A 126,730-nucleotide genomic window follows, 5' to 3' on the forward strand; every position below is an offset into this window, starting at 1 on the left:
ACGGAGCAACAATTCAAACTCATCAGCCACACTACAGATTATCTGTTCCTGCAGAGTCATAGCCTCTGAAAGCCTACACAGGGTCTGTATGAGATGGAATAGACTCAATAGCTGTAGGTCTTAGAATTAGGAGACAATGTTTTCCTTGCAATTGCTTTCCCAATCAGGAAACTTTAGCCAAGCATCTAATGCTAGTTTGGGATTTGAGAGACCTCGGAGCATGGGTGCAATCATGAAAGACAGTGCACGAGCAAAAAAAGGAATAGGAGCCTTTACTAGAGGAGAAAGTCACTTCTTCTTGAATTGATGTAAAGAAGAAAACTTCATAAAATGACAAGACAAAAAGCCACTATACAATGTATGCCACCAGAATAACCTCGCTTTAAAAATCAGGTTAGCCTAAAAACATTGAAGGCTCTCGGTCAGCCAGTAGTGATTACAAAGAAAGTAACTTAACTGCCATCAAAACCATTTCAATTCAGAGAAACCCTATAGGACATGGTGGAAGTGCCCCCCACCACAGCCCCCATGTGTTGCTGAGACAGGAGCACTTGATAGGACCATTACATCTTTCTCTTGTGGAGCAGCTAGTAGCCAGTCCACCACCGACTACACCCCCAAGGCTCCTAGTGTGACCACAACATATCTGAAATGAACTTAAAAACTCATGCCCTTCATGGAGGTCTAGACAAAGACATGTACATGCAAATATATATAGGAGGATGGGGAAATAGATCTATGTGTCTATATTTATAGGTCAAGTATTAAGGTGGCGGAAGGACCTTGGGCCTCTACTCAAACACTCCCTCAATGCATGAATACCTTCTTTTATTAAATTGGAACTCTATGATACTCACTCTCCCGACACAACGGCTGGAGCCAAAGTGGGTGAACAAGTAAATGTGGTGAAGAAAGCTGATGGTGCCCGGCTATCAAAAGAGATAGTGACTGGGGTCTTAAAGGCTTGAAGATAAACAAGCGGCCATCTAGCTCAGAAGCAACGAAGTCCACATGGAAGAACACACCAGCCTGTGTGATAGAGTGGTCCCGAAGGGATCAGTTACCAGGCATCAAAGAACAAAAAATCATATCATTGACTGCACACCTCCATGATAGGATCGCTGAAGACAAATGGGTGCATAAGCAAATGTGGTGAAGAAAGCTGATGGTGCCCGGCTATCAAAAGAGATAGTGTCTGGGGTCTTAAAGGCTTGAAGGTGAACAAGCGGCCATCTAGCTCAGAAGCAAAAAAACCCACATGGAAGAAGCACACCGGCAAGTGCGATCACGAGGTGCCAAGGGACCAGGTATAAGGCATCATGCAAAAATATATATATATATGTGTGTGTGTGTATGTATGTGTATATGTGTGTATATGTATATATGTATATGTATATATATACCATATTAAATGAAGGAGGAAGTGCAGAGTGGAGACCCAAGGCCCAAGTGTCGACCAATGGAGATCCCCTCATAGGGGGGTTTAGGAGAGGAGATGGGTTAATTAGGGTGCGAGGTAGTACCGATGAAGAACACAGCTTTCCCCCAGATCCTGGATGCTTCCTCCCCCCAACTACCATGATCCGAATTCTACCTTGCAGGGCTGGATAGGACAGAGGCTGTACACTGGTACATATGAGGGCTGGAGGTACAGGGAATCCAGGGTGGATACCTTCAGGACCAAGGGTGTGAGGGACGATGCTGGGAGAGTGGAGGGTGAGTGGGTTGGAAAGGGGGAACTGATTACAAGGATCCACATGTGACCTCTTCCCTGGGAGAGGGACAGCAGAGAAGGGGGGAAGGGAGACTCCGGATAGGGCAAGATATGACAAAATAACGATGTATAAATTACCAAGGGCACATGAGGGAGGGGGGAAAGGGGAGGGAGGGGAAAAAAAAAGAGGACCTGATGCAAGGGACTTAAGTGGAGAGCAAATGCCTTGAGAATAATTGGGGCAGGGAATGTATGGATGTGCTTTATACAATTGATGTATGTATATGTATGGATTGTGATAAGAGTTGTATGAGTCCCTAATAAAATGTAAAAAAAGAAAAGAGGAGAAAAAAATGATTAGGGCAAAGACTGTACAGATGTGCTTTATACAATTGATGTATGTATATGTATGAACTGTGATAAGAATTGTATGAGCCCCAATAAATTGTTATTAAAAAAAAGAAAAGAAAAAAAAACTCATGCCCAGGAGATAGTTGCAGTGTGATTTGAAATGATGGGGAGCAAACTAGGAGAGAATTCTAAAATGAAGGAAAGGAAGCTTGGGGTCTTCAAAACCAACAAACAATGAGTGAAGAGCAAAGAAAGTCATACCTACAAAAATATGGCCAATCCAGAACCTAATTGCAATCAGCGCTCCTACACCCACTGGGAAATAGCAGACTGGCTACCACAGCAATCTCAGGAGAACGGGAAACCTAACGCCTTTCTGCAATCTCCAATGCTATGATGTGGCCAGAATGAAAACCATATGCCTTTTCCGAATTTAGGTTGATTCTTGAGAGGCAGCGGCTATGTTAGTTTTCAATTCCAATTACAAAGGCAGCCACATCTTAGCACATAGGACTTTCTGCAAAGATCCTTTGTGCCTTGTTGTGAAGTGCCATTCAGTTGGTTCCTTCTCATAGCAACCCTGTGTGATCACAAGGTGTTGACGGGATCAGGCATCAGGCATCAAAGAACAAAAAAAATCAAATCATTGTAATTGAGGGGGGAGTTCAGAGTGGGGACCCAAAGCCCATCTGTATGCTATTGGACACCCCAATTCAGAAGGGTCGTGGGGAGGAGACAACCAGTCAGGGTGCAGGGTAGCAACAATGAAACATACAACTTTCCTCTAATTCTTAAATACCTCCTCCGTCTCCCCCACTATCATGATCCCAATTCTACCTTACAAATCCAGCTGGACCGGAGGATGTACACTGGTACAGATAGCAACTGGAAACACAGGGAATCCAGGACAGATGAACCCCTCAGGACCAGTGGTGAGAGTCGCGATACTGAAAGGGTGGAGGGAAGGTGAGGAAGAAAGGGGGAACCGATTACAAGGATCTACATATAACCTTCTCCCTGGGAGATGGACAACAGAAAAGTGGATGAAGGGAGATGTCAGACAGTGTAAGATATGACAAAATAATAATTTGTAAGTTAGCAAGGGTTCATGAGGGAAGGGGGTGGGGAGGGAGGGGAAAATGAGGAGCTGATACCAAGGGCTCAAGCAGAAAGCAAATGTTTTGAGAATGATGGCAACAAATGTACATATGTGCTTGACACAATGTATGTATGGATGGATGGATTGTGATAAGAGTTGTATGAGCCTCCACCCAATAAAATGATTTTTTTTAAAAAAAGAACACAACTTTATCCTGCGCCATTCTCACTGTTACTTTCAACTGGATCCTTTCTATTGCTGAGGGTCTTCCTTTTAATAAAATGTATAGGCATTGTCTCTATCCCTGAAGGAGATATGTTAGGCCAACATTGTATTTAGGAATGGAAGGTAGAGAGCTGAACATGAACAGTACTCACCGTCCATCTTCAATAGATATATGGAGATCTTCAAATAGAGACCACATAAGACAGCACTCTACCGTGAAATAAATGTTAGTGCTTTATTGGAGGAAGGACACAAAGCACTCAAACATGTCTTAGATGTGAGGAAGCTAGGGCTTGAAGGCATTGGAAACATATTGGTCGGATATGACTGGCCTTGATAAAGTTTCTCCAGCAGAAAATGGATCGGGAAAGGACAAATAAATGATCAAATAACTACATGAAAACCATCTGGTATCCTCAAGTTTCAGTAATGGTCATGTGCCACCATATCGTGAGAAAGACCAACACTTGGCCCAGTTACCTCAAAAGCACTTGTACAAGGCAACGGGCCCCAACTCACATGGAGTATATATTGAGAGGCAATAGTCTGAGTACAAGTTTTAGCCCTACCAATCACTTGAGAAAACTGTAACATCTAGGAAGTTGGGACCTACCCATAGGCACTTTGGAAGATAGGCTTGGCAGTCTGCTTCAAAGAGGTCCCAGCCTTTAAACTCCCACAAAACTGTACTGCTCTGAGAGAACTGTCATGAATCTGAATCTGAATCAATTTGTCAACTAACACCAGTATAATTTCCAAATACCATAGTATTCAGAGATAAGAGAGTATCTCATTTGTTAATTGGGAGACATCAAAACCTAGTGTGTTGCACCAGTGCAGAATATTACAAGTCATACCAGCAACTCTTCAGAGCAAGAGAGCTCTCATAAGATCAATTATTTACTGTGCAGTTATGATTCTCCTTAAATACCCCACATCTAAGAAGAGCCATACATACAAGTATGTTCATCTGGGTTCCCTCAAAAGTGAACACCGAGACAAAAATTCAAATGCAGGTAGTTTATTTAGGAATTCACCCCAGGAAACATCTAGCACCGGAGCTGAATCTTGCACGTAAAATCTGGGAAATCAAACGCATAAATTAGCTTAGCGTTATCTTGCTCAAGGAGAGAACTTGGGTATTTATATGAGGAGGGCTTCAAAAGTTCGTGGAAAGGTGAGTTGAAAGCATAGAAATGTTCCAGAAACTTTTAGAAGCTCCTTGGTACATTAACCCCTATATGTTTTCGGTTGAGAGTTGCCCCAAGCTCTTCTACTCTCTCATGGAGAGTAGAGAATCCTTCCACATGCTCTGAAAAGCCAGAGTTGCTGGCGGGTGTAGATTGATCAGTCCTTAATGGCTAGTCTATTTCAACACTAGTAAAATCCTACCCCAAGTCTATTTGGGAGCATAGTTTGGGCAGAGCAAATAAAGGAGACACAGGATGGAGTAATGGCAGGAGTTTGGAGTTTAATAACAACTTGAAGATTTCAGAAGTTGGTAAGGTCAGCATACCTAGAAAGAAAACAATGTGAACCTGAGCTTTATCGTTGGCCTTCGAACCGGACCAGGAATATGAGCTTCTTGTCTTGGCTCTGGTACCAGAGAGGAAATAACAGACCATACTGGGGACCTCTGTCAATGATTGAAAAAGAACAAGCCTTTTAGGTGACACTGGAGCATTTCATCAGTCAGGTGGAGCATTTTCCAACCTAACACCCAGAAGCTAAGACAACTGCAAAGATTACAATTCAATAACTTCTCTAACTGGAAGCTCTCAGTCAATGGACCAAATTTGGAACATGTTTGTAACCTGACACCTATTCCAATTTTCCAGTGTCACCCTTGTAGTCCAAAGAGCCATATAAAAAGAAGGAATTGTGCAATAAAGACTATGATGAAAATGAGATTATTACTGAATTCAGCACCTTTTAATTCTAAGAAAATAAAAATATTTTGGTTTCCATGGGTAAGAGCCAATCAACATCAACTAACATGGATATCTAAATATTCCATAACTCAAGATGCATGCTTTATGTATGTGTGGAGACCTCTACAGCATTAGAAAATCAATTGACTCCTTGTCTTCTATAGTTTACTTAGAGACCTTGAGGGGAAGGAAACTCAAGGTCCCTATTCTTCCACTCATTTCACTCCCTGCACATTTTCCAAGCAAAGGATCAGGTTGGTCGGATTACAATATGTTGACTGACTCAAAACTCACTGCCATCGAGGCAACTCTGACTCATAGTGACCCTACAAGAAAAGGTAGAGCTGCCTCTGTAGACTTTTGAGATTCTGTTTACATAAGTAGAAAGCCTTTTCTTTCTCCTCTGGAACAGCTGGTAGTTTTGAACTGCTGACCTTGCAGTTAGCCCGATAAGTAACCACAACCACCAGGGCTTGTCATATATTATACAGGCCAATTATTCCTGCCGGGGAGCATCACGACGGCCTTATAAATTTGTACCCATGGATGCAGCACTGCCTGCTATCTCTAAGCAGCTGATATGGTAAGCTACCCTAGGCCTACTACCTCATCACAGTCTAGCTCTTGTGTAACAAGGGACATCTCTGTGACGATCGTTCAAGTCTACGCAACTTTAATTCCCGTGTCACTTTGATACTATTATGAGTTCCACATTCACACTTGCAGCATTTTGTATCCACAGCATGCTTTATCTTTGTAGTGACGTATCATCTGCTATTCATGATATGGGTCTCCTTGGTAGACTGGGTTCATTAATGTGGAATACAAAATTTAAGATAAGACAATAGGCGATGCAATTTTCACTAAATGCTAGTGCTCTTCAAGCTAATGTTCTGAACAAAACCGTCCCACAAGTTCTGGAGATGTTGGCAGAGGCATTCAGTCAAGGTCTTCAGCAATTGAATTTCACATTTCTTTTGCTCAAGAAAGAGTTCTAACATGGATCAAAGAAATGGCCCCATTCATGTATCTGGAAGTACTTACCTGCAGAATTTCTCCCCCAAAATATCAACGATCAGCGTGCATACTGCTCAGCTATTAACCCTTTGTGGTTAACAGAGAACGAACAAGTAGACTGTTATACTTCTACAAAAGGGTTTGTGGCAGCTATACAACCTGTAAACTTGAGGAAAGGGGTGTAGTCTAGCCTGTTAATCGGGCCTCAGTGTGAGCTTAGCCTTCTTCTGATGATTCTGGGAACTCCTGTCTTCCTCCCTGGAGGCTGGACACACACTCTGCTTAGATTTCCTGCTGACAAGCCACATGGAGCTATGCTGGTTGCAGCCAGAGCCCTGGAGCTGGTGGAACCACGTAGAGACCCATGCCAGCGTGGAGATGCTTCCACCACCACAAGATCCTCAAGACTTTCCACCCACTGGCCTGTGATCTTCCTGCATTTGGCATCATTGCATATGCTGTGTAGGTCTATAGAATTTATGGATTAGTATTGGACATCTGGGCTAATATTGGATTTACGGACTTGATCTGGAATAGGCTGTGATGTTTTCTTAATGAACATTTACTCTTTGATATAAAACTCTCTCTTATACACGAGTGTTTCCGGATTTGTTTCTCTTGTCAACCCAGACTAACACAGGGTTCAAAGACCCTAAGCCTATCTGCTCCCTCTTTGTGTATCCCGAAGCCAGGATGAACTAAACGATCACAATCCAGAAGCAGCATCTATTTTCTGACTGTGTGGGATGCTTGCTGTGTATCATCGGTCTGCCCTGTTGGACAGAGGAGAACTGTCCACTAGGGTTTCCTAATCTTTCCAGGCACAGACTGCCACATCTTTCTGCAAAGGAGCAGCTAGTGGTAGGATCACTGACCATTCAGTTATCGGCAGATCACTTAACTACTCTACTCCCGGGGCTCCTGTGCATGGATCAAGAGGTATCAAACAAGACTCAGTATTTTGTTTTCTTGGTTCAGGTAACTGTGACTTTTCATCTCAATGAAACGCAACTTTCCACGATTTGACTGTGCTTTGTAGTGGGGTTTGAAGTACCATCTAGTGAAGTATACTTTGCTTACCTTGTGAAAACTACAGGAAGAACAGCTAAACCAAAGGTGGATTGTGCTACCTCTGAGTACTTGGTTCTATTTATCAACCCAACCCCATCTCTTAAAAGCATCTGAATTTCACCCCACCCCTCACGAAGATACAAGAGTTTAAGTCCTCCTCTCTTGGTAACAGAGCAGGGAATCAGTATGGAGCACAGGAGTAAGCAAGATAAAATCTGGACAAAAAAGACTTGAAATAGGCCAGGCAGATGGCTGGTTATCAATCAAGATCGAGTCATCTGAGACAGAACTTCTATCGACTGTCTAAAAATGTGAAGCATGGGTCCTTATCTTGGAAAAGGTGATGACCCAGATTTGTCATTAATAGACTGGAGTTTGATATGAAATGCCAAATACCTTGGGAGGGGAAGAGGTAACGCTTTAGTGTCTTAAACCTTGTTTGAATCATGTTTCGACACCACTACCCTGAATTCCTAGTTTTGAGTATATTTGCTGTGTGCTTTACCCTAGAGTCGGACCCATTTTCCTGCCAACCTGAACTTCCCTCTGATCAGTGCCACACGAACTGTTTTATGTAACAGATCCAGGTTCTTTCTTCTGACAGCCCCTGAGGCATGTACATTTAAACGATTTCCTCTCTTACATTTGCCAGCCCTCTTGCAGGTACACAGGACCACGTGACTGACTAGCTGTAGACAATGAAATTCAAGTGGATGTGACATGTGTCACTTCTGAGCTAATGTCATAAAAAGCCTCCAAAAGAGGCCCCCGCCTGTCCATTTTTCCCTCGAGTGGCAACTGAAAAGGCTACACATTCCAGATGGTACAGTCAGTCTGGAGCCTTGAGTGACTGTGCGGAGTGCATCCCCGCCCCTCTTCCCCATGTCCTGCTGACCTGCAGGGATAGCTAGTAGGAGCAAGAAGGAAAAGGTTTAGTAGGTAGAAAGTCTGACACATCGAGACGGTCTGTTGCCTGAACATAAATTTAAGTGTATTCCTAATGAATACACGTCTCTTCAGCACACCCAGAATTATTTTTGTACACTCTTAAATTAGCTGCTAATTGAAAGCACCCATTGCTCCCTGACATCTCTGAACTGGTGCAACGGGAGAGAAGAGCAGACGCAAATCAGCAAGCAGGGCTTGAACCTTCTACCAAATACAGAATGGTGAGTAGTACATTTCAGCAAGCACTTTCTACTGCACAAAAAACAGGAAATAATTAAATTTCTTATAGACATTTCTTTATTATATTTTCCCACTTGAATATTTATAGAATAATTTAAATGTAATGCATACTGACAGCAAGCACAGTATCAAATATTAGAGGTTTTTAATTTTGTTTCCTTTTCTTACCCTTTATTCCTTTAGGAAAAAAATATTTCGATGACCTCAAAGAAACAATTATTATGCTAATCACAGTATGCAGTAACACAGACAAGCCCGCACTCAATAGAAAAGAAAGCAACAAAGCAGTGAAAAAGTCTTTGTCCTCAAAGCATTTTAATTCAGTTTTTCCACAGCCATATAAATGTAAAAGTATGAAACAACAATAATACAGCTATAGAATCTAGGTTCTCTTTCAAAGCAGCGGCGTATAAAACATAGAAAAGCTCAAACCTCAGCACAAGCTTCAACAGAACACGGACTGAGAGGATGTGGATGGAGACATGAAATGCACAAAATACAGTACACAAAAGTACTAGAATGCTTGAAATATAAAGCTACACATTTCAGGTAGAAAGCACTGTAAAATATATAAAATATGCAAGAAATCAAAACCAAGAAGTTTTGTTGTTGCTGTTTTTATCATATAGTACCATGAACAAACGGGAACTGGCAATTAGCATTTGAAGATGGGAACAAGAAAATAGCAGGTTCCCATTTTAAACTTTATTTCTAGGCTTTAGGATTTCACCTTCTTGACATCCTTCTTTCCAGAGCTCTCAGTAGCTGACTCTGCTTTTCCTTTCTGTGACTAAAATGGAAACAGATTTAATGTTCTGCTCCAATATGCACATTTTAAAATGGCCCAACAATGTTAAATCTAGGATGTAAATGTATTTTAAAAGTTTTTAACATAAATATTCACAAAAATGTTATACTCACAGTTAACGTTCTATATAGCCCAACAAACTATATAACCCAGTGTAAAATAACCTTCAAAGATGCTTCTCTTAAAAAAGACACAAAATACCCATCAAAAAATAGTCATCAAGTGTCTTATACACGTCTTATACACAGCACTCTAAATGCACTCTGATCTCAAAGAACTGCTTCATACTTAAAAGTTTTCTGGGCAAAGCTTTATTTAGCAGTGAAATTCTTCTTTCAAAACTCGTGATAGACATTAACACCAGAGAGTATATCGCATATACTCTGTGCTGCACATTTCTTTCATTTTCACATCTTGGAAATCAAGATGCATCTTATAATGGATGGCAGTAGTTTGTCTTAGAGGTACATAAAATAATGTTGTTTCTTACAATAGAAGGCATCTCCAATTTGATGACATCGGGTGGTTTCTTTAACCACGCTCAAGTAACATCATCTTTAAAAGAGTATTAGGAAATTGTACAAGGCAACCAGACTGGATTACAATCCAGGTATTGTTAAACAGTTCACTTATTACTAAATAGCTCTTCGTTGTCTATTCAAAGCACGTATTTGCACTCATGGTTCCACAAAAACATCAGAAAACTTGCAGGATCCAATCAGATATCCCAGTTTCAACTTCAGCCCCATCCCACCCACCCCCACATTTCTCCTGCCCCACGATATCGCCATGTTTCCTTTTGAAAGATTTTGCTTGCATGACACTTCTGTTTCAATTCAGAAGGAATTTTTTTTTTTTTTGTAAAACTGAGTCCTGCTGCTCAGAAGTCCCTAACCTTATGTTTTACGTACAAACAAGAAATGTCTGGTTGTGTTCTTATTCTTTGTCTGTCAGAAACAAATGAGCACTTCATCAGACCAGTTTTAATCATATAAATCAGTCAGCATGGCCTTAAATATAAGATAGGCATTTTAATGAAGTAGAAAAAATGGGATCTACCGAAAAGTTAGGAAAATCCTGAAAATTTTACCATTGGAGTTTTAGTTGCCCGTTTCTTCTTTTCTGCTCTCTCTCTTTCCTCTATTTCCATGTTTTCTTTCTCAATCAATGAAATCAGAGTATTACAGCGTCTCTGGAATTCCTAAACCAAAGAGTGGAAAGGCTTTTAGATTCCGTGGCCCAGTTATAATTATTTTTAAAATGGCCAGCACTTAATTGTATAATTTCTGTGGTACAGAATTGCCTCAAACACATATGGCTCAAAACAGTATTCATACAGAGTATTAATAGATCCCATGAAAATAAGGGGAAGTAATAAATGTCCTCCCATATGTGAATAGTTCAATTGTGGTACATGCAAATCCTAGAATACTGCTCGACAACTAAAATGAGTTATCTAGAGATAAAACCACCTAGAGGAACCTCAAGGCAATGATGCCAAGTAGGAAAAAAATGCAGTATAATTACACAACACCGTTGAAATGATACTATCATGTAAGTGGAGGGAAAGCGATGGCTGTCCGCGCTAAGGGAAATGGGGAAGGGGGGAGAACTATTGAAGGGATAGTACAAGGGGGTTTTGTGCTAATGATGATGCCAATCTTGTCGTCGTGAGGTGCTGTTGAATCAGTTCTCATAGCAACAGAACCACACACGATTCAGCACCATGCTCGTAATCATTACTTTGTTCGATCCATTGTTGCAGCCACTACGTCAACTCATCTTGTCCAAAGTCCTCTTTTTTCGTAAACCCTCTACACAGCTTGATGTTCTTCTTCAGGGAATGATCCCTTCCAATAACATGCCGAGCGTACCCAAGAAGAAATCTTATCACCATCCTTTTTAGGAGCATTCTGGCTGCATTTCTTCCAAGACAGAACTATTCAAGCCCTGGGGTTGCTATCAGCTAAGCGCTGGGTTGTTAAAGGCAATGTTAGTGGTTCGAAACCACCAGCAACTACTATAGAGAAAAATTAGGTTATCAGTTTCCATAAAGATTCACTCTCAAAAACCCAGGTCACAGGAAGTAGGTTTTGGAGTTCTTTCTGATTCATTGTCCACCTCTTACATGTGTATCTTAGAACAAACCATTGATTTTTAATACTTTAACCCTAGATTTATAGACTTTCCTATCTACCCATCTCTACAGACATTCATAAAAATGAAATGTGAACAAAACCACACATTGAAAACTTATGTAAAATCAACATAATTCTATGCTAATAATTTACAAATGAAACTGTGATATTATATATTTATCTAAAATGTACATTTAACATTACACATTTGAAATATTGAGTTTGAAGTATCCTGAGTCCCTTAGGTCGGTCCATGACAATCTCTACTGCACCATCGTTACATTGATGTTGACTTTCTAAGAACATTTTGACTACACTTTTACTTATTAGTAAAGTCATGTTTTCATTAGTGAAACTGACTTACTGGGACTAAATACTCAATTTACATTTGTGTCAAATTAACATATCCATAGATAGGAAAACCACACAATTTCAAGATTAAAAGGCTCAGAAGAAAAAAAATTTGGATACATATTTCTCATTAAATAGATAAAAATCAGCATAAATGGTAGGAGGTTTCTGTCATAATCATTGAGGAAATTGAAATGCGTCAAAATGACACATCCCATAGATTGAGTGTGAACGTTTTGTTTTGTTTTTGCAGATCTGACCAATGCAATTCCTCCACTGGTTTATTGACTGCTGCTTCAATGAACAATGATAGTGAATGCAAGTAAATTTAATCCCTTGAAAACGTGAATCATGATGTTGCTTATGAATCCAATTGTCAGGATTTTTCTTCTCTTTAAGTTGCAATCCATATTGAAGCTGCAATCCTTGATCTTCAGCAGCAAGTGCCAGAAGTCCTTTCAGCAAGTAGGGTTCTGTCATCTACATATTACAGATTAAGCTCTAATCCAATCCCGATTCCTCATTCTTCTTCATATAGTCTAGCTTTTCGGATTATGAGGGGTACCCCACTAAAATGGAATTTTTCTCAACGCTATGTATTAAAACTTCTTTTTTTACAAAAAAAAATTATCACCTTCAAAGTACTCTCCATTAAACTTAATACATTTGTGAAATCTGCGCTTCCATTCTTAGAAACATTTTCCGAACTCATCTGTTTGGATGGCTGACAGCACCTCCCTCATTTTTTTCTTCATGTCTTCTACTTCATCAAATCGCTGTCCTTTCATGTCCCTCTTCATTCACGGAAACAAAAAGAAGTTGCACAGAGCGCGGTCAGGTGAGTCAGGTGTGCGGGGGAAGAGAGGCTTTTTATCAAAAACTGACACACTGAGATGGTGCATGAGTAGGTGCATGGTCGTGGTAGCGAAACCAGTCCCCATCTGCCACAAAGTAGGCCTTTTTTTGTCACGCACTGTTAGGCAATCTTTTCAGAACCTCTAAATCACTGGTTCTCAACCTTCCTCATGCCACAACCCTTTAATACAGTTCCTTATGTTGTGGTGACCCAACCATTAATTTTTTTTCGTTGCTACTTCATAACTGTAATGTTGCCACTGTTATGAATTGGCTGATCCCTGCTGTGAAAGGGTCATTTGACCCCCAAAGGGATCACAACTCACAGGTTGAGAATCGTTGCTCTAAATAGAAAACATGATTAACAGTCTGACCTGGTGGAATGAACTTCAAATGCACTATCCCCCTCACATCAGAAACACAAATAAGCATTGTCTTAAGTGTTCTGGAATTCTCATTCTTCAAAATGTTATACATAATTTGCTGTGGTCCAGAGTCGATAAAACACAAGCAAACATCTTTCCAGTATTCTCTCCTGTCAGCCAGGACCCATCTAACATCAGCAATGTTCCCACATTTCCTTCTGAATCCAGCTTGAATTTCTGGCAGCTGCCTGTTAATGCCCTACTATCTTCAGCATTTATCTTCAGCATTTTATTTGTACACAGTTTCCTCATTCTATTAGGTCATCTTTGGAAAAGGAGTAACTATGGATCTCTTCCACTCAGTTGGCCAGGTAGGTGTGTTATGAATTTACTGACATGAAGGAGTGCTTCCAGCATTGCATCCCTTTAGTAAAACACCTCACTTGGTATTCCATCAGTATCTGAAGCCCTGTTTTTCAGTAATGCTTTGAGGGCAGTTTGGACTTCTTCAGTTCTTGATCACATGCTATGTCTGAAATGGTTGCATGTTGGCCAATTCATTTTGGAACCATAATTGTGTTGTCCTTCCATCTTCTTGTGATGCTTCCTCTATTATTCTATTTTTTGCCCAAAGAATCTGTCAATATATCAACTCCAAATTTGCCTTCAGTTCTTTCGGCTAAAGAAATGCCAAGTATGTTCTTCCATTTGGGTTTTCGAATGCCAGGCCTTTACACATTTCATCAGAACACTTTTTCTTGAGCTGCCCTTTGAGACTTAAAGTCGAACTCTTTTTTCGCATCATTTCCTTCTTTTTCATAAGCTCCTCTACATTCAAGTTTTAGTCTCTTCTGACACCCATTAGGGTCTTCTCTTTCCTGTCTTTTAAATGTTCTTTCCTATCTCTGTGTATGATATCCTTATGTCCTTGATGTCACCCCACGTCAGCTGATCTCTAATAATCAATTTTGAATATGTCAAATCTAGTCTTGTATCTTGAGATGGTTTCTCAATTCAGGTAGAATAGGCTCAAGGTCATATTTTGGCTCTCATGGACTCAATTTAATTTTTTCAGCTTCAACATGAACATGCATATGAACAATTCATGGGTGTTCTACAGCTGCCCCTGATTTTTTCATCATCTCTTCCCCCAAATGTAGTTTGAGTCTAGTGTATAGTCGCCATTTATATTGAGAAAGAAAGAACTGCCAATGATTCAGTTTGGCCAATCCTAGTACATTTCAGCTCACAAATGCTGAGGGCACTGATCTTTATTCAGATCATTTTTTATATCTTTCACTTTCGTAGATTTGTGTATCATACATTCCATGCTTTGATTATTGTTTGCAGCTGTTTCACCTCAATTGGATTCCTACGCCACACCATTAAATGAAGGATCTAAAATGGCTTACTTCTTTGAGGTAACAATTCCCCAGTTGGATTCTGAGTGTCTTCCACCTTGAGGGGCTCATCTTCCAGGACTGTATACGAAAATGTTGTACCGTTAAGCATGAGATGTCCACTAGCCCATTTTTTTCCGAAGTAAATCACCAGGTCCTCCTTCCTAGTCTGTTTTAGTCTGAAAACTCTGCTAAAACCTGTCCACCATGACTGACTCTCCTAATATCCAGGAATACTGAAGGTATAGCTCCAGCATCACGGCAACATGCAAACCCTTCACTGTATACCAAAGTGACAGAGAAATGGTGAGTATGAATGTTCATGGGATAATGGGATAAAACTGTATTGAACTATGTTCAAACACACACACACAAAGAATTTCCTACACCATTGATAAAATCTGAATAAAGCTGATGGACTGTCCCAATGCCAGTTTCCTGGTACCAATGCTATAGCACTAGAGTTATGCAAGATGCTACCTTAGGTCAAACTGGGTGATGGGTGCCTGGGACCCCTCTGGACAGTTCTTTGCAATGCCATATGAATCTATAGTTATTTCAAATGAAAATGTTATGAAACTCACATAAACTAAGAAATTACTAAAGAGGGTGTGCTATGATCAATATATATTTTGGAGGACACGCATCATGATGGATTGACATAGTGGCTACAGCAATGGGTTCAAACATAACAACAATTGTAAGAATAGCACACGAGTGGGCAGTATTTTGTTCTATTGTACACAGGGTCACTATGGGTCAGAACGAATTCAGGGGCATCTAAATGCAACAACAGGTTGACAAAGGTAAACAGATTTCTTTACTGCAGGGTTTCTTGGGGCTTCTAAATTCCCAACTGTGAACCCAACTGTTCAATGTTATTTTCACAAAACACATTGTGGGACCAATGTTCTGAAGAGCAATTTCAGAAAGCACTGTCATTCTGTTAATTCAGACCAAACAATACCTGAAAAGATTTTTGTATTAACCTTGACACTACCTTTATTTCACCACAACAAATCAATATTTCTAAGCCATAAACAGTTTTTATGAATGTATGGTAAGCATTAAATATAACTCGTTAAGATGGAAATACATATATTAACTCTGCACTTTGTTGTGGTTTTTAAAGGTAAACAATACTTTAACATTAACAGCTAATTTTAATAAGCAAAAGAAGTCTGAAAAATAAAAAAGAGCAAAATACTCAAATGAAAACACTGGTTTGTTGGCAAGAACTGCCTGCCCCACCAAAGGGTCAAAGTACAGAAATGGAAACATTACCAAAAAAACATAAAATATCTAAAGCGTTTTTAAGCTCTACTCAAACTAATGTGGTTACAGATAAACTACAAAGTTAAACAATGGCATCTTAATGAAGTGACAATTTATATATCTGAGTAGCTATGAAGAGCCCTCGTGGTGTAGTGGCTACACATTGGGCTGCTATCCTCAAGTTCAGCAGTTTGAAACCACCAGCCATTCCAAGGAAACACACAGGGCAGTTCTACTCTGTCCTATAAGGGCCACTATGAGTCGCCATCAATTTAATGGCAGTGAATGAGTAGATGTGTGTGCGTCTAGAGTTGGTAAATAAGATAGTGAAATGGGAATTTTCATCCACTGATGATGAAAAGTCAATTTCAATACATTTCTAGAAACAATGTCAGAATATTAATGAAGCTCCTTAAAAATGCTCGTACCCTTTGACCTACCAATTCCACTCTTAGAAAGTTATAGTATGGAAATAAGAGATGTTATCTAAAATTTTGCAAAAGAATATTGAATTATTCTTAACAAGGAAATACTGGGAGTGAATTTGTTTAGCAATGCAAGTAAGACAAGATATCTAGGTGCACATAACTATGTGTGTGTATGTGTGTGTGTGTGTGTGTGTGTGCACAGCAATAGCTGAAAGACCACTAACTGTAATGTTACTGCTGGCTCCAAAACCAAAGTCAACTCCAAGTCTGTGGCTACTGAGTCAGTCCTGACTCAGAGCAACCCTATGGGAGAGAGAGGATCTGCCCCACAGGGCAGTGGCTCTCAACCTTGCAAATGCCGTGACCCTGTAATACAGTTCCTCATGCTGTGGTGACCCCCAAGCATAAAATGATTTTTGTTGCTACTGCATAACTGTCATTTTGCTACTGGTATGAATCAGATGACCCCCGAGAAAGGGTCATCTGACCCCAAAGGGGGTCTCGATGCACAGGTTGAGAACCGCTGCCATAGGATTTCCAAAGCTGTTATCTTAAGAGACGCCAACTGCCACATCTGTCTCCCAGGAGAGGCCAGTAGGTTCAAACTGCCAACCTTCCAGTTAGTTGTCAAGCACTTAACCAGTGTGCCACCAGAACTCTGCTACTAAGGGGTTAGCCGTTCTTTCTCAGAAGACGACCAATTATTTTCCTCTTTATTCTAGTCTGTAATTCTCAAAACTTCCTTAAAGGTGCAGAGTAATCAAAGACAGTCTGACTAGGAAAATATTTTATATTTATATATATGTTACACATAAAACATGTATTAATATAAGTATATTCTATATGTACAAGAGAGATGTGTTCTCGTTAACAAATCTCAATTTGAAATATTCCAGAAACACTGGCATATTCATGTGCTTTATGCATGCTCCGATACCTATGGTTAAATAACTTAGGAAAAGAAGACTAGAATTTTCCTTACCTCAACAATGGCAATATCTTTAATATGCAAACTAAATATTCCTCATAGTCAATAACACACAGACAAATTAAACAGCATGTTATTCAATTTATCTATTACAGAAAGGGCCAAGTTGACCCTGATGAGATTTGATTGTTGTTTTCTAGGGAGACTAGATAGGCTCTTCATGTGAAGCTGATTCTTGAATCATTAAGCTATCCCCTCTGGCTATGATTATTCGCAGTAAGTAATAGTTGCCTGTGACTGCAGATATCTTTCGATATATATCCATGGTTCTTATGGGTGACTTAGGGAAAGAAGTTGAATGCTTTTTAGAAACCCCTATATGCAGGGAAGTAGCATATTTCAAAAAAGATTATAAGTAGATTGGTAGGCCAAATAAGTTTGGGAACCTATACTGTAGATAGTAAGTGGCTGGAATCTTTAATAGAGTGTGCTTCAGAATTTGGCTGCCAGCTACCTTTCCCATGCCACCTTCCAGATCTCTCCTTACACCCTGCCATACCAACCGCCTTGCAGCTTCTGAATAAACTGTGCTGTGTCTGTTATTGTATTTGCTTTTTCAACAACCTAGACTGCAGTCCCATGGCCAACTCCTTCTAGGCTTTGGGGACTCGGGTTCCAAGCTGAGCTTTTTCTGTAAAGCCATTCCTTTGACCTGACCCTCAAGGCAAAGTATTGCTTCCTCCGTACAAAACTCTAGCATTGGAAAATTTCAAAAGTGAGGCTTAAAATAGACACTAAATCTTTTAGACGGCAGGAATACATCATATAACCCTGTGAAAAATAGAAGCGGATGTGACTTAATATGTTGATTCCATACCCAAGAAAGACCCACCAATACATTTTATAGTATCAATTTAACCAAAACAGTATGAATTCTTAGGGTTCCCATTTCAATATGAATGTTATGCACTAAAATATCTATGCTGGCGGTTACTGAACCATTAAATACTAGCAGATACAAAAATCAAAAACCCTGAGTCACTATCTTTCTTTATTAAGTTTCCAAGTTGTGCTTTATAAGCAACAAGCAGAAATGTTAGTGGGACAATGAAACAAGCTGTAAATTTTGAATCAGGCTTTCATTTTTATAAAGTATCTTTAAAGAAATTTGTCTTTGACTGGGCATCTGATTTATTGTCCCACGCTCAACTAATAACTTAGTTTACTAGACATTGATTGCAGCCCTGGAGGTGTACTTGGTTACATGCTGGGCTAAGAACTCCAAGGTCAGTGGTTCAAACCCATCAGCCACTCCTCAGAAGAAAGTTGTCTGCTCCGATAAAATTGTAGTCTCTGAAACCCTCTGAAACAGTTCTACCCTGTCCTACAGCAGCCCTCTGCCTTGGAATCCACTTGGTAGCTGTGGGTTTTAGACACTGGTAAATCTATAAAACAAAAGGCAAGCTATTAAAAAGTGACGGCAATATCTTCTTTTAAAATAACCTACAAATTCTAATGGGGAATGTCTTTTTCTTGATTTTAAAAAAAGGAACATTTTCATTAACAGAATTGTGACCTGAAAACTGTCGTGCTATGAAAGATGCATGACATTGTATACAATAGTGTGTTACTCTCCCTTGGACATTCAATCAGAAAACTCGTTTAAAGGCCTACAAAAGTGAGGGTAATTGTCATGCCTCATTATTACTTTTGATTCAAGTCTAATGCACATGACCACAGGCAGTGCACACACAGCTTCTCGAGCTGCTGAGAAGAGAAAGGGGGGGGGGGAAGTTCCCCAGAGGTGAAGAGGTAAGAATATTTTAATTAAAATTGAGAGTCAAAGCAATACTGAGTAGAGATAACAGCAACAGCTATGCAGGAAATGGTCCTATCAAGGAATGTTCTTAAGCACTGGAATGTTCAAAGTCTCCCACCAGACTTTGCTCTGCCTGGTGTGCATGCCCTCCTGTCCTTGGCCGGTAGACAGGAAAGGCTCTGATACAAACATGAAGGAACTAGGAGTGGGCATGACTCTCTGAAAAATGGGTGCAATGGCCAAGCCTGGCAAAACCCTCACTGTTAAAACCGAGAGCACTTTACAAACGACACCGTTTTCGTGTCACCTGGGAGAGAAGGTGGCAGAAACTAGCTGACAGCAGAAAAACTCACACTGTCTACAACTTGACAGAAGGTCTTTTGGTCCAACACCAGGAGCGGGACGGGAAGGAAAGCACAATTCACAAGAAAACTGGAAGATGGAAAATTAGCAGTGGAATGTGTTATGGACAATGAAAAAGTAGAAGAAAAATTCTTCTGTGAGAATGAACAAGCTCATTTCAATGGGCACACATCCATACTGTTGGGGTTTCGGGTTTTTTAGTAATTATGTTTTTATTAGTTGGGCTTTAGCACATATAACATATCAGCCCATATTCCAATCACATCAAGTAAAATTGGACAATTGTTACCACAACCCATTTCCAACCATTCTCTTTCTACATGATATATTCCATTACTTGCATCACACATTTTACATGCAACTATTTCAAAGTGTTGACTTGATTAGGATCATCCGTTTGATTAATAAATGAATGCAGTTGTGCAAAAAATGTTCTTAGTTTCAGAAGCGTTCAATTCTACTTTTTCTCCTTTGGCTCCTTAAGCAATGCCAAAGAAGGTAACTGTGGGGCGGTTCCACATGTCCTTCCAGTAAACTAATGTGCTCCATCTTTTGGATCTCGCAGTTTCCTCTCAAACTTCCTGTCACGTTATTCTATCACTAAATAAGCAGAATATATAACCCTGACATTCACTCCGCAAAAGGAGTGGCATGAAAATTAATGAGCTAATATTGGTAACGGGATTGACAAGTTTTGTATCGAAGGTACTCTATATATATATACATACATACATATATACATACATACATACAGAGAGATAGAGAGATAACGATCCTTTTAATTCTAAGAATATTTCTTGAATATCCTAAGACTAAGACCCCATTAGAAGCTATTTTTTCTGAGAAAGGAACTGGTAAGGACATTCCTATGCTCTTAGTTTAAATATCTTACTAGTTAATCGTATCCTTCCTGCTTGTTTATGTAGCTCAATGGAGACTGATTACTTTCTTGAAGACCACACAAGTCCTGGGGAAAAGAAACCACAATCTTTTTAATACAGACATGGAAAAGAAACCCATTTTCTCTTTTGTAGAGCCAGCATTTTTCATGGAAATGAACTTCAAGGAAATATCCCACCTTTAGGTGAAAGCTTTCAACGTGAAGCAGTCCGGTTTAGACATGGAGGTTAAGGTCTTTAAAGATTTTATGACTGTTAGTTAAGGCAGCAGCCAGGAATTCAGTATTTTGAGATATTTGATGAGGAAAGGTTTCCTGTTTTCTTCCTGCCCCCCTCCCCAAGAAGGTTTTCACATTATGTATTGGTGACTCCAAGAAAGAAAATAAAGTCATCTTTGAGCAAGTTTATGTTTTTTATAGAATAGCTTTGTTTGTACGCACTCAGTTGAAAGTACATCCTTAGCAAGATTTACATTTGAACACAGTGATACATTCAAATTGTGAATTAAATTACATCCACTGTATTACTGAGATGGAGGATGAGGTACTTTCAATGAAACAAATTATTGTTTATTTCAGATATTGCATCTGCCTCTTTCAATGGGATATCTTCTCCTCTAGATTGTAAAGGGGTTATCTCAACGGGAACAAATGATTATCTTGTTCTAGACCGTTATCTAAGAATATTAACAATCCATTCCTTTAGTTCCCTAATGATTGATAATGATCATGAAATTCTAATATTCCAATAAGATGGTCCAAGTGGATTCATATGGTAAAACATACTGCCTACACTCTTAATCAGAAGGCGCCCTGGTAACATAGTGGGTAAGCTTTGGGCTACAAACTGCAAGGTCAGCAGTTCGAACCACAAGCTGCTCTGCAGGGGGAAAAAGGAGGCTTTCTACCCCTCCCACAGTTACACTCTCAGAAACCCACAGGGGCAGTTCTACCCTGTCCTATAGTTGGAATCAAATAAATGCTAGGGAGTTATTTTGAGCTTGGATAATCTAAATCCAAAAATATAAGCTAGTATTATCCATTAACCAAGAGGGAGGGAAAGGAGGGGGAAGAAATGGGGAGCTGATATCAGGGGCTCAAGTGGAAAGAGAATGCTTTGAAGTGATGATGGCAGCATACGTGTAAACGTGCTTGACACACTGGATGAATGTTTGGATTGTGATAAAGAGATGTAAGAGCCCCCAATAAAAGTACCTTAAAAACTAAGAGGCAAATAAAACCTGATTATGATAAAATGAACAAACAAAAGACTATCCATTAAATAATACTGAAATTTGAAATAAACTATTATAGGGATTTAAAGATGTTTCCAAGGATCATAAATTTTACCTTGCTGAAGGTATAATTAGGACAAAAGCATCTTTGTTTCTAATAGACAAAATAAAGGTTTTTACACAGTTTATATCTGCTCTTTATATAATGCACATTAGAAATTTAAATTATATCTCTTGGTAAAGGAAGAGTGCAGTGTGGGAAAGAATGGAGGGAAAAAAATCTTACAAGGGTATTCAGTGACATCTAGTGGCCGTTAATGATATACACCAGATTCACATTACAAACTGCTGAAGATTTTCCTTGCTGTTTGCTTTGTTTCATCCTATAGCTTTACTTATGATTGCAGAAGCAGAAAACTATAAATGATATCATTACATGCATAAAATCCCAAATGACTAAAAATCCTCAATGCACGGCTTTTGAGAAGCATTCTCTGCTGCACATGGTCACCAAGGCAGTAAGCTAGCAGCCATCTTAAGCGGCCAAGTAAGTCAAAGCCAGGGCTTTGTTCAAAGAGACTCTCATTTTTAAACGCCAAGAACCAAACTAGTCTACATTCCTCTCCAATACAAAATTTCAGTGTTACAAAAAACCCTGTCCACCTGTTCATCCAACCTCAGGCCTTATGCTACAGATCAGCTTTCTGTGGTTCACGCTTTTCTTAATTCTTGCCAGTTTGCGCCTTAATTTTTTACAATGCTTAATGTTAGATTCATACTAGATTCATTCCAATTGCTCTGGTTCCTTTTGGATTCCGGCTCATGCCACACTATTTTGTTGGCTCCATCAACATTATGTCATCTATCAACTTAACCGACACATTCTAATAATAGAAATGTGTGCATGCTCTAAATCGGTGTTTAAACTTGAACAGACAGTCGAGTAACTCAGATTTTATCTTTGATTCAACTGGAACTGAATGTACAAAATCAGTCAAAATATTCAGCATTGTTTCACACCCCTGTGGCCATTTGGCCAAGATGACATTTATGACAGATACCAACTACTATCAAAGAAAAATGCATGCTGTCAGAAGACTAGCCACCAAATCATTATTTAGATCATTAGCTTTTGATTACTTTGAAATTTGAAGCTGCATGGGTCTAATTTTGTCCTTAATTGCGTTGGCTGACAAAAGACTGACCGTGCCAAATTGGGAAATGGGTTGCACTTAGTTCAATGGCAAGAAAAGCGCTGCAGCGCAGTACCAGAATTTAACAGGAACCCAGTTTGTATTAGAAAGTAATGGAAGAAATTGTACAAAGCTAAAACAAAATCCCTCTTCTGCTTCATCATTCAGCTTCACCATAGACTCATAAAAATGCAACATAGGCAACCATTTCCTTCTCAGTAAAAAGAAATACCATATATATTCGTATATAAGCCAACTTCTTCAGCATATTTTAATGCCTTTTTGTGGTAAAATTACCGTATATACTCATGTATAAGCCAAGTTTTTCAGCAAAAAAAATGTGCTGAAAAACTGGGGTTCGGCTTTTACACAGGTCAGTGGTACCCCAGCGAGGTATAACATCTGCCGGGTGACTGCAGTTCCTCCTCATTTCATTCAAAGCCCCGCTGACACTGCAGGCCTTTGAATATTTGTTTACTCACATCTAACCAATCAGAGCCATCCTGTGACGTGGGCGGCTCCCATTCGCAGAAGCACCCGTAGTGATTCACTTATGCTGGCAGCTGAACTGGTAAGGATGTGTCTGTGGCTGCGCTCCGTCTCTCCCCTCTGGTCTCTGTGTTAATTCACATCCTGCAATTCCCACCATATGCTTATACTTGAGTCAATCAGTTTTTCTGGTTTCCCAGGTGATAATTAGGTACCTCGGCTTATACTCGGGTCGGCTCATATTCGAGTATATACGGTAGGTGCCACAGCTGATATTTGGGTTGGCTTATAATCGAGTATATACGGTACTTCAGTAATTCACACACATCCCATGTATTTATTCTCTGTCTAATGACATCAGGGAAAATGAACCTTTACAGTAGTGGACTCCCTATTTATGCAACCATCAAATAGTGTCCCTGACAAGTTTCACAACCTGGCATCATGGGCCTGCTGTGCAGCAATGAGGGGTACACAAGATCGCTTATGCAGCTCAAAACAACACTCACTGCCACCGAGTCGACACCGACTCACAGTGATCCTGTAGAACAGGGTAAAGCTGTCCCTGTGGGGTTTGGAGACTGTCACTCCTTACAAGAGTAGAAACCTTTGTCTTGCTCCCGGTCATGTGGCAGTGATGCCAAAAAGGTTGACCCTGAATTGGAAAACCAATCAACAATGATGTAAGCCCATCAAGGAAGTTGGTGTATAAGACAGCTAACCTGAACATGTCCAAAAAAGTAAACTGTCAGAAAGAACACAATGTAGTGGGGGAGTGATTCCAGACTAGAGAGATATAAGCACCAAAGTCACTGTGTTTACCTTCACTGGGTCCTCAATTAAAAACAACCGCTATAAAAGACACACATTTTGGATAATTAAACAGTTCCAGACTACCTCCATAAGGCCAAAAAATGTCCAGAAAGCAAGTCACGTGACTCCTGGTTTTCCAATGCGTATCAAAGTTAGGTTCACACTCCACTGCAGAGTTATTAAGTATGTAATAGCATCAGTAAAAAAAAAAGGAAACTTGAAATGTGTGACACTGATTAAAATGTGCCCCAGAGACACAAAGCGAGCATACTTCGAGACATGGTGCCATGAAGCACAATATAAAGTATAATACAATGGGAGTTTCATTAAGTTTGTGGGAAAATGGAATGAAAAGACAATGGAATTCTTCCGTGAGAATTTTGCAGCCCCCTCATATACGGACTGTATGCGACATGACATTAGTGACTAACTGATACCATTTTTAGGTGGGCAGGGATATTATGATTATAGAGATGAGCATTCTCTTTCTTAGATGTATGCTAAAGTAGTACAGATAAATTCTCATGATCACCTGGAATTGGTTTCTAAATATATAAAATTTAAAATTTCATAACAGCTAACAGCCCTAGTGGTGTACGAGTTACATGTTGGGCTGCTAGCCTTAAGGTCAGTAGTAGTTTGAAACTCACCAGCCATGCTGCCGAAGAAAGAGAAACCTTTCTGCTCCCTTAAAGAATTACGGCATTGCTCACAGCATTAAGTAACGGTATGCGGCCCAAGACTTCTTTGAAGAGTTGAAAAGGAAGTCACTTTGAGGACTAAGGTGTACCTGACCCAAACCATGGCATCTTCAATTGCCTCAATATGCATGTGAAAATTGGACACTGAACAAGTAAGACCTAAGAAAATTTGAGGGATTTTAATTACGATGCTGATGAAGAATATTGAGAGTACCATAGGTGTCCAGGGAAAAAAAATCAGTCTTGGAAGAAGTACAGCCAGAATGCTACTTAGAAGAAAGGACGGCATGACTTTGTTTCAAAAATTTTGGACATATTGTCAAGAGAGACCGATAACTAAGTAAGGTCAACATGCTTGATATAGAGAGGCAGCAAAAAAAGAGGAAGACCCTGAACAAGCTGGATTGACACAGCGGCTGCGACAATGGCCTCAAACACAAGAACAACTCTGAGGATGGCCCAGGACCAGGCAGTGTTGTGTTCCTTGTAGATAGGGTTGCTATGAGTTGCAACTGACTCGACATCATCTAACAACAACAACAAAGAGTTTCAGTCTTAGAAATCCACAGGGGCCAGTCCACCCGGTTCTAACAAGTCGCTAGGAGGAGGAATCAGCTCCGAGAGAGGAACTACAGATATGCATTTCTCCAGATGGACTATAGATATATGAATACATATCGGATGAGTACAGACTCTATGGACAGGTACAGTACAGATACAAGGGGCTCCAAAAAGCTGGTGAAAAATGGAATGAAGAGATAAAGAATGTTCCCAAGAGCTTTTGAAGTCCCTATCCCATGCTATTTTGTTCCATCCCGTCAAGTCCCACCTATATGGTAGATAACTGCCCCATAGGATTTCAAGGCTGCAATCTTTACAGGAAGTCTCCTTGTCTTTTCTCCTGCACACACACATGTGCAGCCATGCACGCATACGTGCACTCACACACACACACACGTGGGGCACAGAATAAAAGAAAATGTGTCCAAAATGTTAACAATTGGAGAATCAAAGTGAAAATTATATGACATAACATCCTTTCAACTTTTGAGATTGACAATTTTTCAACCTTAAAATAGAGAGGAAATAAATCTTTAGGAAACAAATACATACCATGGCAGTTCTAGACTTGATAAACCAGTCAAATCTAAATTGAGGCGCATTCCGCACACATTGCCTTAGTTCTTCATACACGTTTTCTCTATCGAAGCCCATTTTGTGTAACATGCAAATCAAGAATCTGTCTTCTTCCTCAGTATAGTTTTTCCCTTTGCTGGTTCCATACTGAATACGTAACTGATGAAAGGGTGCCTTGTATCTTGCAATCTGTGTATTTAAACCAAATATCGCTTGTAATTGATTGTGCGATGACAGTCACTCAAAGCTAATCACCCTCCCAATTAACGTTTTTTTTTCTTTTTGTCCCCAAGTTTTATTGGCACATAATTTACATGTAATATGATTGAATATTCAATTGTTCAATCATATCAAGGGTCATGTGCAATCACCACATTTACCTTAGAGCATTCCCTACCCCCATGGTTAAATCGCCTTGAAATGAATTGTGCAATCTCAATCAGTTCCAGTGCTCCCTCCCCCCTCCTGCCTTATTTACGCCCGAAAAAAATAGCTTTTTAATACTAAGGTGAAAATTATGGAAGATAGTACTTTGGCATCCAGAGCTTTCTTGATACTGATCCTTCGTTGAATTCTTGCTTCTCCACGTTCAATTTGAGCCATGATTTTCTCAATATCCTGAAGTTCATTGCAGCGTTCCCAAAACACAGCTAAAAAAAAGAGGTATTTTACATTATCATCACCTTAGTGACAATGAATCCAAGAAATATGAGAATACAGATATAACAGGCACCTTTTTAAATTAAGATTCAGATTCATTTGTATATGAGGGAGCTTCAAAAAGTTCATAGATAAATGGACTTATAAGATAATAGAATTCTTCCATGAATTTTTTGAAGCTGCCTTGTATAAACTATGTTCAGTTATTAAATTATCCCTAAATTTTCACTTAAAAATAAAACTTTAACAAGTTTTTTTTGAAATACCAGATCTTTAATCACTCATTCCAAATGAACAGAATTTCAGACCAGACACATAAAGGGAAATGGGATTCTTTTTTTAAATCATTTTATCTGGGGCTCTTACAGCTCATCACAATCCAGACATCCATACATTGTGTCAAGCACATTTCTACATACGTTGCCATCATCATTTTCAAAATCTTTCCTTTCTACTTGAGCCCTTGATAGCAGCTCATTTCCTCTTCCCCCACCCTCCCTCTCATATATATATATTACATCTTACACTGACCGCTAACTCCCTTCACCCACTTTTCTGTTGTTGGTCCCCCAGGGAAGGGGCTATATGTAGATCATTGTGATTTGTTCCCTCTTTCTCCCCTCACCTTCCCCTTAGCCTCCTGGTATCACTACTCTCATCGTTGGTCCCAAGGGGTGTAATCTGTCCTGAATACCCTGTGTTGCGAGCTGTGATCTATACCAGTGTACATGCTCTGGTCTAGCCGGATTTGTAAGGTAGAATTGAAGTCATGATAGCAGTGGGGGAGGCAGGACCAGAGAAAGCATTAAAGAAGTAGAAGAAAGTTGTATGTTTCATTGATGCTATACTGCACCCTGACTGGCTCATCTCTCTCCTTGCGACCCTAATGTAAGGGAATGTCCAATTGTCTACAAATGGGCTTTGGGTCTCCACTCTTGTCTTTCCCCTCATTAACATTGATAAGATTTTTTGTTCTGGGTCTTTGATGCCTGATACCTCATCCCATTAACACCTCATGATCACACAGGCAGGTGTGCTTCTTCCATGTGGGCTTTGTTGCTTCTAAGCTAGATGGCCACTTGTTTATTTTCAAGCCTTTACGACTGATAGCCAGGCACCAACAGTTTTCTTCGCCACATTTGTTTATGCACCCATTTTGTCTTCAGCAATTGTGTCAGGAAGGTGAGCATCACAGAATACTGGCTTATTGGAACAAAGTGTTCTTACGTTGGGGGAGTACTTGAGTAGAGGCCCAATGTCCATCCGCTACCTTAATACTTAACATATACATATATGTAACTAGATCTATTTCCCTATCGTTTTATATATATATACATTTCCATATGTATATGCCTGTATTTAGACCTCTATAGATGTCCTTTGAGTCCTAGTTCTTTATTCTATTTCCTTTTACTTTCCTCTTGTTCCACTATCATGTTCAGCCTTCATTCAGGTTTCAATAATTCTTCTTGGCTACAGTGCCTTTAATTAAGCCCCACCAGGCATCCTATACCCTCCTTGCCTTTGATTTTAGATCACTTGTTGCTCCCTTGTCCCTGGATTTGAAAACAGGATTCGTATAAGAACCTGTGCTATTTATTATTCACTCAATTATCCATTCAACACATGCTGTAATGCCTGCTATGTATCAAGTCATATATACTTAGGAATAGTCAACTGTGCATGTTTCTTCTCTATTGCTACCGATTACATCAACCTTTATTCCAACCTGGTGGACAGCAATGAAGCTGCCCTGAGTTAGCAATGAAAGCTGGCCTGGTGTCCACTTTGAAGGAACATCTGGCGAAGATGCCCTTTGAAGTCACTGGTTTTCTGGCAACTTCAGGCACATTCATCCTATCCTTCCTACCTTTTAAAGAAAGTTCCACTTCAAAATTTATTTCCACCCATCCTGGTACCCTCTTTATATTAATCTCCTGGCTGCTGACATGTCTCTTCCACTTATTCAGTCTCCCTTTAAGTCCCCAAATACCCTCAACTTAAATTATTAACCTTAAGAGTAACAGTAGCAGGAGCACTATTGAGGGAAAGAAGATTCACACAGTTGATGCAATATTACTTGAAACAAACAATATAAGCAACCTCTAAAGTCATTCATTATCAACAGAAATCCTTTCAAGCTTTCAAAAAAAAGTCTCCATCTCTAATTAAACCTGGATTTCTTCAGGCACTAGCAGGTGAAATAAATTAAAGGTTACTCCTAATCAGCATTAAACTTTGGTTTAGTAGGATTGTAGTATCTCTTTCCTGCTCTTTTTTCATTATGAAAACATGGAATTTCACTTGTTAAGATAAAAGAACACAGGAGCAGGTAGCAGGGGATGAGAGAAGGTAGCCTATTTTATAGTATATGGGTTTCTATGCTCTAAATTCCCAACAGCTGATATTCAAACACATACATATATGTTTGTTATACACATAGAAAACTCGCTACACTTACTTCTCTATTTCTGTTGAGCATGCTTTTCAGAAGTCTGATATTACATATAAGGGGACTTCAAAAAGTTTGTGGGAAAATCCCATCATCTTTTCAGTCCATTTTCCATGAGGTTTTTGAAGCACCCTGGTATATGGGGATCTAAATGAGTCTGGAAGAAAACTCTCTACCTTGTGGGCAACCTCGAATAGCATTAATTCAATCCTCTGAACCTGAGTGTAGTCTGAGAGCTGGACTAGAAAAGAGCCCACTTCCCAATGAATTACTTGATATGGCTCTTCTAGCCATCATAGTCTCTATCTCTCACTAAATAATTTTCCGGGTGGATTTGGGTAAGAGTAGGTAATGGAAAGTGCTGATAGGAGGATTATGAGTCCATCATGAATAATAAGGCCAATTGTGATTGTGAAAATTTGGAATTGGGCAATTTTGCTGTTGTGCTGGGTATAAAATGCATCTCAGAAGCAGGAAAGGGAAATCAGGACTATAAAGAAAGAAATGGCAGTATTAGAACACATCCTTTAGATGCCAAGAGCCCTGCACTGAACCTCTTTGATCCAAGAGACAGGGCTGTGGTCCTGTGGAAATAACAGTGAAGTGGTAGAGAAGCAGTAGTAGCAGAGGCTGCAGAACCAAAAGCACGAGACAGCAGATTAGCAGGCTTCCTGACCCACAAGCAAAATAAGCTGTGTGCCTTCCAGGAAGAAGAGTGCCTGCAGGCATTTCAACAAAGAACTATGTTTGCTGCAGAATGGAGCTACAGCCTAAGGCTATGCCAGAGTGAAGACTCCTTTGAACTGGAAATGAATTTGTAGAGAGTACTAAAACAGCTTTGTAATACCTGTCCAAACAGTGGAAGCCAAGGGTCCATGTGACCACGGGGTTGAGGCATGGAGAAGATGTGTCTGCCAGCCAAGCGGAGAAAAGCAACTATCTAGGAGAACTATGTCTTGATCATGTGTGATCCTGATTCGGGACCTGTTAACTTCCCAATAAACCTCATGCTTGAGAGTAGTATCCATGAGGGCAGTGGATAAATGGCTGGCGTCCTTGAGAATGATTGGGGCAGGGAATGTATGGATGTGCTTATACAATTGATGTATGTATATGTATGGATTGTGGTAAGAGTTGTATGAGTCCCTAATAAAAAGCAAAAGAAGAAAAGAGAAAAAAATGATTAGGGCAAAGACTGTACAGATGTGCTTTATACAATTGATGTATGTATATGTATGAACTGTGAAAAGAATTGTATGAGCCCCAATAAATTGTTAAAAAAAATGGCTGGCGTCAGAACTGGTAAAGAAGAGTGGAAGGTGGAAGCATGGCTGACCCCCACCTCATAGGAATCGGCCTTGGGCTGAGGAGTTTGATTTGCTTTCTCCCCTCTTAGAGGAGGTCACATGCTGCCCCAACATCATAATTACAGGTAGGAAAATTAAAAAATTAATTTTTTCAGTGCTCTTCCATCCAAAAGGCACCCTTCTTATTTCAGGTAATACCACTGTACTCAGCTAACTACTAGAGACAGGAAGTCTGTGTCTACGATACCCTTATAATTTCTTTATAGAAATGAGTACACATTTATACTTGCATCTAAATTCTATTCATAGAAGTTTAAAAGATTGTTGAGCAATGGTACAATAGGCACCAAATAAATGAATATGGTTGAAAAATACGGTGTTTCACAGTATCAACATACCTGAATATTCCATCACCTCCTCGGGAGACTTGCCCTCCACTTCTTGAGCTATACTATCAATGTCATCTCTTCCATACTTCTCATTTGCTTTAATAAACTGGTTAAAATCTCGCTTTGTCCAGTTTGCGAATCCCTGTTAACAAAATTAAGCACCAACTGATGTTAAATGAATAAATTCAATATTTGTTCCGTTTGCTCCTACACAATTGTACATTGAAATCTGTTTAAAAGATTGGAAATGTTTGTTAAATTCCAGATTTTTTATGTCAGAATCAAAAGTCAATTAAGAGTTGTTTCTAGAAATAATGGTGTTTCTACCCTGTGGAAAATGTATTTCTTGCCAAGTACTCAACAGTGATTTATAGTTTGAAGATATTGTGAGTTTGCATTCCATATTTTACAGAGGGCCACTATCCCAGTACAAGATGCACGAAGCCTTCCTTCAAATTCTGATGCTGAATTCTTGATATAATCCAGCTCCTCCAATTATTTGCGCAGCATACACATTGAGTAAGTATGGTGCGATGATACAACCTTGCTGCATACCTTTCTTGATTTTAAACCATGCAACAGTCTCTTGTTCTGTTTGCACAAATGCCTCTTGATCCACATACAATCTCCAAATGAGCATATAAATCATAAATCCTGATAGCAAGGTCAAATAAAAAATGGCTTGTGAGGGGATCTACTAGACCAGTTAAGTTCAAGGTGGATTGGTAAGCTAAGATGCTTATAACCACTGTTTGATGGGTTGTTTTTTTTTGGGGGGGGGGGGAAATTCCATGGGAGTAATCTTGATAGATTATCTCAGAGGACACACAGAAGGATCATCACAAGGAATTACAAGAAAGAAGTTTTAAGAAAACTGAAAAGTGCATTGATGAGGAAAAAACCAAGAAAGTTATTTGAGGAATTTTATTCCCTTCATGACTGCATTTGCTCATTCTTTGAAGAGCTGTGTGTTTAAGGATGATGCTGGGAAGCCTTATTCCATCCACCTTATAGCCCTGATCTTGTCCTTCTGGCTTTTTTGTTGTTGTTGTTCTCTAAACTCGAAAGGCATTATTAGAATTCATAGAAGATACCAAAACTACCATTTGGACACAGTGTAAATCAAAGAGCAGAATTCTTTAGGGTTAAGGGTTAGCAAGATGGAAACACTGACTTCAGAAGTATTTAGACCTAAATGAAAGAGATGTCAAGAAGCACTTTGCATTTTTGTTTAATAAAGGTTTGTATGAATCAGGAAAAATGTGTGTTGAGGCTGTATCCGTTTACCATACTTATTCAATCTGTATACTGAGTAAATAATCCAAGAAGCTGAACTATAAGAACTCGAACTTGGCATCAGGTTGGAGGAAGGCTCATTCACAACCTTCAATATGCAGAGGGCACAGCCTTGCTTGCTGTAAAGTGAGGAAGACCTGAAGCACTTGCAGATCAAAGACCGCAGGCTTACAGTATGGATTACAGCTCAATGTGAAGAAAACAAAAAACCTGTACAACTGGACCAATATACAACATCGGGATAAACCGAGATGAGATTGAAGTTGTCAAGGATTTCATTGGATCCACAATCCATGCTCAGGGAAGCAGCAAGCAAGAAAGGACAGCGTGATTTAGCACAGCTGCTGCAAAACACCTCTTTGAAAGCGATAAGCATCAAGGATGTCTGTCTGAGGACTAAGGTGCACCTCCCTCAAGCCATGGTACTTTCAATGGCACGTGAAAGCTGGGCAATGGATGGTGCCAGAAGAATGAACAAGTCTGTCGTGGAGGAAGGGAGGATGGTGGGACTTCTTGTCAGGAAAGGCCAGTTCCTGGAAAAGCGCATGCTGCTCGGTGAAGGTAGAGAGAGGGTTGGGGAAAAAGAGGAAGCCCATCGAGGAGAGGGATTGACTCAGGCTGCAACAATATGCCCAAAAAGGGCAACAATCGTGACAGTAGCACCGCACCAGGCAGTGTTTTGTTCTGTTGTACATTACGTAAGGTTACTGAGTTGGAACCAACTCAACGATACCTAACGATGATTCCATAGCAGGGCATTGTGACGTACCCTCCTCTATTCACAATATACTGTACCTGCACAATACGCTGCCAGCTCAGTAGCACTCGAAGACCGTCACATTTTGTGTTCGGGAAATACATTGTTAAAATCAAACATGAATATTTCAAAGTTTTTCTTTTATTTTGTGGTTAGTCATAATATTCAGCCAACTGTAATTATATTACAAATTAAATTTTATGACTCCCAGGCATTTGGCTCAAGATATTGGGAAGGTAATTTTTAAAAATTCATTCAACAAAATTACACATAACAAAGAAAAGCCCAATATAATAAATAACATATTAATACCAAAGACTGTATCTAAATAATTAATGTGGAATAGTCCTAGTGCTACCATAAAAAAAATGTTGAATGAGTAAATCTTGCGAGCAGTTCGTGTCCTGCAGTAAACATTTTCTACTATTGTGTGAGGGTATTTTACGCTAAAATTTTTATTTTTTACTGTTCATTTTGGAAGTATGACACTCAAATCTCAATGCAACAATGACATGAAGACATCAATAGCTTGTTCAAATTGAAACACTCTCGACCTAATAACTATCAGTTTTTAATTATTGGCCCCTCAGTAGCACAAGAGGGCTTACTACTAGCCTGCTCACTTCAAAATTGGCCACTGGAAACCAACTACTAGCACCACACAAGACAGGCCTAGAGCTCTGCTTCCATAAAGATGAAACTCGCGCATTGCCATCGAGTTGATGCTGACTCATATCTCTCCTCCACGGCAGGGTAGAATGACCCTGTGGGTTTCTGAATCTGTCATTCTTTACGGGAGTCGAAAACCGTGTCTTTCTCCCTCGGCGTGACTGGTAGTTTTGAACTGCTGACCTGGTGGTTAGCAGCCCAATGCATGGCTTCAGCCATGAAAACTCCATGGCGTGTTCAACTCTGTAGCACAAGGGGTGGTCATGAGTCTGAATTGACTCAATAACAGCAACAACAGTTCTTCCTATACAAAATCACAGGGAAAAGCTTCAGACATCTCTCTTAGCCATATTAAAGTTCTTACCATAAAAAGGTCCAAAGACGTTTGGAGAAATTTCTAAATGAGTCACCATGTAAAAGATCTAACTCAAAACCCAACCTCACTGCTGTAGAGTTAACTCTGACTCCTGGCGACCCTATCGGACAGAGTAAAACGGCTGCTGTGGGTCTCAGATTTCTTCTGCAGAGTGACAAGTGGCTTTGAACTACAGACTTGGTGCTTAGAAGCCGACCATGAAACTCACTATTTACGCTACCAGGGCTCCCTAGTAAAAAATCAGTAAACGATAATTTCAGAAGACAATTTAAGCTAACAAAGTAATAAAATGTTAAATGTCCAAAACTATGTTAGTAACCAGGAGTCCTAGTGGTGCTGAGAGTTCATTGTTGAGTTGCTAACCACAAGGATGGCAAGTCAAGCTCACAAGCTGCTCCACAGGTGAAAGATGAGGCTGTTCAGTCCTTGTCCATCAAGGTGTACAGTCCCAGAAACCCACAGGAACAGTTCTACTCGGTCCTACAGTCCACATGGTTAATCCGAGGCAGAAAATCTACTCAATGACAGTATGACAATGAGTTTTTCGTTTTAAAAGTGAATGACTATTGTTGGTTTGTAACATTTAAAAAGGAAAAAGAAACGCATCTCTGTGCTGAACACGAAGGTGGACTCTATGAAGACTGTGGCCTCAGGACTGGAGGAAGGCTTATGAACAACCTTTAGTATACGGATGACACAGCCTTACTTAATGAAAAAAAGAGGGTTTCAAAGCCCTTGCTTTGGAAGATCAAATATTCCAGACTTTGGTACAGATTACAATGCAATGTAAAGAAAACAAAAAATCTTCACAACTGGACCAATAGGTGATAAAAGGAGAAAAGACTGAAGTTGTCAAAGATTTCATCTTGCTTGAATCCACAGTCAATGCTCATGGAAGCAAAAGTCTAGCAATCAAATGACACATTACATTGGGTAAATCTGCTCCACAAGACCTCTTTAGTGTTGAAAAACGATGTTGAATGGTACTTGAAGGACCAAGGTGTGTGTGGCCCAAGACAATGGCCTCATTTGCATATGAAAATTGGACATTGAAAAAGGAAGAACAAAGAAGAATCTATGCATTTTCATTGTGGTGTTGGCAAAGAATATTGAAAGTACCACAAACTTCCACAAGCACATTCAAGTCTGCCTTGGAAGAGACAAAGCCAGAGGTCAAACTCATTGCCATCGAATGGGACTGCCTCTGTGAGTTTCCAAGACTGCAAATCTTTAGGGGAGCGGAAAACTGCACCTTTCTCCTGCGGAGCAGCTGGTGGTTTAGAACTGCTGAATTTGTGGTGATCAGCCCAATGAGCAACTTTCCTACCGAATCACAGAAACCTTTACTAAGTAAACATGTAAAAATGAGAAGCTAGATCTACACACTTCTGAGGACAGGGCTCTCATTTTGCTAACACTTCTTCGAAGAATTTATTTGGAACCCTTTGGTTTGTACGTCAAAACAGCAGTCTGAGCATCCTAGGGAGACTCAAATTATGTTCCTTTTACATTTTTTCTTTTAGTTTCGGGGAACAAAACCATCTGAAGGAGCAAACTCAGGGCTGCAGAGTGAATGAAACAAGGCTTTCAAATAACATTCTCGTTAGACAGTACCTTGCACACCTCCAAAAGTAACACCCCCACCAGAACAAAAACAAACAAACAAAACCCATGCCATTCAATCAATTCCAGCTCATAGTGATCCTACAGGACAAGGTAGAACTGCCCCTCTTTGGGCTTCCAAGGATGAAAATCTGTACGGGGCAGACAGCCTGTGTTAGGTTGTGTTCTCCAGAGAAACAAACCAGGGTTACTCATCTATGTACAAGAAAACCTTATATTAAGAAGCGAGTTTCCAACGAGAAAGTACCCCAGCCCAGTTTCATTCAAGTCCACAGGTCTGCCACTATCCATGGACCCTCTTCAGACTCACATAGCTGCAGGATTATACTGCTGAAATTGAGGCGGGAAGTAAGGAGATCACAGGTCAGTGGGTACAAAGACATGCAGATCCAAGATCTGTGGAACCATAGAAGGGTACTGACAGCCCTAGGCTAAGGTGATTCAAATGGGGTCACCCCTGGAGGCAGGCACAGAGTCCCTGGTGGCAAAGGGCAGAAAGAAAGCCATTCCCAGTGTCTCTCACTCATGTACAGAAGGCTACATCCTCTAGGTGCTATCATCAGGCTAGCTACCATGTGAGTAACAGGTTTGCCTCCTGTGGAAACCAGGCATCATTGTCCCCCAGCCTCTCTTGCCTTGCCCGATGGGCACAGAAACAAAGGGTCGTAGTGCCAGGGATGGAGGTTTTGCGTGGGCTCAGCAACATGGACTTTCACTCACCAAGATCGCTACTGCAACTGCCTATTGCCCAATCTGCCAGCAGCAGAGACCAACACTGAGTCCAAAATATGGGACCATTCCTCGACCGGGGGTGGAAGGAATTAGCCAGAAACCTGGTGGCAGGTTGATTACAAAGGACCACTTCCTTCAGGGAAAGGGCAGCATTTTGTTTGTAATGGAATAGGAACTTACGCTAGGTAGGAATTTGCTTTCCTGGCATACAGTGCTTCTGCCAAACTATCATTCATGGATTTACAGAATGTCTTACCCACTGACATGGTATCCCGCACAGCCTAACCTCAGATCAAGGGACTCGCAGCAAATGTAGTATGGCGGTGGGCCTATGGTCATGGAATCCCCTGATCTTACCATGTTCCCAATCATCCAGAGATAGCTGGCTTGATAGAATGATCTCTAAAGACACAATTATGGTGGCAGCTACGTGTCAACACCTTGCAAGGTTGGCACAACAATTTCCAGGAGACTGTATGTGCTCTAAACCAGTGGCCAGTATCTGGTGGTGTTTCTCCAATAGCCAGGATACATGGGTCCAGGAACCAATGGGTGGGAGGCGGAGTGGCACCGCTCAGTATCACCCCTAGTGACCCACTCACATTTTTGCTTCCCATCTCTAAAACCCTCTGCTCTGTGGGTTTAGAAGGCTTAGTTCCAAAGGGGGAATATCACTCCCAGCTGGAGACACAGAATAGACAGCACTGAATTTGAAGTTACGAATGGCTCCTGGCCATTTTGAACTTCTCCTCCTGCCTCTGGATCAACAGCAAAGAAGGGTACTGAGTGGTATGATTGATCCTGGTTACTAAGTGGGAATTAGATTCGTATTGCACAATGATGGTAAACAAGAGTATGTCTGGAATCCAGGCTATTCCTCAGGCCATCTCGTAGTACTTCCATGTCCTGTGATTGAAGTCAATGGTGAAGTACAGTACTCAAATTTTGGCACGACTTCTTATAGCCCAGACGTGTTAGCAATGAAGGCTTAGGTTACCCCACCAAGCAAAGAACCACAACCAGCTGAGGTACTCTCTACGGGTAAAGAAAATGTAGAAGAGGAAGTAGAAGAAGGTAGTTCTAAACAGCTGTGGCCATGTGACCAGCTGGAGAAAAGAGGGCTGTAATTGTTATGCACAATTCCTATTTGTATGTTTGCACCAAATATTTTTATTTTGTTCACTTATGAAATATAAGATGAAAATGGGGTGTGCTTTTGATTGCACGCATGTCAGTTGTACCATGTTAGGTGCAAGTTTGATGTAATTACTGCCTTTGGCGATAATGTATGAGTAAAGAGTTCTGGACAGGCACCAAGTTGACAAGGGGCTCTCTGTGATTGTTAGGGATTACGCCAACTAGACACTCCTGGGGCAGGGTAGAAGCAGAGTTCATCCTATCATAATTGGGGCATAAGATTTTTAGCATGAGAGCAAGACGAAGCAGAATCAAATCCTCTTGGTCCCTTCTTCTTTTGTCGAAACTGGATCTTGTTCCGGGTTATTTGATCTCCTGTTGAATCACCTGCTGATCCCTGAAGCGGTCAGTGGCGGACTTCAAACTTCTGCAACCTCCCATCTCTGCCCCCTGCTGTCACTGCTTCCTCATCCTGCTTCCTGCTTATCAGCTTCCATGCGTGCCGAGAAGCCTAACTTGAAGTGGACTGGACTTACCTAGTTCTACAATGTTGTGAGCCATTTCTTGATATAAATGTCTTTCTGAACACAACGCACATGCGCATCAGATTTTGCTTCTATAGCAAACCCAACTGAACACACAGCCTAACCTTTCTCCCATGGAACAGCTGGTAGTTTTGAACTGCTTACCCTGACGGTAGCAACCCCACACGTCACCCATTACAATACTGGCCTCCTGCGTAAGCAGGTCCATTTTCATGATGGGAAACAAAAAAATCCTCCACACAACTCTCCTGGCCTTCTCCTCACCAATGTAGTTTCTTTAACATTTTTCATAGTAAGCACTCACCATAGCCCTGTGTCCTGAAAAAACTCTATCAAGGTGACCCCTTTGGGTAACAAACCAACCAACAAAACCTGCCAAAGCCTCCAGAGCTGACCTCTCTGTCTTCAATTTCACTAGCCCAGCAGATCGCCTTAGACGCCACTGTTCTGATTGGGCCCCTTGGGGAGGGGGAGGGCGGCACTCTAAGGCATCTAAGACAAGTATATTCCTGAGAGAATGTGCCTGCGGCCATCCATGCTTTGTTTGGACATATATGAACCAGAATCTTAGTAGCAACACCTTTTTCACTTAGTTGCCTATATTTTTACCAGAATTTTTAAAATGTTAAGGAAAAGTGTAATCTATATTTTCTGTTTTCCTAATGGTTAACCAGACTACTTTAGCCAGTAAAAATACATTACTTGTGTGAGAAGTTTTTCCTTTTCGTCAGTTTCTTCTGCTGTAAGCGGGTCAGCGCCATCAATCATTTTTTGTTCCTCTCTCTGAGTCAGAGTTGAACTGGAGGTATCAGGATTCTTTGGGACCTATAAATCAATAGAGAAACTATGACTATATTGTTGAGAACATTCCATTACTCAGGGTGTATATACACATAGCAATCTTCAATCCTTTCAACTGCAAACGCCAAGAACGACACATGGTTCTCTCCACATTTCTGCTAGCATGACATCGCCATAATAAAAGGCTAATTTTAATTGTGCAGTATAATATTATAGGATTAACCCTCATTAATAAATACTCCATTGTGTTTGAGATTTGATCATACTGTGGAACAAATTACACCCCTGTAACATTGTAATACATAGTGATAACTGAACAAAATCTCCTTATCCCCTGACATCAACATTATACAATAAAATGTAAAGATTAGCAGAAAGCAGAAAATGGCAGTAAAAAGAAATAAAGACCTGTAGCCACCCAGAAATATACACAAGAGAAGTGGTACTGCACCTCAAGATTACATCCAAGTCTCCAACCTATGCTACGTGCAGAAAGAAAGGTTTTTACTGCCTGCTGAGACATAGAGATATCAACTTTATATGGAAACGGAAAGTGACAGGATCATGAAGAAGCCAAATCATAACAATATTACTAAGGAAGGAGACTAGAACAAGAGAATGCAAGGAGCAAGGGCGTGGCCAAGTATGCAAACAGCTGGAACAGGAGCAGCCATCAGACAAAAAGCTGGCGGCAGCAGTGGCCCTGTGGAGTGAGTGCCAAGCTTCAGCTGCACTGACAACTGAAAAATAACAGATTTCTTCATTAAAAACAGAGAATAGAAACTCGACTCTCCAGGTAAGCAGTTTGCTTGGATCTTAAAATTGTAACCCCTAAGGGTCTCTGTGTGTCACAAACACAAGTTCACTGCCTTTGCGTCAGTTCCAACTCCTACTGACTCTAGAGGAGAGTCTAATTGCCCAGGTGGATTTCCGAGGCTATCACGCTTTCTGGGAACAGAAAGCTTCGTCTTTATCCTGTGGTTTTGAATAGCTGACCTTGTGGTTAGTGGCACAACATTTAACTCACTCTTACCACCAGAGCTCACAACTAACCTATCTAACCAAGAAGGCCCAGCAGTATTGTATAGCATTCCTCGTATGGAGGGGAAAACGAATTCTTCCCACCCAACACCTGTTGTCATCTCTAGATGCACTTATAACTACAGCGCACCCTATGCATTTAAGAGGGTATGTACATTGCAGTACATTTTTGCACTTTCTGATTGAGAATTGGGTGAAAGCTTATAGGACAGATGAGTTTTACATTCAACTACTATATGCACTTTGTTTCCTATCATTGAGTACAATTCCCACCACTCATCCCATTTCCTCTCAGGATTTCCCATTTCTGTTATTTTTTTTATCTGAATATTTTCCTTGGGTGAATGCTCCCCCTTTTGATCTCAGATGTGTATACCTAGTGCTATTATTTGATTGAAAACTGAGCCACAGAAGTGAACTTAGTTCTGGGCCTAAAAGGTGACAAAGGGCCCTTCAGTGTATCAATATCAGACAATCCATCATCAATACCAGACAACTTAAAAAGTAGTGGCTGAAGGGCCCATATAGTCTTAAAGGTTCTTCCAGTAACCTTGGTCTCTTTTATGATTTTGACCTTTGCTCCACATATTTTTCCCATTCTCTCCAGGACCTACTAATGTGATCCCTTTCAGAACAGTTGGCAGTGGTAGCTGGGCACCATCTAGTTCTTCTGATCTCAGGGTTGTGGACACTGGTGCTAGAGAAGGTCCATTAGTCCAGTGGACTAATTGTTTCCATGTATCTTCAACTTAACATCACTCCTCTTTAGAATATTCTACCAAAGCATGAAAATAAAAGTGTTGGCAGTCAACCTTCCATCATTTGAAATTCACACCTGTCATAAATGACTGCATGTAGGGAGTTGGAAAGTCATGATTTTACTACAATTATCATAACATATTTTTTCTAATTGTAATATATATCATAGAATTGGAAACTATATCATTGTAACTTAAAATAAATATTACAAGCAACTATTATATCTAATAGTTTTCCCAGTACAAAACTTACCATCTGAGCAATAAAAAGATATAAAGAAAAAAGATAGATTCATTTGTCATCATCACTATCAGCTTACAAAGTAGTGGCAGAAGATCTAGTATGGTTTTAGTGCTATTGTAAGTACTGATAAGTATATAAAAGTAGTATATAGGTCCTTCATGTGGAGTTTTGAGCTGTATCCTACAAACACTCCTACACATGCTAGGATTTGGCAAGATGGAGAAAACTGGAATGGAATGCTCAGCTGGAGCAAAAATTTAAGAAGGCAGGTGTGTCAAAGAAGGAGCATATAGAGTTTAAATTGAGAAGGGATAAGAAGTATGGACAGGTGGAGACAGATTTAAAAGGCCTTAATTCTGCAGAGTAAGCAGCAACAAGTTAGCACAGATTTCTGAATGAGAGCAAGGTGTCAAAGGTGTATTTTCACCGGCCAAGTCTTGCACAGAATGTATCGAAGCAGGGAAGCAACTGAAAGCAAGAGAACCAGCTAAGTTTTCATAATCTAGAAATGTAGTATCATCACCTGGCCTACGATGGTGGTAAATAAAAATGGAAAAGAAGGCATGGACGAAAAACCAAAGTGTAGAGCATGAGCATGACTAATAATATTTGTAATAGATAAATTCACTTTATAAATGGCAAGCAGACCAGCAATTCTACTACTATTTACCCAAAGAGATGAAAATGTATCTGTGAAAACAGTCTTCCAAGAATTTTCATTTGCTTTACCATCATAGCACCCCATTGGAAACAAAGCCAGGAGATGGTATCAAACCATTAGGTTTACGGATTCACTGCAAATGATCGTCCACAGCCACTGGCCATATTTCTAACAGAGTAAAGCTTCACAATGGCTTCAGCAATCTTACATGCATAATTTTATCCTAGACTTTATGCAAGCTCATAGCTGCTCAAATTTTGGAAACAGATTAAAAATCCCATGTCTCCTCCTATCAAAGATATTTTTTAAATCTCAATATTTATCATTCTAAAAAAGTAACCATCCACTTTTTTATTTTCTGAGGTTCTCATGAACGTTCAACAGTGTGGAATGAGTTTAAAGTACTTTCCAAGAATCAAGTGAAAAAATTATAGACTAATAATACTCAACAGGTATCTAAGAGTTAGCTCAGGTATTCCTACTTTATGTCTTGATGTGGTTCCCCTAAATGTGTAATAAAATCACAATATATAAAACAGTCAGCTTTCAAAAGGAGCATTTGAAATTATTACGTTGGATCTCTACTCAGACCCTAAACAATCCGTGATTACGAGCTATATTCCACAGAGAAGTAGTAAACTCTTTTGGTCAATTTTTTGAGATGGTATTTTAGGGAGCATTTCAGAGAAATATAGATTGCTGAATTAAATGTGACAGCACACAAAATGAAAACACTAGCCTAAAATCGGCTCACCTCATTTTCCTGAGACCATTTTACACTAGGTAGCCTACAATAATACACTCCTCACAAAGATCATGGAAAGATTTCTGCTTGTCAAACATTTGATTTAGCTATAAAAAAATTTTAGTGGACAAAACTGCCAGAATGTTCTATTGCTTCTGTTCTGAATATGGCAAAGCTCTCGTTTCGTGTCTTAGAGTCAACTGAACTGTTAGATATTGGGGGGGAGTTGATTTTTTAGTTTTTTTGTCTTCATTCTACAACTGAAACGTCAACTAAGACATCCTTTTCTAGTGTAAATATTTCAGGGAAGCACTCATTGAATGCATTAAACAACAGCTCATAGCTCATTTAAGTCACAAAAGCAAGGAAGCTCCTGGATATGACTAAATCCCATCAAGGTCAAAGCTTAGCTGGTGGGAAGAATTGGTACAGAAAGTACTGCTATCCACCAAGTGGTTAGGGCAAAACAAAGTGTCCCCCTATGGGACAATAAAACAAAACCCTCTAACACCAGATCTCCTATCAGTAATAATGCTGTCCTTGTGCTGAATTCTGAGGGTATGGGCGTGGTTTGTCACAAAATAGAAAACCCAAAGGCAAAATATGCAGGTCCTCAAAAAATACTGTAACAAAATATGATGTGCTATAGTGTTCCCAATGATAGACAAGACCTCTTCCCTGGGCTAAGAATAATGGAGCCAGAAGGGGAACACTGAAAACTTGGCCACATGTATAAAGTATAAAAGTCTAGCAAGAGGCTTCTAAAAGTTTGTGCAAAAAAATCCAGCTTAGTGGTTGGATAGAGACTAGTGGAGTCCTTAAAACTAGGGCCCTTAAAAAAAAAAAACTAGGGCCCTTAAATAAACTGAACTCTTATCACTCCTATGGCTCAATTTTCAGTCTAACAATTGACAACGCTATATGGGAAGCAATGACATCAGTGAGGTAGGAACACCTTACAATTGCCCAACCATTTTCTATCAAAAGGGCAGCATTTACCCAAGGACAACGTTTGGAGGGGTTAGGAAAGAAAATGATGAATGGCCACAGAAAACAGGGAAGGGGGTGGGATAAAGGATGTGGTAACTGCCATTCGATGACATGAAACAAATGTGTGTACACTGTTGAATGGAAAACTGAGGATCTACTCTAGTAACCAACCAATTCACAAGAAACAAAACGTGTTTTCAAACATCTGTTCTCCACAAACATTTTGAAGGCCCCTTGTATTACAACAGCTTTGTTGATCTTAGAATAAGTACCGCTCTATTCACTTAGGGGCCTAGGTTTTCAAAAGATATAAAAAGTTTAAAAAATGCTGGATATCCTTTGAAAAGATCCATTTAAAGCAAGGGTGGGGATCATCCAGCTCTTGAGCCATATACGGCCTATGAAATTATCAATACCAGCTAACATCCCATGCCTCACCAAAGAGAAGCAGTTCCAGTCATGAGGTTATGAGTGAACTACTTAAATGTTTGACCAGTATGGCCCACAATTGATCTTTTAAGTATCCAAATGGCCCTTGGCAGGAAAAAAATGTTCACCACCTGTGACCTAATGGATCTGTATCACATCATCATTAAAAGCAAGTTCTGCAGATGATTAACATTCTCTGTGAATCTGTCTACTCTGGACTCCAAAAAACTACTCAATCGACGAACCCAGGTTCACAGCTCCTGATAAAGAATAAAAGAGGCAAGTTAATAGCAAGAGCCAAGAAGGAGAATGTATGATTTGGCTTGCACAGGAAAGATCAAGACATGTCTTAAGATAATTCAGAAGCAATTCAGATGGAACTGAGAAGCAGTCAAGGCTAGAAGGTGTAGGAAATGAATTCTCCTTCCACAGCCATCAACACCCTAGGATTAGCCCTCAACATCTCTTGAGCTGGTATTTCAAGAGCTGCATGATTAATTTCTCTGGCTAGCCACTTTCCATTCCCTGCACAGTAGCTAGAGTGAATGTAAATCTGATCACACTCTACTAAGTTATGTCTGTGAGCAAATCACTCAACTTCAGTGGCTTAGCATTCTCATGTGGAGAGCAGGATGTCTCTCACTCCAGGACTATTCAGAAGGATAATGAGTTACTATTCAGAAAGAACATAACAAGGATGGGCCAGAGAAGTAACTGCTTGTATTATCATTTCACCACTCACACCTCTCTGCCTCAGAAAGCATGCCAATGCGCTTCCTTGGCCCTAAAGTTATCAACCTCATTACTATGACCTAGCAGGGCTCTAAGGTTTGTGGCATCAAGGAAGAATGACCTGCTGACCTATTCCCATAAAGATTTAAAACCAAACCAAACTGTCCGTGAGTTGATTCTGACTCCTAGTGATGTTATAGGGCAGAGTAGAACTGCCCCCAAAGGACATCCAATACTGGACATATTTACAGGAGTGGAAAACCTCCCTAGCAATAGCTAACGCAAAACAACCAAATCCTTCCTGCCAGTGAAGTTAATTCTAACTGACAACACCCATACCAGACAAAGTACAACTGTCCAGAAACGTTTCTGAGACTTTAAATCTTTCCAGAAATAAGACAGCTTCACCTCCCTCCCACAAACTCACAGGTGGGTTCAAACTGCTGACCTTGGGACTAACAGTGCAGTATGCAACCCACTGTACCACCAGTACTAATGGTTTCAAACTGCTGACCTTGCAGTTAGCAGCCCAACATGTAACTAACTCACTACTGAACTCCTCCATAAAGATTACAGGCCCCAAAAGTTCTACACTCACACCTGGAAGTTGCCATGAGTTAAAATACACTCCATGGGTTTGTTTTCGTCATAAAGACTATGATCTGACTCAACAGTGGCTCAAGAGAAGAATGCCTTATGATGTTGCAAAGCCAAGGCCAGGAGAAGGTATAGGGAACAACCATCGAGACCCTCGTCCAAGGTGTGAACCCACTCTTCTCCTGCTCCGCTGGCCTTTTCATTCCCTTCTCCTAACTCAAGGCCCTCTGCACATAAGGTGCCTTCTGTCCAGGCTTTTCTCTCCTACACTTTATTTGGCTGATTGCTACTTATCTCTGTGACATCAGCTTAAACGACTGTGAACTAAGGCCCTTTCTCTGATCTTCCAGTCCATTGTAGAAAACTTTTTAAGCACTTAACCTCACAAATAATGCCATCCTACACTGGGATCTGTTGAATGTCTGCCTCTACATTAAAATGTAAATTCTAGGGGGGGGGGGGGGGAGCTGACCCAGGTCTGTCTTATTCACCCTGCATCTCTAGTACTTAGCTCAGGACAAGGCACAGATGGTGTGCTCTATAAATAAATACTGAACAGAATAAAAAGTCCTCCTTTGTCTTAGTCTCCCTCTTCTGTCCTTCCTGAGAAAGGAGGAAGACAGCAAAATGCACAAACAAGGCTCCCCTGCCAGTTTTCCTCTCCTGCTCAGCTTTTTGCGTTCTTCTTCATTTCATGCTCCCTCTTCCTTCACAGCTGCCTGTCATTCCCGCCTCCTCAGGTTTCCTCCCTCGTCACCTCCCTCCAGTTGGCCACCATCCAACCAGTCATCGTAGATCTCCCCCCCCTTACCACAAACTGCCTGTCATGAAAGCCACTATGTACATGAAAACCAGAGCTGCGGCCAGGATGTGGTGGGCACTGTACTTCTCACAGGGACACAATCTCAGTCTCTCCAGTCAGGAAATAAAAACAGTTATGTCATCAGAGGTGATTTTTTTTCTGGTCCATCTCCCAAACAAGACCCCACCCCACTGCTACCAGAGTCCTTACTGAAGAACTTCAGAATCAGGCACGCTGACACCACATGCAGAAATTGCCCTGAAGAAAAAAGAAGAAATTGCCCAGATGATGTGAGTGGAGAACGAGCACAGCATTTGAATACTGACCATCTAAGTTCAAGGCCAGCACCCACAACAACTCAGCTGGCTGTGTAACCTTGAATGAGTGATGGAATCGTTCTGACTTTGTGTTTCCACTGCCAGCAAGGTTATTCCAATTCTTCGTGAACGTACACACGGTTCCCGAGATTTTCATCTTTCTCCCTCGGAGCAGCTGGTGGATTTGAATCGCTGACCTTTGTGGTTAGCAGCGGTGGTAAGGCCTATCCTCAACAAGTTGTTACGAATCCAACAGAGTACATATGGCAGCATTTTGCAAATGATAAAATGCTCGACACGTGTATTTGGTTTGCTAGTCCCTGAGGCCTGACATTCCAACGAATTCTCCTCTAAACAAATTCTACACTAAATAAAGGAACGGAAAAATGCACTAGGCCTAAAATTATCATGTACCTTACTGAGATATAGCTATTTGTTTAACTCATGTGATCTCATTAACTACTTTATTAATAATTTTACTACTTTTATTTTACAGTTTGAGCCTGTAACTTGCCTGCTTCTTCTGGTATATTGCTGCTTTGACCACCTTTGAAACTGGCTTTATGCCTGGTCTGAATGTTCAACCAGGATTACATGACTCTTGCACAATTTCCTAAGAAGGAATTTTTATCCAGATTTGTTGGTGTACCTACAGTCCAATTTAATCACAGTTCCCTAACTAGATTATAATTAACCACTTATAGCCACCCTATGTATATTGTTACTCTTAAGTTTGTTAAGTTATGAGACATAAACGTAAAGCAAGGCTTGGTGCTCTGTTTCAAAGAGCAATGTAGTAGAGACACGGGAGAGAATCTCGCTAGTCTGAAATAAACACGACGACTTCCACATGAGTACACATCTTCATCCAGGGAGCCTTTCTAGGCACAGTGCAGCTACTAAAGAAAATGGCAACTGGTCATATATGGTTCCAACAGTAATAAAATGTTCACAAAACCAATTTTGCAAACACAGCTTCCAATTCATGAAACAGAGAACTGCATAACAGCCTACATGTGAATTTGCTTACAGTTTGCACATAATGCAGATTATGTTATCATTGGTCATTTCTTGCCATCCATTAAGAAGACCATGTTTCAACCCATGGAATAGTTCGGCATGCTTAATATCTCCATGTGATAGACTGTGTGTAGTAAATATTAAATTGTGCTCATGAAAAAATAAAATCTTGGCTACTTTATATAAACAAGAGTTTTGAATTCCAAACAATCATTTTTAAAAGTACAGAATCCATTACTATATTTACCAGTATCTTTAACACCTAGGATGTATCCACAAACCCTTATTAACCAACAAGGCTTTCCTCGATTGGTCAGCAATACAGTTAGAAATACTATTTGGGGATCAGATTAAATAGTCAAACTTTTCCCTTATTATGTCACATGTTCACTTCTACTTATGCACAAATCATTTTTCTTCCCACATACACTTTAATCATCCAAGCACTATTACTGATAGAATATACTCTATTATTATTGTTGTTATTATTGTTTTGAAATACTTGGTAATTCTACATTAATCTCATTTAGTGATATACCATTGGTGACTCAGTAAGCTAATGATTTACTTCTAGTTAAATCTCTTTGGTTTTAAAAGCATCACTATGTTGATTTATTCTTACATTGAAATGGAAGACCTTCCTGTCTATCTTAATAGATTACATTAGTTTACGGTCACATTATACTAATCTAAATTTTTTTAACTTACCTTGTAACCTATTGTCTTCCGATAATACAGAATTTCCTTCTCCAGGAGCTCAAATAAACGTGGTGGGAAAAACTGAAATTCCTGAATATTTGGTTGTTTTGGCGGTCGTGGGGCCTGTGAGAACAAAATGAATTATATATATATGTATCTGTATTTGCTTTTAGTGCATGAAGCGAACATATTCATGTGCTGTTATTGTTTTTATATATGGAAAAAGCAACATAATGAAATCCATTATATATGACTGTGGCATATCAAGTACTTTTCTATATTGTTATATTTTAGAGGACTATGATTTGTCAGTGTTCGACGTTTATCTCCCCCACCGCAGTTTGTCGTATATGGCTGTGATTCTGGACGCTATGCCACCTGTATTTCAGATAGCAGCAGGGTCACCCATGGTGGACAGATTTCAGCAGAGCTTTCAGGCTAAGACCAGATTAGGAAAAAGAATGGGGAACCCACTTCTGAGGGATTCGCCACTGAAAACCTTAGGGAGAGCAGAAACATGATCAGAGTGCGAGAACACGAGCCCTTCAGAATGGACGGTGCGCAAAATAGGACTCGGGAAAAGCCGCCTCCTCCACGCAGAGTCAACCCTCACGACTTCCATGGAGGAAAACTTCATAGGATGATGGGGCGCGACTCAAAATGAAACCAAACAGCATCATCAGAGCAGGGGAGCCTTGGCAATATCTGAGGTCAGCAAAGAGGAAGACCCTCAAGGAGGAAGGACCAACAGTGGGCTCACACCAAACAATTGTGAGGATGGTGAGGGACTGGGTGGGGTTTGGTTCTGTTGCACACAGGGTCACTGTGAGTCAGAACCCACTCGACACAACCTAACAACAACAACATGACGTACATCGAAATCGCCAATCACGTTACAAGAGAATCCCATTATAGGACGTAACAACGGGCCTCAGACCATTTTACCTTTGGGGCCTTTGGCTCACTGACACGTAAAGCCTCTCTAAAGTAGGCATCCACCGCATAATTCGCTTTGCGCTCTCGTTTAGGAGGTTCGATCCATTCCACCATACCAGGCTACACACAGCAAACAAGAACAAAGGGTTTCATTATTCCACACTGTTCTCGAAAAACAAAGCACATCCGGGTTTCAGCACAGCATGAGGACCAAAGGCACAAGAAATAACCACAAGTTGTGTTATAAGCTCATATTGAAACCTCTAATGTTCCAAAATGTTCTACTGTACACTCAAGTGCAGCTCCAAAGTCAGTTTTCGTTCTTAGGGCTTTTTTTTTTAATAGGCCTAAATTTGAGTTCATCCTTAGTCATTGCAAAGGATGTGCACCAATCGGTGAGTATTTTACATCAAAGAAGGAAAGCTTAGTGACTACAGCAAGAAGGACCACACTGCGAATGAGAAAACAGGTGAGAGAGGTAAAGGAGGACTGTCATTGTGACGGAAGTATGACCTAGCCCTCTGACTCAAGAGAAATGGTCAAATGCAAGCTTTGGCTAAGGTAGCTGCAGTGTAACGGACAAGTCAGTGGAATCAGAGAGATCAGGCTTTGAATCCCGGTTCTTTCTGCCACCTGACCGGTTGAATAACTATGTGGGACGTATTTTCTCCATCTTTAAAATGGGAATAATATTATATGTAATGGAATAAATGTGGCCATATGTGTCAGCAGTCACAAGTCAATTTTCAGGTATTCTTAAACACCCTAAGTTGTCTTAACAGAGATTTGATAGTAACACCATTCCTTACCCCAGTATCAGCTAAAAAAGACAATTTAAGAGGGAGCAAGGCAAACTAGTAATACCAAGTTCAGCTGAGTTTCTTGATTTCACAGTGCCTCACCTCTTGTGCCTTTACATAAACTAGGATCAGAACAGAACTCTTGTAGGATAAATGAACAAACTGGAGGAGTAGAGGGGGTAAGGTAGGGGCTGAGTAACAACTATGGTATGAATTAGAAAATAACCTAATCTCTTACATTTAAGCCACGTAACTGTCGATATAACAGAATCCCTGGAGCATTTTGAGCACCAAGTTCCAACTTGGTATGGTCTTCTCTAAGAGTTGGTAAAATCAACCCTGGCATAACTTATGATAAATTAATGTGATCAAGATGCTTAGAGATCTACAAACTCTTCCATTCCCTGGAGAAGTAAAGACTGAAGAGAACTATGCTGGTGACATTCTCAAAGTAAATCATATAGAAAATGAAGTACTGGTGGTGCAAAGGTTAGGCACCGGTTGTGAACCAACATGTCTGTGGTTTGGCCCCACCGGCCACTCTGATGGAAAAAGACATGGAAGCGGTCTTAAAGATTCATGACCTGGGAAACCCTATGGGGGCAAGTTCTGCTCTGTCCTACAGGGCTGCTCAACATTACGTAACTACTTCTTACAGAAAAGAACAGCGTTCTTTGTTGGTTCCTAAGATTAAAACAAATGTGACGAATTACAGGAAAGTCGACTGCTCCTCAATATAACTTAACAAATGATGTGCCAAGTCAGCATCAGGGATACACTCCATAGAATACTCCCTCCCTTCCAGGAACTCAAAATCCAAGAAGTTTTCTGAGAGAATATACACTAGGGAGCTACCTTCTCCTAAAAGGACTAACAGGCCCCAAATGACAGCATTCACCCAGGGTTACTGTCCTAGATGCTACTGATAGAATTTTTGAGTTATAAGCAAGGTCAAAGTCAATAACCTTTCAATTATCTTCGAAGAGTCTATGATATAGAAATATTATAATATGATGTTTAAAAAGAATGAGATACACCCAGAGCATCAAAACAATATTTGCTTCTTTTGTTTTTTAGATGAATTAATATGAAGTGACCGTAATGGGAAACTGTACAATAAATAACCAATGTTGTACCTTTCCTCAAATTGATAAAGGCAAAGTAATTTAACTTTCTAAAAGTAATGTATTTAGCAAATCTACATCTGGTTGTCTGAAGGCCTAGGTATTTAGATTGGAAATAAAATTTAAAAGCCAATTCCTGAACTTTCAAAAGCAGAGTAAGTCATACTGACTTAGTTTGTTTTAGACAAGATCATAGTAATACAAACTTAATTAAGTTAATTTACTCAAGGATCAGCATCAGCCATGATGATTTAATTACCCAGGTATGGTTATCTAATAATGAAAGTGGTGTAGCAAATCTGATATGAAACTCTATCTCATTGTATTCATGACTTACATGTAAACAATACTCTCCCAGGTTTTCAAAATTTGAAACTATTTTGAAAACCTATCTAATTAAGATGAAGAGACAATAAAATCAGATCTCAGGTTACAGTATTCGGGGGAGGGGGGCACAGATAAAATTTTGGATTGGAAAATTACTGACAAGCATTCAACTGTACAAATGCAAGTCAGAATCATCATTTTTATTAAAGTTTCTCTACATCTGTACATCAGGAGCTCTGGTACCATTTATGAGTTGAGCTGCTAAAGGCAAGGGCAGCAGTTTGAAACCACCAGACATTCATTAGAAAGAAGCCAAGATTTATTTTCTCAGAAACCCACAGGGTTCTACTCTGTCCTACATGGTCACCATAATTTGGAATCAACTTGATGGTAGTGAGGGGTTTTTTTCTCAGTTCTACAGCTATACAGTATGAGAAATGTGGGGCTTTATACTCCCATAACGAGTTACAGTCTTAGAAACCCATAGGGGCATTTCTACCCTGTCCTATAGGGTCAGTATGAGAAGACATCTTATTCAGTGGCAGTGAGTTTGGTTTTTGATATCTCTATATAGCATTATTTTGGTAGAATTAGAAGCACTTTGCCTAAGAAAACCTGTTATATTAGGAAAAAAACAGGTATTTACTAAGTTGCATTTTCTTCTAAGAATGTAGAGTAGCTCCACTGATATTTAGACTCTTTATTTGCTTAATTTTTTCCACTTTACAAGACTCTTAGTACCAATAAGCTGCAGGAATCACTGCAAAATTAATAAAATTCTTATCACATAATGAGATCTAAAAAGCATATTAGGAAGCTAACTTCCGCCTTCTGCCGATATGCCACCAACTCCATCTCATCGCGGTAAAATGTAAGCAGTCTGGGTCAAGGTTCCAGATAGAGCCACCAGATATGAGCCAAGAAACAAAAAAATCACCAGAAGCAATCACAGCAACAACCAAGCATCCTCTGCATAATAACTGCAAATGCTCCCCAACCCACCCACCTCTACTTTTCGGTCAAATCAATACCTAAGAATTCTTTTTATTTTAAAAATATTCATTAGGCCAGCTAAAAAAATAAATAAAGAGCCACTTTATGGAACCACAGGAGCAACAAAGTTAATGATGACAGAGTAGATGATAGCGCAAAAGTAAAATAATGATCTAGACGTCCATTTTGATACAAATAAGTAACTGAAATTAATAAATGGGGGAGAAGAGACAGCTGTCAGGTAACTTCCCGTTTTAATCGGGCGAGGGAAAGCAACTTGGCACCAGGTAAAGATTATCCTACATATGGCAGGCAAGCTCCTCCAACAGGGGCCAAATTAATGGGTAAATGTTTGTGGAGTAGCTCCTTCACAATATACACCAATTACAATGGGGAACACAGGACCTTCACAATGGACAGTCAGCAAGACCACTTCAATCAAGGCTAGCATCCCCAGGAATAAACCACATTGCTATCATAGATACCCTGAGTATAATACACTCTAAGAAGGATCCAACATTCTAGGGAAAACCAAGTGTAATTCTCAAATTGTGCAAAAAGATCAGACAGCCCAATGAGAGAGACACTCTACAACACAATTGACCAGCACACCACCTTAGAGGCGTCAAGATCATTAAAGACAATTAAAGACCAAGGTACTGTCACAGACTGGAAGAGACTAAAGAGATACAAGAGCAATATTGCCATCTGCGATCCTACGTGCAACAGGGGGATAAATAGGGAACGAAAGGGAATACTGTCATGACTTCTCAGGTGATCGTGACACTATGATTCGGGAGGTTAATGATAAAGTAGAGAGGGTAGAGAATTCTCTAGTGTTTCTGCACATTTTCTGAAAATCTGAAGTGATTTCACAGGTAAGTTTTTTTACTATGATAGCCTTAATTTCCATTTACCTTTAAAAAATGGGAGAAACAGAGAATGAATGAAATCTCCCTTTTCATTAATACACCCTTGTGGTGCAGGCATGAACATATTAAAATATACACATGGGATAGAATCAGCAAAACCCTTCTTTCCATGTCCAAGGGTGTATATGTAACTAAGTCCTTCTGGTATTTAAGTGTCTCTGTGTTAACATTAATATTGTTATATTAAGCATTACCTGATAAGAAGTGCCAAGATTCATTGTAATGACACTCTGAGTATTAAAACACGTTTAATCCTAAGAATAACACTGTGATCCCCAACTACCAGATCTTCCATTGGGTAGGTCAGAAGACTGAGCTCCCAGTCATATAATTAGTGCCGGAGTTTGGGATTTCAGCTCGAGTTCAGGTATGCCACCACAATCTGACAGTGCTCCTCAAGAGCAAGATTAGCAAGAATGATGATGGGAGTAGTAATTCCCACAATAAACCAGAAAATACGTTCAAGATAGCAGATCTGTAGCAGAGGTGTTGCAACAGGTACCAGTGTGACTCTATAGCTGCAATGGGGAGAAAATGCTAATATACTGCTAATGGTTGAGGGTGATGAGTTACCTTCTGTTTTTCTCTATAATCTTCTCCTTCAAATTTGTACAAACTTTGTTCCATGTCCATTCTGAAAGTTCTTAGAGACGACTCTCCCATTTTCTGTAAGCGTTCATTCATCTCTGCGGTCTAAAGTTGAATGCACTGACATTAGAAACTACCATTGACTAGCTTATCAAAGAAAATCTCTGCATTCTCTACCTTTTTTAAGAGGCAGGTTTTGACCTGAAACAGTCTGTGAAGTCACAAGGTAAGGAAGCAATGCCACAAACTTGAATAGGAACATCACTTGAGCCAAGTATTTTACTTTCTTAAATTGTTCTGAGGCTCTCTTTCAAATTTTTCCAGCATGGACGATGTACTCATGTTATAATTTCTACTGCATACTTCGAGTGAGGTCAAGTCCTAATATGAAGAGAAATGCAAGCACATTTCGCTTGTGGTTCGGAGCCATCCTCACAGTGCTCGCAATCCGGGGTGTGAGCACGAAAACAAAGGCCTTCCGAAAAGGAAAACAATCGGTGACTGAATTGTTGAATTGTATGACGTATGGATGAGGTGCTAATAAAACTGTTCAAGAAAAAGTCAACCAATCTATGAGAAATGTCATTCATGAATAAACGTGTCAAACTGCACCATGGGGATGGAAGCAGCGAAATCCAGACCGTGGGCAACTCCAAAGACAGCCCAGGATCTTCATCAAAGCAAAGACTCCGTAACGGGAGAGGGAAGCAACAGGTGAAGAGGCAGGTGTAGATGACCTAGCAACCAATTGCAACAAAGGGACTTTATTTTATTCTGGGTTTTTAAAAAAGGGTTTTCCAGGTATGATTTTTAGAAGGGTCCATATATTTCAAAGACACACAGTGGAATACCTAGAGTTGTAATATTACATATGATATTTGCTTCAAAATAATCCAGGAAGGTGAGAACTTAAGGGATGTAGCTGGAGACAAAGTTGACGGTTCTTGGAACTGGGTGATGTCTGCATGGGGGCACATCACACTATACCTGTTTTACACAGGTTTGACATTACCCTTAATCATTTTTCAAAGTAAATTCAACACAAAATCCCTTGTATTCTGAGACAGCTAATGATACTTTGATACAGAATGCTTTGGCAGTATTCATAAACAATTTTTCATTAATACCACACATCAGTAGAAAGTTCTAATCCACGCAAAAAAAATAGCTCCCAAACTCCAAACTCACTGACAGGAGGTCAATGCTGACTCATATCAATCCTTCAGGACAGGGGAGAACTGCCCCTATGGGTTTGTGAGACTTTATGGGAGTAGAAAGCCCTGTCTTTCTCCCTCAAAGTGGCTGGTGGTTATGAACTGCAGTCCGTCCAGGCTCAAAGTCCAACTCATAATCACTATGCCACCAGGGCTCCTTAATCTGTAAATCATATATTATATATATGTTATATCTTATATAAAATATACTAATAAAACTGCAGTCTTTAAATACAAGTCTTTAAACAGAAAGATTATTTGACTTTTAAGCAATGTTTTCAATAAGCATGAGGTGTAAGATTGCTATTGTTAAAGGCTGATTCTTAATCTTTCTCACTAAAATTCAAACCCAACCCCACACCTAAATCTATGAATTCTGAGAGAGTACTTAAGTCCTGGGAAACATGTAGTTCAGCCCAATGGCAGAATCATGAGTATGCAGAATATCTTCATCTTACAGAAATTCATCATGGAAATGAAATGTCATGCTAACCAACCTTCCTTTCCCCTCGCTCCAGAATAGTTGTGATGTTTTCTTCTGTCAGCTCACTTTCTTTAGAGGCAAAAACATGGGAGGCACCGTGACGTATCATTTGTAACATTTCCTCTTTGGCCAGTTTGTTAGACTGCTGATCAGTGAGTCTTCCTAATTAAAAAAAAATTGAAACCACATATTTAATTAGATTCAAAAGATACCATAGCTGGGGAACGGACAACAGAAAAGTGGGCAAAGGGAGACATCGGACAGTGCAAGATATGATAAAATAATAATTTTAAATTATCAAGGGTTCATGAGGGAGTGGGGAGCAGGGAGGGAGGGGAAAAATGAGAAGCTGATACCAGGGGCTTACATGGAGAGCAAATGTTTTGAGAATGATGAGGGTAACAAATGTACAAATGTGCTTTACACAATTGATGTATGGATTATGATAAGACTTGTTTGAGCCCCTAATAAAGTGATTTTTTAAAAAAAGAATCCATAGCATGAAAGCTCTTATCAAAGACTACACCACGTAACCCGTAAGTAAAGCTTTATAGAAACAGAACACTGAAACACAACTCACTGCCATCGAGTCAGTGCTGACTGAGAGTGACCCCCCGGGGGGTTTCCAAGACTGTCACTGTTTATGGGAATAGAAAACCCAGCCGTTTTCCCTTGGAGCTGCTGTTGGTTTCAAACTGCTGACCATCAGATCACAGCCCAATGCGGAACCACCACACCACAAGGGCTCCAGGTTAACAGAACACCAGTCATCTTTAAAGTTTCTTTCTTAATGAGCAATGGCACAGATTTCTACCATACTTTCTATTTTTGAATATTCATTTCTTCCTATAAAATTCAGTTAAAAGGCAAAAGGACCGGAACATTTTTCAGATCAAATTTCTCAACATGAAAAGACATTCCTTGAAAAAAAATCATAGAAGCCTTTATCAAATTGTACAAACTATTATTTCTTGACATAACCTCACGTAGGCCTCACCAGATGAAGGGACAGAGGCACAAGCATGCAAACAACTGTTAAGGATGGAGAGTCTAAGTGTTCTGCTCGGCTGTACGTAAGGGACCTCTAAGTTGGAACCAATGGGGCAGCACCTAACACGAGGTTGATCTCTTTTTAAGTCAGCATTTCCATCTCTCTAACCTTTCTCTGAAAAACTCTGCTCTTAGATGGACACCAGAGCAATTCGGCAGTTCTGGCATCCTCTAGGGACTTGAATGGTGTTGATTTTCAGTGTTCTTAAGTTTGAGGAACAACTTGAAGGATATGATCAGGGCTGTAGGCTGGTTGGATGAAGGTTTCCTGAGGGAAGTCTCATAAGACAGTGCTTACTACCCTCAAAGAATGAACAATGTTATGATGGGGGCGGGGGGGCAGTCCTCATCACAACTTCCATGGCCTTTTTCTCACTAAGGCAGTTTTCTTAATACTTTTTACTAATAAGGTCCTATGGTCATCATTGTATTCTTTGAGAAAAACCATCAAGATTACCCATTTGAAGTCCCCACAATTGCCTTGGTCTTCTGACCTCACTGCTTTGAACACAATGGCCTAGCAGATCCCCTAAATAGCCACTGTTTGGGGGTTTTTGTTGTTGTTGTTGTTGCTGTTAAATGAAGCCATATGATGACTTGTCCATTTTTATCTTTTTTTTAATCATTTTATTGGGGGCTCTTACAACTCTTAGCACTATCCATACAACCATCCATTGTGTCAAGCACATTTGTACATTTGTTTCCCTCATCATTCTCAAAACATTTGCTTTCTACCTGAGCCCTTGGTATCAGCTCATTTTTTCCCTCCCCTCCCTCCCGAACCCTTGATAATTTATAAATTATTATTTTTCCATGTCTTGCGCTGTCCAATGTCTCCCTTTACCCTTTTATCTGTTGTCCATTCCCCTGGGAGGGTGTTATATTTTTATTCTTGTGATCGATTCCCCTTTTCTCCCCCCACCCTCCCCTAATCCTCCTGGTAACTCTATTCTCATTGTTGGCCCTGAGGGGCTTATCTGTCCTGGATTACCTGGGTTGCGGGCTCTTATCTGTAGCAGTGCACATGCTCTGGTCTAATACGATTTGTAAGGCAGAATTGAGGTCATGATGGGGGGGGTGGGGGCGGAAGCATTAAAGAACTAGAGGAAAATTGTGTTTCGTCATTTTCTTTTTCTTTTTTTTAATTTCATCGCTTTCTTATCTGTACCAGTGTACTTCCTCTGGTCTAGTCAGATTTAACAATTGGTTTTCTATGGGGCAGCAGACTTATAAACTGGTTGCAAAGCTCCAATGATTTGGGAAGATGGCCACTTGTTAAAATTTTTACTAGCCCTGACCCCAACATTGTGTTTTACCATGACACAAAAAGTATTTTTTCAAAGGTGCCCCAAGGAGACTACGACAAGCTTATTACTCAGAGGACGTGGCTGTAGCTATCCATTGATCACAGACGTGCGTTTAAACTTCTTGGGTGGAATAAATCCATGTATATATTAACTGGAAACCTATTATCAGTACTTTTCAACTTATGTGTATATATGAAAACATTTAAAACTAGACATTTTCTCACTCAATAATAGCAGGTACTTCAAAAAGACAAACTAGCCGGTTGGATGTATTCTTTCACTATGATTTTTAAATCCACAGGAAAATTTGGCAGAGTGAAACAAGGAACTCCCATAAATCCTCTACATTCTGTCAATACCATTCTATCTGTCCCTCTGTTCTTTTCAGTCCTGGTGGCAGAGTGGCTATGAATTGAGCTGCTAACTATAAGGTCAGCAGTTCAAATCCACTTGCTGCTTCACAGGAGAAAGATGGAGCCTTCTACTCCTAGAAATAGGTACAGCCTAGGAAACCTGCAGACGCAGTTCCATATTGTCCTATAGGGTCAGAGTTGGAACTGACTCTATGGCAGTGAATTTGGTTCGTGGGGCTTGGAGAACTGTTTGCCATCAAGCTAAATCTGACTATGGTTACCCCTTGATCATCAGAATGGAACTGTGTTCGACAGGATTGTCAACGGTTTATTATTTATTTTAAATAAAACACCAAGCCTTTCTTCCAAGGTGCCACTGGATGGACTTAAACTAGCTGAGGAAGTTCACAATTTTTACCGCCCAGAAACTTATTTCTTTACCACTGAATAGGAAATAGTGCATTTCCTTAAAACATGATACACTAACTTTAGTTCAGTATCAAATTTAACTTTGATATTTAAAATTATGTGATTCATAATCCACATTTCAAAATCTGTCCATTTCCCAGGCTCTCTGTCACTGCCATCAAGTTGAGGCCAACTCACAGCAGCCCCAAAGGACAGGATAGAACTGTCCCTGTGGGTTTCCAAGACTGCAATGCTTTATGGGAGTAGAAAGCCTCATTTTTCTCCCACAGAGCAAATGGTAGTTTTAAACTGCTGACTTTGTGCTTACCAGCCCAACTTGTAACCACTCTACCACCAGGGCTCCATTTCCCAGTAGTGTCCTTTTTTAGCTACCACTGTTCCCACCCTCAGTAGGTTGAGGATCTAATCGAAACGTGGGTTCTGCATTGAATTGCAAAAGACATACGGTTGACATTAAACTACACACTAGAGATCCTAAAAGATCGACTTACTATGTTGAATGTGAGGGTTTGTGCTAGGAAGCTTTAAATAATTAGTAGTTTTTGAAAAGGGAGCTTTGGTACTCACCAAAATTGCAAGGTTGGTTAACCTTTATTAAAAATAACTTCCCTTGAAGAAAATCACAGGCCTTTTGGGGGGGGGTCAAACCATCTCAAAATTTAAAGCATGCATATAAATACCTTGTTGTATAACAATGGAATCGAGTCTCAGTTTTATCTCAGCTCTTTCTACAATCCTTTCCTCAACAGTGTTGTCAGTGATAAGGCGAAATACACGCACTGGCTTCTTCTGACCAATACGGTGTGCTCGATCCTAGTAGCAGAGGAAGAAAAAACACACCTGAAGGTAAGATTTTTTGATAGTCCAGATAAAATTTATAGCACATAGGCAGAATACGCTAAAATCAGTTGAAAATTAAATTCGTTCTCTGCCACTTCTGAAAGGATGATGAATATTAAGAAGTTCTAGAGTTTCCCTGAGAACAGAAAACAATCTGCAAATATTACACAGTGCCATTAATGAGAAAGCTCCTGAATTAAGTTACTAAGTAACTTAAGCCACTAGATACAAACAAACATCTTCCAAACTCGCCAGGGTTTTATGAGATGCAAGGTAGTCAGCAAAGGTTGCTGTGGTGGCAAAGCCTGCTTTATCTCCTCATCAAGCAGCTCCTTCTGCTTACTGAGGCAATTCCCAAGTAAGCAGGAAGGGGTCCTAAAAATTAATAGGAGACCTTACTGGCGAATGGTCTACAACCGCCTCGATGGTGAAAGTGCCAGGTGGCTACTTCGGCTAGTATAAAAACAGCTGAGAGTATTTTTTTTTAGCTTCGTTTCTTTATTCTTATTGTGGCCAAAATACACATGGCAAAAGCCACCAGTCCTGGCAGATCTAGATGCGCACAATTCCATCGCACCCACTGCAGCTTTCAGATTGTGCGACCAGTAGAACACCCTAATCATAAACTTACTGCCCCCTAGGAAAAAACTCCCACCAAAGCAAACCCAACTCCTCCGCATTTTTTGGTTTCTCTCAGTGTGCTCATTTCACATAAATGAGATGTAACAATGTTTGTCCGTTGGCAGCTAATCTCACTCAGCATGCTCTTTTCAAGGCTCCAGATGCTAAAATCGGTGGAGACCGGAGGCAGTGGAGAGCACAAAGCACAGAAACAAGGTTAAAAAAAACTTGGATTAAATAAATATAAAAACACGAGTGCCTCATGCCAGAGTTTTAACCACGCCCAATCAAAGAAAACGTACCCCACGAGGCATATTTCCAAAGTATTGACTCAAATCCTGGAAGCACTGCAGTCTAAGAAACTTTGCAATACAACTTCTCATGGCTCCCAATGAGACTGTCCACTGTCTTGACTTTTCTTTTTCTTCTAGTTTTTTTTATGTTATTGGGGCCTCTTACAGCTCATATATATATATGGTGTCAAACACATCTGTACATTTGTTGTCATCTTTTGCAAAACATTTTCTTTCTCCTTGAGCCCTTGGTATCAGCTCATGTCTCCCCTCCCTCCCCCATTCTTCCTCTCCCATGTCCCCTTGATAATGTAAATTTTTTTTTCATGTCTTACACCAACCGCCGACTCCTTTCACGTACTTTCTGCTGTCTGTCCCCCTGGGAAGGGGACCATACATTGATCATTGTGATTGGTTCCCCCTTACTCTCCCCACCTTCCCTTACCCTCCTAGTATCACTGCTCCCCTTATTGGTCCTGAGGGGTTTATCTGTTCTGTATTCCCTGTTGTGAGCTCTTGTCTGTACCAGGATACATATTCTGGTCTATCTTACAAATCTGGCTAGACCTGAACATGTCTTGGCTTTTCAGTGCGTAGATATTTTGCATCTTTTAACTTCAGAAAGGATATTCTTTATCTTATAAATGAGTCATATTAGGAGATGTTGTGGGTTCTTCTTCAAGAAATGATACCACAGTTCAAGGTTCCTGGGGGAAAAAACCATTATCTTTAAATTCCAGTCTTCAATGAACACTTTAAAACCCTCGTGTACCAAAGGAATAACCTATCATGGTGAAAGGGGAAAAAATAAAAGGGGGACAGGAAATGGAGGATCATTTCTGATAGTATTCCTAAGTCACCAACATAGCTACTTCCTTGTATTAGCTATTATAAGCTTTATTATCTTTAGTAGCTATATTCCTTTCTTCTCATTTACTTATTCTTCCCAACTGTTACGTCACAAAAGTTAAAATTCCAGCCTCTCTCAATTTCAGTACTACGCAATTTAAGATATTCAATTGTGAAACAGAATAATAGGGAGAGATCACCTATCGAATCCTGTTCATAATCTCTCTCCAAGAATGGGTGGATATTTCTAGTCAAAAGGGACCCATAAAGGTTATCTACTACTGTGTGTTTGTTGTTCATTAATATGTGCAATTTATACAGCAACTTGGTTTTCCACAATAATCTACCGTACTTAATCAACAATTTATCAATAAACACCCCACCCTAAATTGTTACCATTTTTATCTTAAACGATCTCTGTGCAATATAAATAATAACAGTATGTGGTGGAAAGATAGATGTGTGACATCCTTAAAGATTACTAACCATAGCTTGTAGATCAACCTGTGGGTTCCAGTCTGAATCGTAGAGTATAACCACATCAGCACTGGCCAAGTTAATGCCAAGACCTCCAGCCCTGGTACTCAGCATGAAGATGAATTTGCTACTGCCAGGAGCATTAAAGGCCTCAATCGCATCCTTTTTTATAATGTCCAAAGGGAATAGGAGAAAAATAGAGAAATATCAAATTATATTACAATAATCCGTAAAAAAATGAAAAATGGTAACTTGTGTATACAAATCCCACTTGACAACACATATTCCTCCATCTTCAAAAATATGTAAACATCCATTTATCTCATATGGCACAAAATATTGTAGAGTCTATTACATAAAACACCTAACCGTTAAAAGTTCATTTCACTAGAAACAAGTTTAGAACAATCACATCAACAGGTTTAACTATGCATATCATAAACCACTGATTCTAAAACAATAAGAGTGAAAACTGTTTCGGTTGAGTGAGAGCGAAAAGAGATCTTGTAGGGTGATGTATCAGAAATCTCTACTTCCATTAATTTATGGAGGTTTGCTAAAAAAGCTATCACTTAGAAAATCAATCCAGAGAGAAAAAGGTTGAAGAAATGAGGGCTTGGGTGGAGAGCAGATGTTTTGAGAATGACGAGGGCAATGAATGCACAAATGTGCTTTATCCAATTGATGCATGTATGGATGAGCCCCTAATAAAATGGTTAAAAGAAAAAATATGAGAAGAGTAACAGATAAAAGGGAAGTTTTATTTCAGTCTTATGAAAAAGGGTAAACACATAAGTAATGAGAAAAATAAGAAAGACAATCCAGGAATAATTAGTAAAGAGCCTTTCAAAGTAATGGAATGCTGTTATCTTCTCTATAAGAAGATCACATACAAACGAACGGGAAAAACATTCACCCCAATAGAAAAACGAGTAAAACAGACAATACATGGAAGAACAAATACAACTGGCTAATAAACACAGATACAATGAGCAAGCCTCCAGTGATCAAATAAATGCAAATTAAAACACAATACCACTTTTTGAAGATTAAAAGAAATGAGACTACTCTGTGTTGACAAGGGGGTGGTGAGAAGTGTGAAGTGGTGCAAGTTTTCTGGAAAGCAATGTAATCTGCATCAAGAGCCTTAAAAATGGCCATACCCTTTGACCCAGTAATTCCACTTCTAGGGCTTTATCCTAAGGAAACCATAAGAGATGTGCAAAAAGATTGTAAGGACTTTCATTTTAGCATTATGGTGTTCGTGAAAAATTGGAAGAAACTTCGGGGGATAAAGCACACATTCATAGGATGAGCTATGAGACGAAAATTATCTTCACAATGATTTCTTTTTACCGACATAGGAGAATACAATATGATGGTGAGTGAAATTTTAACAGGATACTTAACTGTATCTAAATGTTATCAACTACTTCCAAATGCATTGCCATCGAATACATTCCAACTCATAATGACCCTACAGGACCAGAATAGAACTGCCCCTTTTGGGTTTCCAAGACTTTGCATCTTTGTGGGAGCAGACAGCCTTTCTCCTGACAAGTGAATGATAGATTCAAACCAATGGCTTTGTGGTTAGCAGCTCAATGCAGAGCCCACTACACCACCAGGGCTCCTTATCAACTACTTGGCAAGCAAATATTAATTGCCATCAAGTCGATTCCAACTCAGTGACCATCTAGGACACAGCAAAACAGCCTCTTTGTGTTTCTAAGACTGTAACTCCATATGAGAGTAGAAAGATTTGTCTTCCTCCTGACTGGTTACCAGCATGACAACTATGCCACCAGGGCTCCTAGCAACGACTTAGAGAGAGAGAGAGGGTGTGAGGGTGTGTGTGTGTGTGTGTGTGTGTGTGTGTGTGTGTGTGTGTGTGTGTGTGTGTGTGTAAGATTGACAAGAAAGAGTTGTATTTTTAAAATTTCCTCCATCAATCACATACCACTTTTTACAGTCACAAAGGAGAGCAACAATTTTTTTTAATGGATAGAGCCAAGCCAATGGTCTTCTCCCCCAGTGGTCCCATGGGAGAAGAGACCTGGTGATTTGCTCCCATAAAGATGACAGCATGAGAAACACTAAAGGGCAGTTCCACCCAGTCCTATCAGGTAAGTCAGAATCAACTCAGTGGCACACAATAAGAAATGACTTGTGGTGTTGCGGGCAGACAAGACAGCTCCTGCTGCAGTCATCATTATAGCGTGCAGAGAAACGGTCCAGACAGTATCACGGTATAGTGAGGGGCAAGTGAGTGCACAGGAAATTAGTGAAAGGTTGTCAATACAATCTGGGCTTGAATCACAACTCTACCATTATTATACCTGTGATTCAAAGCAAGCATTTCGCCTCCCTGAGGCACAGTGGGTAGAGGAAATGATCCCAGTGCTTTCCTGAGCTGTTACAAGAATTCAACTGAATCCTGAGAGTTGCCTTGTTCTTTTCTTAAGTGCTTGACAAGCATTGCTCCCTTTACCTCCAAGGGTGCCGAGGCCAATTAAGGTTCCAGGATATGAGTCAGAGGATGACCAGAGACTGGACTAGCTGAGCTTACCTGGAATAAAGGACAAATCTTCCAGCTACTGGGAACGGACAGTACATTAAGAACCAGTAAGCAATTAGAGTTAGGACTCAGATGTGGTCTTCCGCTCATGGGAATAATCAGTGAAATGAGTGTGTGGACAATGCCCGAATGGGGAGGCTGGCCATTTCCATATTTAAACTCAACGTATTTAACCCAACAATTCTGAAGAGAGAACATCATTTCAAATGTTTACACGCAGAATCATCTGGACAACAGTAGGTAGAGTCTACAACATGCGTGAGCAGAGAGATGAATGAGAAAAGCAAATTGACTACTTGAGGTCCAAAAGCACCAAATGTTCTGCCTGAATAGCAGATTCATTCCAGGAAGAAAGCCGCCGCCTCCAAGATACTCTGCTCGATGTCGATTCCAAGAAACTCCATCTCGGAAACAAATGAGCAAAAAGCCAGCTAGGCTTCAAGTACCACTTCAGAGAGAGAAAGCTGCTATGGTGCAGGGCACCGGGTACACTCTGAAAAGTCCCATTTGCAATCATTTTCATCCTTATGATTTCTGTACAGTCGGTTCAACAGGAGCCACTTTCAGATGAAATGAAGGTGTGTGCGGACGCTGTGAACAGATCCTCTCTCTACTCTAGCAGGCTTCAAAAGGAAAGCATCACAATGGACAGAAGCCCACTGTTGCTAAGGAGAAAGATGCCTGCGGAGAGTCCTTGAAATCGCAAGGCCCCGTGAGTGACCAAAGTCCCCGTGTGCAATTTCATGACATGCAGACGTGCTTGTACTGCAGCTTCAGCATTGTACCTCATCTACCCACTCATGTGCACAACATTATTGAAAAGGTAGCAAAGGCATGAATAGGATCCTTGTAAAAGGTACAGAGGAGCCCTGATGGGTTAGTAGTTACTTGTTGGACTGCAATCTCCAAGGTCAGCCGTCTGAAAGCACTAGCCACTCTTTGGGAGAAAGACAGAGCTTTCTTTTCCCATAGAGTTGCAGTCTTAAGGAACTCTCAGGGGCCATTTCTACCGTGTCCTATAGGGTCGCTATGAGTCGGCCTCAACTTAACGGCAGTGAATGAGTATAAAGTTACAAGGATAATACTACTAGTACAGCCAGCATGTTCCTGAGAAGCCAGGATGGTGAGGCTTTGTCTCAACAGACTTTGGACATATTGTGAGGAAAGACCAGTCCCTCGAAAATGACATCATGCTTAGTAATGTAGAGTGGAAGGAAGAGGAAGGCCCTTGACAAGATGGATTCATACAGCAGCTGCAAAAATGGGCTCAAAGAAAACACGAGAATGAGGACAACACAGGACCAGGCAGTGTTTTGTTCTGCTGCCCATGGGGCTGCTATGATTGGAAGCAACTCGATGGTCCCTGGCAACCACAAGTATCAGGACAGCTCCTGGGGCTCGGAGGGTGAAATGCCTTGCATGTGTTACAAAATAGTGGCACTATTGTCCAAATTCAGCTCACCTGAAAACTCACTTCCATGCATTTTTACTACATCGTTTCATGATCTTTCCCCATAACGTGTCTTAGGACAGAAGCCAAAGACAGAATCCTGCATGGTCACAGAAAAAGGGAAGGCTAACAGCAAAGCCCTCAAAACACACTTCAGTGCTTGAAAGGGTTGAAAATTCATTCAACACATGACATTCGTGAGGGAAATAAAAATCTAAATATCAGTAGGAATCCCTAAATTTGACAAAGACTGGGTGCTAGGTAGGCTTACTCACCAACCAAGTGTTTCACACATGCACATCAACCTTCTTGTGTTCCAGGATTCAGACTCACCCTAAGCACCTGTACCCATGTTAGCGTGTGCACTTTTGGCAGACACAGTGTAAGGTCAAGATCATTCCCTTCACAAATGACTAGGTGTCATGTGCCTTTAGGGTTCCAAAAGCTGACAAAATCTCGTCTGACACTCCAGGAATAGTCGAGGGCCTGAAGAGGCAGACTACGAACCAAACAGAACACATAGCCAGAGGTCAGCGAGTATGCCAACAAAGAGCCGCCCAACAGGTCAGTGCACCAGGGCCAGAGAAGGTAAGGATAGAATCATGTGGTGTCCGCTCAGTGAGGGAGACTGCCTTGAGAAACCCTGGAAAGGAGCACTGATGGGGAGTTGATGGACTGGAAGCCAATGAAAGAGATGCTAGTGAGCAATTCTATGCACCAAGCTAAAGAAAAGGCCAAAGTTCAACCCTATCAAACTATGCACGACCCTGCTTGATGGACTGCTGATTTTAGAAGCCTTGTATTTTCTCTTCCTTACCTCTCTTTCCTCATGTGGGGTTTGTCCGTCAAGTCGACAATACGCATAACCACGCCACATACAATAATCCTCCAAAATGTCCAGTAAGCGAGTCATCTGGCTAAAAATTAGAACCCTGGAACCTAAAATATTTCAAATAAGTTACCCAACTTATGTAAAACTAGCTTGAAAGTTACTCCAAAGAGTAAAACATTATGAAATGTAATACAGCATATGAGCAAAACACACACACACCCCTACCTCTCAAGGGGTGCTACAGAGAATTAGGCATTTGTTGAATTACACATTTTAATGTCTTCAAATTCCTCCCACCCACCCACACACACACATACTGAGGTGATTCAAAGTCAGCCTTCAGTCTGTCCTGAGGCTGAGTAATGAGCCATATGATCTCTCGCAGGGTACCCTAATTATCTCAACTAGTCTCCTGTTTCCGTGCTTTCATGCTCAATCCATCTCCTCCAGAGTTCTCTTCCTTACATTCCTTGAGAGCGACCCTCTCCACAGCCTGATCTTCAGTCACTCCTGTTCCTTCTTCAAATTCCAGTGCAAACTCCTTTAGGTTTGCTTTTGGCCCCATTCTATCTTCCTTGATTCATCTACTTCCCCTCTACCCCAAGTCCCACGCGCTTATTTACAACTCTGATTGTCTGCCCTGAAAAGGACTGCTGGTCCTTCTGCACATGGTTCATTCCTCCACAGAGTCCACTGCTCACCTCCAATATGCCACCTCTGTGAAGGCTTCCCCAATCCCCACTTCGTCCGCATTTTACGTATGCTTTTATGAGTGCACTTAGCATGCTGAACTGCCAGCTGCTCACTACAGGTTTGTCCTCACTACGCTGTGAGCTTCTCCAAGGCAAAGACTCTTGTCTTCCTCATCTGTGTCATCTAAATCCATTGCACACTTCCTGGCAATCAGTAAGTACTCAATGTTGCTTCCACGAGTGAATGAATGAATGCATGAAGACAATGTAACTTGTCTTGTACAAGTCATTAAAATGAAATTATTGCAGGCAAAAAAGCTGAAGTACTCACCCTGTTCTTTGAGCTTGGCCAACAGTTTGTCCAGAACGACCATTTTCCCACTGTTGATGACAATGTGCTCATCAGTGGTATACGGGGGGCCGGGTTCAGCACCGTCAAACAGATAGGGATGGTTGCAACACTTTCGGAGTTGCATCAGAATGTTTAAGAGTCGCATCTTGTCCATCTTGCCAGCCGAGTTTAAAACATCAATATCTTTCATCAGGATTTTTGTATACCTGAAGTTGAAAACAATCATTAACCATCAGAATAAATAAATAGCCAGCAAATATTGAGAGGTCAGAAAGAAATGTCCCTTGGGTGACCAGCTGGGATTCTCATTTCAGGAAGTTCAGCAAGATTGGATATGAGACTAGTTGACCAACACAGGCTTGGATTTCTAGTTGCTATTGTGGTGAGCTCTAGTGTTGGGAGAATCTGCTTAAAACACCATGCCATCGCTACTCCTCTCCACTCGAGCAGTACTTCTAGACAAATTGCTCGTGCAGAGATGATGAGCATCACATGGCCTCTCAAGAAGCTATAACACTTGAGTTCACCTCCATAGCAACAGGAGGAAATTTTCGCATATCAATGGACCTGCATAATCAAACTAGTGCTGTTCAAGGGACAAATGTAAATCTAATCAGCAGAAACAAGAAACACGTAATATTGGAGCATTTTAACATGAATGCTGTCTGTAAACTTAATTCCTTCAAGCTCTATTACTAGAAATTGCCTGATAATATTCTATATACAACGTATGTCTTTGCTGATAGTTGGCATCCTCTTTTATTCAAGCTAAAAGCAAACCCCATTTCTGAGGCCTGTCTTCATTGGTCGTTTTCTTTTTTTTTTCTGACCCTGAAAATATCATTCATTCTCTTTCCTAGACCTTCACCAGGACAAAAATTGGAATACAGATACACCTGACCTGGAATTAATATTCAATGATAAGAATAGACAAGCTGTCTGCGTGCAAGAGCTTAGTGTCACGGCATGTGTTTCAGGTGATTTTGATCTCATTAAATTACCACAGCAGCTTTGAGCTATGTCCCCATTTTATGGATGGAAAATAGGCAGCTAAGCCAAGTTCAGCCACTTACTCAGGAATACAGTAAGGAGAAAAGCCAGCACTTGCTCTATGTCAAAGCCCAAGAAGAGACTCTTGATCTCTTCTTGGTACTGGCTTTTATCGTAGAGGAATCATTACATATTTTATATGTAGTCTAATGTATATAAGCTGTATCTGGCTTCTTTTTTACAGTATTACATCACGAACATGTCCAATTATAATTCCTTGTGATGCTTCATGTCAATTTTCTGCTAACCTTTTATTTGCCATACCATTCCAAGCTTCAGAACCCAGAAGCATTAACAAATGTACCAGTCACATCAGCCCCCTCCAATCCCAACATCATCCTCAGAGATTTTAAGCATATATCTCCCCATTTTACAGAAGGGAAACTGAGGCTGCATAACCTGCCCAAGCTAAAAGAGCTTGCTTGCTATTCAGAAGCAAAGCATAGGAGTTAAACACAATCTAGACGACCCTAACCCCAAGTCCATGTTCTTTCCCAAAGGCTAAGGACTTACCAATGTTTTATCAAAACAGCTACTGGATTTTCCATCTAAATTTAAAATGCCCTTTTGAACTGAAAGCATGACTGAACGACTTCAAAGCTAATGGTGTATAAATCCTCACATGCAAATACATTTTAGTGGAAATAAAATAGCTTACCATTCTCGTTGCATCTTACTGAGTCCCAAGTAAACTTTTATTTCCTTTTTAGGAGGCAGGCTCTTCTCTACATCAGTTTTTATACGACGTAACAAAAATGGTTTTAGAACCTAAAACATGATCATTTATATCAAAGTTCACACAATACTTAATATTATAAACCAAGTAATTAAGAACAACACTGTAAGAGGAAATTTAGGCACCCTGGTGGCACAATAAAGAGCCCCAGAGCCCTGGTGGCAGTGTGTTGAGACTGCTGAGCACAGAGTTTCTGATTCAAACCCACCAACCACTCCATGAGAAAGATGAAGTTGCCTGCTCCTATAAAGATTTAGTCTTAGAAACAATGACACAGTTTCACTCTGTTCTACAGGGCTGCTATTAGAATCGACTCAAAAGCAAGAGTTTTCATTTGGTACATGAAACTTACTACCCATTACATCATCTGAAAAATACTACCACTGCCGATTCCCAAGTGGCTCAGTAAAAAAAAGAACCAAATGCTAACTTATTAGAAAATCAGAACATATTGTTACAAAAACAATTCTATCTCCTAGCTACCTGATTGAGAAGAACAGAAGTGCCCCAGAGGACTCCCAAGACTGTAAATCCTTGGGAAAGCAGATGGTCACGTCTTTCTCCTGTGGAGAGACTGGTAGGTTCAAGCCACCAGATGGTTTTTGTAGCAGCAGCAGCAGCAGTAGTAGTAGTAGTAGTAGTAGTAGTAGTAGTAGTAGTAGTAGTAGTAGCAGCAGCAGCTGCTGCTGCAGCTGCCGACATGGACTTCAGCCTTTTTGCCACCGGGGCTTCCCCAAAATGAGAACAGGAGACTTACATGGCTAATACTGATTTGATGCCACACATTTTATCAACATCAAATCAACAAGACTACTAAATACGAATGAAAGATAATTTACAGGGGTGCATAAGACCAGTAAGAGCTAATTTGACATCAGAGGATAGATCAGAAAGACTCTTAATAGGGAAGAAGACATTCCTACCATTTCAAAATGGTTCGATATTTGAAGGAGGAGAAAATAGTTCAACATAAAGGAAGATATGGCTGGAGAAGAAATACCAAAAGGATCAGTGTGTCCGTGGAAGTCAAACTCTTTCACAATGCTAATTAAAGTCAGTTACACTGTGAAGACACTGTACACTGAACTTCACATATGGTATAGAATGCTTATACTACATCTTTGAGGGAAACAGGATTATTTCCATTTTAGTAACATGACCAAGGTCACTCTGCTAATAAACGCAGAATGCAAACCAGATCAGGATAATTCTACACTCAGCTCAATCCTCGATGGGCTATCAGGAACCTTGGTTGGTTTATTTTTAGAGATGGAAAATAAAGAAACCAAGGCTTTGCGTTTCTGGTTTAGGCATCTGAAGGTTAGCTAGGGCAAATCCTTCAGAGTTTAAACCCTTCAGAGCCATGTCAGTAGAATGACTCAGAAGGCAGTGGGATGTGGAGTCTAGAGCTTTAGAACCCACTACCACTGAATTGATCCCTACCCATAGCCAACCTATCCTTTGGGAAGCAGAGAGCCTCATCTTTCTCCAGCAGAGCAGCTGGTGAGTTTAAACCACTGACCTTGCAGTAAGCAATCCAATACCTACTCCACAGCGCCACCAAGGCTCCTTAAAATGCAGCTTAGAAAAAAGATCTTTCATTTTGGGAGTTAGCAGTGTATGTCTGAGGGGGCTGCTGAAACCACAGCTGTGGCTCTCGGGGAGACTAGGATGAAACAGGAAGGCATACCCTGTAAAACAGTGAACTAACTAAAGGTCCAGAGAAAGAGAAATCCATAAAGTAGATGGATTGGGAGGCGAAGAGAAAATCCAGGAGAGAGTAGGATCACAGGAGCCAAGCAGCAGTGTCACACGAGAAGAGTGGTTAATGGTGCCGAACACTGCAGAGAAGTCAAGCTACTGACCAAATGTCTAGCTGTACTCAGCAAGCAGAAAGCCACTAACGACGTGTGAGGTAAGCTGAAGTTGTGTGGAACGGATAGAGGCCAATCATCAATGGGCTCAAGAAGGGCGGGAAGATTACATTGTAGAAGTTGGGCGATAAAACTAGTCTTTCAAGCTTAACTGTCAAGGAAAGGAAATAGAATTAGGACTAGGGAAGGATACAGTGTAGAGAAAGCACTGTCTTCCATGTGGAGGCAGGGCTGGGCAAGGGTGTGGTTTTTATAAAATGAAGGAGATATGAGCATGTTTACATGTTAAGGGGACAGTCGATTTCGACAGTAAACTAAATCATGGAGGAAAGGCCATAAAGAAATAGAAACAGGCAAGATCCAGGGTTCACATGGGAGAACTAAACCATGGGGGAAGGTCCATAAGGACATGGAAACAGGTAAGCTGCAAGATTCATTTGGGAGAACTAACCTCTTACAAGAGAAAGGAAACCACTTCCATGGAGGCAAACAGTCCCACAGATGCAGATATCCTGGGAATAGAAGGGAAAAGGCTTAAGCCAATCCTTAACTATATTTCCTGCTTGAGAAAGAGCAGAGTTATCAGCTGAGAGAAGGGCAGCAGGAACCTGGGATTGCAGACTGAGGAACGTCGTAGGCCGCTGTTATAGGAAATGAGAAAGTACAGAAAGCCATGATGAAGCTTAACAAGCATCATTAACAATTTATGTCAGAGACCATGAAAGAGTCATGGTTTCAAACTGCAGACCTGTATGAACTTTCTCAGGGTGGAGTAGCCCCAGTACAGAGAACATCAGTCTGTTCACTCACTACCAATAGGTTGATCCCAACTCATCGCATACCTATTAAGACAAAGAACGGCTGCCCCTGTGGGTTGCTGTAACTGTAAATTAGTATGGGAGTAGAAAGTCTCATCTTTCTCCTGTGAAGTGACTGGTCGTTTCGAACTGCTGACCTTGTGGTTAGCTGTCCAACATATAACCCACTCCACCACCAGAACTCAAGTGATAAAAGGAAAATCCAAGCCCAGAAGACAGAAAGACCATGACATTATCTGTTTTTGGTTATTTCAGGGAAAGTATGGCACAAAGGAATATGGGGGTATTGGGAAAAGGAAAGTGATAGACAAGGCACTCAAGGCTGGATATGGGGGTGGGGAGTAGCAACAGAAACGGGCTGATGGGATGGGGAGTGAAAGGAGGAACCCAAGAACTGGTCTCAGTTTAAGTAAAGAGAGTAGCATGACTAAAGGAGCTAAGAACCAGTTGCTGTTTGAATCAACACCAACCCATGGTAACCCATGTGTGGCAACAGTACAACTGTGTTCCATAGGACTTCTCAGAAGCAGATCAACAAGGCGTTCTTCCAAGGTGTCTCTAGGTGAATTTCAAGCTCCAACTCTGTTTACCAGCTGAGCACTTAAGCACTTGCAACACCCAGGGATTCTAGAAGGATGTAAGAGGTTGTTAGCAAAGAACAGTGATGGGGATGGGGTGTTAGCAGATGACATTGAGGATAATGGGCTGAGAATGGCCTGGCAACAAAGCTCAGGCCTCAAAAGCAAAGGCATTTTATCTATGACAGCGGAACAGCAGTGGCTTAGAATGGCATAAGGAAACAAAGAAGACAGTTTCTCTCAGATCTTGAGGGCCTAGGGTATGGGAAGAATGAATCACCTCTACTGCAGAAGACCACATTATCCATAGAGGAGAGGCCAGCCCCGCTCCCCCCCCCAAAAAAAAGGTGCCTACATTCCTTGGCTCATGTTCCTCTTCCATCGTCAAAGCCAGCAATGGCTGGTTAAGTCTTTCTTATGTTGCATCACTCTGAACCTGACTCTTCTTTTGTCTTGTAAGGACCCTTATCAATCTATTACATAGCGTTGGCAAAAGTGGTGAAACACCCGCTTGCTAACCAAAAAGTTAGCAGTCTAAAAACCACAGGACAGAGCTGTAGCAGTCTGCTCCCAAGCCTCGTCTGCTCCATCCTACATGGTCATTACGAGTTGGAAACAGCTCCGTGGCAGCAGGCTTGACTTTTGATTTTAGAGAGAGACTGGGGAGATACTAAGCCATTCTATGCCACTTGTTTTCTGGCCCAGTTATAAGAGTATATATTGGAGTAGTGATTTTCCTTGTTGACTATTACTTACTGCGTGAAGTCTTTCCACAAGTTTTTGATCACCAAGGCAATTTTTTGTGTCAAACCAAGAATCAAACTCCTGTGGGGGGAGGAGGATGGAAATTCTACAATAAGTGCACAGGTTGGTTTATTGCGATGCACCTTTGAGATCTATACATTTTGTACAAGAGAGAACAATCATTTTAAGGGAATTTTTAAGCATTAGTATTTGTGATGGCCAACATTGGTTACTTTCAAAAACAGATAAACTATCACATCAGGTAGCAAATATTTTCACCCCATTCACTGGAACTTCATCAGTAATTTTTTTTTCTTAAGAGGCATGATTAGACTCTCCCATACTATGAGAGCATTCGACCCAATTCAGAAAAATAGAACAATGTACAATGGAGGACATACAATGTGAACGTAAATATTGCCCTCACTAGATAATAAAAACAAGCAAAAGGCCAGATAAGGTATATAAGTTAATAGATAGCTGAATTTGGCATTTTTATCGCCAATCAATAAGCATAATGGGGAAATCAAGCATCAAAATCCTTGAATCCTATTCAGCTGGCTTCCCCAGCACCATCTTTAATGCTGAGTGATATAAATCAAAGTACTTGTTTGGTCAATCACAGATCACGAGCCTCTTAGCACTCGCCACATCCTAATGTCTGCGATCATCCAAGATCACTCTCAAGGTATTTCAGCTACCTGCCAATCTCGTCTCGGGTTCAGTACTGTTTCAAATCTGTCCATTAAGTAGTTTAAAACAATGAATGCACTATTCTGAGCTGGTCTCTCTCACCTCATAAGTTGTGATTAACAATGGATGCAAATGAAGTTTAACAGACTGGTTAATCTCAAAGAGGGAAAAAAGTGAGTTCTCTGAATATCTCTCTGTTTTCAATTCTGTACTAAAGAACTCTTTCCTGGGCAAAATAAAACCTACAAACACCCGATAAAGTTTTTATCTGCCATCTATGCTTTAACATGAACATAAGCAAAAGACATTTCCAATGTCTGCCTTCAACTTACATCTGCCGAATGAAAGACTTCAGGCAATAAGAAGTTGAGCAACGCCCAGAGTTCATGCAGGTTATTCTGCAGAGGTGTCCCGGTTAGGAGCAGACGGTTGGTCGATTTGAACTCGCGCACAATCTCTGAGAGCTAGGGAGAAAAGGGAACTATGAACATCGCCTTAATATTAGGAATGTTCTACATTCGGCACTACTTTCGCCAACCAATCCCCACCCCCCTAACTTGAAAAAGAACTTTAACATGGACAAAATCCCAATTCATGTGACTGCTGCAGTGAAACACAACTGAGCACATTCAGACCCCAGAACCCCCAGAATCCTCCCACCTTATTTCAAAAAAGGTAGTCTCTCCAATTTAAGGCTCTAGGAAACAGTGCAAGCCTCCTCCACGGAGTACAGGCCAGTCACTTCATACAGTGATATTCCCTTCTCCCCACCATGCTCATCAGTTAAGTGGCTCCCCAAGTGCTAACCTGGCCTGGCCATGATTTTTAAGTCCCCATGTTGAGTCCATTTTCCCCAGTAGCTTACATTAACTTCTGAGAAATCAGACCAGAAATATTAAAGACATAAAAACAACCGTAACCTATAGCAGTTATCTTATTGATAAAAATGCATTTGCATAATGCTCTTAAACCAACAATTAATTCTCCATTATGTGTCCTCTTATCAGGTATTAGTTTCAATTTTAAATTAGTATGATCCACCTGGTGGTTTTGCTCCAGTTCTGTCCCTGTTTCTCCCAAAGTAGCCCTGTAATCCAGAGAGGTTTACCGTAATAATGGAAGCTTTTCCTACTGTTGATGGAATTGAATGGAAAGAAATGTTGATATTTTTCTATGTTTTTGTCTGCTTTTAAGATCATTTTTGGGGGGTTCTTACAACTTTTGTTATAATCCATGCATCAACTGTATCAGACATATTAGTATATCTATTGCCATCGTTTTTTTCTAGATATTTACTTTCTATTGAGGCCTTGGGATCAGCTCTTTCCCCCTACCTCCCCCCCCAAAAAAGATATTTTTCAATGTTAAAACAAAACTCTAATTCACACAAATCAGATAATTCCACCAGGACATTATTTTTTCTGATCTACATGAACACACCAAAGTAGCCCCTCAATAAAAAATACGTCAAAGCAACTGACATTTGTACACCAAATATTTGCAATGCCAGTGCCATATAAGAGTTAGGCTATAACAAGTGGCATAGCAAATGAGCACCTCGCTTTATTTACATGCACAACTGCTCTCCATTTGGACTTGTTTTGTATTCAGTAAGTTCGATTTTAAAGTTACTTTAATAACGGACTTGCATTCTCATTTCGCAAATAAAATCATGATCACCCCTCACTCTTTTTTTAATACAGAGCCCTGAAGGCACATACTGACAGTTCAAAGAACACTGTAATAGAGATATCCAGGACGGGCTTACCTTGGATTTTTCATTCTTTATTCTGTGAGCTTCATCAATGACTAGGTATCGCCAATGAAACTTTTTGAAGACAGACTTTTCTTTAATTACCATCTCATAAGAAGTAACACAAACATCCCACTCTCCTGTCATCATTTCATCACGAACAAAAGCCGCCTAATGCAAAACAAAGTTCCCCAGGTTAGAAGAGGTTGACAAGGTGATCATGGAATGGTCAAGCAAACATAAGAGTTGTAAGAGACTCTAGAAGCATCATTTAGCCTCATCTTCCTATCATATCACAATGGGTCAAGAGGATGTAGGCCAAGTAACTTTTCTGAATTACCAACACAACAGTTTCAACAATTAAAAAGTACTTAGCATACATGAATGATCGCAACTTTTTGAAATCTCCTATATGACCCTTCTCTTCTTAGCAGGGCTGTCACAAATACCTTGCTACAGGGTCATGAATGTCCGTTAAAGGCTTTGTAAGGTTTCTGGCGTTGTTAAAAAACCAAACTCAGTCTCTCTCTCTCTCTTCCAGCCTCTTGCACTCTGAGAACAGCAGGTGTCGGTACAGACATGGCCAAGTCCAAGAACCACACCACGTACCACCAATCCAGAAACTGGCACACAAATGTCACTAAGAAACCCCATCACAATTACAAGAATCTCTTAAGGGGGACCCCAAGTTCCTGGGGAACACGGGCTTTGCCGAGAAGCACAACAAGAAGGACCTGAAGAAAATGCAGGTCAACAATGCTAAGACCATGGATGCTTGTACCAAGACTAGCATGGCTCTTGCGAAGCCCAAGGAGGTCAAGGCTAAGATCCCAATGGGTGTCAACCACAAGCTCAGTTGACTGGCCTACATTGCCCATCCCAAACTGGCTTGGGCATGTATTGCCAAGGGGCTGAGGCTCTGTCAACCCAAGACCAAGGCCAAGGCAGAAAGCAAGGCTGATGCTCCAGCCAAGGCCCAGGCCCCAGCTCAAACTCCCAAATGTGCCCGGGCTCTTACACAGTAGAATCCTCTGTCTGAGGATTAGAGGGACTGATGTGACCTCTGGGCTGCCATCTGCGGGGAGCTGGTGTCTTCCTGTGCTGTTTGCACAAATAAACCTAAGGCGGGCATTGTTAAACAAGCAAACAAACAAACAAACCCACTGTGATCTAGTCAATTTTGATTCATAGCGACCCTCCCGGACAGAGTAGAACTGCCCTTTTAGGCTTCTGATGCTGTAAATCCTTACAGAAATAGAAAGTCTCATCTTTCTCCCTCTAGTGTTATTATGAGGCTACAAACACTACCAACCACAAGGTCAGTAGGTCAAACCCAACAGCTGAGCAATGAGAGAAAGGTAAGGCTGACTTGTTTCCATAAAGATGTACAGCACAAACCCCATACAGTGTCACCCTACGTCAGAATCAATTCAATGGGCGTGGTTTGATACTAATTTAAATCAACATAGTACTATTTAGAACACTGGTATTCAAACTGTTTGACAATGCCTCACGGTAAAAAATACATTTAATGTATTTTATATAGGACTGCCTTACAAAGTTTTTGAGTCTGTAAATCTTTACTGGGAGTCCCAAGGAGCAGCAAGTGGTTTGAATTGCTGACCATGAAGGTATGCAACCAATGCATAAGCCAATACACTACCAGGGTTCCTTTATAATATCATTAAAAAGCCATTAATCAATGAAGTGTTTTGAAATTTTACTTAGGCATTATGAAAACATCAGCCTAGAGAGTTTTCCTCCTGCTCACATGTTCAAGAAATAATGTTAGCAAAAGATCAATACTGTAGCAATGCAAAGGATTATGAGGAATGGGATGACATTAAATAGTGGCAGTCACCAAAAAGAGTGCTCAGTGACTAACTTGCTAATGAGAAATGCCAGGCACAAGAGAAAGATAAATGACATCTTTCATAGCGCTTATCATTCTGTTGAGGCTATGTGAGCTAAATGAAATGTTTGCACTATGCTCTCCAGAGATAAAAATCAAAACAAAGTATAATGATATTTCTGAACAGATTACAAATATTGGTTATTTTGAATAATTTGTTATCTTTAGGTTAAGGCTACTACAGTCCTTAAAAAAAGGGTATAGCCTTTTTTAAAAGACTAGGGTTGATAAACACTTAAGAGTTTCTGACATTACCGGAGAATGTATATACCCAGACATGTATTTTTCTATTCAAAGATCAAACCTGACAATTGTGACCGACACAAACTACAAACCAAGGGCTCTCTGTACATAGAGAAGGGAGAAGTTCTGTTGTGTGTATTGATGGATGGGTGCACATGAACAAGAAGCCAAAGGCAAAGGTCAAAAACTGTAAGCAAAACAGGTAAGTCAGGCAAAGGGACGTGTTTGGGGCTTCCCAATAGCTCAAATGTTAATGTCTCCATAAGACAGCGTTAACAAAACATTTTTGATGGAAAATTTGGCAAATATTGGTACAACACGATTACTGTAATTGGAGTCAGTACATAGTGCAGGTGAAGATGTCAAATTGGCAAATGTGTGATATATACACACATACATGTTAGGTTTCTCGGGTGGGTAATACCTCAGTTCTTGACTTCGCGTAAGAAAGAATTCATGCCGAAGCCTGGTTTGTGATCCCAAGTGGGGTTTTATAAAGGACAGGAAAAGCTACAGGTTTTATAGTCTCAAAAGGTAACACGTTATTACAGGGAACTGTGCCAAACCGCGAGGAAGCTGTGCTGGGGCCCACAACTGAACTCGGGCAACCTTGAGGGACTGCGAACCCACACGTGGTGACCCGAGGCCAGGGAGACCGCTGCACTGCTGAGCAGGCGCAGCAGCAGGGTAAAAAGAACGTGAGACTCCTCTCTGTGAGCAGAGAGTCACAAAACATTTTTAAAGGATCATTTCAAAGTGAAATTCAATAAATAAATAAATAACGTCCCCCCAAAATATGCTATTCAAAATTGGTTAGGTTAAAAGCTAATTATAAAGTAAATGTAGGGAAATGGTTGAGTGGAAAATTAATTTGCTCAACTTTCACCCCAACCACAAAATTTTTTTTTTAATGCACATGAGGCATCATGATGGATTGTCTGTTATTAATAGGTAAAGCATCTACTGCATAGGAATGTTTTGAGAATTAATATATGCAAAATACCACAGAGCCTGGCATAGAGTAAGCACAACCTTAAGTTACTGGTTATTAATATTTAACTTAAGTGTCTTTTCTAGCCATAGCCTGTAACTGAAACAACTCCAGAAAATAGTTTTTAAATGCTTGAACTTATTGTGTACACTTACTCTTGTATCTTTGTCTCCAACGAAACAAATAACACGGAGCGATGGGAGCCACTGTTTGAATTCTTCCATCCAGTTGTGTAAAGTCGATTTTGGAACCAAAACCATGTGAGGTCCCAGAAGGTTTCGGTAGTGTTTCAGGTAACCAAGCAAAGCAATGGTCTGTAAAGTCTTACCAAGACCCTGTATGATCATCACAAAGGAGAAAACCAATCAACGTGTTTCTGAGTTTTCTTCAATGAAGGATTATGTTAGTAACAACATCATAGCAGATCTTTTTTTTATTAACATTTTATTAAGGACTCATACAACTCTTATCACAATCCCATAGCAGATATTTACCATCCAGCTCACGCAGGGAATTAAGTTCCTACCAATGAACAGTTAAAAAGCCACTTTGAAAACATGAATAGCCATGCCAATTCAATGCTTACTGCGGGCAGGAAAGCAAACCAAGAAAGACTGCAGCTAGAAAGCTGCTACCAGGGGTGTTTTTATTCCCAACAAAGCAAGCAATATACTATATAATTTTATCTACTAGTAGCAAAATTAAGAAGTGGGAGAGGATGTGTGCATGTGTGTGTCTTTCCCCAAGGCAAACTGCTTAGATATTGGTCTTTGTGTCCCACTGTCCCCAATATGATTCTAGCCCAGACATTCAATACTTAGACTATGTGCCTCAAGGGGCTTGGAGCTCTAACTTGCGTCTCACACTCTTAAAAACCTAAAGAACTATAAGAAAACAGGACTTTTCAGTCAGAAAGGATGTAAAAGAAGCTCACCGGCTCCAGTAAACCAGTTTGATTTTGGTCAACAGTATAGTGGCCACCCAAGAACCCAGAACCTAAGAAGAGAGAACTGTGTACTAGGCTTTGGGGCTTAATGGCTATGAAACTTACAGAGACCTTTTTATAAACCTAACCCCAGAGCTATTTTTAATGGGTTTATCCTAGTTACTATCTTAATAAATTATCTGTACTTTACAATATATTAGGCATTGAGCACCCAAAGTCTTAAAAGGATCATAACTCTTTAAGTAGTTTCACTTTAAAGCATCTCATGGAAATCATCTGAGCAGTGCAGCAAACGAAATCACAAAGATTCTCCACACAGCATGACTTAGATCGACTACACATCAAGCAATCCAATACATGGTGAAAAGGGGAGAATGTGGATAACAATGAGGAAACCGTCCCGGGACTTTTTTTTTTTAATTACGGAACACTTGTTTTTATAAAACCGCATGCTTGTTATGTAGAAGAGTGTGTCTGAAGGTGCAGAAATCAGAGTACCAGGTTATATACACATATACAACATGATCTCAACATCAATGCAGGCACACGGGGAAAAAGAAGAAGAAAAAGAAACACATACAAGGTAAACTGGTATTTCCAGGTAGCAGGGTTCTGTTTTTTACTTTATTCTTCTCCCAAATCATCTACAGTCCTTAAAAGTGGTTTTTATTAGTCCTGAAAATATATCTGGTATCAGCATACATGCAGCATGAAGGACCTTTAGATCCTTCCTGTCTAGACAGGTTGAGTCAAAAGGAACTTGAAGCAAATTCACCCTGGGCCTTCTGTTGTCCAGGTAACAGGGCTCTTATCCCTGAGCTGACTATGGACCCCAACCAGAATATGCATATTGAGGAAGCACTACAGACCCATGATTTAAAGGACACCCTGCCACATCCCTAGCAGTTGCTCAATCAGGGATGAATATCTATGGGGCTGATTACCATGCTAGATGACACCGGGCATACATACATAGTCATGTGATTCTTCTGGATGACTGTGACTGCAAATATGGTTCCAGAAGAGCAGAAATACAAAGGCTACTACTGGGTCATATGCTCTGAGAGCTTCCCCCGTTCTCTTTTCAATCCTAGCCTACTCATTTGGTCTTAAAATATCTATCTAGAAAAGATAAAATAAACCCACCTAGGTCTTCATGTGCTACATCTTATTGACAGAAGGTCTTTTCTATGACCTTACTTTTTCGCTTTAGCCATTTCATTTACATTACCCATGGTTCCCCATCTTGGTTCCCAATGCCTGCTTGGCCCTCTATTGTATCCCACATCAACATGGCACTTTACATTTTGTTGTTGTTCCTTATCCCAGCCAGTCCCTTTTCTGATTGTTCACAACTCCAGGTCTTAGTAATACACGCATTCAGTCACTATTTGGTTTCCCAAAAGGATTTCAAGTGGCCAACAATGAAAATCTGTTTCGGATGGCTTGCAACAAAAACACAGGCCATAAATCAGTGGTGACATGGAAATATGAGAGGGGCTCAGACAAGTAAGAAAAACTCAAGGGGAAGGAATAGGAAAGGGCACAGTGGCTTACATACATGCTCCCTGCCTTGGCATGTCATTTGGCTCTGCACTTCCCGGAAGCCAAAAACGCAAAGGGAAGCAAAAATAAAAGGGTTTGGGTAACGTTTAAGGAAAATCAATAAGAATTGCCTGTGAAATTACATGTTCTAAATGTTCTTTTTAAACAAATTCTAGACATTCGAATGCATTTTTCATTAAAGCCACTAAATAAAACAATTTCACCTCCAGGCATGAGGTGGGGTGAGGGGTTGAGGAGGCGAGGGGGTCAACTCAGGCATTTCAAATGTACAGAAGAAATTGCGCATAACGGCAAAAGTGCTTTTAGCTACAAACTTCTTACCATTTCATCTGCCAAAATGCCATTGACTCCATTTTCATACAAAGAGATCAACCAGTTCAGTCCTCGAATCTGATAATCTCTTAGCGGGCCTCCTTTCACATCTAGGGAGGGAGGGGGTGAAAAGTCATGTATGTCTCATGCTCTTGTTAATTCAGTAAAGTTGTCCCAAAGTGAAATTATAAAGAAAGTCACCAAGGTAGTGAGGTACTTACAAGAAGGTGACACCTCAAATCTCACACACATACTGGCAGTTTTCCTACTCTCTGACAGTAGCTCTTCGTCCTCTTCTTGTTCGGTGCGCCTGTGGCGGTAGCTGAACAGAAGAAAACATACCTTCATATTGCATCCACACGCTAAGGTGTCAATTAATTCAGTATGTATTATGCCTATCTTTGGGGGGAGACAGGAGAGAAATGAGTTGTCTAGAATCTTACTTGGAATTAGGCCAAACCAGGCTACATTTTTTTTTATTCCTTGGCTTCTAGGAAGGAAAAACGACTGTTGCTTCCAGGACAAAGTGACAGACAGCAAACAGACTTTTAAAAAATATAAACAATTGGACTAAGTGAGAGTAAAAGAATCATGAGGGGAGAGGGAGAGGGGGAGGGGTGGATCAGTCCACATACTCTCCAGCAGAAAGTAAGCTCTGCTTTTCATCTTTCTTTATTCGAGGTCGTCCCAGCTTCATGTTCAGAGGCGATGTTGGAGATTTTTGTGCTGTGGGTTGAATGAAATGTGCAAAGAGTTCTGTCTGCCTCAGAAGAAACTCAAATCTCTTAGCTCGGTCTGTTTTCTAATTTCCAAAACAAAAAGTGAAAAGAGAAAAATATAATCAAAGAATTACTCAAAGTTTGCTTCTTTTGAACCAAAGCTTTTGTTAAATAGAGCCCTGATGGCACTGTAAATCGATGTTGGACTGCTAACTGCAAAGCTGGTTCAAACCCACCAGCCGCTCCGTGGGAGAAAGGGGAGGTGGTCTGTTCCCAAGAAGGTGTGCAACCCCAGAAACCCTACACAGATTTACTGAGTCGAAATGGATGCCATGGCAGTAGATTTGTTTGGTGGGGGTTTTGTTTTAAAAGCACAGGCTTTGCCTGTGCGATCACGAGGTGTTGAAGGATCAGGTATCAGGCATCATCAGCACAAAAAATCTTACCATAGTGAATGAGGGTGCGATGTAGCAACGATGAAACATACAACTTTTCTCTAGTTTCTAAATGCTTCCTCCCCCCCCCCCACCACACACACTATCAGGATCCCAATTCTCTCTTGCAAGTCTGGCTAGACCAGAGGATGTACACTGGTACAGATAGGCACTGGAAACACAGGGAAATCAGGGCGGATGATCCCTTCGGGAGCAGTGGCGTTGAGTGGCAATACTGTGAGGGTGGAGGGAGAGTGCTTTGGAGGGGGCAACTGATAATAAGGATGTACATGTGACCTCTTCCCTGGGGGACAGACAACAGAAAGAGTGGGTGAAGGGAGACATCGGACAGGGCAAGATATGACAAAATAATCATTTATAAATTATCAAGGGTTCATGAGGGAATGGGGAGCGGGGAAGAAGGGGAAAAAAATGAGGTCCTGATGCCAGGGACTGAGGTGGAGCGCAAATGTTTTGAGACTGATGAGGGCAATGAATGTACAAATGTGCTTTACACAATTGATGTTTGTATGGATGGTGGTAAGAGGTGTATGAGCCCCTAATAAAATGATTAAAAATATATGAAAATTATAATTTATCAAGGGGTCACAAGGTGGGAGGGGGGAGGGAAGGAAAAAAAGAGGATCTGATACCAAGGGCTCAAATAGAAAGTAAATGTTTATAAAATGATGATGGCAACATATGTACAAATATGCTTGATAAAGTTGACATATGGGATGTTTTAAGAGATGTAAGAGCCCTCAATATTTGCATCATCTCATTTTACAAAAGATAAAACTGAGGCATCAAGAGGGTAAGGCACTACCCTCAAGATCCCAGAGCTAGTAGGCCACAGAATTTTAAAGCAGTGTGTTCAAATACTTTGAAGAGAAGCCATGATACCTGAGAGGCTTAGCAAATACCCCATAAGAAGTACCCTCCTTAGTGTCAGGGTCCAAAAGTAAAGCCACTTTCCCAGTCATAACTCTGCTTTTCTCAAATAGTAACACTGAGCATCAAAAAGAACATGTCTGAACACTAGAGCGCATTACATATGTACTCTAAACTCCGGAGAATTTGTAAGCTGCATCTAGAAATCATTAAAAGCACAGTATGTATGGATTGTGGTAAGAGTTGTATGAGCCCCAATAAAATGATTTTCTCAGAAGAAAGCATACAATGCCATCTTAACTCAAACATTTTCAAGGTGATGACACAATAACATAATAAACATCTCTCTCTTGAATTAAAGAAATCTAGAAAGGTATACTTTATGCTAACAGTATGTGAAACTTCTCCCAGAAGTGAGAATGTGTGTTTGTAGTATATATTAACTACTGAAAATTCACATACATTGTAATTTCTTAGATAATTTTTAAAGACAGAAAAAATGAAACAGTCCCATATTAAATATTAAACCATCAAAAATATTTGGTGCTCGAGGCAGCATGGACCAGTTCAATTAAAAAACTGACTGCCCCTAGCAACAAGTCAAAAGAATTTTTTAGGGCTATATTCTTTTTTTAAAGATGATTTTATTGGGGACTCTTACAGCTCTTATAAGAATCAATATATCAGCAGCATCAAGAAAAAAAATTTAAGACATAAAACTTGTACCATACACCTGCAAAAAAGTTTTTTTGTAACTAAAAATCTTAAAAGGTCAATAATTGCATGTCATTCAAGACAAAGGGAAGTGGGGGATGGGGGGCCAGAGTGCGAAAGAGGTTTTAACTCCAAGGAGCTTTCTGGCCACAGGGTAGGAAATAGCAAGGGGCTTCAACAAGTTTGTGGAAACCAGGAAATAACAAGAGAATGGAAATTTTCCACACTTGTTGAAACTCTCTTGCATTTGACAGCCAATGAAGGACGCATAATTAACAACAGCTTCTCCCTCCTACCTCCAGAGATATACAGCAGCGATCATTACCATAAATGCAAGAGCTAGACAAATATATTCAGCGCAAGAGCTGGCAGGAGGCCAAAAACTTCCCATGTTATATTATCTGCACTGGAATGTTGTTCTTAGAGTTGCTAAAACATTAACTGTCCACAATGTTGTGGGTAGGTGGCATCCAGCCAATTCTGACTCCTGGTGACCCCATGTGACAGATGAGCACTGCCCCATAGGGTTTCCTTGGCACCCACCTGTAAGGGAGCAGATTGCCACATCTTTCTCCCTCAATCCCTGGATGGGTCCACACATCTAAGGTGGAAGTGAGCAACTGAGTGTTTAAATAATTCTTGCACCCTCCTGGATGTCTACCATAGATGTGGTCTTACATATGAAGGCATGGAATTTTGTAGTAAAGATCATTCAGCTCTACTTAATGTTTAAATCTCCACAAACCAAACTCGCTGCCCTCCAGTCAATGTGGACTCATAGGAGAGGGTAGAACTGTCCCCTGAGGGGTTCTGAGACTCTCACTCTTTACAAGAGCAGAAAACTCCGTATTTCTCCCAAAGAGCACCTGGTGGTTTCAAACTGCTGACCTTGTGGAGCTCTGCCCAATGCATGACTACTATGCCACCATTGTTTTGTTTTGTTTCGTTTTCCTCCTGAGGTTTATGGCGCAGGAGAAAAACAAACAAAGAGCAAAAACAATTAGCTCTAGCTCATTGGTAGCGTTATACATCTTAAAAAATCATTTTTTAGGGGCTCATACAACTCTTATGACAATCCATACATACATCAATTGTGTAAAGCACATTCGTACATATGTTGCCATCATCATTCTCAAGGTAGCGTCTAACTTTTAACTTGAGCTAATCCAGTTCACTGATTGGAAGGATCCCAAGGCCTTAGAAGTCTCATTAAAATTAAAGGTAAAAATGGTGATTTTCATGACGACAATGTAAATAATTAAATGTACAGCAAAGCAGTACATATGTATATCAAAGGCTGTCCTGCTTATGGAAGTAATGTTTTCATGCACCAGGAAAATTATTTTCCCTCAAGAAAGTACAGTATACACTCGTATATAAGTCAAATTTTTCAGCACATTTTAAAGCAGTTTTTGTGATAAAATTAGGTGCCCCGGCTAATATTTGGGTCGACTTATACTCAATGATATATGGTACATAGCCATATTACATGTTTTATGAAGTATAATATTCAGTTACACATTCGTCCATACAGCGAATACCAAGAGAAAGCAAGCAGGCACCGCGCAGGACTGAAAGTGCCACTGAGGTGACGAATTTCACTTGTTGGAGGACGCGTCGATGTTATTCTGACGCATAGCGGCCTTCTGCACAACAACATGAAACCTTGCCCACCACTGCGCCGTCCTCACAATCGTTCTTATGTTTGAATCCATCGGATTTTGCAGTAGGCAGCATGGAATCAAATGTCGGGCCTGCTTTCTAATTCCAACGATTCCCTATAGCTTTCCTGACCCTTTATCTCCTCGCCTAAAAAGGAAGAGATTCAGCTGTGAAACCAAAACCTATGATGATGTATTACAGTTCTTTTCTATTTCTACAAGCGACCAACACTGTAGTACAGTCTATATGCATATGCTTGTGTTTTTGTTTGTCTAATCTCTAAAGTATGCGCTATTCTACCCGAGTATATTTACCATTGTCTCTTCATATTCTGGGTCCATTTCCTTTTCAGATTTAGACGCTTTAGCCGCAAGTTTGAGTTGAAACGGTGAAGCACTTTTCTATAAATCCAAAGAAAATGGATCATCAAATTGCAAAGCAAGGTCTACAGAATCAAGGTTCTCAATTGAAGAAAAAAGTGATGACCAAACATGTGCCGTGAACGGACCAATGCAAGCATGGCAAGAAACTAGACTTCCAATTAACTTAATTCTGAATGCGCGATGAGCAATTAAAAAGGGGGGAAACAAATCATCATGAAAAAAGCAGAGAAATGACATTCATGAAAACAAACACCACAAGGCAAACATTGAGCCGTTTCCCCTGTTCCTGACTTTTACAGTGTAAGAAAGCATGTACTCATTAAGTAGGAGATCAAATATCTGGAATAGGTTAATAGCATCAACCACAAGCCAAAGAATTCCAGGAAAGCAGGTATTAATTATCAGAAACCATTCTTGGTATAATGGGAACAGGCTAGACTGCTCAGAAGACTGTGGTTTTTCTTCCCAAAATACTTTCTAAAATAGTTTTCTTCTTTTAATTGAGACATTTCAACTTCTGTAACTTAATACCATGTCACCAATCTATCAAAAATGGTGTAGTCGTAAAGTTTCAAGTGATATTCACATTTATTTTCTCCAAAGTTGGAAGTCTCACTGCTCTCAACTATTTACACTGCACACACATTCTAGTGCGGCAATGTATCAGGGCAGTCAGCTCTGACAAAAGATGAGGCTGGCTATCCTACCCCACAAGATTTACAGCCATGATCACTAGGAGTCAGAATTGAATCCGCAGCAGTGTGTGTGGTTAACTATTAACCTGCGAGTTCTGCAGAGCTGCAATTTCCTGAATATGAACATTAATCAATTACTTTAAAAACGGAAAATCTCTGAAAGGTGGTACAAGCATACTACCCCTTGTCAAGTTTATACATACATGTATTCTAATAGAATCTGCCCCCTTTCCTGTAAGAAATCAAGAAGTAAAATACTTAAAACAAGAATCTGCTCATCATGACCAGAGCTCAGAGGATTTCCATTTTTGACACAGTCTTGCCCCAAGTCTAACGACAACCACGTCGATGAAAATGATATCAATTGTATATGGCTGTTGTCAACCAGCTCCTGCAAACGTAGGTCAAAACTCCACCACAGAATGTGACCTTTAGCATAAGAAAAACATGGTTCCAAGCGCTTGATAAATATCTCCTGCAACATTTATTAAAATGTCTATTCTGAGGAGATCCAAAATAAGAGAGTGGGACTTGACCCTGGGCAGGAGCTGACTGTGGAGTGCTGATCAGATAAGTCAAATAATAACCATTTTAATTTATAGCATCTCACATCTGGGAAATTTTCAATGTGATCCTAGATGAACGGAGGAGACCATTGCTAACGATCTCCAAACGTACATTTTTCAAGCTGCCATGTGTGTGAGGGAGGATGCAGAAAATTTGTGGAAAAATTCCTTTATCTGTTGTGTTTTTTTTTCCCATGAACTTTTTAAAAGCCCTTGCACAATAAATCCTAGTCTATGTTCAAAGCAACAAGATAAAATTGCTTGACAAAATGCACTCCTTTATCATTCCTTGAAAAGCTGTAAAAAGTTGGGGTTTCCATTTTCCCGACAGTGGCCATGATTTTGATTCATATACAGAAGTCGCTTTCTATTCATGGGGAAGTATCGTCACCAAAAGAAAAGAAAAGCTTCTTTCTTAGGGAAAAAAATTGGACTCAGTAATTGCTTACCTTGAAGGAGAAAACGATACCATTTTAATTGTATGCTAATGAAAAATGCCCAAATCTTGTGGCGTGCTATTCAAAGCTGTGGGTAATTTACTTAGTAACTGGCACTATCTCCCAGACAACAAATATCAACAGAGTAATTCTTTGTATATACAGATATGTTTGATAAAAACACATTTCTCTTCCAACAACAAAAGATATAGGCAACTACGATATGCTAATGCATTTCACGTGAATTTTTTTCTTACGGTATTCTAGATGCCTTGCGAACACCCTCAAAGGCCATTAAAATGCGTCTTAAAGACCACGATCTTTTCAGACCATCTCCAATTTCTTCAGTATTAGGTTAGCCACGTTGAGTGTCCAAAGCAAGCAAAAATACTTGCACGTCAACAATCAAACTACTTAATCATATTTATGACATTCATCACCACCATGCTTTGCGTCAGAGCCTATTTTGCTTGATAAGCAGTGAAAACTGTGGGAGCCAGAACTCCACGTGGCTGCCAAGTTCTCCGGGGTTTCCCACTTTTCCCAGGGTCCTATCGTAGCCCTCTGCAATCACTCATTTAGAGGGAAATGTAGGCATTTTCCTTCTGTGCCAGGTTTGCACCATACACAGGTTTTATTGTACTATGCTAACAATATGGAATGATTTGAACTTCACACATTGGTGAGAGAGAACGACTGGTAGCTGGCACGGGAAAAGACTTCGAGAATAAAGTCTCGTCAACAGCAAGAAGTGACAAATGCAGGATGCCTGCTTTGTGTTTCACTGCAACAATATTCCATCTACTTGCTCTCCGGCATCATCATCTCTTTATCACTTGTAGTATTCCGTTTTATAGAGCTTTCTAGAGAGGTGGTTAGATTAGGTCCTTTGTCATCAATTAATAAGGTCCTTCTGAGGGAAGCAGTTTGAGTTGCTTGAAAAAACGGCTAGCCTCACTCTTGAGGAAGAAAACCAAAAAGTTATTTTGGAAAAGCAACACAGGGGGAACCAGTGTCCTCGACCTCAAGTGTCTTTATATGGCTGGCAGACACAAGCATTGGCAGAGGTCAATTCCCAACCAGCAAGTCGCTTCAGACACACAACAACCGGACCGGACCGAGTAGAGCAGCCCCTATGAGTTTCCAAGACTGTGACTCTTGACAGGTTGTAGAAAGCCTCATCTCTCACCCACGCTGGGAGCAGCTAGTGGTTTCAAACCGCAGACCTAGGTGTAGCCCACAAAGCCACCAGTGCCCCCTCCTAAAAATCATTGGTGATCACAGGAAAAGGTGGAACTGTCCTCTCAGAGTGAACAGAGTATGCGATACACTGGGATTCTCCAGGAACATTACTTTTTCTTTAAGTGACAAAAGTAGTAAGCGTTCATTATCCACAGTGGTCCCCACCTTGTAGCCATGTTTCTCCATGCTGAGGAGCGGAAAATAGTTTCTGCTGAGACAGTAGAATTTAGGCATCTATGTTGTCTCCTACGTATCAACTCAGTGTTTTGTTGTTGTTTAATTTTAACTTGTTCTCCCTCATCTAGGTTTTGTATTGACATCAGGTCTTTTTTTTTTTTTTTTTTGCCTCACACAAATCCAAAAAAGGTACAAGACTTGGAAAATTTGAAGACCTTAACCACTAGGGGAAAGCAAGCTTCACACTTGACATTTGCACAATCTGGTAGAAAAAAAAACCCTTTTAAAATCAATCAATCTCTCTCTCTCTCTCTCTCTCTCTCTCTCTCTCTCTCTCTCTCTCTCTCTCTCTCTCTCTCTCTCTCTCGGTCTCTCTCTCTCTCACACACACACTCCTAATGTTTGATTTATACTGATGCTTGGTATTTGGCCCAGCTTTAATCATCAATATTGTCTTACGGTCCAAGTATCATCTAGATGCTAGCATGCACGTGCTCCCCATGATGTTCACTCAGCTCCACAATTGTCTCACTCCTTAGGCAACCTTGCGAGAGTAAAATACCGTATGTCACTTAAGCAACCGCTGAATTGAAAGCCAGTCTTAATGCAAGGCAAAGGGGTGTTCATTGCCCTCCAAAGCCTTTCATTTGGTCGTATAGTATCATATTCAGACAAAGCCACTTGAGATCGCTAAGGCATAATTATAATCACCTACCATTTTAAAAATTGTGATCTACACATAGTCACAAACCAGGGGCGGGTGGGGAAAGCCACCTGTAAACGATTCATTCATTGGACATCGCAAAATCCACATACCACATTCGTTTGGGCGTTTTGTTTTGTTTTTTTCCTTTAAACCTCAATGTCTCAGCGTTGTTTCCTAGTTTTTTTTGCCTGGCTTGGTTCCCCAGAAAATCTGTGTTGTGGAGCTAGGACATATTTTCTTGGTCAGGCTTTTTAATGGGTGTCAAGTGCCTTATGAGCTGTCGGTCCCTTATGCACGTTATCAGAAGCTTATCTTGGCCACGCTTTATTTATAAATAAATAAGACATTAAAAACAGGAAAAACCTTGCCTGTGTCCAGGAGCCAGCAGCGTGCACTAGAGAGGGAGGTGGAAGCCTGGGAGGCTTGGGGCCGGAGTGGGGGACCATTTGGGTGGCCCTGGAGTGAAACACTATACCGTCGGGGGCGGGGCAGGCGGAGTGGGGGGGTGGGTGAGCAGACGGTGAAAATGTTCCTAAGTCAAAGTCCTCCGCTTCCTTGGTTGAGGAGTAGGGGACACCCCGCGGGGTGCTTGCCTTCTCGGGGTGACACCCCAGCCCCGACTTCAGCAGGCAGGGGCAGAAAGAACAAGGGACGCTTTTCTGTTTCTGCCATCCACAAGGCCGACATTGCCAAGCTAAGAAAGACATGTCTTCCCGTTCTCCTGGCGCCCCCAGCCCCCACCCGGACCACCAGCACCTAGAAACGTGAAGGAAAAAGCCCAGCTCCCTGGGCAAGAGGGTGGTATGGAAGGGCCCAGATCTCCCCCGCCCCCCTCACCGCCCCCTGCGGAGGCGCCTGGAAGGGCGGGCGCGGGGGACCTGGATCAGTGGCGGCGGGTTCCTGCCCCGCCCCACCCCCCACGCCGCCCCCCAGTTCCGGGAATGGGGAGGGGGCTTCGGAGCGGGGGGGGCGAGTCAGGGCTCTAGCCCAGGACCCCGCTCCAGCGCCCACCGGCCCGCGCCCCGCCCCAGCCCGCGGCCCCCGGGATGGAAAGGGGGGAGGGGAGGCTAGCCGGCGCCCCGCGCCCCTCGCCCCTCCGCTCCCCGCCTGAGGTACCTGTCGGCACCGAAAGGTCTGGCTCCGAACCCGGGCGCGTCGGGGCGGGCGGCCCCGCGCGCACACACCCCCTTGCTCTTTACCTCCTGCTGCTGCGCGCCCCGCTCCTTGGCCGCGCCGGCATCGGCTTCGCTGGCTGCGCCAGCCGCTCCCTCCTCCTGCGAGGTGGACGGCCCCGGCTGCTCGTCCTGCGGGACCACGATGGTGGCGGGCGCATCCGCGGCTACCACCGCGGTGGCCGCGGCGGCGGTGGCCGGCTCCATGGCGTCGGAGCGGGGACGAAGACTCCGGGGCGGCGGCGGCGGCGGCAGCTGTGCAAAGAGCCAGATGGAGCCCGCGTGGGGAATCACTCCGCTTGCAACCCTCCGCTCCGCACCCCCTGCTTTAAATAACCCTCAACCCTGCCCCACTTCCGTCCACCCGCCCTACGTCACGGCCTCCCCCCCCCCCGGCGCCCTCCCCCCCTGCCTCCACCCCCCCCCCCAACGATCGCGAGACTCCCCCTCCCCACTCAGCGCTCGGGCGGGCCCCGCGCGACCAACTGTTGCCTAGGTGTGGGGCGCAGAACAGGGTGGTGGCGGGAACCCACGGCAGCGGCCCGACCCACCTTTCCCCGCCCTCGTGCCCCCCGCAGCCCGCCGCGCTCCTCTCGTAGCTGTGTGCTGCCGGGTCCGCTTGCCCTTAAATCTGCTCTCCGTAGCTCGGTGCTCTCGCCTCCTTGCACAAAGAACTTTTCCTCGGTAGCTAACTACTCTAGCAGGTCATTCTTACCGTTGGAGACGCCCGGAAGCACTGGGGAGATGCCCTTTCCAGGGTCCCTAAACGGGCATGAGCGTCGCTCTTCCCCCCTACCTAAATTCTGCCAGACACACGCCTTTCACCTCGATGGCAGCTGCAAGCCTTCGCTTAACCAAGGCAAAATCCTGTAAGTTTGCTTTAAAAAAATTTTTTTCAACTCTGCTATCTGTCAGATGACCCAGGTGCAGAGCCCTTTTTTTTTTTGCCTTGCCATCGACTTTTTAAACTCCTGGGGTACAAGGTCAAGGTCTCTACAGAACCTTGAGTAGCATCTGGTGGGTACCAAGTATGTGTAATTGCATTGAAACGCTGTGGGGTTTTTTGTTTTGTTTGTGGCGTTTTTTGTTGTTTTTTTTTTTGGTTGAAGTTTTTTAGGGTGGTGGAGGTGCAAGCTCTAGTCACACAGTATTATTTACTAGTAACTCAGCACTAATGATATACATAATTATGGATATGAAACACTTTATAAAGGATCCTGCACTCATGCAAATGAACTTTTAAATGCTATAGTTACTCTTTCACCTTACCATTTATTATGATTCAGAGTAGGAAATTTTACATCCAAGCTTTCAAATTTCAGTCTTAGGAACAAAAGAGAACAAAATCTACACAAGGCAGGATAGCAGGCATCTACATTCTCCGAAAGGAAGCAAGTACTTCCCAATACGGGGGAGGGAGGGAAGAAATGGTTTCCCTTAATATATAACACATCGATCCCCATCAAGTTGATTCCAATTTACGGTGGTCCTGTAGGTCTTTCCAGGGGCAGACAGCTGGTGGATTTGAACCCCGGATATTCCAGTTAGCAGCCCAACTCCTAACCTAAAGGGGGTCCTTTGCTTCATTATTGTTGGGGGCACTCGCTTCGCTTCTGACTCGTAGGGACCCTCTGTACAACAGTGAAACACCACCTGGTCCTCACAATTGATCCTATGCTTGAGCCCATCATAGCCACAATGTGAAGGCGGCCTTCCTCTTTTCCACTGACAGGCAACTTGACCCCACCGGGAGGGCTCTCTCCTGACAACACGTCTAAAGGATGTGAGACAAAGTCTCTGTGTGCCCTTCCCTCTAAAGGAGCATTCTGACTGTACTTGATCACAGACAGGCTGATTCGTTATGTTGACAGTCCAGGTATGGGGGCAGCAGGGACTTATACTCTCTGCCAGCGCCTCTCCTTCACCTTCCAAATGAAATCACCAAGCTCCAAGGGGGTGTGCCGTCAGCAGTTAACAGATGGGCGCATAATTGCCATTCTATTCTGCACTCCTTTCTGCTTTAAAACTTAGAATCTTTAATATCCAAAACAACCCCCCCCCCCAAAAAAAAACCCTTACGACCTTTTTGCTAGTCTTGGTCATGGACACCAGGAACTCACTTTCAGTGATATACCTTAGAAAGAGAAAAGGAGGGGCTAGGAGTGCTAGCTTCGCTCTAATTTGATTGTGTTCCTGGTAAGGAAAAGATGGGGCTTTCTGCTCCTGCAAAGACTGACCGTCTCAGAAACTCACAGAAGCAGTTCTACCCTGTCCTAACAGGTCGCTGGGAGTAGGCATGGCCTCGGTGGCAATGAAGTTGGTTTTTCCATGTTCCTTTCGTCACTCCCACCACCATCTCTCAGCCTGGAGTGCGCATGTGTACTATCGAAGGGGAACAGGAAGGCTCATATTGGCTGATATTTCTAAGGGTAATCACGTGGACTAAGAATTGGAACCAGATTAAATCACTTAATAGATCATTTAAAACTGATTTTCAGCCCTCTTAAAATGTGCAAATGTATTAAGGAGTGGACTGCTGACTTCAAAATATCTCTAAAGAAAAACTTGAGACTTTGATTTGGACATTCTCACCCTCCCCCACTCCCTGTTCAATTTCCTCAGCCTCTAAAGAATGTGTGGTGGAAAAATTCAAAGGAGCCATGTCATAGACAGTGCTACAATCCCCACACCCACCTGACTTAAGTAGGACCCTCCCCTTCCAGATACCTTTTTGCATCAAACTGCAGCCAGAAGAGGAGAGAACCCTATCTCTGCCTGGGGCTTCAATGAAGAAAAGCCCTAGAAAGAGTTAAACGTAACCAGTGTCACTGAACAAATGGCCTAGAAATTGTTCAATGGGACCCTAATTTGCTATGTCAATGTTCACCAAAAAAATGATATAAATAATATTTTTAAGAACAAATGTGTATTGCAAGGGGGGAGTCATTAAAAAAACAAATGTGTATTAATGTGCTCCTACTTGCAAAGAGTACTTTATTCCACTGTCTTTCTCATGACACATAGGCAGTATTCTCTTAACGTCATGGGCTAAATGCACCCTTTTTCTAAATCATTTTACTGGGGACTCGTACAGCTCATCACAATCCATCCATCCATCCATCCATTGTGTCAAGCACGTTTGTACAGAGCTAAATGCACTTTTGTGAGGGGATCTGGAAAACTCACATCCCCTTGGAACTAACATCTCTTCTCAAGGAAGACATGTTCCAACTAACCAAAACAGAACCTTTAAATTATTTGGGGGGGACAGGATATATTTGTACATTGAAGATTGCCCAAATATGTCTCATGTGATCATTCTTTTTATCGAGGTAACACTGCTGAAAGGGCTAACAAGTATATGAATTTGGCTGTAAAGATCGATGCTCGGTCAATAGTCCTTGCCACAGAATTCATGTAAACACTGCCCTTTGGCTTGTGGCAACAGCTGCTATTTACAGAGCATGTGCTATCCTTATTTGCAAACCTGCCTCAAATTCATGAGCTATAGACTTTGTTCAACAAGAGTCACCGCAATTCTGATCGTACCTCAGCACCTTGCTCTCTCTGCTACTCCTTCCACTTGTCTCTTCGTTTGAAATGGTCTTTAGTGGCTCCACACATTTGTGGTTGGAAAGCAAAGCACATTTTTATGAAGAACCATGAGGTCATATTGTACTGGGGTTGGGGGAGTCTCAAAATGAATCTTGGTGTGCTGGACTATCCACGTAAGCAGAAAATTATAGAAATTTGTCCAATTGTCATTTTCATACAGCCCAGGGCTGGTTTAACTGCCCCAGTGCATGTCCCCTGGTGTATTGAATACTTTTGTAAAGTTCATAAAGGCAAGGTCAAGGGATTGATGTTCTTTCACTTGTCCTACCTACATGTGAAATTTATCATCCGCACCACATTATGACTTTAAACCACATTGTCATCCCACGGTAAGTGATCATCAGAAGCTGGTACAGAAGATTCTGACAGGTCACACTGCCTAGCCTGTAACTCAAATAATAACCATTCTGTTCATATCAGTAAGCTTTCTCGCTATTCTCCTAATAGAGTGATGATAGTGATATTTTTGAAACTGTGATCTTTACTTGGTGCCATTTAAGAGATGAAAATACTAATAGTACTGGGACTTCAAGACAGTAATGGGAAAAAAGGAATGGAAAAATAACAGATTTTGTCCACAAGCTACTTTTTTGAAAAAATCATTTTTTTGGGGGGGGCTCATACAACTCTTATCACAATCCACACCTACATCAATTGTGTAAAGCACATTTGTACATTCGTTGCCCTCATCATTCTTAAAACATTTGGTCTCCACTTCAGCCCTTGGCATCAGCTGCTCACTTCTCCCCCTCCCTCCTCTCTCCCCCTCCCTCATGAACCTTTGATAATTTATAAATTACTATTTTGTCATATCTTACATTGTCAGATGTCTCCCCTCACCCACTTTTCTATTGTCCATCCCCCAGGGAGGAGGTTATATGTACATCCTTGTAATCGGTTCCCCCTTTCCACCCAACCGTCCCGGTATCACCACTCATGGCACTGGTCCTGAAGTGTCCACAAGCTGTTTAAGCTCCCTCGTGCACTTCTGTCATTTTTTCTCTGAGCATCCACTGTTTCATTAGGAACTGTGCTAAGTTTTAACATATAATATATACTTTGTCATTGTGGTTATTGTTAGATGCCATTGTGTCAGTACCAACTCGTAGTGTGCCTATGGACATCAGAGACAAAAAGTACCCTGCCCTCAAACCTGCTCACAGTTGTTAGTTTCAAGCCCATTGTTGCAGCCGCTGTGTCACTCCATCTCATTGAGGGCCTTCCTCTTTCCCAATGCCCATTTACCAAGCATGATGTCCTTTTTCAGGAACTGGTCTCTCCTAATAATATGTCCAAATAATAACCGATTCTCTCTATCCTTGACTCTAAGGAGCATTTTGGCTGTACATCTTCCAAGACAGATTTGTTTGTTCTTCTGGAAGCCCACAGACGTTTCAATATTCTCCACCACTATAATTCAAATGTATCATTTCTTCAGTCTTCCTTCTTCAATGACTAACTTTTACATGCATACATATGAGGTGATTGAACATACCACGGTCACACGAAGGAACTTTGGTGATGTGATAGATGATGTGTTGGTCTGCTAAACAAGGTCAGCAGTTTGAACCCACCAGCTGCTCTGTGGGAGAAAGATGAGGGTGCCTGCTTTCGTAAAGATTTACAGTCTTGGAAGCACAAAGGGGAGTTCTCTATTCTAGAGGGTTGCTTTGAGTCAGAATTGACTTGATGGCAGTGGGTTAGGTTTTGGTTTGCATCAGGAGCACCTTAGTCCTCAAAAGTGACATATTTCCTATGTAACACTTTCAAGAGATCTCATGCAGCAAATCTGATCAAGTAATATGTTGTCTGATATCTTGACTGCTGCTTCCATGAGCTTTGATACAAGTAAACTGAACGCCTTGAAGACTTCCACTTTTTCTCCTTTTATCATATGATGGTATCGATCTGTTCAGTTATGTGAATTTTTGTTCCCTTTACATTGAATTGCAATCCATATAGAATTGATCCATGAATTACCATATATACTCAAATATAAGCCGACCCGAGTATAAGCTGAGATACCTAATTATTATCTGGGAAACCAGAAAAACTGATTGACTCGAGTATAAGCCTGAGGTGGGAAATGTAGGATGGGAATTAACACAGAGACCAGAGGGGAGAGACGGAGCGCAGCCACAGACACATCCTTACCAGTTCAGCTGCCGGTGTAACTGAATCACTACGGGTGCTTCTGCGAATGGGAGTAGTCCACTTCATAGGATGGCTCTGATTGGTTAGTTGTGAGTAAACAAACATTCAAAGGCATGCAGTGTCAGCGGGGCTTTGAATGAACTGAGAAGGAACGGCAATCACCCACGAGATGTTACACCTCGCTGGGGTACCACTGACCCGTGAGTAAGCCAAACCCAGTTTTTCAGCACAATTTTTTGTGCTGAAAAACTCGGCTTATACACGAGTATGTGCGGTAAATACTATGTGGAATCATTATCTAACTATGTCTTTTGACATGGAAATTATGATCCTCATATCAATTGAAAAAAGATTGACAACAAAATAGAATGATCCCATTTTTTAAAGGAGCAAATCATTTACATCAGGGGTGCTCAATATGCCAATCGCAAACTACTAGTTGATCACAAATATAGTGTGGGTAGATCGCATGGCATTAAAAATAGTAGATGTAAGCCTATCATCAATCCCGTCACTTAATTGCTATACAGCACAGCCAATCAGATGCAGTCTTAGGTGTCAAACGTATACGCAAACAGCTGCATTAAGTGGAGCAAAACTGACAAGATATGTTATCGCCAATTTTTAGACCTTGGTTCTTTTCCTCTTAAACGTAAGAAAGGGTATTAAACTGAGTGGGGGAGCTGGACCAAGTAAGAAGACAAAAACGTATCACGTTCATACGGAATGGGAGATTTTGACACAACAAGATGACACTGCTGAAATCCAGAGCTCCCGTGAACACTTCTGGAGCTTACTCGTACAGGGAAAGTACCCAAACATGAGAAAATGTGCTACCTCCTTGACTGTACTATTCAGTTCTACTTATTTATGTGAGTCAGCCTTTTCCCACATAAAGATCATTATGTCCAAGTACCGTTCCACCATGACTGATGATCATTTGGAAGTGTGCTTGAGGCTGGCTGTCGGTAGCTACCGTCCGGACTATGCATCCTAGGCTCATTCTAATTCAGGGAAAGTCATCAGAGAAAACTCAGGTAATGACAAAAAAATGTACATAGTTAATTGTGTTGTGCAATATGGACTCATGTGGTTATGCAAAGTACATAAACATACATTGTACATATAAAGAATTCTCTATGCATTTATGAATGAATGTAATATATATGTTTTGCATTTTTGTAGTTGATAGATCATTTTGACTTGATCATTTTATAAGTTGCTCGATGACTGAAAAAGTGTGAGCACCCCTGATTTACATGAATATAGTTCACAAAAGAACAATCTTAGAAGGCTCTATTCCAACTGTTAACAACAGTCACAACACGGTGGTTGAATTAATAGCGTTTTCCCTTTATTTTGTCTCTTAGGTCTAATTGTTCCCAATGCAGGTATAATATTTGTAACGTACAAAACTAGCTTTAAAGAAATAAGTCAGTAAGTATTGCTCAAAACTGAACAGGTTGAAAAAAATCCTAAAGCATATTTGCTAGTAGACAGTTGAGTCAGAAAAAAAAGCCTGTTTTTGGCTGAAGAGACAGCGCACATTTTTATTGTGTCATGTAATGCAATTTAACCCATTGAACTGCTTAAACTAAGACTACCTGGTGGAGGCATTTTTTTTGACACTATGCTTTTAAGTTGTATGTCAAAGGCTTGGCCTATTGTTAAAATTCATCACACAAAACCTTGCTCAGGAAAATTTTGTTTTCAAAAACAAAGTTTTTAATTCCCATCTTCCCTGGGAATCTACCCACCAATGTATGCCATGGAACATGAAATAAGTGCTAAATAATCCAAATTAGGTTTGCTAAAGGCCTAATACTATCTCTGCTGGATATTATAAGAAACAGGCTCCCATAATAATTACCAACTTGTGCTCTAGAGTCGGGATTCTTGGAGTTTTAATTCTAGCAAATTATTTCTCCTCTGTAAGCTTCAGACCAGTCTCTGGAATAGGACATGCTTGATACGATAGAGGGGCAACAAAGAAGAGGAAGACCCTCGACAAGATGGTTGAACACAGTGGCCGCCACAATGGGCTCAAATCAATAGTTGTGAGGATGATGCAGGGCAGGGCAGTGTTTCCTTCCATTGTACACAGGGTCACGAGGAGTCGGGACCAGCTTGACTGCACCTAAAAACAGCAAGCCTCAGATTTTCATCTATAAAACAGATCTAACAAGACCTAGCTCAAATGAATTTCATGAAACTTATATGTAGAAGTAAATGATAAGGTAGACAAGTAGTCATCCACGTGACATGTCAGCTAAGTCCACATGGAAGAAGCACACCAGCCTATGTAATCTAAGAATTGTATGCAATAAAATCCAAAACTGGAGAAAGGAAGAGTATTAGAACTTATGTTCTGCGCACCCAGTTTGCAGAAGGTTATAGAGGAAATCCCAGAATCCATTTGCAGGGTCGCAGTGTGGATTCAACCTCCAGTGATTTGCCTTTGGCTATAGACGATGGTTGTGAAGAATCATGCTAAAAACAGTGTTTGGGAAATCGGATTATTGCAGCTATAATTAGGGCAACATTTAACCCCTTACCATTTGCTATCCCTTTCACCCATTTTAAATTTGTTTTCATTTTTTATGTTTTCTGCTTTCTTTTCTGCTGAGGTTTTCTCGGTTTTATTTTGTTATTGTTATTGGGTTTTTTTGTTCTTGTTGTACAATCTAGGATAAGTCAATCTATAAAGACAATACCTGGATGAATAGTTTCTTCGAGGTCTAGCAGGGAAGGTTGGGAGGAAATGGGGAGCTAATAAAAATTGAGTATAAGAAAGGAGAAAGTGTTCTAAAATGGATAATGGTAACTAAACAAGTCTTTTGAATATGGTTGAACTATTGAATTATGTGTAAAAAAACTTCTAACCAAAAATAGGAACTTTCGGAAACATGGCTACTGAGTAACACATACCAGAGAAACTCTGCTGAAATCTGCCCAGGAGAGTTGCTTAGAGGGAAATTCAACACTGCTGGGTCACAAGAGGAGCATCATAAAGATAAGTAGGCACAGACCCACAAGGTTTTGAGGGGCTGGGGGCTTTTGGCTTACCACACCGGAAGCCAGTTAGGGATTGATCTTACCCCTGCCACTGTCTCAGCCAGAGCCAGGACTATTTGGAGCTGGCCAGGGCCTTAATCTCAACACAGACACAGTTAACCCTAGCCTGCCTCAGTGAAGGGACTAAACCCTTACAGCCCCATGGGCTGGCATCAGGGCTCAGCTACATTGTTATTTTGCTTCCTTCCCTTCTCTCTATTCCCCCACAGTCTCAGCTGGCTTACGTTTTATTTTTTTCTCCTCTTTGTCTCTTTCCTGTTCTCTCACATTCTACTGCTGACCTCCAGACAACTCCCCTCACCCTAGGGCATTATGCCTGACCCACACCCAGCTAGGTGAGGTCCACCCTGTGCAGCTAACCTGTGGCTGGAAAAGCCCTGCTGACCTCCAACAGGGGATACTCTGCCCAACTTCTTACCAGGGAATTCCTGCCTGTGTGCCTGGGGGAGCTCTTATATTTCCTGTTGTCCCACGTGACTGAGGGAACTTCCTCCTACCTATCTTAGTGCCTCACGAGGCCTAGGGCAGCTCAGCCAACACTCGTCAATGTTCCAAGCTGCTGCAGGAACCTTTGCCCAACCTCCACAACACCAAAGCAGTCAACCAACCAGCCTTCTGGGGCACTCCGCTGAGAGGGAAGCCACAGGAAGATAAAGTGGTAGGTTAGTTCCATAGTGAAATTAGCTGTAGGCAGTTCGAAGGAGCATTCCTACACATCTCCCAGAGAGAGCCAGTGCTCTTTGACTCCCTGAAAAATGGCACCTGTCTCCTCTAAAACAATGCAAATCAAACAGCCATCAGCCCTAATGACCTCAATGAAAAAAAAAAACAGGAGAAACAAAGGCAATGGCAGAAGATGTGCTGAACATAATGACATGCATAGGAGAAGCAGGCATTGAGCTGCCACAGAAAATAATTTTCAGAATTCTGCTTGGAGTCATACAGGATTTGAAGGAAACAATACAGAAAAAAAGGGTGAAATGATAGAGGAGATAAAGTCCATACACCAAAGGGAATTACAAGTCCTTAGGGAGGAGATAACAAAAACCAGTAACAGACACACGGACCTCGAGAATCTACTGGAGGAAGCAGAGAACCGCATCGGTGACTTGGAGGACAGCCAAGCAGACTTTAACAAACAAGAACAAAAATCTAAGAAGATCATAAGAGAAGCTGAAGAAAACCTAAGAGCTATAACTGATGCTATGGAGAGGAACAATATTAGAATTATTGGCCTACCAGAGGAAGACCCAACAAAGAAGTCATCTGCAACAATAATGAGAGAATTCTTGGAGGAAAACTTCCCCAGCTTAATGAGTGAAAACCAGGCAAACATTCAGGAGGCTGAAAGAACACCAACTAGACTTAATCCTAAGAAGAAGTCACCAAGGCACATAATAGTTAAATTATCCAACTTTGAGGAAAAGGAGAAAATCATGAAAGCAGCTAGGGAAAAACAAACAATAACATATAAAGGTTCCCAAATAAGAGTATACTCAGGCCTATTCAGCAGAAATTATGAAGAAGAGGAGAGAATGGAGTAATATTCCAAAAAATGAAGGAAAGTAATGCAAACTCGCAAACTCAAGAATACTCTACCCAGCCAAATTACCAATCAAGATAGATGGAGATGTAAGAGTCTTCCAAGACCAGGAAAAACTCAAAGAATATGTTAGAAGAAACCCAGACCTACAAAAGATCCTTACTGACCCATATGAACAGAAGAACAACACTCACCAAGCATAAATTAGATACCACACATAGAACAACCTCACACAGAGGGCAACAAAGAGAAAACAGATCCCAAGATAGCAATGACTTCAGAGTGGAAGGAAGTTAAGAATGATACACACACACATGCACAAAACACTAATAAGAAAGGACGGTAAGAAAACACCCAACACAAAAGGTATAAGATGAAATCACAGAGTCTGAAGATGGAGATAATAACCCTGAATATCAATGGCCTATACTCAGGCATTAAAAGGCTGAGGCTAGCAGACTGGCTTAGAAAACACAACCCATCAATCTGCTGCCTACAGGAGACACATCTCAAGGCTACAGACAAAAATAGGCTGAGAATCAAAGGCTGAAGAAAGACATACCAAGTAAACAGCCATTCAAAAAAAGCAGGGGTTGCAATCCTAATCTCAGATAAAATTGACCGCAAAGTATAAACCATAAAAATAAATGAGTGGCACTATATAATGCTCAAGGGAATGGTAGACGAAGAACCTCTAAGCATTGTAAACATATATTCCTTGAATGAGAGACCCACTGAATAAGACAAGCAAACACTCCAAAAGATGAAAAAAGAAATCACAGCCTCAACAATTATAGTGGGAGAATTCAATACACCGCTCTCTGAGAAAGATAGATCACAGGAAAATAAACAACAAGGAGGCTAGAGATCAAACACTACATTTAGACAATTTGGCCTGATCGATATTTACAGAACTTTTCATCCAAATACAAAAAGTTCACATTCTTTTCAAGTCCACATTGCACATATTTAAAGATAGAACACATGCTGGAGCATAAGGCGAATCTACATAAATTTAAGCACATTGATATCATACAGACCTTTTTTCTCACCACTGTGCCATCAGACCGGAAATCAAAAAAAAGGAAGACAAAGAAAACAAGAGCAAACAATTGGAGGATGAATAACTGTCTACTACAAAAGGGGTGCGTACTGGCGAAGATCAGAAATGAAATTAGGAAAATTTTTTAAAAAGAAAAAAGAAAGAAATGAAATTAGGAACTTTCTAGAAACCAACGAGAATGAGAACACGATATACCAAAACTTATGGGACACAGCAAAGGCAGTTATCAGAGGAAGATTCATAGCAAAACATGCATACCTGAGAAAGGAAGAGAGACTCATGATTGATATGCTGGCAAAAAAAATGTACAACAACTAAAGCAGAGTCAGCAGGACAATCCTACTAATAGCAAAAGAAAAGGAAATAAAAAATTAGGGCTGAGATTCAGGAGAGGGAAAATAAGAAAACTATGGAAAAAATAATGCTGCTAAAATTTGATTCTTTGAAAAGATAAACAGAAATGACAGACCCCTGGAAAACCTAACCAAAGAAAGGAGGGAACAAAATTCAATAGCAAGAATAAGGAATGAAATAGGGGACATTACAACAGACCCTAATGAAATCAAAAGGATAATTTCACAGTACTACGAAGGATTGTACTCCAATGAATCCAACAACTTGGACGACATGGACAAATTCTTGGAAAAACAATCCCTCCCTAGACTGTTCCCAAAGGAGGTCAAGAATCTCAACAGACCCATAGCAATAGAAGAATTATACAAGGTTATCAAGGGATTACCAACAAAAAATCTCTGGGACCATGTGGCTTCACTGGAGAATTCTACCCAGCTTTAGGGAAGAACTAACATGAATCCTACACAAATTCTTCCAGAACATAGAAAAAGACGGCAAACTCCCGAACACCTTCTATACCAAAACCGGGAAATTATCCCACAAGAATCGAGAACTACAAACCAATATCTCTAATGAACATTGATGCAAAAATCCTTAACAAAATATCGGCCAATAAAATACAAAAGTATATAAAACAAATAATTCACCATGACCAAGTAGGATTCTTACCAAGGATACAGGGATGGTTCAACATAGGAAAGACCATTAATTTCATTTGCCACATTGACATGAAAAACTATAAGGACCACATGATAATATCGATGGATGCAGAAAAAGCATTCGACAACATCCAACACCAATTCCTTTTTAAGATACTTGAGAAGATGGGAATGGAAGGAAAATTCCTGAAGGCAATACAAGCTGTATATGAAAAACCAACAGCCAACATGATAGTCAATGGAGAAAAGACTAACACAATCCCACTGAGAAGGGGGACCAGATAAGGATGGCCCTTGTCCCCACTCTTATTAATATCATGCTGGAGGTTTTAGCTAACAGCATAAGACATCAAAGGTATTCATCTGGGGAAGGAAGAAGTGAAACTATCGTTATTTGCAAACGATATGATTCTATATATGGAAAATCCCAAAAGTTCTACAATGGAAGTACTGGAAGCAATAGAGGAGTTTGGTAGCGTGGCAGGATACAAGATCACCAAACAGAAGTCCATCGGACTGCTATACACATTGGATAAGACCACAGAAGAGGAGATAAAAAAGGTGGGATCCTTCACAATTGCCAAACACAAATTGAAATATCTAGGGATATACCTGACGAAAAGAACAAAGGATCTATACGGGGAAAACTACAGAACACTATTACGAGAAACCAAGAGCGACCTCAACAAATGGGAGAATATCCCATGCTTGTGGATTGGAAGACTCAATATAGTCAAGATGTCAGTACTGCCTAAGGAACTATATCCTGATACAATTACCTTCATCTTTCTTCAAAGAAATGGAAAAACTGATTACTAACTTCATATGGAGAGGGATGGAGCCCAGAATTAGCAGAGAACGCCTCAAGAAGAAGACACAGTAGGAGGGTTTGCTTTACCTGCCTTTAGCATATACTATACAGCCACAGTTGTCAACACCGCATGGTATCGGAACAATGACAGATACTCAGACCAATGATAAAGAACTGAAAACCCAGAAATAACATCATCAGCATACAGACAACTGATTTTTAATAAGGACCAAAAAATATCCAATGGGAAGCAGATGCGCTCTTTAACAAGTGGTGCTGGGGAAAAAAATGGATATTTACCTGCAGAAAAATGAAGCAAGACCTTTATCTCACTCCATGCACAAGAATAAATTCAAGGTGGATCTCAGACCTTGAAGTTAAACTCCAAATTATTAGAGCCATCAATGAGGGAATTGGGACCAACTTGAGAACTTTGGCACAGAGAATACACATAGGCTATCAGAATTAGGGAAGGACACAAACACGGAGGAGGCACAAATTGACAAATGGGATATACTGAAGATAAAACACCTGTGTATATTGAAAGAATTCGCCAAAAGAGTAATAAGAGAGTCCACGGCTGGTAAAACATCTTTAACAATGACCCATCAGACAAAGGCCTTATTACTAAACTATAATACCTTGCTACCTTCCAAAAAGAAAAAAAACAACTAATTGCCCACTGAGGAGGTGAGCAAAGCACCTGTACAGAAGTTTCACAGGGGCAGAAATCTGAATGGCCAACAAACATATGAGAAAATGTTCCCGATTTTTAGCCATAAGAGAAATGCAAATTAAAACAACAATGAGGTACCACCTAACACCCTCAAAAATAGCCCAATTCAAAAAATCAGAAAGCAACAAGTGTTGGAGGGGCTGTGGAGAGACGGGAACTCTCATCCACTGCTGGTGGACCTGTAAATATGTACAGCCACTATGGAAATTGATCTGGCGATATTTAAAAGAGATGGAAATCAAGTTAACATATGACCCAGGAACCCCCCTACTGGGCATATGCCCAGAAGAGGCAAGAAACAAACCACGACCAGACATCTGTGCTCCAATGTTCATTGTGGCACAGTTCACAATTTCAAGGAGTTGGAAGAAACACAGATTTTCATCAACTGACGATTGGATTAAAAGCTATGGTATATACATACAATGGAGTACTACGCATTGCTAAAAAGCAGTGATGAAGTACATCGCAGCATGGGAAGAACTGGAGGAGATCATGCTAAGCGAAGTAAGGCAAGTACAAAAGAACAAGCACAACATGAGTCCGCTGAGGTAAGCTTTAAAAAAATGCAAAAAGGGCTAGGGGAAAAGCTACTGTATACAAACATTCCTCAGGTGAGGACCAGGTAGTATGGCAGGGACCAGACCAAATCCAGAGTAGCCAACTAAAAAGGATTTGGGGAAAGGAAATAAAGATAATAAAAAAGAAATGGGTAGCGGGGGCACAGGGCACTAACCCACCCAAGGGGAGGGTATCATATATATCTCCACAGGGAAATAGGGACCAGACTTCAACCCAGTGCTCCAAGATGTGAATACAACATGCCAGTGTGGAGTAGGGAACCAGTGGAGAGTTCCGAGGGACCTGCCCTGATCCCAAATACCACATAGACACCTGCTCCTACCCCCAGAAGAATTTATTTCAAAGGACGGCCCTGAATCTGCAGCTCTGGGAGAGGGCCATATCTGACTGGAGCGCACAGGAGCAGATGAAGTGGGAGGAGGAGAAAGTGGAGCACTTCCTGGTCCACCAGGCCTTGAGGACAATGTTACCGATTAGAGCAGCCAGTCCACAGAGAAGACCACATGAGACACGACAACCCTCACTACCGACCCATAGCCCTACAGAAGACAACACCGGAGACACAGTGTGGGAATTGTGCCCAATCTGATCCCACCACACCGAGGCAAAACACTAAGGGGGTACTTTGGGGCAAGGGTTTGGTGCCCCAACAGACTGGACTGGAAAACACTCCTAAAGGCCAACAAACAGTCCTTGAACTAACTACAAACTTTTTTTTTATGATCTTTATTATTGTAGTCATTTTTTTTGAAAAATTTTTTTATTTTAACAATTTATTGGGGCTGATACAATTCTTTTCACAGTTCATACATATACATACATCAATTGTATAAAGCACATCTGTACAGTCTTTGCCCTAATCATTTTTTTCTCTTTTCTTCTTTTACATTTTATTAGGGACTCAAACAACTCTTACCACAATCCATACATATACATACATCAATTGTATATAGCACATCCATACATTCCCTGCCCCAATCATTCTCAAGGCATTTGCTCTCCACTTAAGCCCCTTGCATCAGGTCCTCTTTTTTCCCCCCCCTCCCTCCCCATTTCCCCTCCCTCATGTGCCCTTGGTAATTTATACCTCGTTATTTTGTCATATCTTGCCCTATCCGGAGTCTCCCTTCACTACAAACTTTTTTATCTCGTGTTTTGTTTTTTGTCATTGGTCTGTTGTTGTTTTGTTGTATATTGTTACTTGGTTTTTCTCTGTCTTGCTTTTGTGCATGTTATTATCTCCGCAGGTCTGACTAAATAAGATAGGCTGGGTGAACAACCTGGAGGAGAAAACAACGGGACCAACAGTTCTGGAGGGACATGGGAGAGCGGGAGGGGTGGAAAAGGTAGTGGTCTTAACAAGCCCAGGGACAAGGGAACAACAAGTGATCCAGATTGGTGGTGAGGAGGGTGTAGAAGGCCTGGTAGGGCATGATCAAGGGTAATGTAACCAAGAGGAATTACTGAGACTGAGCATGATAGTGGGACAGGAGGACAGTCAGAGGAATTAGAGGAAAGAGCTAGGAGGCAAAGGGCATTTATAGAGTTCCAAATAAAGGCATGTACATATGTAAATATATTTATATGTGAGGATGGGTAAATAGATCTATGTGCATATATTTATAAGTTTAGTATTAGGGTAGCAGATGGACATTGGGCCTACCCTCAAGTACTCCCTCAATGCAAGAATACTTTCTTCTATTAAATTGGCATTCTATGATGTTCACCTTCCCGACACAATCGCTGAAGACAAAGCAGGTGAATAAACAAATGTGGCGAAGAAAGCTAATGGTGTCCGGCTGTCAAAAGATATAGTGTCTGGGGTCTTAAAGGTAAACAACCAGCCATCTAGCTCAGAAGCAACAAAGCCCACATGGTAGAAGTACACCAGCCTGTGAGATCACGTGGTGTAGAAGGAATCAGGCATCATCAGAACAAAAAATCATATCATTGTCAATGAGGGGGTTAGTGCGGAGTGGAGACCCAAAGCCCATTTGTAGGCCACTGGACATCCTATTACAGAAGGGTTTCAGGGAAGAGATGAGCCAGTCAGGGTGTGATGTAGCAATGATGAAACATATAGCTTTCCTCTAGTCCCCCCACTATCATGATCCCAGTTCTACCTTACAAATATGGCTAGACCAGAGGATGTACACTGATACAGACAGGAGCTGGAAATACAGGGAATCCAGGGTGAATGATCCCTTCTGGACCATTGGTGTGAGTGGCAATACTAGGAGGGTAGGTTGACAAGGGGGAGCCAGTCACAAGGATCTACATATATCCTCCTCCCTGGGGGAAGGACAGCAGAAAAGTGGGTGAAGGGAGACATCAGACAGGGCAAGTTATGACAAAATAATAATTTATAAATTATCAAGGGTTCATGGGGGAGGTGGCAGCAGGGAGGGAGGGGAAATAATGCGGAGCTGATGCCTGGGGCTTAGGTGGCGAGCAAATGATTTGAGAATGATGAGGGCAATGAATGTACAAATGTGCTTTACGCAATTGATGTATGTATGGACTGTGATAAGAGTTGTATGAGCCCCTAATAAAATGATATAAAAAAATCAACGAAGGTATATGTAAGCCTTGTAATAGGTATTCAATGGATGATAGTTTTAAAAAAAGACAAAAAAGAAATTATATTGTGGGCTTTAGACTGATCCAAGGACAAGGCTAGGCTAGGAAGGAAGGGGAATAAGGCTGCAGTTGTGTTTGGCATGTTCCTTTTCTTGGTGTTGATTTTTATTTGGTTCCATTGCACTTATTCAAAGATAAGTGCTAAAGAATGGCAGTGCATGAGTGTAGACAGCGGGACACTTCCCTACTTATACTGTGACCTCCTTGAGGATAAAGACCATATTTTACACATCTCTGTTAAGAGAGTAAAGGAAATGAGGTAGGAGGGAAGTGGATACAGGAGCCGGCTCCTCACCCTCCATGTACACCCTTCAGATTCCATGTTGCTCACTCTGGTTTCTCCCGTTTTCCCTCTTTCAACTTTCCTAGGTGTTCGATTTGCTAGATTGAATATGCATCGTAATACTTCTACATAGCATTTGTCAAGTCTCTTGTATAGCTTACCCACTGTGTATAGAACAAGATCCCAAGAACCATGATGATAAGCAAAGAAAATGGATTACATAAGTCCTGTCTCTGGACCTAGGTCAATGTTTCTCAAACTTTAGCCCCATAGCACACTTGAACGACTTGTTAAAACACAAGTCGCATGGCCTAGCCAGAGTGTCTGGATCAGTAGGTTTGGGGTAGGATTAAGAATTTTCCTTTCCTACACAATCTCAGGGACCACACTTTGAAAACCAGTGCCCTAAAACTAGCATCAGCAAACTTTTTCTGTAAAGGGCCACATAGTAAATATTGAGGTGTTGTGCGTCATAGGTCTCTGTTGCAACTACAGCTACTTTTAACTTACTGATGATCTCATTATGACATTAAACATTTACAACTTTAGAAATATTCTCAAGGGGCACTTCCAGTGGTCTAGGACCCATGCAGGGCCGTGGATGGACAGGGACACCCTTCCTAGGACACTCTGAATGATATATCAGAGACCCTGGTGACAACTGGACCACACAAAGGACAGAACCCAATGGCTGTGAAACATCTTTATTTGTGAAATGTCTGTCTGGTCATAAAGGGTGCAGGGCAATGGTGGGGTGTTGCAAGGGTGGGGAGTACAGCAGATGGGAGAGGTCCCTGCCCAGGGTGGGCAGCAGGTATTGCCCAACCTAAACCCCCAGGAACTCCATGGTAGAAAAAGGGGCCGCTGAGACACACTGAGGGTGCTTAATTGACAGTGAATCCTAGGGGACAGGGGATGCAGGCAGGGGGTGACAATCTAGATCCCAAAGACATGGTGTGGTTCCTGACTCTTGCATAACACCAGTTTTGCATACGACTTGGTCTTTGGAACCTACCCATGTCATTAAGTGAGGACTGAGTGTACTTAAATCTGCCATTGTAGTACTAAAGCGACCATAGAGAAAAGGTCAACAGATGACGATGCCCACATTCCAATCAAACTTTACTTATGACCCACGGGGGCAGTCCTGTCCTATAGGGTCAGAATTGACATTGAGCATGAGAGTTTATTTATTTATTTATTTGTGTTTAATATTTAGTATTGTTCGTGATTAACATGAGCAGCAGATCATGAAACACGAATTCTTGTATTTAAAAAAAATTGCTAAATCAACAAAAAAATGGTATGGCTACTGACATTTAAATTGTATATCATGACAGATTCTTCTTCTTTTGATTTTTTTTGGGGGGGACAGTGAAAGGTCATTCTGAGCTTGAGGACCATACCAACAATTGGGCCGTAGGGTGTGCTCCCTCTGCCCTATTGGGTTTCCAGGCCTTTGAATTTTTACAAGAGCAGCTAATCTTCGCTTTCTCCCTTGGTGGGTTTGAACTGCTGACCCTGGGATTAGCTGTGTGTAGCTCCCGATGCCACCAGGGCTCCTTACATATCCCAATTTGTAAACATGTCCAAAGATTGATTGTACCAAGAGTTGATGAGAGTGTAGAGGAATGAGAACTCTGAGACAGTGTAGGTGAGAGTGTGTATCGTACAACCCCCATGGGAATCCCTTTAACCGTATTGGCTAGCCTTGAACACTCTGTGATGGGCACACAGATGTGCTACCCTGATTCTCCAGAAGATAGCCTCTAGCTGCCAGCTCCTCATGCAGAGAGCTGCTTTTCTTGAGGTCTTGTTCTTCCTAAGGGAATTGAACAGGGAAGGAGCCTAAGAGACCATTTCTGGGTGTCACAGAACACAATGGTTGGTACGCTTTGTTCCAAAGCTCCATGCCAGGAAGGCTCCAGCTTTGACAGATTTGTTCATCGCTTCCCCCAGCCCAATCCTACTTGCTTCACTTTCCCCCCATAGTTGTTGATTCCTAAGAAACATGTCGTACCAATACTCCATCTCAGCTTCTGCTTTGCTTCTGGTGAGCCCAGCCTGTGATGCCTTCGACTCAGCAATTCCACTGGGATTATAGACCTAGAAAGAGCCCCGTGTCACAATAGTTAAGCAATCAGTTGTTAATCAAAAGCTCGGCAGTTTGAACCCACCCAGAGGCTCCATGGGAGACTCAGTCATTTGCTTCCATACAGATTACAACCACAAAAACCCTATGAGGCAGTTCTGCTGTGTCACATGGAGTGACTGTGAGTCAGAACTGCCTTGACAGCGTCCAACAACAACAATATCCTAGAGCACAGCATTAGTATGTACACTGAAAGACATGTACAAGGATAGTCATAGTAGCTTGTGTTTGTCATAGTTACATACAGGAAACCACGTAAAATGTCCATCAACCGGGGGTGGGGGTGATAGGTATGCCATGGAATATTACATATCATGGAAAATGCGTGACACTTATTGTAATAACATACATCATGCTGAGTGGAATAAAGGAGTATCTAAAAGGGTATGTAGGAGTCCCTGAGTGGAACAAGTGCTTCACTATTGGTCAAAAGGTTGATGGTTAGAATCTCCTCAGAGTACCTTTGAAACAGGTCTGGCAAGCTGCTTCCAGAAAGTTATAACTTTGAAAACCCTATAGAGCAGTGGTTCTCAACCCGTGGGTCAAGACCCCTTTGGGGGTCAAACGACTCTTTCACAGGGGTCACCCTATTCATAACAGTAGCAAAGTTGCACTTATGAAGTAGCAACAAAAGTAATTTTATGGTTGGGGGTGGTTACAACATGAGGAACTGTACTAAAGGGTGGCGACATGAGGATGGTTGAGAACCACTGTTATAGAGCACAATTTTTGCTCTGGAAACAGCATGCGATGCCCATCATCTGAGGTTCCAACACCAGTCAAAGTACAGTATATATGGTATGTGCTATGTGATAAACCACAGCAAAGCCAGGAAATGATGATTGCTGACATTCAAATAATGATCACATCTAGGGATTGTTGTCAAACTGTTAAAGGACCAGTATGGCATAAACCTTGATCAATCCAAATGAGCAAGAGCCTTTATGTTTCACAGAAGTCCCCTTGCTCAATATCAACCCTGGTTTCAATCCAGACAGGGGAAGAGCAAGGCACCTGGTTGAGGGGTGACTTTTGAAGTGCCAACATGTTCAATTTCTTGACTTGGATAGAGGTTTCCTGGGCATTTAGTTGATAAATATTTGCTAACGTGCACATAGGAGCCCTGGGCTGCTAACCACAAGGTTAGGAAATCAAACTCCATTCCATGGGAGAAAGATGGAGCTTTCTACACCCCTAAAAAATTAGAGTCAGAGAAACCCTAGGGGGCTATTTTGACAGTGTAACTTTTTACAGGCATAGAAAGTCTCCTTCTCCAGAGGAGCAGCTTGTGATTTAGAACTGCTGACCTTGAAGTGAGCGGCCCAGTACCTTACTGCGATGCTACTAGGGTTTATGTGGACATGCCACAGGAATACATCAATAAATGTGTTAGAAGTGCCCTTTTCAAAAACTGGATCTAGAAAGCGCTGAGGAGATGGGTGGGTGAGCGGAGAGAAGAAGAATCATGTGCTTATTCATTCTGTAAGAAAATTAGACAAGACACACTTTGAGAAGTTCTAGAAGAAGTACACAGACACTGTTGCTCAGGAGAGAAAGTACTCCTTTCTGGCAGAGAAGTGACAAGAAAGAAGCTTCAAAGAGGAAGTGCCATTTGAGGTACACTGAAGAATCTGAGGGGGCTTCAGAAAGTTCATGGGAAAATGAAATGAAAAGATGATGAATGGCATTTTTGCAGGAACATTCTGTAGCCTCCAAGAGAGAGGGTTCCAACAGGCACAGTTAAAGAGCAATTTGGGTGGGAGGGGGGGCCTCTAAGAAAAGATGGAATTAAGAAGTAATAGTATGTGTGTGTGGCCAAGAAATTCGGTAAGTTATATTGAGTAAAGTAGTTTCCCCCAATTTGTTTTGATGCTTAACATGCTTAGGAAAAAGGTAAACCATTTGTTAGTTTTCTGTCAAGCAGGCTTTCCACAGCCCACAGCTATCGATAGATACAGCTGTAGCAAGCTAGGCAAGGTTCTGGAGTGTAGACTGCTTATAGCCGAACTTAGTTTCTCTCCAGACGTGCTTTTCTTCCTAAAAACAGAAAACAATCTAGATTCATCCCCATAAGCTCAGTGATTTCGATGCTTGCTTGTATTAGTAGTCATTGTTTACATTCAATCCACTAGAGGATTCTCTTCCATGATCCTGATGTTGATGTTCAACTCTTGGGTTTATGCAGGAGCTAAATAATGACAGTCAGAGGAGGAGGTGCCCACTTCTTGAGATCTTGTCATATTCTTCACTGGCCTTTCCTTGAGATATCCTGTCATCAATATTTGTTGCCACCCACTAAAGCGACCAAGTGCCCCTATGAGACCTCCAGTGGCATCGTCACACTGCCACCCAATGCCGCTCCCCATATTATGACCAAGACCTCATTGTCTAAGTGCTCGTCTTACCTTCTTCTACTCTGTTTTGATTGATTGGAGGTAGGGATGTGAGGTAAAGAACCTAGCATGGCCTTATCACAGGGAAGTCTTCCCACATCATCGTGTCATGCCATATGGGCTGAGCCTTAATACCAACCTAAAAGCTGCTGTGTCAAATCCCGTGCCTGCCCCACCCATGGCTGGCACTGGCCCAAGAGGCTGCCACAGAGACCCTGTAACTCATGGGCCCTGGTCCTCTCTGCTGAGCCTCAGGGATAAATTTTGTTACAGACATTGAAAAAAAATACCAACCTAAAAAAACAGTAAATTCCCAGACCCTCTATGACTCTGGCACGTGGGGTGATGCCAGTCTCTCAAGTCTCAGTGTCTGCACTGAGAGGGTCAAGGAATGGAGAGAAGTAAGCTCAAGTAAACACAGATCATCCACCCTATCCATCAGAGTGTAGTAGCAACCCTTGGTTACTGGGTCTTGTAGCAATCACAAATGTACCTAAGCTGCTTTGCAGGAGCTGATGTGGGGATTCTTGAATTGTGTGCTTTAATAACTGTTCCCTTGTGAATGTCAGTATTTGTGTGTATGTGCTTTGTCTCTAAATGAGGAGATTAGAGATACAGCTTTGCTTTACGGATGTGGATAATTTTCCTTTCCACTAAGTGAAAACCAAAGTGAATTTAGCCATACCATATTTTCTCCTTTTAAAGTTCTTGGAAGTGCTAGAGAAAAAAATCTTCATGTGCAATATAGGGATTTGGAGCACCTAGATTCAGCTTATGAATCTGATGGGTATCATCGTGCAATTGTATCAAGTTGGTCAGTTTTGCATTTTATAGTTTATCATCAGCATCTCTGCACCGTTTTGCTTACTGCAGGGATGGGCACACTGTTTCAGCCTGCGAGCTACTTATAAAATGATCTAGTCACCTATAAAAATGCAAAACAGATATTATTTATTTATTTCATTTGTTCATAAATGCATGGAGGATTCTTTCTATGTACAATGTATGTTTATGTACCTTGCATAACTGCATGAGTCCGTATTGCACAACACAACACAATTAACTCTGTACATTTTTTGTCATGACCTGAGTTTACTCTGATGACTTGTGCTGAATGGAATGAGCCAGGGATGCATCGTCCGGACGGTAGCTGCTGACAGCCAGCCTCAAGCACACTTCCAAATGATCATCAATCATGGTGGAACGGTGCTTGGACATAATGATCTTTATGTGGGAAAAGGCTGACTCACATAAATAGGTAGAACTGAATAGTGCAGTCAAGGAGGTAGCACATTTTCTCATATTTGGGCACTTTCCCTGTAGGAGTAAGTTCCAAAACTGTTCATGGGCACTCTGGATTTCAGCTGAGTGTCAGCTTGTTTCAAAATCTCCTATTCCGTATGAAAGTGATACGTTTTTGTCTTACTACTTGGTCCAGCTCCCCCACTCCACTTAATACCCTTTCTTACATTTAAGCGGAAAAGAACCAAGGTCTAAAAATTGGTGATAACTTAGCTTGTCAGTTTTGCTGCACTTAACACAGCTGTTTGCGTGTGCATTTGACACCTAAGATTGCATCTGATTGGCTGCGCTGTATATCAATTAAGTGACAGGATTAATGATAGGCTTGCATCTATTTTTTTAATGCCATGCGATCTAACCACACTACATTTGCAGTCGACTAGTAGATCACGATTGACGTATTGAGCACCCCTGGCTTAGTGGCTAAAAGTATATGGTTATCTGTGACAACTTGCTTTTTTGTTTTTTGGTGTGGTTTTTTTTTTTTTTTTTAGCAATCTATAGAGGTCAGGCCAAGGATGGTAAGCTATCAGTGTTCAGCTGGATAATCAACCCAGCACTGAAGTCAGAAGCACAACCCTCTGGTTACTACTATCCACTGCATATACTCAATTTCTGGGTACAGCATAAGGTTCATGAAGAGGCGTCTTGGGAGATAACTGTGGAAAGATCCATTCAGGGCACATGCTTGGTCCTGACATGCCAGGCTAACTCCATATGTGTTCAATTTAGCATCTGCAATTTTAGAGGGAGGAGAGTGGGCCAGAGCAATGCCAGACCTAACTGTGGAATCTACTCAGCAGAAAGGAGGGTCTAGCCAGAAATGCGAGGGAGGGAGGGGGTGGAGGATGAAGGGCATTAGCCAGGCAGAAATCCAGTAGAAAAGGGAAGATTCTTGGAGGCCCTCTTTTCCAACAGAGGTCTGCTTCTGCCCGGTGTGCCTGTCACCATCTTATCAGAAGTGAGAGTGATTGGCTGTGGCCCCAGCCAATAATGAGCATTTTCCTCACCCCATATTATGTAAGGAATGAAAAGTGTAAATGGAAAGATGTAATAAGGAAGGAACTCATTAAAAATTAGTATCTTTGTGCTTCCTTGTATGGAAAGCACTATCTAGGCTGGATTAATCTACATGAAAAGTAAGGGTTTTCAACTAGTGGTGATTTTTCTAAAAAAAATCATTGAATCATTTATGCCTCTCCACAGCCTGCTTTCCAGCCTCTGGCTGCTGATTCACCTACTCGGAATCTCTCCCTTCACAGCCTCATCTGTAGTAGGCAGGCCTCTTTGAAGGCCTTTGCAGGCCCCAAGCATTCTCCCTCCTAGAGCCCTCCACCAGCATCATATTAAGCATATTGAAATGAATCGTCATGCTGCATTAAATATTTATATTTTTGCTCTACTTTTTGGAAAGGGTTTCCATAATTTTGCTTTGGAGATTATTTGACTGTGCATACTTAATTTAATTTATAATAGCTGTGATTTCTCCCTCATCATTATGCATACTGGGGAATTCTGGGGCAGTGAGACGATCCCACTTAAAAAGTGTTTGCAAAAGATAATGGAATTTCTCAAATAAATGCTAAATCGAGCAATTAATGAACTTGATATAATGTTATCCTTCATAGCCATTTCATTAAATTGCTACTAATTTGAGTCCACCATTTTGCTTCCTTTGTTGTGTGGCCCTGGTTTTGAAAATCATTTCTTTTTTGTTGTTGAAAATATACACGGCAAGATAAGCACCCAGGCAACAGTTGCTACATAAACAGTTCGGTGACATTGATCACAATCTTTGAGTTGTGACGCCATTCTCACTCTCCCTTTCTGAGATATTCCTCCAGAACTAATAGAAACTCACTCCCCTCCAAGCTTCTTCTTTAACCTGGCAAGGCAAGTGGCTGTTGTCAGTTTCATTAAATATAGATCATTCTTCCAGAGAGCATTATGCTCAAGGCAGCCATCTTTTCCTATTAAACTTAATGATTATTTGGGAGATTTGTTTGGTTTAAGTTTTTTTTCTTTCTTTTTTTTTTTTAAATTAGTACTTTGATTATCTAGGGTTTCTTTCTTTTAAAAAATCATTTTATTGGGGGGCTCATGCAACTCTCATAACAATCCACACATGCATCCATTGTGTCAAGCACATGTGTACATTTGTTGCCATCATCATTCTCAAAACATTTGCTTTCTACTTGAGCCCTTGGCATCAGCTCCTCATTTTCCCCCTCCCTGCCCCCTCCCCCTCCCCATGAACCCTTGATAATTTATCAATTATTATTATTTTGTCACAGCTTACACTGCTCAATGTCTCCCCTCACCCACTTTTCCGTTGTCCATCCCTCAGGGAGGAGGTTATATGTAGATCATTGTAATTGGTTCCCCCTTTCCACCCCACCCTCCCTATATCGCCACTTTCAGCACTGGTCCTGAAGGGATCATCTGTCCTGGATTCCCCGTGTTTCCAGTTCCTATCTGTACCAGTGTATACCCTCGGGTCTATCCAAATTTGTAAGGTAGAATTGGAATCATGATGGTGGGGGTGGGGGGAGGAAGCATTTAGGAACTAGAGCAAAGTTGAATGTTTCATCGTTGCTACACTGCACGCTAACTGGCTCATCTCCTCCTCATGACCCTTCTGTAAGGGATGTCCAGTTGCCTACAGATGAGTCTTGGGTCCCCAATCTTCACTCCCCTCCCCCATGCATAATGATTTGATTTTTTGTTCTGATAATGCCTGATACCTGATCCCTTACGACACCTCATGATCACACAGGCTATTATGCTTATTCCATGTGGGCTTTGTTGCTTCTGAGCTAGATGGCCACTTGTTTGCCTTGGTTTAAATTTTAATAATTATCATAGGGCAATAGTTTCAGAGGTTTGTCCAGCCTTGGTGGTTTCATAGATTCTATGAAAATGTACACTTCTATAAGTCTTGGGCACTTGGTTTTAGTTATATATATATAGCAAAGGAGCATTGTCAGATACAGTGCTAAAAGCCGTGCCCCTCGGGTTGGAAGGCACTCAAAACACAACTGGAGAAGAGCTGCCTCAAAGTAGAGTCAAGCTTGATGACATGGATGAAGTAAAGCTTCAGGACTTCCATTTGTTGATGTGGCAACACTCAAACTGAGGAGCAACAGCTGCAAACATCCATTAATAATCAGATGCATGGAAGGCATGAAGTATGAATCTAGGAAAATTGGAAGTTGTCAAAATTACAGAGAGTGTTTAAAGATTGATATCCTATGTTGGTGAGCAGAAGTGGGCTGGTATTGGCTCTCTTTAATTGGACAATCACATGGTCAATTATGCCAGAAATGGCAAATTGAAGAGAAAGATTTCAAAGGGTGGCTTAAGAAGACAAAGTTAAGTCTTGCCGTGTGAAGACCTGGGAAGAAGGACACATTTGTCATTTCTCAAGCTGAAAGGACTGAAGAAAACAATCCAAGCTTTGAATTGAAATATTGAAGGAATCTATGGGTACAAATGTTGAACAGCCCAGGGTTGCATCAAAACAAAATGGAAAGAATACACAGAATCCCTGTATCAGAAATAATTGGTGGACGTTCAACCATTATAGACAGGAGCATATGATTACGAACCAATGATACTGAAGACATTGGCAAAACACAGGTCTCCAGGAATTGATGGAAGATCAATTGAAAAGTTTCAAAAAATGGATGCAACGCTGAATGCATTCACAGGTCTATGCCAAGAAATTTGGAAGACGATTACCTGGCCAACTGACTGGGAAAGTTGGGCACATATTTGTGTTTATTCCAAAGAAAGGTGAGCCAACAGACATTATTGAACAGCAGGATTAAAATCACATGCAAATAAAATTATGCTGAAGTAATTAAAAAGCAGTCATAACATTGCAGCTGCAAGGAACTGACAGAAATTCAAGCCAGATTTAGAGGAGGACTTGGAAGAAGAGATGCTATTGGTAATGACTGATGGATCTTGACTGAACACGGAGAATACCTGTTTTATTGACTATTCTAAGGCATTTGACTATATTTTATATATTTAATGTGTTGAACAAATGGTCTCAGAAGCTGGACTGAATGATGAAGAATGTGACATGAGGATTGGAAGAAGACCCATAAATAACCTTCGATAAGCAAATGACACAACCTTATTGGCTGACAGTGAAAATCAAAGTTTTCAATATGGATTACACCGCAACACACATGAAGCATAAAGTCTCACAACTGGACCAATAAGCAACATCATGATAAACGGAAAACTATATTGAAGTTGTCAAAGATTTCATTTCACTTGGACCCACAATCCATGCCGATGGAAGCAGTAGTCAGGCAATCAAATAATGCATTATTTTGTGTAAATCTACAGCAATAGAACTCTCTGAAGTGTTAAAAAGCAATTTGTCACTTTGAGGACTAAGGTGCAACCGACATGGTATATTCCATCACTTTATTTGCATATGTGAAAGCTGGGTGATGAATAAGGAACACGGAGAAGAAACGATGCCTTTGAATTATGGTACTGACAAGGAATACCAACTATACCATGAACTGACAGAAGGACAAACAAATCTGATTTGTACACATCTGAGAAGAACAGACAGAATGCTTATTAGAAATGAGGTTGCCAGACTTTTATTTAAGTTTAAAAACATTTTTAGTACACCCTATAGATCAGAGTGGTCTCGCCCTCACCCGATCATGAGAATGGTGCAGAACTGGCCAGCCTTTAGTTGTTTTGTGTGTGTGTTTTTTTAAACAGTTGTGTTGGCATATAATTCACAAGATGTACAATTCAATAGTTCAACCATATTAAGAGTGGTGCAATCATCACTACAAACAATTTTAGAACATTTTCTTCATTCTTGAACACATCAGTATTAGCTCCCCAACAACCCCCCCCCCAATGCCTCCCCTGCTATACCCCCTAGGAGCCCGTAATTCAGTTACTGTCTCTATACATTTACCTGTCCTGGATCTCATAGACAGGTGGCAGATGCAGTTAGATTGAAATTTAACACCTTATCCTTTGATCTCCCTTTTAAATTTGATCTAGTTTTTAATATTTCCTGCTTTCCTTTTGATTGAGGCTTTTCTCTGTTTTGCTTGGTTATTGTTGGTATTTTTATTGTAATTTTTTGGTGTTTTCTTTTTTAAAAGTTTTTCTGTATATGAAATCACATACTGTTAAAAATCACTTGTGTGTGAATGAGATGTGGGTTTACATTTCAGATAATCAAGTTTGTATTCAATAGTTTAAACTACTTATCAATACCCCCCAAAGGCTTGCCCTGCCCCTGCTTTGATTTCTCTTCTCCCTTTTGTGGATTACTGTGGTCCCCCAACCCTATAGCCTGTTGCCTCATCTGCCTTCCCTGGCCCTCCCCACCTTGGCAGCCTCCTAAATCCGTAATCCAACGTATGAAAGTCTTTGGCTTTTTTGGTGACTGATTTCACACTGCATAATATTCTCCCAGTTAATCCAGGCCGTGAGGTGCTTCATGGATTCATCAGTTTTGGTGATGCCTAACACTTCATCGTGTGTATGTACTAAAGTTTCTTGATCTACTATTTTTCTTAATTCAATACTTTTATTGGGGCCTCTTACATCTCTTTTCACAATCCATACATTCCTTGATCCACTCTTCTGATTGTTGTCTCATGTACTTTGAACATGTTACCAAGAAGGACCAGTCCCTGAAGGAGGATATCATGGTTGGTAGCATAGGTGATCAGCCAAAAAGAGGAATCGCCTTAAAGAGATGGATTGACACAATAACTGCAATAATGGGCTCCAACATTACGATGCTTGTGAGAGTGGTGCGGAGCTGGACAGATTTCTGTTCAGCTGTACTTGTGGTCGCTGAGTCAGAACTGACACTGTGACGCCCAGCAACATCTGTCACTGTCATCCAGTCGATCCTGAATCATAGCCACCCTAGACTAGTAATGGACAAGGCACTACACCTTTCTGAGTCTGCATCTTCTCAGCTTGAAAATGGAGATAATACATGAACAAAAAAACTGATGCATGAGAACGGTGATGTGGGAGAATATTGTGAATATCGTGGACTGCCAGATAAATGACTCATTAGAAGAAGTATAGCCAGAATGCTCTTTGGGTGTGTCACCAGGAAAGACTAGTTGCTAGAAAAGACATCATAGTAGTTGTCACTGTTGGTGGTGGAATTGGTGTTGTTAGGAGCTACCTAGTTGGCTCCAACCCATAGCAACCCCGTGCACAACAGAATGACACACTGCTTGGTTCTGCGCCATCCTCACAATTATTCCTGTGCCTGAACCCATTTGTGGCAGCCAGTGTGCCAATCCATGGTAGTGAGGGCCTTCCTCTTTTTCGCCACCCCTCCACCTTACTAAAAATGATGTCCTTCTACATGGATTTATCTCTCCTGACAATATGTCCAAAGTATGTTGAGAGGAAATCTTGCCATCCTTGGCTCTAAGGAGCACTCTGGTCTTCGTTGTTCCAATACAGATCAGGGTGTCCTTTTATCAGTCCATGATACTATCAATATTCTTCTCCCGCACAATTCCAATGCATTTATTCTTTTATGGTCCTCCTTATTGAATGTCCAACTTTCACATTCATGTGATTCAAGGGAGAGTACCATGGCTTGGATCAGGTGCACCTCAGACCTCAAAGAAACATCCAAATGACAAGACCTCTTCAATACTCTAAAGAGGTCTTGTGCAGCAGATTTACCTAATGTAATTCATAATTAGTCATTAAAATGGAGAAACCAGCATGAGATGACGATTGACACACCTGCCAAAACACCAACCCTAGCATGGCTTTAACCCCAAATTAAACCCTTTGTCCTTGAGTGCAAGTCCCAATCACAACAACTCTGCAGGACAGGGTCGCACTGCCCCTAGGGTTATCAAGCCTATAAATCTTTATGGAAGCAGATTGCTGCACCGTTTGACCTTGGAACAGCGTGTGGGTTCAAACTGCCAGCTGTTCAGCTGTCAGCTACATACTTAACTGCTGCATCACTGGAGTTGCTTCCCAAGGCTGTAATAATTAAATGGAGTTATGTATATAAAATCTGTTAGATACTGTAGAGGGTCAGTGGAAAAAGAGAAAGATTGTCCTTGAGATGGATTGACACAGGTGGCCACATAATAATTTTGAGAACCAGTCCATGTTTCTTTCTGGTGAACATAGGGTTGATATGGATGAGAACCAAGTCTGTGGTCCCTAACAACAATAACAACAACACGTGAAACCCAGAGCAGGGTTTCTTTCACACAAAGAGTTTTCATGGTTAGCTATTAGGATTATTACTGTTACTGCTATAACAACATCTACTTAGTACTTGTTTTTGGTTTGGTTTTGCTGTTAGAAAATTATTAGTGGGGGGAGGGGAGACTCCGGATAGGGCAAGATATGACAAAATAACAGTGTATAGATTACCAGGGGCACATGAGGGAGGGGGGAATGGGGAGGGAGGGGAAAAAAAGGACCTGATGCAAAGGGCTTAAGTGGAGAGCAAATGCTATGAGAATGGTTGGGGCAGGGAATGTGAGGATGTGCTTTGTACAATTGATGTATGTAAAAGTATGGATTGTGATAAGAGTTGTATGAGCCCCTAATAAAATGTAAAAAAAGGAAAAAAAAGAAAATTATCAGTTCCCCTATGAGACCTTATTTTGTAATGTCCTCATCTCAACATATCAATTTCTATATGGCCTTTTGTTGTACACTTAACAAATATTTATTGGCTACGTGCTACATACCAGGCACAATTCTAGATGCTGGGGGTATGATAGACTCAGAAGACATAGCTCACCTTTTCTCTAGGGCTGATCACCTTGGCTCCTTCTCCTTCCAAATTGCTGAAGCATCATGCTCCCAACCGATTAGTCTCCCTCTTCTAGCATCTGAAATATCCTCCCTCTTCCCCGACTCCTTCTCCATTGCCTTAAAGTGGCTCTGGCTTTGTTAAGAACCTCTGTTTGACCCTTCTAATGGATTTAATTAAAATATTTCACGCCTTTTTATTTCTAAACCTCTTCCAAGATGTGGTCTCTCATCTCCATTCCCTCATGATGCAATTCTCCTCAACGCATTGGAAGCTTATTCCTCCCCTCGCCACTATTACAACCACGCATTTGCCAGTCTCCAGCGAACTCCTTGATGCATCCAAAGCAGGTCTCGGGCCCTCATTTTCCTTGCCCTCTTTTCAGCACGTGGCACTGCTGACCCCTCCCTCTATCTCTTTGTCTTTAGTTTGCATTTCTCCAGATTGCAGGAAAGCCCGTGGAATAATGTATTTATATATCCAGGCTCCCTATCCCCGTTCCATCTAATCTTACAACGGTAATGTTCAGATTGCATTCCAAGGAATACCATATATACTCGCGTAGAAGCCGAGCCGAGTATATCCACCAAGGCACCTACTTTTCCCACAAAAACTGCGTAAATTTGTGCTAAAAGACTCGGCTTATACACGAGTGTATATGGTAATTGCTGCTACTACTACTTTTGTAGTGGTTGGTCATCTGTGAGCACCCCTCTTTAATCCCAGTCCTCATCCTCCCTTACATTAGGTGATGACCACGCCCTTACATGTTTTCTGTACCTCTACTGCAGAGCCATGTTGCCATAGCAACAGATAAGATTTTCCAACTACGTCAATCGGTGGTTCTCGACTTTCCTAATGCCGTGACCCTTTAGTACAGTGCCTCATGTGGTGGTGACCCCAACCATAAAATTATTTTCATAACTGTAATTTTGCTACTGTGATGAATTGGGCGACACCTGTGACAGGGTCATTCAACCCCCCCAAAGGGGTCATGACCCACAGGTTGAGAACCACTAGCATAAATGGTCTATGAGTACTGTACACGTTTGGCAATGTACTCTTTGTGTTCAGCATTATGTTTGTTGAGCCTGAACCACACTGACACATGTAGCGCTACTTTCATTTCAAAATAGTAATCAACTTCATGAATACCATAATTGACTGATCGATCCATTCATTTGCCAATGGACTTTTCCCTTTGTTTTTTTTTTTTTTTGGTCTTTTTCTTTTTTGAGATTGCATGTCTTCTGGTGCACAAAGGCTAGAGTTTTGCTGGGGGCCTTGTTGGTGCAGTGGTTATGAGTTGGGCTGTGAATCACATGGTTGGAAGTTCCAAACCAGCAGCAGCTCTGAGGGAGAAAGAAGGGACTTTCTATTCCCGAAAATAGTTACAATCTCAGAAGCCCACAGAGGGTTGCAATGGGTGTGCCATGCTGTACAAAGTAAAGGTGTCATTGTGGTGACTAAGGTGTGCATAACCTGTCATGACTTTGTCATGGCCAGATATGCATTCAAAAGGTGTACAGTGAAAAAGGAAGCTGGAAGAAGAGTTGATGTGTAGGAACTGTGGTGTCTGCAAAGAATATTGTATAGAAAGTGAACTAGCAGAAGAATGAACAGATTGGCCTGAGAAGAAGTATTAGCAGAGTGCTCTTTGGACCTGTAAGTCTAATTGATTAAAAAGGACACCATGGCTAATAAAGTAGAGGGTCAACAACAATGAGGGACATTCTCAATTAGCTGGATTGACAGAAATGGGCTCAAAACATAGCAGTGGTCTTGAAGTTGGCTCGGGACCAGGCAACATTTAATTCTGTTGTTGATAAGATCACCATGAGTTGAACCAAGTGGATGAAAACTAACGGTAGCTAAGAGTAGAACTGCTGTTGGAGGGTATTGCATAGTCAGCTTTATTAGACATTATTAAGTTAGTTGCTCTTAAAGCAGTTCTGCCGACTTTCACTCCTTGTAGCAGTGGATCAGAGTTCTGTTTGTTCTATATCATCTTTGTTTTCCATTCCCTTCCATTTTATCTAGCATGATGACCTTTTCTAGGGACTAGACTCTCCTGATAACATATCCAAAGTGCATGAGATGAGTCTTGCTTACCTTGCTTCTAAGGAGCATTCTGGTTGTACTTCTTCAAAGACAGATTTGTTTGTTCTCCCAGCAGTCCATGGTCCTGTCAATATTCTTCACTAACACTATAATTAAAATGTGTTCATTATTCCATGGTCTTCCTTATTCATTGTCCAGCTCTTGTGTTCATTTGAGGAATTGGAAAGTACCATGGCTTAGAGCAGGTAAATGTTAGTCTTCAAAGTGACACCTTTTCACTTTAGCACTTTCTTTATTTACTTACTTTAACACGTTAAAGAGGTTTTTTTTTTTACAGTAGGTTTGTCCAATGATATCTGCCATACGACTTCTTGACTGTGGCTTCCATGGACTTGAGACAGTGTACTAGATAGGGATGAGGTGACCCTAAGGAAAAAAATAAACAAGAAAGAGCTATAGGGAGCTTGTGTACCTGGGGTGAGAACTCTGAATGCTAATGTTAGGTAAAGTAAGCTGGGAAGGCCTTACTGAGAAAGTGAGATTTGAGCCTGGCCTGAAAGCTATGAGGGTACGAAAGAGGAAGCAACGGTTGCAAAGGCCACGAGGTATTACTGTGTCTGTCAAATCCAAGTACGACTAGCATTGGGAATCGAGGAGGTCAGAAAGCTGATGGCAGTGAAAGATATAGAACCTCATAGGTCCCCTTTTGTTAGTTATGTCAATCGAAAATATCTACTCCCAGTCTGTGGTTTTTCTCTTAATTTAAAGTAATTTTGAAATTTAATATGTTAAATATATTGATCTATCCCTTATTTGTGCCTCCTTGTATCTTAAGTAATCATTCTTATTTCCTATTTTAAGGCCATAAATACATGCTATTTTCTTGTGAACATTGTAACATTTTGCTTTTCACACTTAAATCTTTAATCTACCTGGAATTGATTCTGCCCCCCTCTATGGAATGAGGTAGGAATCAAGTGGATAATTTTTATTTATGGATAATGAATGGTTCTAGTACTATTTAGTAGATGATCTGTTCTTTGCCCATTGATTTGAAATGTCGCATATGCTGAATATTATCTTTCCATATGTGAGTGAATCTGTTTTGAAACTCTGTGTTCTAGCCTACTGGTCATACCATGTTCATCCCATACTGTGTTAGTCACAATAGTTAAAATCAGTCTTTTAAAAAAAATCATTTTATTTGGGGCTCATACAACTCCTATTACAATCCATGCATCCAATCCATTGTGTCAAGCACATTTGTTTCCCCCATCATACCCAAAATATTTGCTCTCCACTTAAGCCCTTAGTATCAGCTCCTCATTTCCCCCCTCTCCCCTCTCTCCTCTCCCTCATGAACATTGATAATTTATTAATTATTATTATTTTGTCATGTTTTACACTGTCCAACATCTCCGTTCACCCACTGTTCAGTCTTGATAACTCTTCCTTCACAGATTCTGAGCAGATATATAACCCAATTTGTTATGGATTCCATTGTGCCCCCTCCAATATGTGACTGCAAACTCCATCCCTGTGGCTGGAATCTCACTCACAAAGAGGATTTCTTTGTTTTGTTCATAAGACCCATCACCAAGTAGGATGAATTCTAAATCTAATTGCTTCTGAGTTGAAAACAATAAACAAAACCCCAGCAGATCAGACTCAGAGAACTTGTGCTTTTGTGGTATAAATGGGTAAGTGATGGACCACTAACCGAGAGGTTGGCGGTGCAAATCTGCCTAGAGTCACCTGAGAAGACAACCTGGTAACCTGCTGCTTTCTGAAAAGTCACAGCTTTGAAAACCCTAGAGAACTGCTCTACTTCCCACCTTTGAGTTGCCATGGATCACACTTGGCCTCCAGCACGGTGAGACAATAAAGTTTTGACCTTTAAAGCCACCCACGTGTTACATTTTTGTTTCAGCAGCACTGGCCAACTAAAACGCAATGAAAACATTACTCAGGAAAGAATATTCTTAGATTGTGAACAAAGTAAAATGGGGAGCCATCGAGTCAATTTCAACTAATACCGACTCCATAGGGCAGCGTAGGAGCCCTGGTGGTGTAGTGGTTACAAGTCAGGCTACAAACTGTAAGGTCAGTAGTTCGAAACCACCAGCTGCTCTGCAGAAGAACAAGTTTCCAACTCCCACAAAGAAGAAAAACGCTCTGCTCTCGTGAAGAGTTACAGTCTCAGAAACTCACAGGGGGCAGTTCTACCTTATTCTATATGGTCGCTATGAGACGCCATCGACTCGATGGCAGTGAGTTTGGTTTGGCTTTTATAGGACAAGACAGAACCACCCTTATGGGTTTTCCAGACTAATGCTACCAGAGTAGAAGGCTTTCTGTTGTGGAACGGCTGGCAGTTTGGAA

At 41.1% G+C, this 126,730-nt stretch overlaps 1 protein-coding gene and 1 non-coding gene across 3 annotated transcripts; one reads left to right on the forward strand and one right to left on the reverse strand.

Moving 5' to 3' along the window:
• Positions 1–8,782: 8,782 nt before the first annotated feature.
• SMARCA1 (SNF2 related chromatin remodeling ATPase 1) lies at positions 8,783–91,380 on the reverse strand. Of its 2 annotated transcripts, XM_075539169.1 has the most exons (23): positions 91,134–91,380; positions 86,043–86,129; positions 81,944–82,110; positions 81,530–81,630; positions 81,318–81,418; positions 78,640–78,819; positions 75,354–75,509; positions 73,918–74,049; positions 72,905–72,973; positions 68,801–68,910; positions 67,072–67,298; positions 66,034–66,155; positions 61,198–61,350; positions 58,789–58,921; positions 54,983–55,131; positions 53,257–53,376; positions 47,581–47,694; positions 38,438–38,560; positions 30,610–30,742; positions 26,324–26,442; positions 25,769–25,981; positions 10,495–10,605; positions 8,783–9,386 (listed from the first exon to the last, which is right to left on the reverse strand). In XM_075539169.1, the coding sequence occupies exons 1-23, from the start codon at positions 91,311–91,313 to the stop codon at positions 9,315–9,317; spliced, it is 3,072 nt and encodes a 1,023-aa protein (XP_075395284.1). In that variant the 5' UTR covers positions 91,314–91,380; the 3' UTR covers positions 8,783–9,314. The 2 variants fall into 2 exon arrangements, with proteins under 2 accessions (XP_075395284.1, XP_075395283.1); XM_075539168.1 differs by lacking the exon at positions 8,783–9,386 and having other exon boundaries at positions 10,176–10,605; positions 91,134–91,379.
• A 21,930-nt stretch (positions 91,381–113,310) lies between these two features.
• Positions 113,311–113,445, forward strand: LOC142435352 (small nucleolar RNA SNORA5). Its single transcript, XR_012781422.1, has one exon. It is a non-coding gene; the product is annotated as a small nucleolar RNA SNORA5 (small nucleolar RNA).
• Positions 113,446–126,730: the final 13,285 nt, after the last annotated feature.

This window comes from Tenrec ecaudatus, chromosome X, assembly GCF_050624435.1.
Source record: "Tenrec ecaudatus isolate mTenEca1 chromosome X, mTenEca1.hap1, whole genome shotgun sequence".
NCBI lineage: Eukaryota > Metazoa > Chordata > Mammalia > Afrosoricida > Tenrecidae > Tenrec > Tenrec ecaudatus.

Coding starts and splice junctions, on each gene's coding strand:
- SMARCA1 (XM_075539169.1), bottom strand. CDS start 91,313: ATGGAGCCGGCCACCGCCGCCGCGGCCACCGCGGTGGTAGCCGCGGAT. Junction 26,443..30,609: donor GGAGGTGATGGAATATTCAG/GTATGTTGATAC, acceptor TCTTTTTTTTAG/CTGTGTTTTGGGAACGCTGC. Junction 10,606..25,768: donor TCAAGTCTAGAACTGCCATG/GTATGTATTTGT, acceptor TCTTTGGTTTAG/GAATTCCAGAGACGCTGTAA.